Raw genomic sequence first — 118,369 nt, forward strand, 5'->3', positions numbered from 1 at the left:
AGCATATTAATTCTTCATTACATTGCATGTCACCAGCATTTTCTGCTAAGGGGAGCAAAATTTTAAATAACAACTAATTACACATTAGCTTATATTTTGAGTACCCATTTGTATATGAAGTATGCTTATTCCTGGAATACCCCTTTAATAGAGAATTCTATTGGATTTTTGCTCTAGACACTAGGCAACCTAGAGGAATGAACTTCCGACATGATCTTATTACTAGTTATTAAGTCAAAAGTTGCTTTATGCATGTGTTACAATGATTTTATCTGAATAACATATTGTCATATTTAATAGTGTAATACTAATATTGTATAATCACTGAAAGCATTATATTGTATCTGTGTGTCATAGCTTCATGTTTCCTCCTCCCACCAGATTGGGTGAGTTTGATTTGGGAGTTTATTTAAATGGCACTAGTAAGAAAGTCATGTTAAATCAGGACTAAGGTCATACAGTTGTCCAAATGGACAACTGGTTGAAAACGTAATTCCATTTCACACCAAAGTGTAAAAAAGTTACAGGTGTCAAAATAGTTTATTCATTCTTTTAATGCAAAGTTTTAAAATTTTTCTTAAATGTGTTAAGACAAAAAAAAAAAACTATATAAATTCAGTATCTCTGTAGTAACCCAAAGAATAGGGTTAGCGGTCCATCCAAAGTCCATCCAATTACAGCATTGCTTTTTGCTAATTCCATCACATTTGGATTTTTTTTCCAGCTTCCCAGTACAGAAAGAGCCACTAGATGGCAGGCACCTTTCTAATAAATCCTACTAACATGCTGTCAGGTTATAGCATTGGACATCCTGGACCAGCAACATAGCTTTGTGTATCTCTCAGCTTGGAAACTTGATCCATTAACCCTTACTGCTATTATATCATATGTTTTGATATAGACATATTTCTCTTTAGCAGGGTTAACTCTGGATCATTTGTATAAATTGTTCTGTTCATGTGATCATAATATATTTTTAGCTAGTATCAAGCCCTGCTGATGTTTCATAAGGACTTTGATATAGTTATAGATATAACATAGGCATAGGCAGGATAACTTAGGAACATTTGCATGCATTGACCTTTATTATGCTGTTTTTTTGATCAGAACATATACCTTGTTATCATTAGTTAGAATTTTTCTTGGCCTAGGCCAGATACACGCCCCATTATTTCCAGTGGGTAAGGTGTTTTGTGGGCTGCAGCCTTACAGCCTCACCTCATTGTGTTATTTGCTTTTCTCAAACTTTTGATCAAACAAATTGTTTTAACCCATGTAGTGTTTGTTTCCTTGTTCAATAAAGTTTTTGTATCCCATATATTCATGATTTGAATCTCTTACATTATACTTTTCTTTCCCCAAGCCTCCCAGTACATGGCACAGAATATTAAATGGTGCCATTTGAAACTATAATTTGTTCCACAGATAACAAGCCCTGTACATGGAAGATAAGAAAATCTTGTGGAAGGGGGGAAAACCAAAATTCAAAACCCCCAAAAAACCTGGGCATCAAATGGTTAATCAAGAGAGGTACTGCTGTGCTACATGCAGGGGCGGACTGGGAATTTAAAATGGCCCTGGAAAAAACTGTAAAAGCGGCCCCATTTTATGGGCGGGGTCAAGACAAGTGGGTGTGGTCAAACAATATGGGAGGGGTCATAACCGACAAATTGTTGGTATATATAGAATAACACATTTAATCCTGCCTTCTTTATACAAAATAAAACTACTAAAATACGTTTTCCCATATACAAGCTAACTATCTATAATCCTGCCCCCTATGTACAAGAATAGAACTACCATACTATAATACTGCCCACTATGTACAGGAATAGAACTACTATAATACTGCCATATATATCATATATACCCCTCACACCACAACTGTACACACTGTGTCCCCACATATACCATATATACCCCTCACACCACAACTGTACACACTGTGTCCCCACATATATCATATATACCCTCACACCACAACTGTACACACTATGTCCCCACATATATCATATATACCCCTCACACCACAACTGTACACACTGTGTCCCCACATATATCACATATACCCCTCACACCACAACTGTACACACTGTGTCCCCACATATATCATATATACCTCTCACACCACAACTGACCACACTCTGCCCCACATATATTATATATTCCCCTCACACCACAACTGATCACACTGTGTCCCCACATATATCATATAAACCCCTCACACCACAACTGACCACACTGTCCCCCCACATATATCATATATACCCCTCACACCACAACTGACCACACTGTACCCCCACATATATCATATGTACCCCTCACACCACAAATGACCACACTGTGCCCCCACATATATCATATATACCCCTAACATCACAACTGACCACACTGTACTCCACATATATCATATATACCCCTCACACCACAACTGTACACACTGTACCCCACATATATCATATATACCCCTCACACCACATCTGACCACACTGTGCCCCCACATATATCATATATACCTCTCACACCCCAACTGACCATACTGTGCCCCCACATATATCATATATACCCCTCACACCACAACTGTACACACTGTGTCCCCACATATATCATATATATCCCTCACACCACATCTGACCACACTGTACCTCCACATATATCATATATACCTCTCACACCCCAACTGACCATACTGTGCCCTAGGATAAATTATGTGTGTACTAAAATAATAATATTTACATTGCCACTTATAATTTACTGTAAAACATACAGCTCCCCACTACATTAGAATAACTACAAATATATACTGTGAATACAGAAGTATATTCTGTTATATTTCCAAGACCTGTTACAATGTGCCAATGGTACATTGTAATAGATCATGTGTTAAATTCACATATACTGCCGTACTGTCGCATTGCAGTATATGGTAGGACCAATCCAGGGGTATGAAAAAGTAAAAAAAAAAAAAAAAAATGTATGAAAAAGCTAAATATTTAAATCACCCACTTTCCCTAGAACTGATATAAAAATAAACAGTAAAAATCATAAACATGTAAGGTATCCCCGCAAGATATATGTATTTTACACCTGAGGAAGGTCCCAGACCGGGACCGAAACGCGTAGTGATTCAATAAATACGTTTTATGAAAAAATACTTACCGTGAGTTCGCGAGTGGCTTCTGGACAAGCAGCGCCGTGATAAACGAGATTCCCCACTTCACGTGCATCACCAAAAAGGTAGCAAAGAAAACATCAGCTCATCCCGCAAAAATTCACATCTTTACACAGTCCCGTACACCCAGAGGTCGCACTAAGATATTTCTAGAAGGGTAATATTACTCCTCTTACTACTTTTGAGGAGTATATTTGGCCAGGGAGGAGTATGAAATTTTCAGTAATACAAGTATATAACTCATGGCGGTATAGAATGTTGATAGACGCTAATTATATAATCATGTGTCAGTGTCTTCTGTGTTTAAATGGAGGCAGTTGTAGTGATGTTATATTATGCATTGCCCAGACTGGAGCTGACGCCACCAACCCCCCCCCCCCCCAACCAGACTGCGACTGCAGCCACCAAAACCTCCCACCACCAAATTGTGGCTAACGCCACTGACACCAAACACCAAGACTGCAGCCGAAGCCGCCGAACCCCAGTGGCCAGACTGCAGCTGATACTGCACATCCATGATGGTTGCTTTGTAAAAAGCTTTTTTTTTTTTTTTAAAGAAATTTCATTTAATTTTTTTTTTTTTTGTGTGGGGGGGGGGGGGGGGCGTTTTTTCTTTATTTTATTAATTGAATTAGCATCTTTGTCATTTTTTGCCACCTGGGCACCCGCCAGACATGCAGCCCCACGTAACACACACCTCATGCCACCTCGGCCCCTGCCAGACATGCAGCCCCACGTAACACACACCTCATGCCTCCTCAGCACCCGCCAGACATGCAGCCCCGCGTAACACACACCTCATGCCACCTGAGCACCCGCCAGACATGCAGCCCCCACGTAAAACACACCTCATGCCACCTCGGCCACTGCCAGACATGCAGCCCCCACGTAACACACACCTCATGCCTCCTCGGCACCCGCCAGACATGCAGCCCCACGTAACACACACCTCATGCCACCTGAGCACCCGCCAGACATGCAGCCCCCCACGTAACACACACCTCATGCCTCCTCAGCACCCGCCAGACATGCAGCCCCACGTAACACACACCTCATGCCACCTGAGCACCCGCCAGACATGCAGCCCCCACGTAACACACACCTCATGCCTCCTCAGCACCCGCCAGACATGCAGCCCCACGGGCTCCAATAGGATGTAGTGTGAGCTGAGCAGTGCCGCGCTGTACACCATACCTGTGCGCTCCGGACCCTCAGCTCACAGGCAGCGGCGCTTAACTGCCTCTGCTTGTTGCTAGTACCCGCATCAATTATAGGATGTGGGTACTATTGATTAAAGTTGTAGGAAGTCTGAGGAGGGGGAGAGGAGACCGGCCCCACCGGGAGAATTCCCGGTGAGTACAATGGCCAGTCCGCCCCTGGCTACATGTAAGTGTGTACATGCAATAACAATGTCCCCCAAGAACATTTTCAATAAAATTTGGATAGGACATCTTTATAATGAGAACATTGTGGGAATTTATTAGAGTAGTGTATGTCCCACCACTGCAGACCTCGACAATACATTGGCCCAGTTTTTTTGTCTGACTGTGCACATTCCTTTTAGTGCAAACTGCTTGCACATGTAATGGCTACACGATACCTGACATGCGACAAAAAAATTCTGCACAGAAAGGGGCATTCCTGTGCACAGTCAGACCGTGCGCCACATTTATCATGCAGTGTCCAACAGAATTGTTATACTGAGTATAAGAAGATAATACTGGTACACCATAGTCCAGTGATGGCCAACCTTTTAGAGCCTGAGTGCCCAAACTTCAACCAAAAGCCACTTATTTATTGCAAAGTGCCAGCACAGTAATTTATTTCTTCTTGTTCTTTGACAACTTTCAATCGTTCAGCCTTGTAAAGACACCAATGCAGTTGAAAGGAGGAGGGCAAATTCTCCTATCATTTTAGGGAGATTTTGTAGGAAGATTCTTTGAGTCCTGTCTGGTGAACTTCATGCTGGGGTGATGGCCTGGGTGCCCACAGAGAGGGCTCCGAGTGCCGCCTCTGGCACCAGTGCCATAGGTTCGCCACCACTGCCATAGTCTGAACATCACTTGCTGGGAAGTGACACAAGGTACAAAGGCTATAAGACCCGCATTGCAAATATATGCTGTCTTCCATGCTTGCTCCCTACTCCCGACATAATATAATACAACAGAATTGTGTTGCATGCCGTACGTAAAAGATGCACCAAAAAAAAGTTCACTAAGTGCAGATTCATTAAAAAACGTGTGCCACAATTCATGAATCTGGTGCACCCTTCACACTAAACAGGCAAACTGCACACAGTGCAACTTACACAGATTTCGATAAATGTGGGCCATTGTGATGATAAATTCTGGCACAGTTCAAAACTGCTAGGTTTTATCTTAGACCTGCTTTTGGCTGGTCTAAACTGTTTTTTTTTTTTGGTGCACAGAAAATTGGGAACAAAATAGTCTAAAAGCCTTGCTTAATGGCTCAAATTATGCCAGCAGTCTGGCCAAAGTGGCTTCCTAAATTTTCACTATTGTCTTCTACAAACTTAAATCTAATTCATGAAACTAACATTAAAAAAATGAGACATTCCCTTTAATTATAGTGCAATCCCTAGTGCATCTGCAAAGAAAACAGCAAAAACATTAGTAATTATCACATCAGATTTACAAATAAACATGTTAAATACATTTTGTAATAAATACCAGAAAATATGAAGTATATTTATAAGCACAAAGAAATCCTGTAACTTCAACAAGGAAGCCCATGTAGCAAATGACTGGCAAAGTGTAAGTTAGTTCCTCAGCACCTGCATGCTATTATTATCTGCATTACTCATATTCCAGTTTTATCATCCACCAGACAAGTGATCTTCATATGTGATCAGATTTCAAGTGAAGTCTAATAAGTCCTAAACTCCCAAGGACGCGTTCCCTCTACTTTCCTTCTACTGTAAATTCAGGCAGCTTCTTTCTAGGTAATTTGTACTACAGAGTGAATCTAAAATAACCCCCCCCCCCCCCCCCCCCCGGAAGGATACAATATCCAACATTAATCATAATAATTTTAATAACACAAACAATATTCCCATATGTATGCAGCCCCACCCCCATGAATATACAATGTTTCCCATGCATTCATTTTTTTTAATAATAGAAGAGTTTTATTAGTTAAAAAGCCAGTACAAAACAATCACAATTTACTGTGTACTAATAGAACAAGCACAGTAGTGTAAAAGTAAACCAAAGGAGGAAACAGAAGATAACAGGAATCAACCCACATCATAATAAAGAAGAGAGGGAAGAATTGAACACATACACAAACTTAGAAATAAAGGGAAAAAGTCGGGACACACATAGAAGGTCATGAAACGTACATGAATCAGTGTGTCACACAGGAGGAGGGAAAGTGTGAGGAAAAGTCTGTGGACCATATTGAAAAGAGTCTGTGGACCATATTGTAAAAATAACTGGTAGGGGTTTTTAAGAGCGTGAAAGCAAATAATTGCTGGACCATCGCGGGAGATGATGGTACTAGCCGCAACCTGGAACCAGAGTCTAAGTGGCACCTGGTCTTCGCCAGAGCACATCGCAAAGCAAGATGGTCTAGCTGCAGTGGGGTGCCACCAGGTCGTCCCACAGGTGCGACTAGGCCCGCGGTGGCATCCAAGGTAGTACAGCAGGAAATGCAGGAAACAGTCCAAACCTGAGATGACAGCAGGAAACACAGAGGAATACTGGTAACGCTGGCACACACAGAAACACTGGTAATGCTGGCACAGACTGAAGATTCTGCTGGACAAGAACCCTGGAAGGCACAGCAGGTCACAGGAATGGTAGCAACACGGTGGATCTCTGGAAACGCAGGAACGCAGAGGTACACTGGAAATACAGGCAACTCAGGAGGGCTTTCGCTTTCAGGAAATGATGCTGAAGCAATGCTGCTGAAGATCCGGCAGGGAGTGAAGGGAGGAGCCGGATTAAAGGGCGAGCCGGTTAATCAGTAGGACACTGGCCCTTTAAGTCTTAAAGAGCCGGCGGGTGCCCTAAGAGAGGGAACGCCCAGCCTACCAGGAGTACTGCCAGGAGTGTGGAGAGGTGAGTCCAGGCCGGGGAGCAGGACAGCGGCAGCGGGGACCACGGCACATGGAGGGCACGGGTCTACCTGCGATCCGTGACAAGGATCGCGGGTGCATCTGTGACACAGTGTATGATAAGGGGTAGTGGTTTGCAATTTCCTCCAAAGAAATAACGTAAGGATGATGCCGGGGCCGGATTTGGCTCACCTACTCCCCATACTAACCTGCTGGCAGGACAGACAACCCTCTCCAAAATGCGGCAGGCATGACTGCCCCAGTGGTACTTCTCCTGGGTGGCACAAGGCATAGGCATAGTATGGGTCAGGAGAAAAGTCTGGGAAAGTCTCCTGAAGTGTGAGAGGCAATGAATGATTTGCTACCAACAGCTGTGTGGCCTGCTCGCATCAACAACCCCATGAAATCATCAGTCCACAGGACAGCAAAAAACGGGATTACCAAATCAAGGAGTCATAGGACCCCATGTTTCCCCATGAAATCAGGAAGACTCCTCTTTTCCCACCCACCTGGATTTGTGAGATAAAGTTATAACTGAGCAAAGGCACATAGATAAACAAATGCCCATTGTATATTCTCATTAATGTGTAGGAGGTTTTTAACACTCACATCCCACATAGCAAAACTAAATATTAGCTCTGAAATGTTATTAGTGTCAGATTGATCAGCATCAGATGCAAGTATATATTAATTAACAGGGATGATGCTATATGATAATATATAATAATGTGTAATACAAAGTATCCATCAAACATGAACATTCCAATTAACTAGGATGTTAACTAGACTAAAATTCAACATATAATTTTATTTTCCACGAGTACAAATGGATCCAGCAAGAAGAATATGTTGCTGAAGACTGACAAAAAAACATCACCCCAAGGTCCTTGAGAACAGCAGGGATGTGTTTGCTGCCTGCTGCGATCTACAATGGCAATATAGTTAATAGGGCAAAGGAAATAATATTCATCTGTATAATGAAGTTTTCTTGGTTTTATTTATTAAAAATCATAAAAGTAACATGTTCAAAAATATCATGTTAAAAACGCAATAATGGAAGATACATTCCAGACCTGAATTTGGTCATTCTTCCGTTGCCAACTTTTTCAGTGTAATGAATAAGATAAGTAAAAAGCCACCTACTGTACATACTTCTTACAAAAAAGGAAATCAAACTGCAGATTTTAAATCAGCTATGTCACTTTATGCCTAAAATTATTCTTTGGATTTAAATTTTGCTTTGCAAAGGTGGAAATCCATGTGGAGCTTTTACATGACAAAAAAACGCTAGCTAGAGCCAGGTACCAGTAGCATATGCCTTTGTCAGCATTCTGAATCATTTCAGTACTTTATACAGTAATACTTTATTTTACATTACCTGCTCCCTGCCAGAAGCGTTTGGTGAGTCCCCAGGGAGGGGACAGCTGCAGCCTGTGTGCCTATGTCTCCTACACTCCTCCAGCTCCCTCCCATCTCCCCTCTTCCAGTCATGTGCATTGAGCAGGCAGGGGAGTGACGGGGATGGAGTGGATAAGAGGAAGAAGGCATGAGGAGAAACATGGACTCACTACACTCTGCTGACAGGGAGACAGGTAAAGTCCACACTTTCATTTTTCATAGCAACGTTAGTTTGACATTTTTCACTGATACTTAAGAGCAATATTATATGGTGATCGTTGAAACACAGTTCAGACTAGGACAAGCTTCTTAAAGAGGACCTGTCACCCGGAAAACCGACCCACCAAATGTGCGTCCCATAATCCTCCCCCACCCCCTTCATAAGGGAGCCGTCCGGCAATGGGAGTTAGCCAGGCGGTGGCAGGTCCTCTTTATTGGAATGGAAACAGGGTCTCTGTATTGATCCATTAAAAAATATTGCATTTAGTGCAGTCATGTTCGGTCTGCTAAAAACTGGACTGAAAATGGCTACTTTCACTGTAATCTGAATAAACACTTAAAGAAGACCTGTCAGGTCAATTTAAAACCCTAAACCAACTACAGGATTGTACGGACCTCTGGTTTAGGGCCCCAAATCCACCTGTATATTAGTTTTGGGGTGCCTCTATTAAAAAACATGTGACCACACAAAGGGCAATTTTAAACACAACACTAAACCACCGTTCCATAAGGATCTGTGGGTAGTTTTGTGTCCCAAATGCCCTGACAAGTTCCTTTTGAGGTCAGGACACATTTTCACTTTTTTTTTGCATCCAAGCAAGGTGTGGATTCCAGTGTATGATAATTTGGTGGAAAGTTTTTTTATCACCAATAATTTGGTTACTATACTCCAGAATTATGGTGCACTATAGTGCCACTTTAATCACAGCCACTGTCACGTAACCATATCTCTATCCCAATGAAGCACATCTTAACTACTAAGACTAATAAAACATGTGTTATATAGAATTCCTTTTAATATGTTCACTACAAAAACAATCACTATTTATGAAACCTTTTCATTTACAGTACACAACAACCATTTGTTTTCACACCAAACCATTGTGTAGAGCATCATTTTCACATAATTATCATTCAAGCATATGTATGTATTGTTTAAACTTCGGAATCTGCAACCAAGTAATGAAAAGTCTGAGAACAGCATATGATTTGGAGTAAACTCTGTAGGCTTAGCTTTAGATATGGTACAATTTCTTTTATTTTGAGGGTAACAACAGTTTTCCATATGTATGTATGTATGTGCATTTTACAATTTGTTCAAATAAATGATGAATATACTCAGGGACACTTTAAGACAAACATATACCGAGGATTACTGGATGCAGGCAGAGCGATGTTACCATTGCCTACTCCCTCTGTGTGACCCAGGTGGTGCCATTAACTAATTAATGACCTTGTGGGTGCTACTTGTATCATACAGAGGATGCTTGTAGCAGCGTTATCACACTGCTCGTGTCCTAGAGGAGCTGCAGAGAGTGTGGGTATGTGATGGGGGGCATATGCTGGTCTTCTTGTATACTGGGGGAATGTGCTGGGCTACAAATAAATTGGTGGCATGTGCTGGGTTATACATAGTCATACGAAAAAGTTTGGGCACCCCTATTAATCTTAACAGCCTGTAGTAGCTTCTTGTAGCTTTTAATGAGTTTCTGGATCCTGGATGAAGGTATTTTTGACCATTTCTCTCTTAACAAAACAATTCCAGTTCAGTTAAGTTTGATGGTCGTCTAGCATGGATAGCCCGTTTTAAATCATCCCACAGATGTTCAATGATATTCAGGTCTGGGGACTGGGATGACCATTCCAGAACATCGTAATTGTTCCTCTACATGAATGGAGCGGTGTTTTGGATCATTATCTTGCTGAAATATCCATCCCCGGCGTAACTTCAACTTTGTCATTGATTCTTGAACATTATTCTCAAGAATCTGCTGATACTGAGAGGAATCCATGCGACCCTCAACTTTGACAAGATTCCCGGTGGCGGCATTTGCCACACAGCCCAAAAGCATGATGGAACCTCCACCAAATTTTACAGTGGGTAGCAAGTGTTTTTCTTGGAATGCTGTGTTTTTGGCTGCCATGTATAACGCCTTTTTGTATGACAACTCAATCTTTGTTTCATCAGTCCACAGGACCTTCTTCCAAAATGAGATTGGCTTGTCCAAATGTGCTTTAGCATACCTCAGACGACTGTTTGTGGCGTGCTTGCAGAAACTGCTTCTTTTACATACAGCTTCTCCTTGTGCACAGTGCGCTGTATTGTTGCCCGATGCACAGTGACACCATCGGCAGTAAGATGATGCTGCAGGTCTTTGGAGGTGGTCTATGGATTGTCCTTGACTGTTCTCACCATTCTTCTTCTCTGCCTTTCTGATATTTTTCTTAGCCTGCCACTTCTGGGCTTAACAAGAACTGTCCCCGTGGTCTTCTATTTCCTTACTATGTTCCTCCCTGTGGAAACTGACAGGTTAAACTTTTTGTATCCTTCCCCTGAACAACTATGTTGAACAATCTTTGTTTTCAGATCATTTGAGAGTTGTTTTGAGGAGCCCATGATGCCACTCCTCAGAGGAGATTCAAATAGGAGAGCAACTTGCAAGTGGCCACCTTAAATACTCTTTCTCATGATTGAATACACCTGGCTATGCAGTTCAAAGCTCAATGAGGTTACCAAACCAATGCAGTGCTTCAGTAAGTCAGTACCTATACTTTTGCACCTGTCAAATTTTGTTTTAATGCATTTTGTACATTTTCTGTTGGTACAATAAACCTCATTTCAATCCTGAAATATTACTGTGTCCATCAGTTGTTAGATATATCAAACTGACATAGCTGTTGCAAAAACCTAAATTTTGATAACTAAAAACTATTAAGATTAATAAGGGTGCCCAACTTTTTCATATGACTGTATACACCATAGGAAGTGCTATCTAATTTAATGAGAAGGTGCCAGAATATATTGTAATACATTAATTGGTCACAGTGTATGATCTGTATATGCAGGGGAACTTTATGGTCATTTTGCTTCTATCTAAGCGACATTATAGTGACTGTGTTTTTAGGAATGTGGTGTGGAGATGTGCAAAATATTTTTATGTGTTCTATTTATTCATTGATGGTAAATATTTATATGTGTGGCATAGTCATTGGTATCTATGAGTTTGGTATATTAATTGCTGGAATAAATGCATTTACTGCATATATTTACTGTACTGTATATATCTATATTTGTGGTATATACATTTTAGGTATAGTTTTATATCTGTAGTATTTTTGCTCTATGGACATATTTTTCTATTTGCACTATATTTACTGCTGGTAGGCCTAATTGTAGATGATCCCATAGCATAGTTGGCTCATTAGATATCGCTCTTATGATTTTTAATGGGGAAGGTGGCCATTTCTATTTTTACATCAGAAATGGCCCTAATTTTGCTTTGTTTCTACAATTATACAGAGTGTGTGGGGTTAGGGGGTGATGGTTCAATTTTGCCTTTCTGCCTAGGGCACCAAGCTGCCATGTGCCTGCATGGAATACATCAAGCTTAACAACTTCAACTTTTCCTCTACAGCTTGCTGAACCAGATGCCTCCTTGCGGTTTATGAAAATGTCCACCCTTGCAGCATTTCTTGCATTCTTTAACCCCTTAAGGTGGCAGAGTTATTTTTTTTTTTACTCCCCACATTCAAAAATCTATAACTTTTTTATTTTTCCGTGTACAGAGCTGTGAGCTGTGTGTGGGTTAATTTTCTACATAACAAATTTTACTTCTCAGTGACGTTATTATCCCATGTCGTGAACTGGGAAGTTGATAAAAAATTATTTACTTTATATATACTTTATTCTTAATACATTAATACATCAAAAATTAAAACAATGGGGCAGATTTACTTACCCGGCCCATTCGCGATCCAGCGGCGCGTTCTCTGAACAGGATTTGGGTCCGGACGGGATTTATGAAGGTAGTTCCTCCGCCGTCCACCAGGTGGCGCTGCTGCGCTGAAAATCATCTGAACGCGGCGGAATACACCGAGCTGGACCAGGTGAAGGTAAGCGATTCCCAAGCGACACATTTTCGGTTTTTAAATGCGGCGGTTTTTCCGAATCCGTCGGGTTTTCGTTCGGCCACGCCCCCCGACTTCCGTCGTGTGCATTCCAGCGCCGATGCGCCACAATCCGATCGCGTACGCCAAAATCCCGGGGCAATTCAGGTACAATCGGCGCAAATCGGAAATATTCGGGTAACACGTCGGGAAAACACGAATCGGACCCTTAGTAAATGACCCCCCATGTGTACAAAAAAAATGTTGTTTCTCCATCTTTTGAAGCTAATAACTTTTTCATACTTCTGTGTGCAGAGGAGCTGTGTAAGATGTCTTTTTTTTCAGGACGAAAATCTCTGAAATCAGAGACCGAGTGCCCAAACTTCATCCAATACCCACTTACTTATCGCAAAGTACCAACATGTCAATTTAAGCAGTAACTTATTGCTCCTTGCTCTGGCACAGCTTTCAACCGTACAAATATCCTGAGGCCACTAAGAAGGAGAAATTGAGATTATCATCATAGCTTTCCTCTAGGTCCCCTGCGGTACAGTAAGAGTGGTCCATACCTCCTTGATCCTTTGTTAAAGGTAAAAAAGCACTGACTGCAGCATGTCCAGGTCTGCCTGAGACTGCAGGTAAAAGTTTTGATTCCTATCTGGCAACTAGCCTAGCTGCCTACAGAAAGGGCTTTCAGATCCCTCTTTTTTCTGATAAAACTTTGCTGCATTTACAGTGCACAGTAAATATTAATGGTCACATCTGGATTCTGAAGAAAAATAAATCAGGAACAACAGCTAATTTTACTGGGCAAGTAAAAATGTTGTCAATTTTTCAGCAAATTTGCAAATGCTCACAAAAAGTCGCAAATGTTAGAAAAGAAAAATTAAGATAAATAACACCCAATGATTTTATAAAGAAACTACCGGTATACAGCTTTTTATGCACCCTGCAGGAAAACAACTGCAGTGATTCATAGATGTAATCATAGACCTACAATACAGTACAAAGGTATCAGTGAAGTAAAAGGTAATGTTGAAAGAGCCAACCACCCAGCTTTCCTGAAACCCTACGACACAGCTTTCTGTAGCCCTGCATTCCAGTGAAACAACCGCTGTGACTTGGCTGTCCGACAAGACCCTCAGTAAAGAACAAAGGAATCAAAGAAAGAGAAGAATCATGGAACAACTATCCAGCTTTCCTGAAACCCCGCAGTCTAGTTTGCCTGAATCTCTACAGTCAACTGCAATCCAGAAAAAAGCTGACAAGGCGACTCAGCTACAGAGCCCCATCCTTTCCTTTATTTCCAGATTACTTGCTATATTCTCCTTTTGTCACTTAGCGCAGAGTCCTGCACACAGGACAGAATGACACCAGGTTGTATAACACACAGCTCCTTGTCAGGCAGGCGGGGTTAGGGCTGAGTTACTGGGCTGTGCCAGTCTTAAAGGGGAGGGTAGCATGTTCAGCACCTGTTCTCACTATGAGACTCCTGGAGACTAGGAAGGAAGTCAGTGCAAGGTCTCTCTGAATCAGTTCTTTACGTGAGTTGCTGGCACTGATTCTAGTCATCTAGTATTGCCAGGGATGGTGCTAGTGCCCGCACAACCCTGCCATATATAGTGAACAGGGCACATCTGTTTGCTTATAACTAGAATTACAGTGATACATCATGAAGCAACAACTACGCAGATGCTTGCTGTATTCCTTGCCCATCTGTATCATCACATTTGCCCGGTTAACTACTTCATCTCCTGGCACCAATACAGAGACCAGCACAGGGCATGGGGCAACCACGTCAGAGACTCGGCTGTCAGTCTTCACTCTTGATTACCCCCATGTCCAGGTGCCATTTGAGATTACTTTATGGATTCTGCTGGCTTCCCTGGCAAAAATTGGTGAGTAGATTTAATGTCTTTCTATTACTGATCTGTCTTAACATTGATAGTATGATTGACATTTGGAAAGCTATTTAGTAGAACGGGTCCCCCTCCCCTGCAGTCTGTGAGCATGTATGCCAGGCTAGGACACGCATTAGTATGGGAGGTTAATGTATAATACTATGTTATGGCATGTTTATTTTTAGACTTCTTTTGCCGGTGACTGGTGGCAATACCTCATATGTCAAATGCCCTTTAGTGCCACTGTCAATGTGCACGAAGAATAAAGCCCTACCTACAACATCCAGTAAAGATAAATACCAAGATATTCTCTCTAAAATTGAGTCTAAGGAAAATATTAGCTTTTTGTATAACTTCAGTTTCCATAATGCAATTGAATAATTTTAAGAGTTTTTCTATGATTAGAAGACTGCAGGAAGATACCTTACCCCTTTGAATAACTTAAAGTGTAACCATCATTCTGAGCAAAAAAACATAATTCTGCTCCCTGGCAATCATTCCTCAAAATATTTTGCCTCTCGGTCCTCATTTAGTATCTTTTTTTGGCTATAGCAACCATGGTTTCCAGCTCTCAAAAAAGTACAATCAGCAAGATGGAGGGACGGGGCCTGACAACTGTCACCTCATCACAAGCGTCTGCTGCTGACCAATGACACCAGAGCTATCTTCTATCTATCTATCTATCTATCTATCTAATATCTATCTATATCTATCTCATATCTTTCTATCTATTTATCCCATAACTATCTCATATCTATCTATCTATCTATCTATCTATCTATCTATCTATCTATCTATCTATATATATATATATATATATATATCTCATATCTATCTATCTATCATTTATCTCATATCTATCTATCTATTTTTCTCATTTCTATCTATCTATCTTGCCCTATCTATCTATCTATCTATCTATCTATCTATCTAATATCTATCTATTCTTCCCATATATATATCTATGTTTATCCTACCTATCTATTATCTAGTCATCTATCTATCTATCTATCTATCTATCTATCTATCTATCTATCTATCAGCAGCGCTCCATTTGTAGTATAAACCAAATAAGTGACAGTAGCAACCTTCCGGCCCTGGAAGGGCTTGAAAAAGGCTCTTCCAGGGCCGAAATGTCGCTTCTGTCCCTTGTGATGGAATAAAAAGAACCACATTTGGTTTACTCTACAAATGGAGTGCTGCTCATTTTCTTGCATTTATGTTTGGAGAACTTGAGGCCCAGTCCTTAGGCGCCTGCACCCACCTGGTCAACACATTGAGTGTGCTTTCTTATCGTATCTATCTATTTATCTAGACATAGAAAAGTTTTTTAGCGGCACTGCAAAACACAAAAATTTAAGTCGATGCATGAACGGCACACCAAAGGCTTCGGAGGAAGCTGAAATGTAGCAGTATGGAAATAAACACCACTTGTGTTATTCCACTACTACTGGAGTGCCGTTCATTTTATTTTTCTATCTATCTTATATCTATCTCATATCCATCTATCTATCTATCTATGTATCTACAAATTGGAAAAAGCGAGCAGCACTCGCTGTTGAAAAAGGTGTCCAACACCGAAACATTGCCACTTGCCTCAATAAAGATCACCAACTTTTGAATTCTACCTTTGAAGTGCTGCTAGCTTTTTCCAAATTGTATCTGCGTATGGACCAAGCCAGGACCTTGGCGGGCTTTGCATCCCCCCTCATTAGGGGTTCCATAAAGCTGTGCAGAGTTGAACTCTACTTTTTGTATCTATCTATCTATCTATCTATCTATCTATCTATCTATCTATCCCTTCAACACAGCACATGAGAGATCAGTATGTAGACTTGGAGGGTCTTTCTGCCATTTCCTGCTGTGGAGTATGAGGTGATGGGGGAGGGGGAATTGTGATCGTTCTGAAGTTTGTGTCTGTGTAGATAAGTGTAGATAAAGCTGAGGGAGAGATAAGTGTAGGGAAAACTGAGGGAGAGATAAGTGTAGGGAAAGCTGAGAGAGAGTATAGGTATTTGGTTATTACATTAGTGTGGGAAAGTCCAGAGCAGCACAGCAACTAAGTTGGGTGCAAAGTCCTTGACACTCTGGCAAGAGCGTCTTCAAAGTATAATTCCAAAAAGCAGGCAGCACTCCAGAATAGTGATCAAAAACGATGGGGTATCTTTATTCCATGTGCAACGTTTCAGCTCATACAGAGCCTTTATCAAGCATAGTGAGTATGGCCAGTAAACACACATATAAGGGCCAACCTTACATTTCATTGGTCAACAATCAGACCATAGTAATTACATTACAGAGTTAACAAAGTACAAAAACTTCATATATACAAGTGAAAGAGTGTTATACCAAGTTCAATATTGTGTTTAATATAGTGAAATAAAAACATTATATCAGTGAACGATGCATGTGTAGAAAATAGTAAACAGATAAATACCCTCCCATCAGCAATCGGACCGCCCCCTGTCTCGGCTTTTCATTCATAAACATAAATGGCAGATAATAAACAGCTGGTTCTGAGCGCCAGACAAGCAGTGTTTCTGTCGCAACTTCGTCACGTCACCGGAAATTGTAATGGTCACGTGATCGGACCTCAATCATGTGATGTTGGCGCATGGTCACGTGATCGGACCTAAATCATGTGGAAAGTTGGCGCATGTGCACTCGTGAACTGTGCATCGGTCGCCATATTCTTTGAGGGAAAAAACCACACATTCACAGTGAAGACCCCTATCAGGATTTAGCTAATATAGTGACTCTCCAAAACCAGGTACCCATGAGTGAAAATAGGCAGTATTAACACCGTCGTCAACACTCTGTGCGGAGTCGTGGGATTTCATCCGGCATCCAGGAACTGGACTACCGTTGGTCCATCCCTTCCTCCTGCCCGGTATTCACTGGAGCCAGGGTCACAGAATGGGGTAAAAACCTCAAACGCTCTCCTTTTAGGGTCATATCACCGGTTAACTGTGTGGAGCAAATGGTCAAAATAAACAATTGTGGTGATAAGCGACATGTATATTAAGAATAAGCATAAAGACAGATTAAGGTTATTGGAAGACACGAGACATGTGGGGGATTAAGATCCGTTCGGTGAGGGTCAGAAGTTCCCAATAAATCTGGAAAACATAAATAATAATTTTACAATAGTATACACCTCTATACACAGTGTTGCTATAGTGTATTAAGAAACAAGTACATATATTTACTGGTGGAGAATTCTTCTCCTGATTATACCTAACCTACTGAAGAATTAGCAAGAGAGCTATGTCATGAGTCACAAGGCGGCATTTCCCGTATGGGCACATACACACTATCAAGAGTCACCGAATACGTCTTTAGTCATACTTAAACAAGTCCACTTAAGTTGTATTCAATATTGAGACATTGGGGCTGTAAAGTCCCCAATCTCTTTATCCATCTCAGTTCACATTTCCTAAGCATGGCTTCCCTATTGCCTCCTCTTTTGAGTATAGGGATATGGTCTATTATCACGCATTTCAGTTCACTCTCCTTGTGTCCTGCTTCGGAAAAGTGCCTACTGACTGGTAAGTCCTTTTTCTTTGGTTATTACATTAGTGAGGGCTTCTGTCAGCACATGACTGAGTGCTGGAGCACTGAGCTGTGAGGTAATCAGCAGGGAGAGTAGAGAGAGGAGAGTGCGTAGTCAGCTCCTCAGTGAAGACAGAATGTGCCTAGCAACAGCTATCTGAGAGATCACTGATATCAGGGGGAAGTCTGCAGAATGCAAGTGAAAGGAGCAAGATTCGGGTAACTAATCCAATTGCAAAAGGGCTTAAAATTACCTGCCCTACAACATATCAAAAGTTTGTTGAAATGACGGTTACACTTTAAATGTCAGGAAACCCACTGACATTATTAAACCTATTCCTGATTTGCATGCCAAATAATGCAAGCTTTAAAATAACTACTTATTGGAGGCTTCCAATATTTCAGTATGTCCATACAGGTGGTCCCCTACTTAAGGACACCCGACTTACAGACAACCCCTAGTTACAGACGGACCCCTCTGCCCACTGTGACCTCTGGTGAAGCTCTCTGAATGCTTTACTTTAGTCCCAGGCTGCAATGATCAGCTGTTAAGAGTCTGTAATTAAGCTTTATTGATAATCTGTGGTCCAATCACAGCAAAAATGTTGAAACTCCAATTGTCACTGGGGCAAAAAAAAATTTTGTCTGGATCTACAATTATAAAATATACGGTTTCGACTTACACCGCTTCGCAGGGGGCCATAACGCTATGAGCTGAGCACCATCAACACACTGGCTGATGTAACTTATATACATGACAGGTATAACATAATAATCCTCTAAGCTAATACAATACCCATTCCCAAGTACAGAGAGCAAACAGGATAGAAGGTCTCCACTAACACACTATCATACCCAAGAGGAAAGAGGGTGAGTGTGTATTCACACTTTGCAGTTAAAACTGCATCGCAATCAGCTTTGAGGTGGTTTTAGGTGCAGTTTTGTCAATTGAACAGGTGAAAGACATGAACTGAACGAGTGAATTTGATTTTGAAGGGAAAACCTGCTCCACAAATGTCATTCACTCGTTCAGTTCATGTGTTTCACCCGTTCAATTGACAAAACTGCACCTAAAACCACCTCAAAGCTGATTGCGAAGCAGTTTTAACTGCAACGTGTGAACGCACCCTGAGGACTGCCCGTAGTCCAAGTCAAAGAAATAGGTACCACGTGTCCCAGGATATGGATCCCCTCCCATTTTTGATTTTATCATCAATTCTGTAATCTTTAGGCTGGAGCCCCATGACCATGCTCCAGCAGAGCACAGTCCCAGGAATGAGACTCCCTGAATAATTTTGAAATATGATGCATGGAATTCATGCCAGCTGGTGGTGCAGCCGTGCCATATATAATTCATTATATTAATTAGCTGTTAATGATCTGCATTCCAGCCTTGCTCTTACCATTACTTTTTTTCAACTCTTAATCTATTTCAACTGTCTACCCCCATATATGCATATTCTGCAGTCCGTGGCACTATCATCTCTAAAACCTGTAGACTTGTGGGTGTCTGGCGGCACTCTTGACATGTATAAAGCTGTGATAAAGTAAGTTTAAACATCCAGAGCACTACTGTAATTGAATGGAATGCAGCTATGGTGTAATACCAACTGCAACCTGTAGTTAGGTGTGGCACTGTTTTTGAAAGGAAGCAGCCAGCATCTACACTATATTATACACTACAGTTTGGTACAATGTACATAAACCATTCATCTAAGCTTATGCCTGCCATGTCTATAGTGCTGACATAAAGGGCAGCTGAACATTTTTGAATTCCCTGCAGTCCTGAAAATGATCAGATTAAAATCACTTAAAAGGGATTGATCCTGGCAATGAGGTTAGATAAGAGAATGGCAAGTTCTCATAAAACTGGCACCAAAATGGAGCTCCACTTTAGCTGAATGGCCTCATTATCACTGGGGAGCCGCAGAAGGCTCTGTTTCTCTGACACACCTTTGTGCTTGTCCGATTGAGGCTGCAATGACTGAGCACTGTGTATCACAGAAAAGAACTGATAATGACACCTATCATGGGATTAAACCCACACTATTATTTTTACTGTGTTTTGTTAACTCCTTATTCACTGCAAAGTAGAGTTCACAATGATTAAGTACTCCAATATAGAAAGGCATAATTATCTAGTGGATGTGAGAGTCAGGATGACTACATGTTGATATGAAATTATTTGGGAAACTTGGTTTTTGGAAAGTGCAGCTATTTTTTAATAATTGCATAAAATAGAGCCACTCAGGGCTGCATCTGCTGTGAGGCAGGATGAAAATACCACCTTAGGCGGCAGATAACTGAGCCCTGAGGGGTGGCGGCAGAGTTGCTGTTTGTAATGTGGACAAATGTGTCTTCTGAATTGCCCACCATGAATATAGATCTGTTGCTGGCAAGTCCATACTATGCGAGACATGTCAAGTACATCTGTGTTTTTGAGACACAGATGTCATTGATATGCAGGGCAGACCTGTTTGTCTTAGGTGCTCTGTATGATCCAGAAGACCAAGAAAGTGTGTGTGGTGATGTCATCACACGCCGCCTGCATAGAAGAAGAGGCGGGGGAAGAGGAGACAGCAGCGGCATGGGAACAGGTAAGTGAGTATTAGTTTAATTAATTTATTAATGGCCACATCCTTCATATACATTTACTATAGGGACTGTATAGAATTATGGGGGAGGGCTGTATTTAGTTAGACTATGAGGGGGCTGAATACAAATAGACTGTGAAGGGGCAATAATCGTGGTTTAGGAAAAAGCGAGGTCCCTCTATTGAAACTAAAAAACATGACACGTTTCTATTGTGTTTTGAAACGCATTGGTAAAAACGCATCATCAAACCCACCCACACTTATAAATATGTGTTTTTTGATGAGTTTTGACTTGTGTGTTCGCCGTAGGTTTCAAAACACATTGCATATATCAATATCAGTAATAATTATAATGCTAATTAATTAGGGATTCCTGTATGTAAGCGTTATTATCCAGGCGACATTATTCTGTAAGTGACTTTTTAGGGGCGCAGTGTGGAGATGTGCATGTGGGAGCCGAAGATGTCCGGCAGCAAATTTAGCTTTGATAAATCATGGCCAGGATCAGGTGTAGGCTGCTGTGTGTGTGTGTGTGTGTGTGTGTGTGTGTGTGTGTTTGTGTGCATCATTAAGTTTTTGCATCAGCAAAAAGGCTAGAATCTGTCCTGATTGTCCCTCAAACATTGTAAAGACAGTGGATCCCCATTCTTAAGAAAGATCCGGGCCATGCATTCATGTCCAAGATGGGAATTTCCTTTTATTTTATGATAAAGGGATTATTCGGGAACTTGGTAAAAGCAAAACCTCTCCCTTGCCTTTAGAAAGGATGGACAGAGGTACATTTTTTTCAAGCCATTTTTGGCTTCTTAAGTAAACCCTGTCAAGCTTATATTACCACAGTCAAACTTACAGGTAGTAGGAGAGATTATTTAGTGACAAATATAGTGCAAATATAACAGATAGTGGCTCTGGCATCTGTGGTCCCATGACTACATGGGGATGGTTATTATCTACTCTTTAGTGGCAAGGGTTAGCCCCTTGTAATCAGATATCAGGTATTGCACAGTCCTCATGACTATTTCCTCAGATATATAATATTAGAGACCCACAAAAGCTTACATATAATAATAGAGATTCTATAGCAGATGTATAATACAGTAGGCCCACAGAGCAGACTGGAATACTGGAGAACCACAGAGCAGACATTCCATACTGGAGAACCTCAGAGCAGAAATTTCAGTGCTGGAGGTAGTGTCAATTACTGCCTTATTCTGCCCAGCCCCTTCATTTTCAGTCTCCTGTGATATCTAGTGCTCTTGCCATTGCGTTTCTTGCTATTCTGTGTATTGACTTCTGCTTTGCCTACTGACCATTCTATTGCTATATGATTCTGTACCTTTGCCATCATCTTGGTTTTGACCCGGTTTGTTTGACTCCGCTTCTCAGCCTGTATCTGTTGTTTGTCCCTCCGTCAGACCCCTTGTTGCTCTGTCAGAGTAATGGAGCAGACAATAATACACCATCTCTATGGAGCTGACGGAGGTCGCCGTAGATAGGGCCTAGCTTGCATTCGTGGGAAAACCCCCTTTAATACTGGAGAACCCTGATGCAGATGCATAATACTGAAGACCTCAGAGCAGAAATATAATAATAGAATGGATCCCAGGGCGGACATACAATACTGGAGACCCAAAGAGCAGATATATAACAATGGAAACCCCAGAGCAGACATAATAGAAAGGAGCAGGGTACCCCTGATATAGACTATATAGAATAATCCTCATTACATTATGGCACTTTATAATCTCTGCGTGTAATAAGAGACCTATATCAATGTATGAGGTCATATTGTATACAAATTATTATTATTATGTTATCCAGAAGGAGCATAATGTAGCTCCATTAGATGCAACATTAGTAAGGTGTAACACTTTGGAAGATTGTGCCGCAACTATCTGTCAACTGCATAATTCACAATAGTAATAATTAATGATAGGATCAATGACTGGATGGTAAGATTATAGCTCCAGTGTCTAAGTAGTGATAGGATAACACATTCCCTTTGTTAGGTCTGTTTCTGTTTGATTGAAGGGTTGACAGGTGTTGAACCTTCACTTATATCATTAATGTGTAATTTATTATATATTCTAAGAATTGATCATCAATATCCATAACCAGGGAAACCCCTTGAGGTGTAAAAAGAAGCAAATGCTAATACTGTACCATTTAGCCCCCCCCCCTTTTAGCATCTGTTGACAATATTTTTTAGAAATTAATAATTGAGATGTATTCCATGAACTACAATAATATTGAATTAAAAATAAATTCTTAATTGCATTCATTTGGCAAACAGAATTAGACAACAGATCTTTAGATGAGACTTTTGTATCACTATTCAATAGCACATTCTCACTATCCTATCCATCTATTTATATGTGGTTGGCCACAAGTAATGCCAAAGCTTTCTGAGGACAAATAATTGTGGTATTTACTTTTCAGGAGGAATATAAGAGTAGTGTGCAGATCTTCTGTTCTTACTTCACAGTATATAGATGACAATGTACAATTAATTGTGAGTATGCTTTAATGGGAGTGACGTTCACACACTGAGCTAATAACTCACACTGCATCATATAGTTTACACTGTTAATGTGACCCAACTAGTGCAAGTGCCGTGGAACAGGGGGAGGGTGAAACATGCTACTGCACTGTAAACCCCAAAAAGGGAAACCCAAAAATAACAGTACATTAAAATATATATTTTATTTAATCCCCAAGAAATAAGAACAACTCTATACAAACTAAAATATACCCAGCATGATCGCAAATATAGGAGAACAATGTAGAAGAGCAGCAAAAAACATGTTATACACAGACCATATAAGCCGATCCGGCACGTGTTTCACGTAAGACGCTTTGTCGAGGACGCAACACTTCCCACAGTCCTTTTAGCTAATTAGCATATTAGGGGCAGTAGGGAGTTTTTGAGCCCCACTTTATATTATGATATACCCAAAACAACAACAAAATATATTTGTTCCCAAGCTCAGTTGCAGCCTTACGTCCACCCTATATTAACAGTTCACCATAAGAGTTCTCTTTATAAATTGGTAAAGGGTCATGGCAATATACAGCAGCCTGCATTTTGTGAATGGAAAGAGCAATGGAGTTGTCACACCCTGAAGGTGGACAGACATAGGTGTCTTTAGGTGTGACCAGGGCTGAAACCTAGATAAACCCAAGCTTGTAAAGGAACAGATTCTTTATGATGTGCAATATAACTCAAGTAAAGAACTGCTTACTTTACAAGCTACAGGTACTGGTCCTGTTGAGCTACAGATCTGATAGGAGAATTTAAGAGATGTCGTTTATCCCCCTATGGCGTAGATACCTATCCCAAAGGGTTCATTTTCAATAGAATATTAGGAATGTGCAGTACTGTATGTAAGCATACACTATAATGGCAGTGTCTGCCCTTCAAACACATTCTCACAACAGGGCAGAGCATGCTATTGACCAATACAGAACCCAAAAGGCCCATCAGGAAGACCACACTGTATGTAGCTACTAAGAAAGTAATGTGCTGTTCTCTTACTAAGCATACTACTGATGGATCATCTATACAAAAAAGCAGTAACCTTGTTATATGATATGAAGGAGTTGACAGAGGGAGCATTTTCAGGGTTTAGCGGGTTCTGTTTTTTCATCAGGTGGATTTAAGAACTGGATGTCCCAATTGTGGAGGACAATGCCAAGTTCTCTGCAGAGTTGGAGCCCATGCAGGTATACAAAAACCTTTGCCAGAAGCAACAGTAGTGAAAAAGATGAAGTACTGTGCTACCACATAAACTGATTGCAAAGTGCCGTATATTTTCCTGAGAATAAGCCGACCCAGGTATAAGACGAGGCAACTAATTTTACCACAAAATACTGGGAAATTTATTGACTAGAGTATAAGCCTAGAGAGGGAAATGCATTTGTCATAGACTCCCTGAGTAATGAAATGCTCAGCAGCCTTCCTCACTAACAAAATGAAGTACCTCATGCAACCTCCCCCAGTAAAAATACGCCCCTTGTAGCCCTCCCCCAGTAATGATCTGTACCATGCAGCCTCCCCCAGTAATAATGTGCCCCATGCAGCCTTCCCCCAGTAATGATATGCCCCTATGCAGCCCTCTGCCAGTAATGATATGCCCCATGCAGCCCTCACCCAGTAATGATATGCCCCTTGCAGCCTCCCCAGGAATACTATGCCCTATGAAGCCCTCTCCATGCAGCTTTTCCCCAGTAATGACATGCCCCATCCAGTAGCTCTTCCCCCAGTAATAATATGCACTCATCTTGTAATAAAATGTCCTACAGTAGGCCCCTTAAAAATAATAAAAGTAATACTTACCTCCGGTGCTCACCTGGTCACAAGTCTATTTTATATGTATGACTATGTCTGTATTTTCTGAAAATGGGTCCTGTACCGGAATCGAAAAACATTTTGGACATTCAATTATTTGGTAAGGCCATACCAACTTTTTTTGATCTGATCACTGGGTTTTGGCAGTAATTACTAACAATCAGCTCAGGTGTAATTTTTGGGGAAAGTTATCAGAACCTTCCGTTTTTACATTTAAGGTCAATCTAATTACACATGGCACTCATGAAATCAGTGAGCGACCATGTAATACATAGGCATTCCCCCATGATTGAGACCCGCTCTTTTCAGAGGCAAACCCTCAATCCACTATATTCATTAAAAGATCTAGCTTGCAGCATATCAAAGTATCTTCAGACTTTACCAGACTGACATTCAATATTTAAAGGGCACCTGTCAAAGACAAAGTGCATAGTGCACGGTACTTTGGACTAAATATTCTGCCTTTGAGCAGATTCCTTATTGGAAGTCATAACTATATTCTGCCTTTGAGCTGATGTAAAACATTGGGTAATTTATCAGAATGCCTTGGTAACTTCCTCATTGGAAGTCATAACTATATTCTGAAGTACATACATGTTTCTCCAAAAACTTTAAATTACATGTAGTTCTGATGATACCCTTCTGCATACTGATGGAAATATGGTGTGATCCTGCTTTATGACACAACATCTTATAACTGCTTACTTTTCCCTTTTCTGTACAGGTTTCCATCTGTACCACAAACTGCATACCATAGTACCAGAGAGCTGCCTACTCATCCTGATTGGACTTCTCCTTGGCGGGATTATATTTGCTGTTAATGAAAAATCTCCTCCTGCAATGAAAACTGATGTCTTCTTCCTGTACCTTCTACCTCCAATTGTGCTGGATGCAGGTTACTTTCTCCCCACACGTCCATTCTTTGACAATGTGGGCACAATATTTTTATATGCTGTGGTGGGCACTCTTTGGAACGCGTTTGGGATTGGCCTATCTTTGTTTGGGATTTGTCAGATTGAAGCTTTTGGGCTACTAAACATCAATTTGTTACAATGCCTGCTTTTTGGCAGCCTGATTTCAGCTGTAGACCCTGTGGCTGTTCTAGCAGTTTTTGAAAACATTCAAGTCAATGAACAACTATACGTTTTAGTATTTGGAGAATCCTTGCTGAATGATGCTGTGACAGTGGTGAGTATGTGAGCTCAGCATTTACATTATTATTTATAATGATGTTAATTAATTATCATATATGTATAGAGCACAATTAATTCCATGGTGCTGTACATTCAGTAAGGGGTTCACAAAGATGAGATCAAATGAACATACAAAATACACCAAATTACATTCAACTGGAAAAAATGCCCATGAGGTCTCACTATCATATATTATTTCTGTTCATATACAGTAAGTAGCAGGGGCATTGTTAGGGTAGCAGGAGCTCAAATTCTTATGTACCGGATTCTCAGTAGCGTCCGGTCCTGTATCTGCCACCATTATATGTCACTGCTGCTGCCACTGCATATGATGTCCCACATTTATTAAAGCCCCTTCCAGAGTCAGACAGCGTCACATTTATAGATCAGATCAGAATTGAATTGCACGCCCTATGTTAAAGGTGCACCAAAAAAAAGTTGGTCTACTCTGTCGGGACAGTGCAAGGAGTGCCAGATTCATGAAGAATGTGCGCCATAATTCATGAATCTGCTTCAATCTACACTATCTTCAGGCAAACTGCACTGTTTTTGATAAATGTGGACCAATGTGCCCTCGGATTGTAGTTGTGCTTGTTTCTTATTTTCTCTATTAGGTAAATAATACCATGTCTCATCTCCCAGCCACACATTGTCCCCGTGGAGTTAACCACACAGACAGTAGAGCACATTTATAAAGGGCCGTGTGCCAGCTTTCGGTTGGACTTTGCACGCTCTCTCTAGTGTAAACTGCTTGCACATAAAGTGTCTTTCAAACGTGACCATTTTGTGTTGCGACACATATTTCTGCACTGAAGGGGGTGTTCCGGTGGTCAGTCAGACCGTTTCACATTTAACATCAAAAGTCTGATAGAAGTGTGCTGCACACCCCATGTTAAAGGTGCAACAAAAAAAGAGGTGCACTATGTTGAAGCAGTGCAGGGGGCGCCAGATACATGAAGAACATGTGGCAGAAATCTGGCGCCCCCTTGTACACTACACAGGTAACTGCACATAGTACAGACTGTACTGTTCTTAATAAAATGCTACAGTATGCTCTTCACTTTTACATTGTACCATACATCCTGGTCCCCTAGTAGTGTTATCCTGCAGCTTTCCCCAACACCGCCCCACCAAATACTGCAATGCTGCTACACAGAGAGGGCCTCCTGAAAATAATGTTCCCTAGCATAACATGCTGTAACATCCCCCCCATTCTATTCCCCACACTGCAAAATGCCCTTTATCATTCTTTCCCTATATAATGCCCTTTGTGGTCCTACACAGTATTCTGTCCTGATTTTGACCCCAAGACTTCGTAATGGCCCCCAAGTAGGGAGTACGGAGTGTCCAACGATAATGCACTCTGGTGCAATTTACAAAGATTGTGCGCCCAATATCCTGCATGTGTCGCTTCCCCACTCAGGTCGGACAGAATTCACCTTCTTCTTCCCGGTGTATGTAAGTGCATTGTCTAGCGACACAATTTGAATCTTAAATCCCGCACTCAGTCCGAATGATCCGACAGCCCATCCCCCGATTTCTGTTGCATGAAAGCCGGCGCAGCTACGCCACAATCCGATCGCATGCGACACAATCCCCAGTTAATTACCTGTCACATCTACACAAATCCCGAAAACTTTGAAAATCCGACGAAAGTGCAATCCGTGGACCATTAATAAATAAGCCCCATTATATTACTTTCACAGAAGAGGACAGCCAATTCTTTTCAGAATCTGTTATTAGAAATTTTGAATGCAATTTTACTTGTTTACCTATAATTTAATGGTAGTCACTAAGTAATATAAACATTTTCCTCACTCATCTTTCCTTCATTTCTACTTGACTTTGCTTGGTTCTCCACAGAGACCCATGAGACTGTGTCCAAGGCTTAAAGGGAATTTATCATGCGTCTTGACAGCCCCCCCCCCCCCAAACTATCATCACTACATTGCAGGCATTCGAAAACCGATCCCATTGTGGTCAGTTTTAGCATCATGCAAGCTTGTATACTTTACATTTTTTTATATATGCAGCGGGTGCTGGTTTATTCATCTCTCTTATTAGATTCCAGAAACATCTTAATTTATTTAATTGCTGAACCCACGCCCCGCAGCACATGTACCTTGGCCACCACCACCTCCTCCTCGCTCTTGCTGGCATTCAAAAATGAAACGGTCAGAGTAATCAATTTAGAGATTGTGCCCTTTGGGCAAGGGGTGACAGTTGGGGAACTGGGACAGTCAAAAAACTGTGGTTTCACATAACATTAATGTATGTATTAGCCCAAAGTAAGATTGACATACACACCACTACCACTGCTTCCTAGAACACCTTGTGTATATTACACATTCCTTTTACTCTACATGACAGATATATTTAGTCAACACCACAAGAAAGTACTGAGATGAACTTTATCAACTGCTGTCCTTTTTGACCCTTACAAACTATTTAAACCAAGGATTTGATAGCTGTCCACGTAGTCAAGATGGGTCATTGCATTACAAATCAAAGCACCATTGAGAAACTTTAAATCTGAGTTTAACCTATAAAATAAAAATATTTTTGGTTGTTCCAAGTTTTGAAGCTAACAAGCTAAATGGTGACGGACAAACTTTTGGGACTCCCACCCATCGTGAGCACAGACCCCAAGGAATCCAGAGAATGGAGGTCCTGTTTTCACTAATGGTTGTGGTGTTGGTGTTGGAAAATTGCAGAGCATGTGCATACATCCTGCCACTCCATTCAATACTTTCAGAGTGCAGGTACTGCAGGTCGGCGCTGGGCAATACCTGCACTCCCATTCATTGTCTATGTGCATGCCAGCTGGGCGAATTGTTCAGCAATTTTCAATACTCCACCCATTAAAGAGAACAGGCCCTCCATTCTCCAGGTTGCTGGAGTCTTATTCTTGTGACTGGTGCAACTCTCTTCATCCATAAACTTGTTATCCCCCCCCCCCTCCTGTGTAAGCCCAAAAACAAAAGTTTTTTTCAAGTGATCCTAAAGACCAACATAGGCCGCAGTCTGCAGGTATCACACAGGCTCAGGTTGAATGTTAGTGTACGGTTTTTGCTGTTGTCGTGTTTTACACTAGAGGAAGCAGTTTGTTTGACTTTGCTGTTAAGTGAAATGAAATGAATGAAACTAGAAAATCTAGCTTAGCTGCCGTCTGATCCAGCAGGTTCTACCAAGTCACTAACAGTCACTTAAGGTTAAAGCTTTATTATGTTTGGATGTTCATTTTGTAGATTACTTTGACTTGCATTGCTTTACTGGCAATTTTGTTTAACACCATGGATATTTGTAGCTTTAATTTACAGAATAGATGATAGACTAGACAAGATATGGTGCTGACTGTACATCCACAGCCATGCCATGGTATGTTCTTGCCAGTGAAAATGAATGAAATGTAAATCTGCACAAATTTTATATGTACACTGTGGAAAAAAAAAGACTGTGACATGCAGTGTGCTCACTTGACAACAACAGCAAAAAGGCTGTCTGAGCCAGAAATAGGACACGAGGTTTTGTTGAGTTTTGTTGAGTAGACAGACACAAATCTATAAATGCACTCAAAAATTTTAAAAATAACTTTATTATTTCTGCCTGTTACGCAATTTCCAAGATATTCCTAGATAATTATATATGCTAATGAGGCAGTTAGTGCACACATTGTAATCTGGAAATATCAGGCATAATGGACAGAAATAGGAAATGTTTATACAGTGCTTTCTCTACAACATGCTGCCAGCAGATTACAACATTTGGAGAGGTGGTAGATTCCCTATATTAGACGCTTATTAAACAACCTATATTAGGAGTTATAGTCAAACAGTACTGGCTATTATTTAGTCAGGCCTGCAAAGATACCTCCTGATGAATCCAGACTTATATAGAAGAGCATAAGCCCTAGAGAGTTTCATAGAAGTAGGTGGAAAAAGCTTTTTCACGTACAACCTTCCATATGACCTCTTCAAAGAAGAATCAGCTTAATCATTCATGCTCCAATAATAAATTCAGCGTTAAAAAAAATAGGATATCTGCATGGTGATTGGTTGGTTTGGGCATTTAGTTCAGATTCTGTTATCAAAATTACAGTGGGTACAGAAATTATTCGGACTCCCTATAACTTTTTTAATCTTTATTTCATTGGTAAGATCAAAACATTTCTCTTTTTGCTCATTAATGTACACTCTACACCCAATCTTGACAGAAAAAAACTGAAATGTAGATATTTTTGCTAATTTATTAAACAAGAAAAACTAAAATATCACAAAGTCAGAAGTATTCAGACCCTTCGCTGTGACACTCATATTTAACTTACACACTATTCGTTTCCTTCTGATCCTCCATGAGATGGTTCTGCTCCTTCTTTGGAGTCCTGCTGTGTTTAATTAAACTGACTGGACTTGATTAGGAAAGGCAAACACCTCCCTATATAAGATCTCACAGCTCACAGTGCATGTCAGAGCACATGAGAATTATAATAACAACAACCATTTACACAACAATGCATAGCTCAGTGATTATTTGCATTAGCCATGCACACACTCTGATAGAAAACACACAGGGTGTAGAGCCATATAAGTCTGTCTGTGTTAGGATATTCTCCAAATATGAGGTTTCAGGCTTAGTCACAAGGATTTAACATTAAATGTGTAAAAGGAAATGGGCTATGGATCAGAGATTAACAAGGAAGCCTCACTGCAGGGACCAGGAAGGATTAAGGTTTATAGAGCCTCTACTGGTCCTGGATTGCTTCATATTGCATTGTTCAGATGGAATACAAGACAATGTCAAGATAAAAATAGTCTTCCAAACGTACAAAATTATTATTTAAGCTGTGAGTGTAAGAAGTCTCAAGCCCACTTCATTTTTGTTAATATCTGTATTGACTTTAATATATCTTTAAACAAAATCCTAAATTTCCTGCAATACAATACAAGTAGATTCTTAAAAAAAACCTAAATCGCTTGTCCACACTATAAAATAAAACATGGCTACTTTCTTCCAAAGTTCACAGTATGCATGTATAAAACCAGCTGCATACATGGGATAATTTAAAGGGTTGTACCAATTTTGATTTTAACAATCAAACTTGGTACAACCCCTTTAAAGAGAACAGAGCTGAGCTGCAATACCACAAAAAACTAGGATAGACGTGGCACTGTTTTTGGATAAAAGCAGAAGTGGCCATACACAATTCTCTTCATCACAGCTGTAATTTTTATAGGGGTGGGTATGATAATTAGCAGTTGGCAGTAGATTTGTCCAAACATCCATAGAGGGACTAGTTTATCAAAAGATCCTGCTGTGGGCACCAACTGGCACATACGGTACATAAACACATAGGACCCACATTTGCCAACCAGAGAACTAAATAACGCCTGCTTTGGCAATATATGTCAGGATTTGCATTCTGGACCACTTTTATGCAGTTGTATCTGGTTATATCTGTTTTTTTCGCTTTTATGCAAATAGTAAGTTGTTGCATTGCGAAGGGGGCCAATCAAATTATTTATTGAAGATGCAAAGTTTTAACAGTGGTCATATCAAGATACAATGGGACCCATTTACTTACCCGTCCCGTTGACGCCGCCGATCCGGAATGTCCAACGAGGATTCAGAGCTGCCGCGATTCACTAAGATCATGCGTCCAATTTCCTGCATGTGTCGCTTCCCCGCTCAGGTCCGCCAGAGTTCACCACCTTTTTCCGGTGCATGTAAGTGCATGGCTTGCCACACAATTTTGTTAAATCCCGCGCTTAGTCCGAATCAGTCGGGTTGTCCGACGGCCATGGCCCCCGATTTGGGTCGCATGAAAGTCGGCTCGATTGCGCCAAAATCCGATCACATGTGCAAAAAACCCCAGTTAAATGCGTCGCATAACGGAAAAAGTTAGAAAAACCAACGAAAATGCGTCCGCGGACCCTTAGTAAATATGCCCCAATATGTCCCCTTATATCAAGTTGTAGAAATTTGCATTATTCATTAACAACCAAGTGATATTTCCAGTAAACTCTCCTATACAGTCTCTTGAGTATAGCAGCCGGCACTGAATAGTGACACTGGTGCCAAGCTTCTTCTGTACGCCTTCCTATCTTTTCTCAGGCAGAGAATGTTAATGGCATTGAGATTCAATTAGCTGATATTTTATAACCTGTATATAATTGATCTTCATCAGACTACTTTACACTCGTGTAATGTATCCTTCAGAGAAGCAATGGCAGATATCTGTAGATCTCTCTGGATGGATAATAAAATATTAGAAACACAGTAGATATTTGCCATCATTACACAGTGACCTATAGTAGTGCTTTAGCAATCCTGGCTCCAATATGTTGCTAGACAAATATGGTATGATGGAGGATAGGCTGGAAACAAAGTAATGGAAATGCTTAGCCTTAAAAGTCAAAGTACAACTGGATGCTGTGCTAGTAGATACATACTACAAGTAGAATTGTGTCTTTCTATGGTACTGGCGAAGAGTAGGGATGAAAGGATCTACTATGGTTCAGTTTCGGCACGGACACTCATTCCCACAGGTAACACTCACAATCAGTGGTGCGCAACATCATTTGCCTGACGATCGTCGCTCACCAATGATGTCACAGGGAAATAACATGATGAGTTCAGTTTAGCTAAGTTGGGTCTGGGATGGTTGGTCCCACTGACCAACTGTCCAAGCATCATGTAGCAAACTTAGCCATGTGTAAAGGCCCTCAGATACCATCTACGCTCTGCATCCATGTTGGCGAGTCAGTTCCAAAAATTGAAGAATCCAATCAGGTTTTAGTCAGACTTTGTAACCAACAGCCATAATACCCCACTATTAAGGGGGACTTACACATTGTTACAGCAGAAAAAGAACAACTAATGCAATCTTAATTTTTTCTAAAAAATGTTTCTATTTTTGTGTATTGCCATCTCAGCTACACTGGGTGAACTCATATATTTGGCCAGACTATTGCTGTAATGCAAAGTCTGCACCACTTGTACCTTGACTTTCAATAGAAAATGAGATTCCTTTAATGTGCTGTAATAAAGGAGAAATCAATGTCCCTGTGTTACCATGGATAGATATAGAAAACCAAAAAAGCCCACATATGCAGTCTCATAGCGCCCTCAAAATATAAGAACTAACAAAACCAAAACAAAGAGCTTTAAGAATAATAAATGTACTTTATTAATATACCAAAAATAATACAAGTAAGCAACTTCCAGTAGATATATCTAGAAGTATAAACTTAAGGGGAACCACGCTGTCCCAGATGGATTAGGGGACCACCACATAGTACCTATGACCCTCCTCCTCCATGTGCCCCAAAATCTGCCAAAAAACAATATATTTATTCAAATAAATACTTGGTCAAAAAATAAGACCAGTAAAGGGAAGATAGACCCAAATGCACCTAGGTAACTGCAAAAAAGCCGGAGGTACCAATAGTGCAAGTCACACTTACCCAAAGGCATACCGTGGATAGATAGTCAAAGTATTATACAGGAGACACTCTCCATGCCATAGACCAGATTGATCACAGGACCTCGCGGCTGTGATACTGTACTTTGACAATCTATCCTTGATCCATCAACCCTAGTGCAAAATTTTACCCAGAACATCTTACTTTGTAACCCGCACCCTCTTCACCACCTCAAGTTATGCCACTGGCCTTCCTCTTTCAGTCTTATCATGCCGTTTACACAAGGGCCGGTCAAATTTACTATAGCCTGACCCACAATCCCAGCACAGGTTATAGCGAAATTCACACCATGCACAATGTGCTAGTTTTAATAAATATCCCTGAGATCTTACAGATGTGGATTATCTATATATAACTAAATTAATGAATGTACCTTTAAGCTGGACTGAAACTACTAAAATAAATCTTATTGCATCACAATAGTGACAGACTATTACTACAAGGGCACAGTTACATTTCCTGGACATGCCATAGGCACACCACTGTGTAACTTATTTCTTACTATGCCAGTTACATATAAGCTAGTATATATAAATGGTATAACAAAAAGACAGAAAAAATGAAAATGGTAGGGAACTGTATCAAAGTTTTATAATGATTCATAACCTTTAATTAACCCTTGACCAGTTTGTCATCAGACACTTTCTAAACACACAAGTTGCTGTTGATGCAGGTGGACAATAGTATCCTCTGTATATTCCCTATACAGTTGCTACACACATGCTGTTTCCATGATGCTTGCCAGAGCTCCCTATAACCAGTCTTACCTGCTCAAGACTGAAACTCTGTGGGACTTGAAGAAGTTTCATTTGGCTTTAACCAGTGTGTTCTCTTTTGGAAACAGTTTTCTTCCACTTTTAGATAAATAATAAAGCTCAGTAGTGCTTACACTTGAAGGGAATAGGTCACAGCTATGGTGAAGCCACAAATAGCAGCTCAGAAACTGTATGAAACTGTATCTGTCAGGCTTCTAGGTCTGTCATCATATAAGTCCTGTTACAAAAGACCAAATCACAGTTTTTGTTATTTCATGGCCCAAAAATTGAAAGTGTTCAAGGGATCAAGGCATTATACCTTATCAAAACAGAAAAGCATGTTCTGCTAAACATGGACAATTCAACGGAAATAGAAAGAAACTTTGTTTTTTAAAAATAATAAAACTTTGTTATTGTGGTATCACTGTGATCATACAGACCCAAAGGTTAGCTGTAAAAATATTGGCCCAGATTTATCAGTGAGGCATGCTGCATGTATTATTGAAGAATGTCACAGTCTTCAATAATCTGGCGCTCCCTGCATGCGCCAATCGCGCATAAGTGCACAGGGGTTTTTTTTTTGGTGCACTCGGTTTAATAGGTGCGCGCCACAATAATGTCAGACTTTCGACATAAATTTGTCACCCGTTGCGAATCTGCACTGGAGCGCCCTTTCAGGTGCTAAGTTTTGTGTTGTGGCGGACATAGTGCAGCCGCAACACAAAACTGGCACAGACACATCATAAATATATGCGCAGGCAGTTTTTTTTTAACATTCGTTATTAAAGCAACAAGCATAAAGTACATAGTAAGAACATATAAGGATGAGGGGATGGAGAAAAAGAACAATGGATAGGGAAAATTGCAGTTACGACATAGAATGGCAATACCTACAGTAATGCGAGAACAGTCCCACACAGTGGACCAATATGGCTGTCATAGTACAAGAAGACACATCAATTGAAGTATCTGACAAAGTATAAGAAACACACCAAAAAAACAGTGAAGGGCATGTGTTCAGGAGACTATTTTGTATTCGGGAGAGCATTGATAGTCAACCAAGGGGTCCAGAATATGAAGTAAGTAATCACCAGTGGAGAGAAGTTCCGCAGTAAGTTTCTCCATTCTCCTAATATGTTCTATTTCCGTTAACCAATCTGAAATAGATGGAGGAATGATAGATTTCCACAGTCTCTAGATGACCGTTCTAGCTGCCACAAGAAGGTGGCCGATCAGAGAGTGTGAGGGGCACTTGATTAGAACTGAAAACAGGAATAGTAAAGCTAAGGCTGGCGAATTCTCAACATGAACTCCCAAGAGCTTGTTGATAACCTCAAAAACTTTGTCCCAGAACTCTTGAACTGGTCCTACCAGTCGTGGCACATGGTACCCCTAGCTTCAGAACAGTGCAAGCACTGATCCGGCACCAAGGGAAACCGGGAGTGAAGCCTAGTTGGGACTCTATACTAGGGGGATAACACTTTATAATTAGTTTCTTGGGCTTTCACTTTATAATTAGGTTCTTGGGCTTTACATGGAGAATCTATGGCAGAGTTCAAACACTCTCAGCCATGTAGCTTGTTTGCGCTCCCAACTCTGGACAAACAGGGGTAGTCAGGTGGACCTATTGGAGGACATTTATTAATCTGTCCACGATTTATAAAGGGTTTTAGACTTTAGGGTTTTCTGGCTCTCCTACGACTAGCTCGACAAAAGGGGTGCAGTCTAAGAAAAGGGAGCTTGGGCTCACCAAAAAGGTCTGTGCACCAGAAATACTGCTGACACCTTTCTGGTGTAAGGTAAGCCAACTAATAGTAGGTGCAGAATACGACTAGACAGTCTTATACTGCAGCAGACACTTGAATCTGGTGCAGGATAAGACTGTCTAGTCTAACTCTGCACTGTCTAACCTTAGGACCCTTTTTATAAATCTGCCCCATTGTCCATCAGGATACTGTAAATTCAAGAGAGGTTGCCAATGACAGCAGTTTCTGAAACACATAGGTTATCAAATGGTATTAGTTCCCTATGAACTTGCAAACTTGTAAACCTCCAATAACGCTAGCAGACATTGCCGTGTTGTACAATAACGCTTATAGCGCTCTACTGCGCTATAAGCGGTCAGGCGTGTCCATGTGGTGGCATGAAGCCTGGCAGTCACCGCTGGCCTATGGAGTGGGAGGGGCGGTCCGGTGGAGAAGCAGCGCCTCGGACCAGCCCCCTCATGAATACGCTCGACTGCTTACAGTGAGGTCTGGCGTTTCTATTGTACATGGTGGCAGTGCCTCCAAGCATTATCGGAGGTAACACTGCTGCATCTGTTGTAGTAATAGGGGCTGCTTACTTTAGTAAGCAGCACTTAGTGCCGTTTTTACAGGTGACATGTCCTCTTTAATGATGCAATTAGGATGTATATTTTGTCCTTCAAAAAATCCAGGCCCATACAACCCGGTGAATGTAAAATATAAAAAAATGAATTTGGAAAGAGAAAGTTAAAACCAAAAAAGCAAAATAATAGAAATGGATCATATGTTGCAATTCACATCAAATATACTGTACATGTGGCCGTACATAAACCAGTCAATTGTTACAAAAGTCTATAGAGAAATATGTACGGTAATGGTCAGTGGCTTTTATTTTTATTTTACAAAAAAACACAAAACACTGCACAAAAATGCATGTTGAAGGCCTATGAAGTTCACTTTTGAAGTCACCTCTTATTATTTCTTTTCTAATAAAGTCCCATTTATTTGTTTACTTGTCTACGGAGTTAGACCTGCTGCCTTGTGAGAGTGACTAGGTATGCAGAGTAAGGAAGAGCACATGCTGAGACCTTATACAATGGACTTCTTGTTCTATATCTTTAAAACATTTTATAGTGTAGTACAAGTATAAGTTCTGGCTTGTTTAGTGCTCACTGTGTTATTTTGTCTTTCTGTAATTTCACATTTTTATGGAAAAACAGTTAAAATGGGTAAAATTCATTTAACTCCTGCAAGACCACGCTTTTGTAGTAAATTACTAGTTCATTGGTAAGATCGGATGCTGTGTGTATGTGCAAGTTACCTCTAGCTCACCAGGATGGCTCTTCAGGGAGAGAATTCCATTACTGCAGGGACAGAATAGTTATAAATTACTGTCTGCTAAACCAGTTAGAAAAAGATAATTGTCAAATTTGCATAATTGAACCACCATTTTTTATTACCCAGGGATATTAGATATAGAGATTGGCATTTCAATTCAATGTGCTGGCTATGATGTTTATTTCCAGCACTTTATTAACTCACTTCATTGCTATGCTCCTTACCAGTGTAAATTAATCACATAGCGCCAATGAAGATGGGTATCAACTAGTTACTCTGAGTCTCCAATGTGATGAGTAAGTGCTAATGCATAAACATATTAGAAGTATTTCCCATTAGGAACAACTTTCGAGCTATGAGTCAGGAGATACACTTTCTGATAGGAGCTAAGTCAATAAATATACCTAAAATGCTGGACACAACAATTTTCAACCTAGTAATAAATCACTATACTTTCATATCTGAAATTAAGTCCTTGTAGAGTAGTGTAATTGGCTGCCTTTGTATGTGAGTGCTGACATCACAGAATATATAGAGAGTGCAGATAATTCTGCCCAGCCTGACACTAAAAGAACATGGAACTGGAAGAGATGGTAACCACTCGCCTATCAGTACCTGTCATTATTTCACACAATACAACGGAGAGCGATGTAAAAGATTAGATGAATGTCACCAAACTAAACAATTTCAGTAGGACCGCCCAAACATATTGGGGCACATTTACTAAGGGTCCGAATTGCGTTTTTCCGCCGGGCTTCCCGATTTTTTCCAATTTGCGCCGAATTGCCCCAGGATTTTGTGTCGCAAAAACAGCACTCACATACCCCGAGACGGAAGAGGTGAATTCCGACGGACTTCAGCGCAGTAGCGACACCTAGTGGACATTGGGCGCACGGATCGTAACTGGACCAGGTAAGTAAATGTGACCCACTATGTGTATAAGATCTTTTTCTCTTTCTCCCTGTACTCTTTTGGAGTATAGAAAGATCTAGCAGTTGCATTATGCCAAATGTGCATATGTATTTATGGTGTTTATGTGGTTGAAGGAATAACTTATTTGAATGGACATCCTAACCTCCATCCTTAGATGACTGGATAAATACTGAATACTGAATATATAAAACATTGAGAATAAAGATAAGTTTCAATTGCTAGTTGGAAGAACCTAAGGGAAAGGATAGTAACTACAGGAACTAGGTTGTGGAAGCCTATAGGAAATCTCACCTTTTGTTCCCACTGATAATCTATCTCTGACAGGGCATTTTAGTTCCCTCATAATCCATAAAATCAAGTAGAATGAAATACAGATTGGCTCCTCATTATAACTATGTGTAAAACTGGAATAGAGAAAATTGTCTTTCCTTCAGTTGGGATCCTCTATGTGGCCCGCAGGAGCTTATAGTAGGTATCCTCCTATAGTAGGTATCCGCCTTTAGTAGCTGACTGCAGACATACTTGAAGGGGTATTCTGGGAATATGAACATCTGCTACAAAAACCGATACTGCTATAAATAAGTGATTACAACAAAACTCCACAGGGGGGGGGGGGCGGCGTGGGGGCCTTGGGAGGGAGTTATCACTGCGTTTTTTACTATGTTTGGCGTTGTTTTGGCGCAGTTGTGGTACAAATGCTGTTTTACGACTTTCCATTGCGCCAAATGCACATAGGACAGTGCAAAGTCAAATAGTTTAAAATAAACCCTGCTTGTGCCAAATTCATTATTTCCTCAGAGTAGTTGTCACAGTACTGTCACATTTTGTTTTTTTGCAAAATGACTCCAGTCACCCCCTGGCAGAGAAATTTGAATATTAATATGCTTATTCTTGAAATACCCCTTAAAGTCATCTGATTTTCCCTGAACCCCCATACCCCCTGCCTCTCTCTCACACAGCCTGTACTCAGTATCCCCTTCTCACGTGGCCAGTACTTTTCTCCTCACACAAGCTGCACAAGTGGTTTGGTAGGGTTGGCTCCCTTGAAGGTCACCTATCCCTTGTTTATGCCCTAAATGCTGTGTTCACTCAAATGAAGTGTAAACTCATCTTATATATTAGCTTTAGAAAAGCCCTCATTATAGCTGAGATCAAATAACCACTCTGAAGAACAGTAAACCAATCCACAGCAAGGGATTTCTTATAGTAGTATAATAAATCACCACATATGTAAGTTACTCATTACTATATAGTGCTCTTAAGACATACTTAACATTCCTTTTTTGTAAAAATACCTAAGGCTCTTTCTCCTTTTTGCTTGTCAAAGGCTCTATTTACTACATTTTGGAGACAAAGATTAGAACAATATCACACACCAATCATGTCCCTGAAATTTTCAACATGATTTTCTTTAAAATGTAGATAAACCTTTGAAGCAAATTTCTTTTTCTATTTCAGAAATTAAATAGTACTCATTGAGGTTTAAATGAGCCTACAAAAACTGAGCCTACAAAAACTGAGCCTACAAAAATATTTCCATAACCAGCATGCCTTGACTGGTACACGTAGAGATGGGGAGATTCTATGTAGTGTCGGACAACTAGGCTTTTTTCCACTCACCCAGCCTCCCAAAGTAAGCAGCATAGACATTGGTTTACATTTAAGGGTCAACAGTGAAGACACCCCTCTTCATAATGATGAAGCAAATCAGAGTTTGGAGATTTAGGCCCCTTCTCCACTGGCGTTTTTCACGCGCGAGTTCTGCGCGTGCATTTGACGCTCAGAACTCGCATTGCACTCTGTCCCATTGTATTCAATGGGTCTTTCTTCATTGGCGTGGTTTTGCACGCGCGTGCTTGCGTTCGTTTGCACGCGCGTCAAAATCGCAGCATGCTCTATTTTTGCGAGTCACGCGCAATTTTCACGCCCCATTCAAGTCTATGGAGATGCATCAAGAACGCATTGCACTCGCAATCATTGCAAGTGCAATGCGAGTGCAATGCGTTTTAAACGTAAGGGTTGCTAGGTGACCAGTATAACAGTATTTCCCCTGCTCGCGAACGATCATTTAATTAAAAAAACACAATGAAGAACAGTGAAGAATAGAATAAAAACAGTGAACACAGTGAAAACAGTGACCACAGGATCATTTAAGATAAAAACACAGTACAGAACACAGTGCAGAATAGATTACAGATGTTCGGCACATCTGCTTACTTGTCGGGAGATACGCGCGGAGCGCTGCGAACAAAATAGCATGTGAAGAACAATATATATGTGTGAAGAAGACATTGCAGATGTATGGAAACATCTGCAATGTGTTCTTTACACACATATATATTGTTCTTCACATGCTATTTTGTTCGGAGCGCTCCGCGCGTATCTCCCGACAAGTAAGCAGATGTGCCGAACATCTGTAATCTATTCTGCACTGTGTTCTGCACTGTGTTTTTATCTTAAATGATCCTGTGGTCACTGTTTTCACTGTGTTCACTGTTTTTATTCTATTCTTCAATGTTCTTCACATCTGCTAACTTGTCGGGAGATAATATACGCGCGCGGAACAGTGAAGAATAGATCGCAGATGTTTGCAACTTATCAGAAGACATTATTTTTCAATTAAATAAAACATTTTATTCCCGAACCTTGGTCCCTTTGAAAAAGTCCCATTGACTTAAAAAAACGCGCGTGAAAAACGCACCGAAAACGCAAAAAAACGCGAACAAAAATGAAACAAAAACGCAGCAAAAACGTCAGTTTTTCACGCATTGCACCCGCACGTGAAACGCAACGCTAGTGTGCAAGAGGCCTTAGGGTTTCAAGGGTGGTTTTAGGTCCATGTTTTGCCCCACCCCACCTTTGCTTGTTGGTTCGCTCAATGAGACCTTTTCTTCTAGAGTAAAGGAAAATCCCCTGGATGATGACAAAAGAATGGGGTAGTGGATTTCTTCTGTTTTTTTAATTGAAGGAAAGCAGTTTATCTGTGTCTTTTTTATATTTGTTCTACTGTAGTGAGCAGTGTATCTATAAGCCTTTTGAGGTCCATACACACAGACAGATAAGAAGGCTAATGATTAACTCTTTCCATACCTAAAGAACACCTTTCCCTTGATGATTGATCTCTCTAAGAAGATAAGACACATAAGTCATTACACAATTTATCATGTACATTTTTCACTTATGTGCCAGTGGCTGATTTCCCGAGATTTCATACTTCTATTATTTTGTCCCAGAGGGTTTCCAATGTGAAAAATATGTCCCGAGACAAAACCATACCCACTATTTGGTTTAAACAGACAGAAAACGCCCTTCTCTCCCTACCCTGACATGGATTACATGACATGAACTTTCCACTGAATATATTGAATATTAACTGATTGTCCAACTGTGGCTTTCTCCTGATGCTGCTACAGTAAAACTTCAATGCTGATACAGATAATGACATTTGGTCCAAAATGATAACTTATCAGCAACTTATCTGTCAGCAAAGAGGACGCAGGAACATATTTCTTTAATAAGGTATGTTACAAATTTAGCATTACCCTCTGTACTATTGACTTTTTAAAATTTGGTCAAAAGTTTAGTTATGTTTCAAGGATATATAAGGGGAGAGTTATCATATGCTGGTGCTCTGTGCGCTGATGTATGATACATTCCCCTTGCCGCCATGGTGGTTACAACTCATCATGGATCTGCCGGCCATTCTGCGGTGGTGGACAAATTACACCAGGTCCGCCCAGGTGTAGTTTTGCATCAAAAGCTGCAAACATTCAGCGTTGAATGTTCAGAGGTTTCTAGAAAGTATGCATCCACAGGGGCAGGAACGCCCTGTGCTGGCCCACTCCACTAGCGGCTGCACCCCTTCATGACCCCTCAACATCCACATGGCGTGGAGGAGACGCAGTTGCATAATTAATTGCATTTCTTGCAGTACACAAGAATTTGCAATTATTTCAGTGCTTCTATGGCCGAAAACTGGAGTAGAAGCACAGATAAATCTCCCCCTTATTGTCAATGGGGATGTTTCTATTTCAAGAACATGTTTTCAGGGGCGATGTCTCTTCTCTGTTTTGATTAACAGATTCTACAACATTGTTTCCTACTAATTGCAATTCCTCCTAATGTATGTATATTGCTGTGTGTTACCAGATAGGACTAAATTTTACATATATTGGTACTGTCAAATCGTTGCTGACAATTTGACACTGTGTGGCCAATTTTCATGACCTTATGGAGAAAGAAATTAGGAAGTACGGTACACAACACAGTCTTAAACAAATAGATGCAGTGAATTCATATTCCATAGGCAAAAGATGAATCTAAAAAACATTCAATTCCTAGTTTTTGGAATATTGAACTTCATCTGGATACTTGGATTATTTTCTCATGGATGGTTTCCAATGATAAAACCATGGCTTGAGGTACAACCTTCCCACTATTTGGTAAAAAACACCCAGGAAGTGCATTTCTTTCCCTACCCTATGTCAGGGCTTGGGGTAGTGAACCCCCTGAACTACCGCGGGAGAGGGTACTAGCTTCACCAATGCCCGCCGAAAAGTGGGATGGTCTTGCTGCGGCATGGTCAATCCACGGGAGCGACTAGCCCGCGGTGGCAGTGAAGGTCGAGGTACAAGAACAGTGGGCAGTCTCAGAGTCAGGCACAAGTCGGTAGTCAGGGAAGGCAGCAGAGATGCATGGTCAGAGGACAAGTCCGTGGGCACAACTTCAGATCAAGGCAGAATGGGAATGGGAACATAAATGGGAACAGCGATCCGAAGCATGAATCACAGGGACACCCATGACAGTACCGCCCCTCTTCGGCCTCCCCCGCTTCTTTGTCTGAGGGAATCTTTTGAGGAGACTTTGATCCAGGATATTCTCTTCAGGCTCCCAGAATCTCTCCTCAGGCCCAAACCCCTTCCAGCCAACAAGGAAGAACCTCTTACCTTTCATGGTCTTCATGTTCAACACCTCCTTAACCTCATAATGTCAGTGGAGTTAGCCTCAGGAGCAGGAGGAGGAGATTGCTGAGAGAAGCAGTTCAAGATGATTGGCTTCAGGAGGAAGACATGGAAGGAGTTCGGGATGCACATACATGGAGGAAGGCGGACTTTGTAGGCCCCTGGATTAATGTGCTGAATCAACACAAAAGGACTGAGGAAGCGGGGACCCAGCTTGCAGCTAGGTACCTTGACATTTTTATCAGCAGGACGGAAGTGGATCAACAGGTTGAAGTGTGAGAAGAATAACGACCAACGGGCTTGCCTGGGATTCAGGCGCTGGGTTGTCTGGAGGTACGCAACAGTGCCGGATGTGTGTGTGTAGCAAGCTCTAGCTGCAATGCCAATACAATATCGGGCAGCTAGGGCAATCGCTAAATAAGTGTTGTATGTCTAAGTGTATCCTGGTATGCCTCTGATGCATCGATCGGTAGGGTCGATGCAGAAACACGTCAGGCAGGGACATAATTGAGACAGACCTACTATATACAACTACTGATAATAGGTATTACAGCAGTAGGCTAACCTGTGCTCCTGTGATTGTGCCTACTTATTTCTTGGTGCATGTTATCAGACTTCGGTTGGCACATATGTGTTTGGATTGCCATCTGAAGGTCTACCTTGAAAAGCCTGAATGAATACTTATGGCTATTTAGCAGACTTTTAATGATATTTTGAATAAAGATATTAAAAACTTTTAAACGTTCTAATCAGGCAGATAATTCTTGTCTGGAGGTACAAAAGGTTCTTGTGGTCTGTGTACACACAAATGGGATGGAGAGCTCCCGTAGATACCACCACTTCTCCAGAGCAAGTTTGATGGCTAACAGTTCTCTGTTACCAATAGAGTAATTTCTCTCTGCGGAGGAGAAAGTCCAAGAAAAGAAACCTCATGTGAAAGCTCGGCCCTTAGGCCCTTCCTGGGTGAGCACAGCTCCAGCTCCTGGAGGAGGCATCCACCTCAAGATGAAGGTTTTCAGTGTCAGGCCTAGAGAGAACAGGAGCCGAGGCAAAAGCGGACTTCAACCTTGAGAAGGCCGATTTAGCTGACGGGAATTGGCATGCTTGTGTGTGAGCGCCACGATGGGAGACACCAGAGTGGAGAAATGCGGGATAAACTGCCGGTAATAGTTCAAAAAACCCAGGAACCTTTGTATGGCTCTTAGACCCTCTGGACGTGGCCACTGAAGAACCGCAGACAGTTTTGCTGGATCGATCTGAAGCCCTTTATCAGAGATAATGTAGCTGAGGAATGGAAGGCTCCGTTGGTGAAACTGACATTGACGTACATGTGACTGATAGGTCCCGAGGTCTGAAGAACACACCAAGATGTCATCAGGGTAGACTATGACACACGTATACAGCAATCACAAACTCCTGGAAGACAGCTGGAGCATTACAGAGTCCAAATGGCATCACTACGTACTCAAAATTCCACTTGCATAGGCTCCTCTGCAGAAAAACGTCCGGGAGCTGGAGCGGCCTTTGGAAAGCAAGAGCCAAACGAGGTAGACATCGAAGCCGGACTTGCGGTTGCTTGTGACACAACTCCTCAGCACGCTCAATGAACCGCACATCAATCCGATTGGCCAGGGTGATAAGACCACTCAGAGAACCCGGTAGGTCACGGGCAGCCAATGCATCTTTGACTTGAGAGGGCAGTCCTTTTTTAAATGTTGCTGACAGGGCCGCATCATTCCAGGAGAGCTCGGAAGCCAGGGTACAGAACTGGACAGCATACTTGCCCACGGATGAGTCTCCTTGGCGTAGATTCAGCAGCGCCGTTTCAGCTGAGGAAGCTCGTGCGGGTTCCTCAAACGCGGCCCAGAATTCCTCCAGGAACGCAGTACAGGTAGCAGTGACAGGATCGCCTCTGTCCCATAGAGGGGTAGCCCAGGCCAGGGCTTTCCCAGAAAGGAGGCTGAGGATGAATGCCACCTTGGAGCGTTCACTGACAAACTAGGAGCCTGGGGTCCCCATCATACTTGTCAGCCATCAAGAGTCTGAGCTTTGGTTCAACTGCTGGTAGACAAGCTGGGGTGGCAGAAGAAATCACAGTAGCTGTCGCTGGAGTAGTTGCTGGAGCCTGACGCATGTGCTGAATAGCAAGCACCTGTGGTGGTGACTTGGGCAAGCAGCTCTCGTTGTGAAGCAATCTGCTGTGACAACGCTGGTAAGATCAGCCAGTATCAGAAGCGGCACCTATGCAGGGTCCATGGCCGGATATTACTGTCAGGGCTCGGGGTAGTGAACCCCCTGGACCACCGCGGGAGATGGTACTAGCCGACACTTGGGACCGGAATCTAAGTGGCACCCCCTCTTCACCAGAGCCGGGCGCAAAGCATGATGTTTTTGGTGCCACCAGGTTGTTCCACAGGTGCGACTAGCCCGCGGTGGCAGCCAAAGTTGAGGTACAAGAACAGCGGGCAATCTCGGAGTCAGACACAAGCAGGTAGTCAGGGCAGGCGGCAGAGATCCAAGGTCCAGGGTCACAACTGGAGATCAAGGCAGAACAGGAACAGGAGCAAGGAACAACAACTCAGGGAAACTTTCTCTATGGCAATGAGCTCAAAGATCCGGCAGGGGTTGATGGGAGCAGCTGATCTTTCAGAGGTGTGCTGGCCATTTAAATCTACGTGTGCTGGCGCACATGGGGCCTAACCAGAATGGGAGCAAGAGCGTGGAGAGGTGAGTGCGGCCCAGGGGACAGGGCAGTGCCATGGAGAGGCATGGATCGCAGGGACACCCGTGGCAACCTGTGGCTTCCTAGCTGTTGTTAAAGTAAAACTTCCATCTTATTTAATAATAATGGATAAAGATTCGGCTACTAACAATATGCCAAATGTAAAAAGCATTCTTGACTAGGATTCTGTGTTTGTGTACACTGGGACACTTTAAATGGAAGTCAAGCTTTTGCAGTCAATATTTCATTTGTCTTTACTTAATGAAGCATTATAATTCCAAGACATCGTCAACAATATGCTGAAATATAGTTTAACCTCTAAGTCCTCCCTGGTAGAGAACAATCAGACCAGAGGGAATTGACAATACTTTTATTTCATCGAACAGTAGACACCGAGATTTATTGAATCGATACTGAAAAAGATGATGAGTCAGATGGGTCCCATAGAACAAAATTAAGCCGAGTTTCCACATTATGGCTACTTAAAGGGTTTCTTGTTCCAATTCAAAAAAATAAATAGATAAATAAATAAAAACATTTTATTAACTGAAAGGGATTCTATTATGATGATTTAAACATACCACACTGACACAACCATTTACCTTGTTATGCTAAAAAACAATGCTCCTCTAAGGAGTAATTGGGGTAGAGTAGAGTCATACAGGTTGTCTCCCAATAGCGTTCAGTAAGTAGCAACAAGTGGTTTTTTTTTACATTTTGTTACACATTATATACCCAACACATACCAGCATTTAGATCTTAAAATATCTATGTTCAGGGAGGTGATTCTCCAGATGGACTTAACATGCATTTTACAAGCAGAGAATAGCAGATTTCCCTGATATATATATACTGTATATACTTGAGTAAAAGCTGACCCAAGTATAAGATAAGGTACCTAATTTTACCACCAATCACTGGGAAAACCTATTAACTTGAGTATAAGTCGAGGGTGGGAAATGCATTGGTCACAGCCAACCTTGCATATAGCCCGCCAGCCCTCAGTAGTAGATAGCCGGCCAGCCCACTGTAGTATATAGCTAGCCCCCTGTAGTATATAGCCAGCCAGCCATCTATTGTATATAGCCAGCCAGCCCCCTGTAGTATATAGCTAGCCCCCTGTAGTAAATAGCCAGCTCTCTGTAGTATTTAGTCTGCCCCCCTGTAGTATATAGGCAGCCAGCCGCCTTTAGTTTATTACCAGCTCCCCCTAAGAATATAGCATGCCAGCCCCCTTTAGTATATAGCCTGCCAGTCAGCTCCCTTTAGTATATAGCCTGCCAGCTCCCTGTAGTGCATAGCCTGCCAGCCAGCCCCATTTAGTATACAGGCAGCCAGCCCCCTTTAGTATATAGCCTGCCAGCTCCCTGTAGTGTATAGCCTGCCAGCCGGCCCCATCTAGTATATAGTCTGCCAGCCCCCAGTATGACCAGGAGTACTCACCATTCCGACACCCCGGGCAGCTCCTCTTCTGTCTTCATGTCCTGGCCGGTGCACAACTGTAATTCAGCCGCTAAATCTCTTCTCTCCAGTTTCATCTATGTGGTCTGCAGTTACTGGGACAGATATGTGCCCCCTGTGATAGGACTGCCTTGGTGCAGTTTGCCCCACTAATGTGCAGTTTGCGCCGTATAATCTAATAGTGGCGCATGCTCTTAGTAAATCTGGTCTGTTTTCAGTATTTACTGCCAATTAAGGCCACCTTGTAGGCGTGTGGAGTCTTATAGCCATGGATGCTCCACTAGGGGGATTTTGGAAAAATGCTAAGTTTTCTAGGATGGATTAAGTAAAACCACGCCTCTTTTAGTTACCTTGTAAGGCAGCTCCCTTGACATCAAGCATGACCAACAAGAGGCCTTATGACATGATGCGGGATTAATACCAAACCAATATATCTATTCCAGGAGATGTGAATCTTAATTTATTGTATATTGTGTTGTGGTCTGTGCTGTGACACAGTATATGCTGTATGTATGTATCCTTGTAAATACTGTGCAAATGGATGTAACCCTGGAACGGCAGAAGCACAGGAAGGCAGGAGGTCACCACTGGACTGGAACCCTGGACGGCACAGCAGGAGCACAGTCGTACGGGAACAGACCACAGAATATGGACCACAGGATAAGGACCACAGGATACAGACCACAGGACATGGACCACAGGACATGGACCACTGTACACTGACCACAATACATGGACCACAGGACACGGACCACAGGATACAGACCACAGGATACAGACCGCAGGACACGGACCACAGGATACGGACCACAGGATACGGACCACAGGATACGGACCACAGGATACAGACCACCGGACACGGACCACAGGATACGGACCACCAGACACGGACCACAAGATATGGACCACCAGAGATGGACCACAGGAGGCGTCTGAAAACCCACAGGAAACGGGACCTCGGGAACACTTCAGTGGGAAGACTTGAAGATCCGGCGGGGACTGAAGGGAGCCGCCGGGTTATATAGGAAACCCGGAAGTGACCAGCGCTCTTTAAGTTCTGAGAGGTCAGCTCGCGCATGCCCCAAGCAGTGTGAGCGCGCAGCCTGGAAGGCGGGAGATGTGCGGCCTGCACGCCGGGACCCAGAGCACAGCCAGGAACCAGGATAGGTAAGTCCGCCAGGGGAACGGTGACACAGCGAGGCACAGGTGAACCCGCGATCCGCGCCATGTATCGCGGGAGCACCCGTGGCATGTTTAATAGATTGAGGGGGGTTGCACTTTTACTGGCTCTCTTGGAGATCATTTCCAAAATAACAAGAGTTATCTTAAAAGTACACTTTTCTAACCTCTATTATACAAACAGTTGCATGGTAAAGTGTATTGCCTCTTTCAACAAACTGTGTAGGACTCAGTAGTCCAGTGTGTCAAACTGTTTTTGACCATTATTTGACTTGCAGTCCTCATATTCTATCTTATTTCCACTCGAATAATCAATGTCATTATTTTGTACATGTTTAAAATTATATACCCCTATAATTGACAGATAGATGGGGCATAGAGAGAAATTCTGTCTATGCCAGAACCAGTGGAGTTGGGGTTAGGATTGGTGAAAGGTAAAATAATAAAACTATATGGGAAATAACTTGTCTTTTTTATAAGTTGGAAAAAAAGTATTTTTCATTTCCTTTTACTAAAGAAGTAGTGTTCCAATTCATTATATATAGGTTATATATACAATTTATTATCTATAGGTTAGTAAATTACTATTGTTGTAAGGCATATAAAATCAGTGCTTCTATTATAGGCTAGCACGGTACGTAATAACACATGACATGATTTTCTCTAGCAAATAAACGTTTTTTCTATAATTATTAATTATTCAAAAAAATAGATATATTTATGGGACATTGTAAACATAGGCCCACATTTACTGAAAACAGTGCAGTTTGCCTGTGTAGTGTGCTGAGTGTGCCAGATTCAGCAATTCTGGTGACCGTTCTGCATGAATTTAGCTCCGTCCGCACTTGTCCGACAGAGTGCACCACTTTTATTTGGTGCACTTCTAACATAGGGCGTGTGACACACTTCTGTCGAACTTTGCATGATAAATGTGGCACTTTGACCGTCTGAGCACCGGAGCAGCCCTTTCAGTGCCGAATTTTGTGTGAATGGTGCAGCCGCACAATAAAAAGGTAGCAATACAGGTACCTGTATATCTGAGTAGTTTGCACATAAAAAATGTGCAAAGTCTGTCAGAAAACTGGCGCACAGCCCTTGGTAAATGTTCCCCATAGTTTTCCTTCAATGTTATTAAAGCGGATAAGACTTTCTACGGTGTTTAGAATAGAACTACACTCTTTTACATTGAGCAAAGATTTGTGAAAGCTGAATATAATGAAGGAACTTACTAACAGTCAAGGATGCCTGCCCATTAATGCAGAGGAGAAGGAAACACGTTGTTGCTTCTATGTATTTGCCTATCCATACATATTACACAATATAATGTATATTTTCCTGTTTGCTTCTAGGTGCTGTATAATTTATTCAAATCTTTCTGTGAGATGAAAACAATTGGGACAACCGACATCCTCTCTGGAGTGGCTAATTTCTTTGTGGTGGGAATAGGAGGTGTCTTAATTGGTATCCTGTTCGGATTTGTAGCTGCATTCACCACTCGATTCACTCGCAATATCCGTGTGATTGAGCCCCTTTTTGTCTTCCTGTATAGTTACTTGTCATACCTAACTGCAGAAATGTTCCATCTTTCAGGCATAATGGCGTAAGTAAAAAGTCACACACACACACATATATATATATATATATATATATATATATATATATATATAAGTATTCCTTGCCTCCAAAGATTTTATCTGCCTATTTATTTTGTAGCCTGATCAACGATGATATGAACTAATGATGTTTTTATTACCTTTTTAACAGACTTACAGGGTAATAATGTGTACATAGCTTATTTAATATTAACCCCTTAAGGACGCAGGGTTTTTTCGCTCATTTCTCGCTCTCCACCTTCAAAAGTCCATAACTTTTTCGTTTTTCCATGTACAGACCTGTGTGAGGGCTTATTTTGTGCGTCCCATGATGTTATTTATTCTTCCATGCCGTGTACTGGGAAGCAGGAAAAAAATTCTAAATGTGGAAATATTGAAAAAAATGCATGTGCGTCATGACTTTCACTCTTCGCTCCAAATAACACCTCTACTTGATTCTTTGGTTCGGTGGGATCACCAAATTTATACAGGTTTTATTACGATTTAATATATTTTCAAAAATGTTGTATGAAAAATGAAAAAAAAATTTCGCCATCTTCTGATGCTAATAGCTTTTTCATACTATGGTGTACGGAGCTGTGTGTTGTGTAATTTTTTGCAAAATGAGCCAATGTTTTCATTACTACCATTTTGAGGTCTGTGCGACATTTTGATCACTTTTCATTACATTTTTGATGTCATGTAAAAAGGTGTAAAAGTCGCATTTCGGACATTTTGGCGCCATTTCCCGTCTCGGAGGTCACCGCCAGTTAAAACCGGTTTTATATTTTGATAGATCGGGCATTTTGGGATGCCGCAATACCTAATGTGTTTTACTGTTTATTATATTTTATATCAGTTCTAGGGAAATGGGGGTGATTTGAACTTTTAATATTTTATAAATTTTTTACATTTTATAAACTTTTTTTTTATTTTATTTTTTTCTATTTCTTAGACCATCTAGGGTACATTAACCCTAGATGGTCAGATCGTTCCTACCATATACTGCAATACTACTGTATTTCAGTATATGCCATTTCTGCACAGTATACATTACAATGAGCCACTGGCTCATTGTAATGAATAGACAGAAGCCATTCAGCCTCGGGTCAAACGAAGACCCAAGGCTGTCATGGCAACCGATCGCCACCCCCCAATGACGTTCGGGGGAGCGACAATCGGAGTTAAGATGGTGGCGCCCATGCACCGCCAAATTTTCACTGCCGCCAACGGCTGTGCTGTATTGTGCTCACCCTCCCCCATCTACTGTACCCCCACCCCCCCACACACATCTATTAGGGGACCTGGTAATTGCCTTAGACGTGTGCCAATTTAATAAACTATCTGTAAGAAATAGAAAAGATGGAATTCTTTTTGCACAATGCTCATGGATGGTGCATGACTTACATCTAATATATGTAGACTTAGAATTATAAACTGAGCCATCCAGCAGGTAGCCGAGCTATGATCCATTTGTTCCTACATATATGGTATAGTGGTAGAGATAAATTCAGCTTTAATCCCAAATTCTGCAGACCAGCACTGTGTGTTACTATGACTCATCTGCTTCCTTACACTCATTCTACGTCTTTGGTAAATCGCAGTATAACTATTTTTGACTCGCACTTTATGATTAAACAAGTTTGCAGTGAGTGTGATGAAGGAGGAGAGATGTGTTATTATTGCTCAGAATCTGTATTTTAGGCTACTACAGTACTTCTCACAGTGACAACCTAAATATTATCATTGCAGTTCTTTGTAAAGAACGCCACACCTCAGTCCACTAGATTCCTGCACATTTGATACTTGTAAATTAGACTCCAAAAATAATATATTTTTTCTTTATCCCTGACACTCAGACATGTGCTATTTTGTGCATCTATTCCAGATAAAAAACACTGTATTTCAGTATGCTGAGCCTTTAACATACTGGGGTAGATTTATCAAGTGTCTGAAAGTCAGAATATTTCCAGTTGCCCATGGCAACCAATCACAGCTCCCCTTTAAAATATTCATGAGTACTGGTAAAATGAAAGCTGAGCTGCGATTGGTTGCCATGGGTAACTAGAAATATTCTGACTTTCAGACAGCTTGATAAATCTGCCCCACTGTATATTAAGTCTGTTTTTTACTCCCCACCTTCAAAAATCTATAACTTTTGTTATTTTTTTCATTTACAGAGCAGTATGAGGGTTTGTTTTCAGTGTAACAAGTTGTACTTCCTAGTTGTCAGTACAGACAGTCACCGGGTTACATACAAGATAGGGACTGTAGGTTTGTTCTTAAGTTGAATTTGTATGTAAGTCGGAACTGTATATTTTATCATTGTAATCCCAGCCAGAACTTTTTTGGTCTCTGTGACAATTGGATTTTAAAAATGTTGGTTTGTCATAAGAATCAATATTAACACTAAAGCTTCATTACTGACACCAGTGATAACTGTTATAGCTGATCATTGTAGCCTGGGTATAAAGTACAATAAATTACCAATATCCAGAGGTCCGTTTGTAACTAGGGGTCGTATGTAAGTCGAGTGTTCTTAAGTAGGGGACCGCCTGTATGTAATATTGCATAAAAAAAATTCTAAATAAGATTTACACCATTTTCTTTTAGGTTCTGTTTTTAAGGCTTTCACTGAGCGTTCCAAATGATATTGTCTCTTTATTCTTTTGGTTGGGATGATCACGTGGATACAAAAATTATATAGGTTTTATTGTGTTTTAATAAATTTAAAAAAAAAAAATAAAACCTAGTGTACCAAAAAAAATTCTCATACTTTTTCATACTTCGGTGTACGGTGCTATGCAAATTGTCATTTTTTGCAGAACATGATGATGTTTTCATTGCTACCAATTTAGAGACTGCAATCTTTTGATAAATTTTTAGTAAATTTTTATGTGTTGCAAAATGGCAAAAAAGTTTTGTTTCGGACATTTGGCAGTTACTTTCCGTTATGTGGTTCACCGCCGGTAGTAACCATTTTTATATTTTGGTAGATCGGGCATTTTGGGATGGGGCGATTCCTAACATGTCTATGATCTTCTGTCCAGGCTGTCATAGCAACCTATACCCGATCCCCCCAATGACCCTCCCCAGGGATAAAATCCAAGATAGCTTCAATTTAGAAGCCTCCGGCAGCTTTGCCGGAAGAATTTAAATGGTTGACTGCGATCGCTTCAAGCACCAACCTCGGGTGTAAACGTTGGATGTTTTTCTGCCATATGCAGCAAACACAAACTCTGTATGGAGAGGGCTCCACCCTTAAGCCCCCTCTATACATCCGTTCCTGATGCACATGATTATTTTATGGTGCTTGTTGAGAAGGGTTAAGGATGTAGAATTAACATGTGTGACTCTTAGAGGTTAAAGGGATTTCAAGATAATTTTTAACCCCTTACTTTACAATTTTGCAGTTTTATTGGTGTTTTACCTCCTATCACTCAGTGATGGTCATTGTAAGATTCTAGAGTGTGGGCGAGGACTCTCTAAGCAGACACATTATGATCCCTGTGTGCTGGAAATGTGGTTAGATTATCAGGGTACAGGTTTATATACACTTTTATTTAGCTTATGAACATTCACTAGTATCTGACACATAGAAAGAGAGATTAGATAGATCAGAGATGAGCTGATGAGATCCATGTGATGCATTTTACACACAATGGGGCAGATTTACTTACCCGGTCCATTCGCGATCCAGCGGCACGTTTTCTGTGGTGGATTCGGGTCCGGCCGGGATTCACTAAGGTAGTTCCTCCAACGTCCACCAGGTGTCGCTGCTGTGCTGAAGTCCGCCGAGGCCCGCCAGAATGCACTGAAGTTCACTGGCCTATTCCTGGGGAAGGTAAGCGCGAGTCCCGTGACACTTTTTTTTTTAAATGCGGCGGTTTTGCCGAATCCGTCAGGTTTTCGTTTGGCCACGCCCCCTGATTTCCGTTGCGTGCATGCCAGCGCCAATGCACCACAATCCGATCGCGTGCGCCAAAATCCCGGGGCAATACAGGGAAAATCGGCGCAAATCGGAAATATTCGGGTAACACGTCGGGAAAACGTGAATCGGGCCCTTAATAAATGACCCCCAATGACATTCTTAGCTCTGCTACATTTCTGGTCTGCCACAACACACTATCAGATCTTATCTGCCTGTAGCTTGTAGCTATAGCTCAAGATGTGTTGCTGTTTTCAGGCAGGAAGTCAGTGTGTGTTTGTGAGTGAGTCATGGAATGCAAGGGTGGGAGCTAGAGGCAAAGAGCAGCTCAGCTCCATGGCATCAGACAAGATGTCTCTAAACTCAGATAGAAGAAGACTTGGTCAGAAACCAGGGGCAACCAAAATTATGTACACCAGGACTGATTGAGACAGGTTGGAATTATATATGTTAAATGCATTTTTAGAGAATGTGTTATTTTGTTATCCTGAGTATATTTAAGAAACTTGTCTTTGTGGAAATACGCTTTTACACTGCCACACTAAAAGCCAACAGAAGGGCCCCCTTCTTTCCCAAGACACTTGGTTCAGTACCGTTGCAGATTTACATCTTGGATTTTGCACCAAAAACTGATTTTGGTTATGGAATGCACAACAAAATTACATACCAAATCTGTTACATCTGAAAGTGTGTGAAGTGTGGTTAGCAAAGGTTGATATGTTACATGTGTTGTGTTTGTACATTCATCACCTAATTTTCAACTTGACTTTACATTGTGAGGGAATGTAATAAGACTTGTGCATGTATATACAGGATTTACTGATAGATCCAGGCACTGCGACTGAGGTAATCATCTTATATTTGTTATCCATGACCTCCTTCCTTCTAAAGTCAACTTTTAAAACTGTGCTTATGAGCCTCAGTGGCTACCCTAACCCTCTGTGATCTGGTTTTACAAACTGTTACACTGTATTACCCACCCCCTGCTTCCTCAGCACTTGTGCAGTGAGCACTCTCTGCTGTGCTGAGAGAGCAGGGAGATGGTGAAACAGTGTAACAGCCTGAAAAGCCAGCTCACAGTGGGGCTAAGGTAGACCCTCAGGTTCATAAGCACCATCTTTTTGTGTTTATTTTAGAAGGAAGGAAGCCATAGATAACAAATATAAGAAGACTACCACAGTTGCATGCTTGATTGTGATGGTAGATTTCCTTTAAGTTCACCACAATATAACAAGCTATTATATAGATATAAAGGCACTAGACTATGTCTAAAAGAGGAATAAATAATGAATGATGTACAGTAAGATCTTCTTTGTCAACTTTCACAGCATATAAAAACTGTATACAGGTTCTGGTTTCCTGCTAAACCAACTAAGAAACAGTAGATATTAAAAAAAAATTGAGGATTTTTCACTTTTATTTTTACAGACTTTCTTGGGCATGACTTTTAGTGTCCTCAGTATCCAGACAGGCACAATTTGACATACAGCTCTGAATATTTTCTATATAAGATGTCATTTGTCATTCAAAGTACTAGAAATTATATACCTCTCCATTTTACATGTTTTTTTTGTATTTAGGTGTAATGTAGCTTCCTATTTAGAATGCTGTGAAAGTACAGAACAATAATAAAGAGTTTCTATGAAAAGGATTCTAAAACTTCTGAAGAAAAGTTATATATGCACTAGTATAATAGTAGCACTCACAGACCAACCTCAGGTAGTAAGTAATAAAGGGACATATGTAATCAGTCATTCACCTTATCTTATCTTAAGAGCATATAAACTTTTATTACTTTTTCCGAAGTGCCTTAATTAGTTTTTATTACCTGAACAGTCATTAATCTAACACAGAGCAGGTATCATGAGAAAACCTACCATTTGATTTGATGCATTAAGAAGCAAACATACCATGAGAATGCTGTGGCTACCCTGATGCAGCATCATATCTTATCTTATATCTTATCATATCAGAGCTGAGTGGTTTTGCTGATAAAATAGATATAACATCATGATAATGAAGCTCTGTTGCTTCTGCAGCTTGTTCAGCGCTTCTCCTAGCACATGAGTTACTCACTGCAGGCAGAATAATCAATTGCTGCACCATCCTCCAGCTTCTGTGTATGAGTGTTTCAGCTCAGGTTGATTATTCATGTCTTAACTAACCTCCATTTGCAATTACAAGCTCCCATGTGTAATGTTTTATGTCAGCCAGCCTGACCCAACTTTCCCAAGGTCCTGAATGTTATAATTGTTTTTCAGCAAAACCACTCAGCTCAGGGACTAACCAAGATATGCTCATGCATCAGTGTGGCTACAGCATTCTCAAGGTATGTTTGCTTCATAATGTATGAAATCAAATGGTAGGTTTTCTTTGAGCGACTTACAGTTCTGACCAGACAGATTTGATCCTCCATTGCTTACTGCCATCCCTTGGTCAGGGAAATAAGAGCTCTCCTTACAGAGACTTTGCCAATGAAGGTGCCTTGCAGACATGCTCTATTGGGAAATTCTGGAAAACATGCACATTTATGGTGGGATAAGGAAAACATTGCGCAGAATCCTTCAGTGGATAATTAATGGTTGTAAGTCTTCACACCTCTGCACTGCACCCTTTATTGGCAAAGTCTCCATATGGAGGTATTTTACTTCCTTGACCAAGTTTCCAGCCACTCACTCAGCTACATCAGTTCCTTACACTGTACTGAAGAGATGCAAACACATTGAAACAGTGCTGTCTACAGTTGGGAGTCTCTTGCTTCTGGAATTGATATACAGGTTTGGCTTTTATTCTACCTCATGTCATTAGCCTTTCTCAAAAAGTCATCCTTCATTTTAAGGGGGCTGCCTTACAAGGTAGTCAAAAAAGTCAATGTTTTCCTTAACCCATCCTGGAAAATATATCTGCATATTTCATCCCTTGAGATAGCTTAAAATGTAACAAACAGAATGATATGCATATTGTGTTCCTTTTCTTTCCAGAGTAATAGCGCTGGAATGAGACTGCCAGAGACAGACAGTCGCTGGAATGAGAGTGTCAGAGACAGACAGTAGCTGGAATGAGAGTGTCAGAGACAGACAGTCGCTGGAATGAGAGTGCCAGAGACAGAGATTCACTGGAATGAGACAAACAGTCCCTGGATTGAGAGTTTATAAAAAAGGGATGGTCAGTGACAGTCTGACACAGTATATAGATACATATACAAAATGTTTTAACCTATTTTATTTCGTTGTAGCTAAGAGCAGTTATTTACCATCCCGGGCAATGCAGGGAGCTTGAGCTAGTACTAATATATATTCATTTTAGCATGGTCAGTAATAGCAAGAAATTGGCTTGCATGTAGATTAATATTGATTAAGTGGAAAAAGTGAGTGGAAAAAGTTAGTGCATAAAATGTGAGCTATGAGCTTAGTGGTGAGAAGTATAAGAAAGTTTTTTAAGACTTTTTTTTAAGATTTTGGAAATATGAAAAAAAACACTGGATTGTTTGATACCAGATCTAAGTGTGTAGGGAAAGAATGGATCTTTCTATTTCTCTCGGCTAAGGGTGGGGAGGGCTGGGGTTTAAAAAAAGGTCTATGGCACCAATCATGGTGCAGTGACCACACTGTGTCTCACCGCCCTGTGATCTGGCCAGGCGGCTGCTGTGTAAGGTATGGGACAGTCCTATATTTTGCTGGATTATGGCGGAGACAACTTGGCTTTCAATGGAGATTTCTGGGGTGAGACGTGCAGGCGAGCACATCGCTGTGTGCAAGAAGCTTAAGACAGAAGAAGCAGTCTGCCTATGATTATTCATGGAGATTCTCCACAAGCTGGCCCCATCTTTTGAGGGGGACTGGACTTCTTTGGGGACTTTAATGATCTTGTGATATTCTTCTCTTGCTATAGCTGATAAGTTCACCCCTTTGGGCTTCATCTGGACAACCTGCTGCTTGGAATTGTCAGGCTAGAAAGTGTGGATCCTCTGGACCACTGCAGACTATGACACAAGCCACTACCTGGGACCGGAGTCTAAGTGGTACCCGGTTTTCACCAGAGCCCGCCGCAAGGCGGGTTAGACAAGCTGCGGCGTGGTACCACCAGGTCGTTCCTCAGGCGTGACTTGTCTGCAGTGGCGGCCAAGGTAGAAGTACAGAGACGGCTGACAATCTCGTGATAGAAGTCCAGGCACAAGGTCAGGGCAGGCGGCAGAGGTGCAACGTCAGAATCCGGTCCAGAGTCAGCAACAGAAGGTCCAAGCAGAAGGGTACAGGAACACAACACACAGGACAGCAACACGGAGGAACACCGGCACACGGGAACACGGAGGAGGTCAAGGTAACACTGGAACACGGAGGAAATCAGGTACACAGGAGACACAGGAACGCAGAAGACACAGGAACGCAGGAATCTCAGGCAAATCGCAGAATAGCTTTCTCTCAGGCTGTGAGGCACAAAGATCCGGCAAGAGTGTGAGGAAAGTGCAGGGTTTTTAAAAGGGAAGTGATCAGCCAGTGCACCAATTAGTGGTGCACTGGCCCTTTAAATTTCCTGAAGATACCGCGCGCGTGCCCTAGGAGGCGGGGACGCGCACGGCCGGAACCTGGCAGCGATTCCGAAGCGGGGAGAGGTGAGGCACGGCGGCACCGCGCCTGCGAGGCTCGGGAAGCACGGGTGAGGCCGTGACCCGCGATATGGGTCGCGGGACCACCCGTGACAGGAATGGCATAACATTTTTGCAAAGTCAGTGCATTAACGCTGCATATGAACGCACCCTCAAAGTGTTCTCTAATTTTGAACAATGTTCTTTTTCATTTATCTCATTTTCATTTTTATTCTGTGCTTCTGAACATATACAATTTATGAAATAAGCTTTTCTCGTGTCAGGATATATTCACATAAGACTACACAATGGGACAGAAATATTATTATGTCTGAACCAGTTGTTTTGTTGTGGTTTGCATTATAGGGAAACTGTCACCAGGGACCTAATTTTCACTAAAGACAGGTTTTAGAAGCCCGTTACACCTGCAGTGCAAGTATACCTTTCTGCCTTTTTTAAGCATTTGCATTACATTATAATTGTGTGTTAAAACTTACCATGCTCCCTGACAAAATCCTGGGGTAGTCACAGGGTCTGGGCTTTGGTTTGGATGCCTTTTAAAAAACAACATGTGACCTACTGACTGCTCAGCTCTAGGTCCCTACCTTTGTGCTCCTGCACAGCTCCTCACAGCCTGGTGAGCTGACAGTGTGGAAGGGAGTAGCCGTACAGGAGCACAAAGGTGGTGGCCAAGAGCTGAGGAGTCTGCAGCACAGACAAGTCACATGTTGATTTTTGAAGTGCATCCAAACCAAAGCCCAACCCCTAGGACTACACACAGGATCCTGCCAGGGTGCAAGGTAAGTTTTAACACACAATTATATTGTAATGCAAATGCTTAGAAAAGACAGAAAGGCATATGTTCACTGCAGCTGTAATGGGCTTCTAAAACCTGTCTTTAGTGAAAATGACGTCCCTGGTGACAGGCTCCCTTTGGAACTTGCACATGTATTTATTATATTTGTGCGCCACAATTGTGTTCTGGTTGCATTTTATCAGACAGTTTTTAATACTGTGCACCTAAAGCGGTCTGGTAGTGATGGTTTCTAGTGTGAGACACATTTATAACTGATATGCATCACAGTTATGTCACCACAGCATGACGCAAAGTGGTGCAAATAGGTGTAAATGAGTGCAAATCCTGAAAACTGACCGGGTTAACACACAAAGAAAACTAATGCACACTGCACCAATTTTAATATAGAACTTGGCATTTAGTAAATTGTGTGTTGTTCTCTACATGGCTATTTAACACTGCAATTTTGCACAGTGAGAACTGCAGAGAGAAGAAAGAACTGCTGACAAATTCCATTTAACCCTTAATTGTATTTAGATTGGTGGTAGTCACTTTTTGCATTCTCCTCCCTTCCTTACATTTACCATACAATAAAGTACATTTTAAATGAAATGATGAAAACATCTGCATAAATGGTTAATACACGGGATTAACCTTAATGGAAGGTTATGCATAAGAATATTTAATAGAACGTGTCTGTATTTATATTGTGACTCACCCGGTAATTACCGGCATTTGTTTTACTTCATGTGAAACAGATCAATGTAGTATCTGACAATTGTAGATTAGTGTGTAAGGATTGACTCTTTTGCTTTGGTTTCAGGATCACCACTTGTGCTATGTCCATGAATAAATATGTTGAGGAGAATGTGTCTCAGAAGTCATATACAACAATTAAATATTTCATGAAGATGTTGAGCAGCGTCAGTGAAACTTTGATTTTTATCTTCATGGGCGTTTCTACAGTTGGAAGAAACCACGAATGGAACTGGGCCTTTGTTTGTTTTACTTTGTTATTTTGCTTGATTTGGCGAGCAATGGGTAAGTATGACAGAAGACATGTTTTATAGAGTGAAATGGCACAGTGCTGACGTGCATGCTATACATTGCCTGATGGGAAACGTCTTCTTATAGGGGTTGCTCTATCAATTCATATAGCATCATAAAGGTTACTTGTAGAGATGAGCGAGCACTAAAATGCTCGGGTGCTCGTTACTCGAACCGAACATTTCCCGATGCTCGAGTGCTCGTTTCGAGTAACGAGCCCCATTGAAATCAATGGGAGACCCGAGCATTTTTCAGTAAAATTACAAACTGACCGAGCACAGTGAAATAACACAGTGCAGAACAGATTGCAGATGTTCGGGAACATCTGCGATCTGTTCCGGAGACACGCGTGCAGAACGTGGAAACATCTGCAAGTTGTTCTTCACACATATTGTTCTTCAAATACTATTGCGGAGAACACCGTTCTGCACGCGTGTCTCCGGGACATCTGCGATCTGCTCCGGAGACACCCGTGCAGAACGGTGTTCTCCGCAATAGTATTTGAAGAACAATGTGTGTAGAGAACAACTTGCAGATGTTGCCAAACATCTGCAATGTGTTCTTCACACATATTGTTCTTCAAATACTATTGCGGAGAACACCGTTCTGCACGCGTGTCTCCGGAACAGATCGCAGATGTTCCCGAACATCTGCAATCTATTCTGCACTGTGTTATTTCACTGTTTTCTTCAATTAAACGATTAAATTAAATGTTTTAATTGTATTTTTTAATTGTTCATCACTTCTTTTTTTTTTAATTAAATGCTCGTTATCGAGCAGGGCAAATACTCGTCCGAGCAACGAGCCGGTCCGAGTATGCTAATACTCGACCGAGCATCAAGCTCGGATGAGTATACTCGCTCATCACTAGTTACTAGCCTTCAGATTTATCTAGAGATCCAGCTATGAAACCTTAAGGACATTTTACATTTACACATGTATTAGCAACATAAGAGCAGCCTCCAGGCAAATTTGTTCTCCTGCATGTAACCCCGCTTGACCCATTCCTGACTGCATGTCAGCTCTCCGTTCTCTCAGCCCTCTTTACCGTAGACAACACTTGCTCCACCCTTCCAATCTTCCATGCCTTCCACTACACTTTTCCTTTGTGACAGATCACTTCTTACCTGTGAACACCCTGCAATTAGTTTAATATTGGAGTACCGCTGTAACAGAAATGCAGAAAACTGCTTTTAATCTCTCATTTTAGTAATTAATCTTTATATACAGGAAATGACAGCAAAAAACATTGTTCTCATATCGGTGTGAAAAATATAATTTTTATTCTTTAGGTGTATTTATTTTGACTCTGATAATCAACCGATTCCGTACAATACAACTGACGCCAAAAGACCAGTTCATTGTTGCATATGGGGGGCTACGAGGAGCAATCTGCTTTTCCCTGGTGTTCCTGCTTCCTGATACTGCTGTATTTCCAAGGAAGAAACTGTTCATTACAGCCGTTATAGTGGTGATCTTTTTTACGGTTTTCATTCAGGTGAGAATATATTTCTTGTATACAGACAGAAAAGTGCCACAACATAGGGGTTGATGGTGGATTATTAACATACCCATTACATATTGTTTACTGTACACAATGAATATGACTGGATTTATTTTCTTTTAGGGTATTACAATCCGTCCTCTGGTGGAGTTCTTAAATGTTAAAAGGGCAGATAAAAAGCAGCAAATTATCAGTGAAGAAATCCATAACCGGGTAAGCAAGGACCATGTGCATATTTATGTCTGATTGGTCTACAGGAGTATAAAAAAGTCCTCCTGTGGGTCTAGATATGTGTTCTTGGGCACTAATACGAGACTGTAACAGACTCTCTTAAACGTGTGTTGTACTTTAAGAGCACCGGTCACCCAGATTTACCCCTCTAAACTACAAGCACCCTCAGATCCTTTCTAGAATTCAGTCTTTTATGTGAATTCTCACTTGTCTACCTATAAAAGAAATCTCCCCCAAAGACAGATATGACTCATTTTCACACGTTTAGTAGTTGCTGGGGTAGTGTCACTTTAGAAGCCCCATTCTTTGGTTCTATAGTACCTAGAACAATGTTTTTTTGTGTTATATTAAAGATAAGGAACTCATCATTCAGTTTCTGACTATTTCTCTAACTGCCTGTATGTCCAGTTCTGTAGCTCACAAATATGAAAGATGTGTTTCTAGGCACTATAGCATCAAAGATAGGGGCTTCTGAATTGGCACTACCCCTTCAACTATTAAATTTGACTCAGCTCATGTGAAAACGGGATGAGAAGAGTCATATCTGCCTGACATTGGGAGAGAATTTTCATAACCTATTGGATTTCACATAAAAGAGGTGTCACGGATGCTCCTGTGAACCCTGTCCTGGGTCGCAGGCACACCCTTGCACCTCCATGTCCCGCAGTACGTCCATGGCAGGCATACGGTCCCGCAACTGCGACGGCTCCTGTGGTCCGGTGTGCGCATCCCCGCCTCCTAGAGCGCATGCGTGCCGGCTCTGTAAGATTTAAAGGGCCAGCACACCGTTAATTGGTGCTGGCCGACTGCTGTCCTAATAAGTAGCCAGCCTCTTCCTTTAACCCCTGCCGTATCCTTGTGCCTCGTTGCCATTGAAAAAAACATTTTTGAACTTGACTGCTTCTCACGGGCACAATACTTTACTAGCTGTGCTGATTCACTCTTCACTTTGGTCCACTGTGCTTAGCTCCTCTGAGCCCCAGGCTCTCCTGCCTGTCTCCTCTGACATCATCCTGCAACAACTGACTGCTACTGAACACTGACTTTTGACTAACTCTTAACTCCTCCCTTCTTCCCATAATCCTGTGCTGCTTTCTCACCTTGGTAGGCCGGCCACTTTCTTTATTACACATATAACAATTAAAGGTATGTACACAGTACAGTGCCATTGCTGTAGGACCCAACATTTTACACAAAGTGGAGGGTGGTACACTGGCACAAAATAAACCATGCAGATTAGATTAGATTTTTCTCAGTTTTATGGCTTATGTATCCATACTTTATCTAAGCACCTTTGCGTATCCTTCCAGGTAGAACTTAGATTCTCCAGGTCACATAGAGAATCTATAGGCAATACCCCACAGCAGAACTAATTTTCTATATTGTTCTTTTTGCTAATATTTCTACCACATAACAACCACCTTTAAATACAATGGGGGAAATTTATTATGCCTCCTCTGCAAGGCATGAATATCTCCCCATAATGTCTTAAGTAAAGGGATTGTTTGGTCATGTTTTACATATTTTCATATGATGCTTGTAGTATTAGTGCTTTGTAAAAGGCCTCATGCACATGAAGGTGAAATGGGGCCATGTTTTAGACATTTTTGCAGCAGCCGTGATTTCTATTGCCCGGGTAACAAAAGATAGAGCAGATCCTTTGCCTTTGACCAGGGCAGTCGTTTTCTATTGTCACTGGCATGTGCAGCGGACAATGGATTGCAGCTCTCAAACAAAACATGTTCATGTACATGAAGCCTCAGAGTAGGGAATGCGCATGTACATTACTAATGTGTTAACTTGTGGAATAAATTATCACATTGGTTTATTCAGTAACTAAATGTAATTGCATTCCCAGTTCTTGGATCATGTGAAAGCTGGCATTGAAGACATTTGTGGTCATTGGGGACACAACTACTGCAAAGACAAGTAAGATTACTGTTAAATGCCCTTTATTATTATGATAATATGCAAATAGTACATATATTAAGAACTGTGACTGGATGCCCTATGCACAAGGCCACATTTGCCTAATGGCAAATACAGCCCTGAGTAAATGGAAAAATGAAGCTCATCACTAACATGTTCGGCATGAAGCCTCTTCAGTGTATGTATGTTAATACATGGCTCCCATTCAGCGGGATCTGACCCGTCTAACTCCTGCCAATCAGTACAATTTTTGTAATGTGACAAGCCTGAGTATCAGACACAGCAACACCTTCAATGGACAACATGCTTTACCTGTGCAATCTATCTCACAAACAGGGGTGTAACTTGAGGGGGTGTAGAGGGTGCGGTCGCAACCAGGCCCAAGAGGCTTAGGGGCCCATAAGGTCTCACTTTCCCATATAAGAAGACTAATACTATAAACCATACATTATAGTTGGGGGCCTGGCACAGACTTTGCACTGGGGCCCATCAGCTTCAAGTTACGCCACTGCTCACAAATGTAAAGGCTACAATGGCGACATCATTGTGTTGAACACTGGGTTCAGGCCCCCACTGATCAGACCTTGGTGGCCTATAACAAGCACAAGCCATCCAATAAAGGTATTTTTACATCAGCCACTGAAGTTACAGGATAAGCTGATACAGAGAGAGAAGAACACAGCAGTGTAAAGGCATACCACAGACACCTGGAGAACCTCCAAGCAGTTTTTCCTAGTTAACACTAATGATAAAAAATCCCCCTAAGAAAAAAAAAGTTATCCAATATTAACATCATCCACATGAGTAACTACCATCTTACACCAACTGCTTCCTGATAGTATGTTAAATGTTCAAAGAATAATTTACAACTCTTCAGAAAAGCAATAAGGCATTGTATGACATTTACAAGGTTATAATATAACTAGCATGACATTGTTACTCATTTACTTTACTTTTTAACGTTGGATGGAAAAATCAACAACATGTTTATTGCATATCAGTAAGGGTGGTTTCACATTGGTGTTTTTTTTTTCCCATCATTGATTTCTCACTGAAACCATTTGGCTTATGGACACATTGGTCTTCTCTTCCTGGTTTCAGTGATTTGTCACTGATGCCTTACTGAACCATTGTTTTCAATGGGCCTTTTCACACAATAGGCCAAGTATGTGTCCATAAGCATACCTCCCAACATTTGTGAAAGGGAAAGAGGGACGATCCCCCTATGCTACACCCCCAATCACTCCCTGGCCATGTCCCAAATTTTAGACATATTATAATAATAAAAATCATCTCAATAAAAAAAAAAAATTATCCTCATTGGGATTTGAACCTAGAACCTGTATTGTCCATTAACAATAACGACACAGCGCCTCAACCAACTGAGCTGTAACCTCTGTGATTGTCAAGGTTTAGAATTTTGGTAACTAAGAACTGTGACTGCTACTGTTACACTCTGACACAGATTTAATGCCTTGGTATATAGGGAGGGATCTTCTCAGAGATTATTGTAATTATTGTGACTATTATTATTATGGAGATTATTATTATTATTATTATTATGATTATTATTGAGATGATTATTATTATTTCTACTATTATTAATAATCGTCTCCATAATAATAAAAATAATAACATTTATAATAATAATAATAGTCTCAATAATTACAATAATAATCTCTGAGAAGATCCCTCTCTATATATCAGTGCATTAAGTCTGTGTCACAGTGTAACAGTGGCAGATAACATGTCTTAGTTACCAAAAATCCTTTGATAAGTATCACTGGGCTTATCGCTCAGTTAGTTAAGGCTCCTATCTACAGTGCAGAGGGTCCCAGGTTCAAATCTCAGCCTGGGCAAAACTTTATTTAATTTAATTAAATAAATAGCTTGTGTCTAGGGAAGCCCTAGGACACCATATATGGACAGATGCTGATCTGAACCTGATGACATGCTCACTGCTAACCAGCCCGATGTCTACTCTGGGGAACCCTAGAAGATGTTGTGACCACATATGGATAGAGATCTGAACCTGATGGCGTGGTCCCTGCTCTCCGCTAACCCGACACTTCTCTGAAAAGGATTCCCTGCCCGATGTCTGTAGAAGCCATTCTGTACTATGAATTCTGGCTTTCAAAGTATTCACTATGGGGACACAGCGCCGGGACATGCAGGACCTCGGGGGGAAATCCGTTACAATCAGACAGCTGCCCATGACGCATGGCAGAGGTAAGAAAAACGGGACTTTCCCGGCAAAATCGGGACGGTTGGGAGCTATGCCATAAGCCAAAATGGGTTCAGTGAAAAATCACTGATGTGAAAAAGAAAAGCCAATGTGAAACCACCCTAAATGTAATGTGAATATTTAACTGGTAGTTCAGGTGATTTTTATTATCCTTTGAGGTTTCTGTCAGGGTGCAGTCACATGTTCAGTTTCTCAGATGCAGTTTTTGATGCCCAAACCAGGAATGGAGTAAAAGTAGGAGGAGGTGCAACACCTTTTAATTATTTGTCTCAACCCATTATGATCCACACCTGCTTTTGGCTTCAGAAACTGCATCTGAAAAACTGAACGTGAAGTTTTAAAAGTGTAATTTTTCTGTCTTTTGATGACATATCTCGTATCTGTAGTTGAAATTTATGTTTTTCAACAGGTTTAAATATATCGATCAAAAATTCTTGCGAAAGCTGCTGGTTAGAGAAAATGAGCCCAAATCCAGTATTGTTTCTCTATATAAGAAGCTGGAAATTAAGCAAGCTATTGAGATGGCAGAGACTGGGCTAAGCAGAGATCCATCTTTATCCTCCTTGGGGTAGGTAGTCCTAAATATTACATGTAGGATGTCAAACTGAGGTTAGGAAGGACTCTGAAGAACATGTGAGAAAATATGTTTTTGACATCCTGCACCAAGTTATAAATAATATGGTTGTATTGTCAGAATGCCCTGCATAAGCCAATAATAACTTAGAGGGAAGGAAATATTTCATCAACACGGACAGTCCTTTGACTCCTTAAGGATGTAGCCTTTTTCGTCCAATTTTTGCTCCACACCTTCAAATCTAGAACTTTTTAAAATTTTTCCATGTTCAAAGCTATATGGCTTATTTCTGTTTACTTATTACTTTTTAGTGATGGTATTTATTACTCCATGCCATGTACTGGGAAGTGGGAAAAAAATTCTTTATGCAGTGAAATCAGTGAAAAAAAAACATTTGTGCCATTTTCTTGTGGGCTTGGTTTTTATGGCTTTCAATGTGCACTCAAAATAACACCTCCAAATTATTCTTTTGTTTGGTACAATCATGAGGACACTAAAGTTATGCATACAGGTTTTGTTGTGTTATAATACATTTCTTTTGTAAATTAAAACTTTGTTTACAGTAAAAAAAAATGTTGTTTCACCATCTTCTGACAATAATATCTTTTTGCACGGAGATGTGTAATTTTTTGCAAGACTAGCTGACATTTTCATTGATACCATTTTTAGGACTGTTCGACCTTTTGATCACTTTTTGCTACATTTTTTTATGTTGCAAAGTGGCGAAAAAGTTTCAGACATTTGGGTGCTAGTTTCCATTATGGGAATAACCATTATTATATTTTGATAGACCTGTCATTTTGGAGCACGGAGATATCTAACATGTTTATGATTTTACTTATTTATTTTTATATTAGTTCTAGGGAAAGGGAGGTGATTTAAACTTTTAGGTTTTTTTACATTTTTTTTTACTTATTTTTTACTCTTTTAGAAAAATTTTTTTACTATTTTTCAGACCCCCTAGGGTACTTTAATCCTAGGTTGTCTGATTGTTCTTACCATATACTGCCATATTACAGTATGGAAGTATATTTAGATTTTCCACATCATCTATTACACTGTGCAAATTGCTTATTGTAACAGATCTGCAGAAACGAGACAGCCTCAGGCCTTATAAAGACCCAAGGCTCTCATGGCAACAGATTACGGCGTCGATCGTGGGTGTTAGCAGTAGGTGTTTGCTGCAATATGCAGAGAACCCTGTGTCTCTATGAAGAGGACCCTCTTCATATTTTGTTAAAGCTCCATGACGTATATATACATCAGAAGTGTTGAGGGTAATGTTCTATAATCTTGGAGCAAATCCAGTATATCTTTAGCCTGTGTAGTCTGTACCAGCTATTATTCAGATTACATTAAGCCAAAATGTAGCCCATCTTTCTTTGTGACAAGTGCCTACTGTTTTCCTATTAGCCATGTTCCATTGTTGGATAAGTTGGAAAAGGTGTCCAGAAAGGTAAAAACACCAAATGCTTTAAAGCATACCTGTCACCAGCAATGTCATTTTTAGCTGGTGACAGGTTCCAATAGCCTATGCTATGCTGATTTTAAAAATGCCTTTGTCAGCATTCTGAATATTGGCACTACTTTATAAAACGTTACTTCACTTTACCTGGCTCCCTGCCAGAAGCATGTGTTGATGGTGGGGTAGCTGCAACCTGTGTGTGCCTATGTCAGTCTCCTCTCCACCAAACTCATGCAGCTCCCCCCTCCCCACTTTCTCTCATATACATTGAGCAGGCAGGGGAGCAATGGGGATGGGGTGGATTAGAGGAAAAATCTTTGAAAAGACTGAGACACGGGCACACACAGACAGCAGCTGCCCCACACCCCCACCCTGCTAGTGGCAGGAATCGAGATAATATGAAATACAGATTTTTATATTAGGGCAGTATTCACAATGCTTATAAATGCATTCTTGCATTGGTTATTGGAACCTGTCACCATCCTAAGTGACTTCCTGGTGGCAGGTTTGTCCTAAAGACAGATATTCTAAACATTTAGCTCAGTAAATCTGCCCAATGTCTCATTGGCCACAAGTAAATGGAAACATGTAAAGCAGGCAATAAGGTAATATTGTCTTTTATGTAATTAATGGACTGATTTGGCAAGCTCTGTGCAGCTATGTGTAATCTGTGTGCGCTATATAAAAAATTATTATTATTATTTTACATTTACTATTAGGATTAACGAAATCCATATAATCATTTTTATTTTCATCTTCTCATCAACCATTGATTTGTTTCCTCAAAAACCAGAACATATGAAAAAAATCGAGTAAAACCACTTTCACCAAGTGAAGTCAGTGAGATGCGAGATGTATTATCAAAGAACCTATATCAAATACGCCAGAGGGTAAGATGCTATACTTTGTTATCTTTACTGGTTCAACATTGAAAGGAACACTAAATATCTTAGAATACAGAGAAAGCTCCCTGGTGTATTTAGGTTTATAGGGGGGTGCCTAGTATTGTGGGCTGCATGAATAGTATGATCAAAAATACACAACAAAATTCATATAAGAACTCATTGTAAAATAATAAGGCCCATCTGGATTGGTCGGGCCTGTTATAGCTCCAGTATGAACAGAAACCATGACCTACAGTGGGACAGATCTTCTGAAACTGTATATGACACCAAATTTATTCTGTTGGTTTGTTATAATATAGAGTTCTTGTGCAACAATGTCTAATGTGACCAATGTACTAATGTAGTCTTTATCTCCATTGTGGCAGACACTTTCCTATAACAGACACAACCTCACAAGTGGGACCAATGAAAAACAAGCCAAAGAAATATTGATTCGTCGGAGGCACAGCATGAGGGAGAGTATAAAGAAGCATAATAGTCTTATCACAAGGAACAGAGCGGTACATTTCATGTGCTTTATGTATTTTCTTCAGTATATTAATAGAGAATATAGCTTATACTTTGGATGTGTATAGTGGGTAAGATATCAAACTTCTAGATTAGAATTTCAATGATACAAAAGTAATTTATTTAAACTCCTACAAGTATGTATAACATGGCTTAACTAGAGTCCTATGGGCAAAATTCTTAAAAGGTCTCATTAATGTAAGTCCACCTGAGGCCCAAACACCAATGGTGGTAAGAGATGAAAAGTGAAAAATAGCAAACTTTAGTGCAATAGGTGCCATAACTTGCAACATTTCTACACTATAAAAATAGGATAAAAGTATTAAGTAAATTTCCCCCTACAGTATTCTTAGTGATAGGATCTGACTGTGGGTTGGGTCGACCATCAATGAAGACATTATGTCATATTACAGAAAAATTAAACCTTAAGTGTTGGCAATTAAAGGCAATTTTGGGGAGTGTTCTCCAGCGTGAGACTCCAGATGCTCCTCCCTCCTGCAGGGCAGGATTATGACGGTGTGCTAGTAACACTCATCCTTTAATTTCAGTAGGATACTTTTTTGTAGGTACACTGAATGGAAGGAGATAAAAAATTATTCTAATTATATATTTACTGCATGAATACAGTCCTCGGAACAGACATGCTATTATGTTACAGAAAAATGTCACATTATTTGTATCAGAAGCTACACAATTTATTGAATTACATAAATGTGCATTTATTTTTATGCAGGCTACTACACACCACGCTCGATATTTATCTCTTCCTGGGCACACAAAGCTGTCTGAAGGACCACCAGGAAAGAATGCACCTTTTTTTAGAGGTAAGACACCTAAAGGTGGTTTCCCCCCTTTTACACCCAGCTGCCTCCTATTGATGTTTCCTGAGATCTGACTAAACATCGGTGTGAAGCTTATATATCTGTGTAATTTTCCCATGGGGAAAATACATACATTCAATAAGGCATCCTTGCTCTCCCCAGCTATACATCCTTCACACGGTAACATCAATTACTTTTCTGTTTACATTTTTACACCATGTTGGACACCCCTGTGATTATATATTGCTGCTAGGGTATTATCATATAACTTTGTGTTCTGACTGGTGGTTCTATGTTTTACAGTGTTTGCCGTGTGTCCATGTATATACAGTTATTTTGACACCTTTTGTTTGTGCATTATACACTACATTTTTGAATGCTGGGGGGTTTATGTGTTACACTACCCTCTCTTATAGGGTTTTTAATTGTTTTTAGGAGTCACATCTGTCTTAATAAACTTTGTCATTTTTTCACCCATATACATCTGCCTTTCTCTTTTTTCTCTTGTATTTTCATACTTATTTCAGATGTGGGTTTACCTCTATAGCAGTGATTTTCAACCTTTTTTGAGCCGCGGCACACTTTTTATACTTAGAAAATCCTGGGGCACACCACCAACCAAAATAGCACAAAATGACACTAAAACAGTCATATTATACATATAGTTAAATTTATTTTACTCACTCAGTGTGAAACCTGGGCCTGTTTCGATAAACACAAAAGGGATATCCTGGCAGGAATGGTGGAAAGACACGCACGAAGCTCTTCTCAGTTTCTCCCTGTTTTTAGTATATGGTGTTGATTATTTTGTGGCTTGTATACTTCAAAATAAAGGAGTACAATGAGAAGTACTATGGCCATGAGGCCAGAGTACAAGTGCCAGCTTATATACTCAGCATATGAGCTGGTACTTGTAGTACTCCAGCCTCATGACTATAGTATTTCTCATTGTTATATGCAGTATACTGCTGGAGTACTAAAAGTACCAGCTCATATGCTGAGTATTCTGCCAACAGTTCATATACTCAGGCAAAAGCTCATATAGTCAGCATTATTGGCGGGCATTACCTTGGCGGTGGGCAAATGCGAGAGTCTCTCCGCTCTCAGGATGATGCGATGGCCTCGGTGATGTCATTTTGTCGCGCGAGGTTCAAAGCTTGTGCATGTGTTATTGTACACGTCTCCTACATTGTAAGAAGCCGTGACTGCGCATCACTGCGCATTGCCAGGAAACAAAACATGGGGGGCACCATAGTTTTGGGAACTTTCCCCGCGGCACACCCGACCATGTGTCGCGGCACACTAGTGTGCCACGGCACACTGGTTGAAAATCACTGCTCTATAGTCATTACTATCACCCCAACCCAATTAATCTACATACATTCAATACATAACCACTTTTTTCCAAAAAAACGCCAGTCCATAAAGCTAAGCTGACGATTTATTTATTTTGCTCCAGTACATTAGTAATGAAAATACTGTAATATCAATAATTTATCAACAATAGCAAATGAAATATCATTAGTATGGGTTAGTCTCTATGCTGATATAGGTTTGTATACTGTACAGTACATATAGGCATAAAAAATGTGTAATGCAGACTTCCCAACAGCATCCATGCATTGTGACTCCTATCAAGAACAAGATGAAGAACATGTAATTTACTTTTGGTTGTTCGTTTTCAAATCAGCCATAGCTTTTAATGCAAAGACATAACGGATCTTTAAAGGAAACCAAAAGATAACACTAATAAACATATATATTAAAACTGATTATACAGCAGTTAATCTATACCTATGTGTCCCCCCCCCCATGCCTGTAGAGTTTCCCAGTCATTCATAAAGTTGACTCATCATCTTTGCAAATGACCCCATGTGTGTTGGATCATTTCCTTTGAGCTTTGTCTAGCATCTTCATGTTATTCCAACTAAGCAATGCCTCCTGCTTATTCCTCCCTCCCTCAGATATGAGGGAGACACTGGCTGTGTGTCACTCACTAAAGAGGAGAATTCCTGAGGGAGGGGTGAATAACGGAGCTTATTTTTCTTCAGCGAATCAGTCACATGTAGACAGCATCTTTCTCATTCCTGTGGTTTAGGTGAATGAGATAGCAGAGCTTATTATGCTGAAGAGAAAGCATGCCCCTTGTCAAACAGGAAGCTGGAGGCATAGCTGAGCTAGAAGAACATGAATATGAATAGATGGTCAACTTTACAAACAGACTGTAGATCTTTACAGGCATGGGGAAGGAACACTATAGGGATAGTTGTACTGCTTTGTAATAGCAGTTTTCAAATATATATTTAGTTAGTGTGGGTTAATTTAACTTATAGGCTCCTTTTAACCCTTTCAGGACCTCGCCCTTTTTTGTTTTTTCATTTTCATTTTTCACTCCCCATGATCAAAAATCTATAACTTTTTTATTTATACATGTACAGAGCTGTGTGAGGGCTTGCTTTCTGCGTAACAAATTGCACTTCATAGTGATGGTATTTATTATTCCATGCCGTATACTGGGAAGCAGGAAAAAAATTCCAAATGCAGTGAAATTGGTAAAAAAAAAACATTTGTGCCGTTTTCTTGTGGGCTTGGATCTTACGGCTTTCACTGTGCGCCCCAAATGACATGTTTACTTCATTCTTTGGGTTGGTACGATTACGGGGATAACAAATTTATATAAGTTTTATAATGTTTTCATACATTTAAAAAAATTAAAACCTCCTGTACAAAAATTTTTTGGTGGATTTTGCCATCTTCGGGCGCTAATAACTTTTTTATACTTTGCTGTATGGAGCTGTGGGTGGTGTTGTTTTTTGTGAATTTTCATGACATTTACAATGTTATCATTTTTAGGACTGTGCGACCTTTTGATCACTTTTTATAGAATTTAAATTTTTTTTTTAAATGGCAAAAAAGTGCCATTTTCGACTTTGGGGAGGGATTCTCCATTACGGGGTTAAACGCATTTAAAAACTGTTAGTATATTTTGATAGATCGGGCATTTTCGGATGTGCCGATACCTAATGTGTTTATGATTTGTACTGTTTATTTATATTTATATCAGTTCTAGGGAAAATGGGGTGTTTTTAGGTTTTTTTATTATAACTTTTTTTTTTAAACTTTTTTTTATTTTTATTTTTACTATTTTTCAGACTCCCTAGGGTACTTTAACCCTAGGTTCTCTGTACGATCCTATCATATACTGCCATACTACAATATGGCAGTATATGGGGATTTTCCTCCTCATACATTACCATGTGCTGATAGCACATTGTAATGAAAGGGTTAACCCAAAGTAGACTCAGGTCTTCGTGAGACCCGAGGCTACCATGGCGACAAATCGCCGCTCCCCGATGACGTCACGGGGAGCTACGATCCTTGGAAAGCAGCTTTGCCGCCGGCAGCCCGTGAGCCCTCTCCAATCACCCGCGGCCGACCCGTGCTATTACGTCACGGGTCGTGAAAGGGTTAAGAACCTGGGATACATTCTTTAGGGTAATAATACAATTTCCCTCTAAGCCAAAGTAGCTAGTTTGCAGAAATGAAAGCAATAGGGGTGTTTATCCATCTAACTTATTTAGTGTCTATTCCATACATCCTGGTATACTCACCCCTCTATGCTGTATGTCAGGAACTATAACTATAAGGGATATAGACATCCCCCTTGTCACATAAACAGTTTTCCATGCTCAACACAGAATGTTATCCATTCCCAAAACTATTTTTTAAAGAATACTCGTGCCCCCTTCATAGCACAGCTTGCTCTCCATTGCCTCATCCTTTCACATACTGTTCCTTATAGTCCTCTCTCTTGCATTTTACCTTTTCTAAAACAGACTACCCTATTTTACTGATAGCTGTCCTGTTCTCTTTATAATCAGACATAGTGATTCAGGATTGCCACTCCTGACAGAGTGTAGGGAATCGGTTAGACTCCATTCTGGATGGTTAGAGATACCTTCTCGCTATCATCATTGTGCTGCTTTTTGGGAACAGTTGCCATATTATGTAACTAAAGATCTAGTTTGTTTTTATTGTACATTACCTGTTATATGATAAACATGTAATATGTAACAGTGAAAAAAACTTGTATTTTTGATTTTGTGTCTACACAGTGGGTGATGATGACTCAGATGGTGGTAACTCCAGTCAAGAGTTAAATTTTTATCCCAGAGCAGCTGATATCTTGCGAAACGACAGGGTAAGACGTGCTCCTCGTAACAGCAAACTTGAATGGACAGATGAAAAGCAAACTAGTAAAGCTGAGGACTACAACAAAGCCATCGGAGCAGTACGGGAGCCACTCATACCCAAGCCAAGGTTTGGGACATTAAGAGAGGACATTGGTCCAAATGAAGAAAGCGTGGCGCCAGTTGCTCCACCACGAGTTAGACGAAGCTCTGAACATGACAGCCAAAAACAGAGATATAGAGAGAATAGACCTCATCCTCAAACACCAAAGTAGAGAAAACCTAGGCAGAGTTATGAATGTTTTAAAAATTTAGATATATTTTAACTTGGTCAATTCATTCAACTGGATGGCAGGATATCATATATTTTCCAACTTTTCTACTTCCAGTTACAACTGATGTCTTTCCTATAGACTGGCTTATTGTTTTGACCTTTGCTAAAACATTTGATAAAATGTTTACACAGGTGTCATGTTCATGCAATGTTTATGTAAAGTTGTAAGAAACCAGGACCAAGACATCTGGTGGCATGTTCATTTGTATGTATGAGTCATATTAGGAATGCCATATTGCACTGATTTTCTTCTTTACTTGCCAGGAATCTGCAGGTAGGAAAGTTGTTATAGTTTAATGAGACTGATATTTTTTGTTTATGCACAAAGGTATATTACAGTCTGGGCATTTCCATTTCATTTAATTCATCTACCATGTACATACATTTCTTCAGTTGTAGGTTATTAAAAAGTACATGTGTTTCAAGATAACTTTCCGTAAATCTAGCCATTAGAACTGGAGGACAGTGGTCCTTGGGTACAGCCAAGGGCGTTATTTGAGGGGGTGCAGAGGGTGTGGTCACAAGAGCCCTAGAGACTAGAAGACTATATCAGAATAGTATATCACAGAGTCTTGTTGGGGGCCTGGTACAGAGTCTTGTTGGGAGCCCATCAGCTTCAAGTTACTCCACTAGGTACAACCACAGCTGTACTTTGGAAGCGGTGGCCAAGCATGCGCTATTGAGCCCTGCCTGACCACCCATTCATTCTTACTGGACAGCTGTGGGACATGCAGTATCACCCGGCCATGGAATTTGTTTCTTTGTGCAATCACTTCAGCAGCGCTGGTTGTAATCAGGGACAGCTATCTTGTTTCTTCTGGGTCATATGACTTTTTTATGGGAAATTATCTTCACACAAATTTTTAAAATTTTTTTAATAACATCTAATCAAAGAAATGTATGTATATGGAAGAGGAATTAAATTAGTTGTAAATGCCTAGACGAGAATACCCCTTTAATGTCGCAGAAAAATGTAGACATCTATCTACCGATTTCTACTTAATAGACAATCCTTAGATGTAAGGTTGACATCCTTTCTCTAAAAAGTTGAATTCCTTTCTCTAAATGCCATAAGCACTGAAATAAAGAGGTATTCCCCCTATGTAATGCTACATCCCACTACTTACATATCATTATGGTTAATGAAAGTCTACCATATATATGACCCTAAGATTGCTGGCCCTCTTTTTTTTCCTGAAGAGCTGCGCGCCGAAGATTACATGGTAGGCGGAGGAACGAGGCTACTGGGGCGTGGAGTAGCCGTGACTACTCCGGCTACTCCACGCCCCCGTAGCCGCTTAAAATAATTTACATACAGACTTATTAAAGTTTACCAAAGTATAGCCGGGACATGAGGATTAGCCCAAAAAAGGGCTATCCTCATGTCCCATTCATCCACCTACCACCCGTTCTACCTTTATAGGTAGAATCGTGGTGGTAGGTCCCTTTTAATAATACTTGAACCTCACCTAACTTGTTAAAAACTCTATTTTAGTAATATGTAAATTAACTGCAGAGGCTACTAGCTAGTACACACCCCGTAGCCTCTGCAATTAATTTACAGATTACTAAAATACAGATTTTAACTTTACCAGATCTACTTATGATGGTAGATTCATTATGGTAGGTTTCCTTTTATTAGGAATAAATGACATAAATAATACATTTACTATAAAAGAAGGAAGATCCCTTTAAAAGGCATTGTCTAGGCGGCCAACTATTGGCTGGTTCCTGTGGTAATCTTATAATATTGTGCTCTATTGTATTGACCAGATCCATAATATAACAGAGGCAAATGGATCCTGATGGACTCCATTGAGTATAATAAGGTCTGTTGGGATTCTGTTGTGTATGTAGGTTTTTATGTCCACTTTTGAATCTATGGTGGAGGCTAACTAAATATGACACACATGTGAACACATCCCGATTCTGTAACTCCATGAGAGGATTTATCAAGACTATTACTGGAATACAGGCCTCAATAAGAATCACGATTCCTTGCACAAATGACACGTGAATTGTGATTTTTTTTTTCCCCTTACACCACCTCCACACCAAGCGGACAGGGAGAGGCACAGAGTGAGCTACGTTAGCACATTAGCTATAGCCTGCACCAATTCCGGCCACAGATTATAGCACAATTCTGTGCCAAGCAGTATATCCAGCCTGGCACATGACCCGCCAGTGCTTGCTGAATTTCCTGCCAAATATGCATTTTTACTATGTAAATTATATCTATATACAATTCTGAAACTGTGTACATACTGTATGCAGTGCACCCTTTCTCATATCCTATTGTTGAAATTGATAATTTCCTAGACTGGTCAGTAGTTTCTACAAAGGGAATCTGTAAACTTTCTTCAGTTAGGTATTCCATGATCACACACCTGAAGGATCTGAGAGATCAGCCACTATACTGTGTACCGTAATCTACACATTACGTTTCTTGTTATGTCTAAAGTTTCCGCTGGTCTCATGCACTTATTGGTTTGTAAAACTGTTGTTTATACCTTTAAAGATTTAACAAAAAAGAAAATTGATGAATGTTTTAATATATACCTTCATTTTAGTTATTTATTACAGTGCAACTCTGGAAACCTTTTTCCGGTTAAGTAAACTGATGATGAAATGCTACAATTTCTGTATTTTCTATAATAAACAAGACCTGGAAGGCTTGCTTGTCTTTTTATTACCATAAAGGGATTATCCATGGAGTGGAAAAAGAAGTAATACATATTATGATTGGAGGAAATTCTGAACTGTGTATACATTATTTTTGTATTCTATCCACCATGTTATATGACTATGTTGTCCACGTTCTGTTTGTAAAATTGGTGCAGTTTTTGTCACATATTTGTCCATGAACTTGGTACTGCCTATGTGCAGTATCAGTACAGTATCGGTCCATGAATCTATGCAATGTCCTGTTCCATGGACTGACCCCGGTGCAGAGAATGGGACTCTAATCATAATGATATACATATGTTACCGCGGAACAGTAGTGCAATACTCTAATCTTGATAACATAATCTCATATATTTTTTTTTATGTATATCTATGAGTCCCATCCTGTGCACTGTAGTCATTCTAGGGAACTGAATAGTCTATGAATAACAGATGGACCACGGTCATCTGTTACTGCCCTATGTTTGATTATTCTCTTGGAATGGAAGAGATTTCTACACCATAAATGTTACTTACATCAGTGTTAATCTCCTCTGCACTGGTAACGGAAGAACCCAATTTATTAAGCTACATAATAGTTGCCTCTTTTGTCCTCTATGTGGGAGTGACTCACAAGTACCAATTTCTTATTACAGTGAATTTGTTAGGAATTTGAAATCCCATTTATATTTTAGAACAAAATGTTTGCCTCTTTTCCTAGTTTGCCTTTTTGAATGTGAGCAGGTGGCAGACTGGTTCAGCACATGACCAGGACAGCTTTTTTTGATAGTTCAAGCAATATACACTGCTCAAAAAATAAATGGAACACTCAAATAACACATCCTAGATCTAAATTAATGTTCTGTACAAAGTTGAATGTGCCAACAACAAAAATCCCCCCAAAAAATCATCAATCGAAATCAAATTTATTAACCAATGGAGGCCTGGATTTGGAGTCATCCACAAATTTAAAGTGGAAAAACACACTACATGCTGATCCAACGTTGATGTAATGTCCATAAAACAAGTCAAATTTAGGGTTAAGTGTGGCATACATGTGCCGACATGAACTCCCTACAACGCCTGGGCATGCTCCTGATGAGGTTGCAGATGGTTTCCTGAAGACATCTCCTCCCAGACCTGGACTAAGGCATTCACCAAGTCCTGGAAGTCTGTGGTGCAACGTTACATTGGTTGATGGAGCAAGACATGAGCTCAATAGGATTCAGGTGTGGGGAACGAGCAGGCCAGTCCATAGCTTTAATGTCTTCATCTTACAGGAGCTGCTGACACACTCCAGCCATATGAGGTCTAGTATTGTCCTGTGTTAGGAGGAACCCAGGGCCAACTGCACCAGCATATTATTTCACAAGGGCTCTGAGGATCTAATCTTTGTACCTAATGACAGTCAGGCTACCTCTGGTGAGTCCATGGAGGGCTTGTGTTTCGAAACTTCAGACATTTGGGTGCCATTTTCAGCTACAGGTTCACCACCTGAAATAATTGTTTTTATATTTTGAGAAATCTGACATTTTGAGACATGGTGATACCTACCCCTGGGATACTTTAACCCTAGGGGGTCTGATTATTCATACACTATACCGCAAAACAACTGTATTGCAGAATATTGTGAATTCTTGCTTTGGTATTACCATCTGTCTCTGGCAAACTATAATAAAGTATGCCTTATGACAGCTTTGGGAGCCCAGCTGTCATGGCAATTGACTGGCGCCCTCTGCAGACATCATGGAGATACCTACAGGCATCTACCACATATGGAGAGGGCTTGTATGTAGTCATACAGCAGTAAGGAGGTGGTTAACAGAGCTCCTAATAAAATTATAGTTCTAACCATGGTGCTAAGATCTAGCCAGCAGTGTAAGGCCCCTTTCACACTGATGCTTTGGGGCACCTATATATCTGGCTGCAAATATACATAAACGCCTGTGGCACCAGGTCGCTGTATGGTGACCACACATGTATGTCATCGTTGGAGTGCAAAAAGCAAGTGCTTACTTTTCTTGTGTTTGCAGCTGGGTGCCATGCCTCGCTACAGAGAGGGGAGGTACAGTGCTCATCCCTCTGCCTCTACAGAAAACGGCTGTATGCTCAAGCATATGTCTGTGTGAAAGGGGCCTTAATGGTTTAATAAACAGGAAATCTAATGGAAAGTATTCTATCTAAAGAGAAACTGATTATGTGATCACAGGGTCATTCTGACGAAAGATTGTTGGTGTACATAAAGTACCCTCAGTAATGTAACTCTACTTCCCTAGTAACTAGCTCTCTTCTCCAGTGATCAGCGGGTGGCTGATTATCTATATGTTTGTCTTTTGTTTTTTTTATAAAGGAAACTTTCTTGTGTCATTGCAGTAATGTTATAAAGTTAAGAAAACTACTATAATGAGGTGTTGTATCACCATCTAGTGGTAGAATTGGAAAATGCATGAACTATCAGGAGTTAAGGTTTAGCTCCTCTTTTTTTTTAGCTCCTTTGTTTTTTTTACTCCCCTCCTTCCACAAGCCATAACTTTTTGATACTTTTTGTGTACAAAGTTATAGAAAAGCTTGTTATCTGCAGGACAAATTGTGTTTTCTAGTAGCAGTATTGAATATTCTGTGCCTTGTTCTGGGAAGTTGAAAAAAAAAATTCAAAATGTGGCAAATTCAGTTGCGCTACTTTCTGATGTGCTTTATTTTTACAGCTTTCACTTCATGATCCAGAATACACATCCACTTTATTATTTGGGTCAGTACGATCAGGAAGATACCAAATTTATATAGTTTTAAAAATGAAAAACATTTGCATTTTTTGTTGCCAAATTCTGAGACCCGTAACTTTTTTTTATACTTTGATGTACGGAAGTGGGCAATCTTTGCGGGAATAGATGATATTTTCATTGATAACATTTAGACAACTATGTGACCTTTGGATAACATTTTATTTCAGTGTTTATGGGAAGCAAAATGCCTCCTAAAATGTCTGATCTCACGTGTTTATAATTTTTTTGTTCATTTTTACACGTGTTCTAGAAAAAGGGGGGTGAATTGTTCATATTTCTAATGGTCGAACCTAACAGGTTAACTACCGCAATAAGTGTCAGGATCAACTGTGACAATTACTTGTAGGTAACAGCCGTGTAACACAGCTGACAGCTGCTTGCATATGGAGATGCCTCAGTTTCACACTATGAACATATATTGAAGCAGACAGCTAAACCAATAGCGTAGAAACCTTCCCAGGTCGCTGTAGTTTCTGCTCTCACTTCAGTAAGCCAGGACAGACAATACACCATGGATGTGTCCAACAGCTGGGTGCTGCTTTCTTATGCTAGGTCAATACTAGATATAGCCTGGGAAACACATCTAATGACATTTCTTGTAATCATGGGGAATAGGACCAGTGCTAGGATATAGGCCCTGGAGATCCGTGTAACCATGACTTTGTGTGTGTAGTAAGTAGCAGCAGGACTGTGAAAAGTGAACTTTTAATCCATGTTTACAGATCCTTCAAACTGGTCCAAAGCCCTTCACATCTGCTCTGAGTGACTGCTGTAAGTACCCAACCAAAATCCTGATACAGATCCAACATGCACCATAGGAGAGGGGCTGAGGAGGAGCACGGCACAGACACCAGAAAGCTCTATGGGCTTAAAGTCCCACGTAGAGTCCTTGGAAGAGCTGCAGACCTGGATTATACCTTCAGTTTTCATAGTCATGTCACTACTAACAACAAAAAGGTATGGTTACACAGATCTCCAGGGCTTATACTGAACAATGTCTGCAGCTTTGTAAGGTCAAAACAGCTGACAGGTCCCCTTAAAGATTCTCTTTTTTTTGTGTACGGTCAATAGCACTGTAGCTCAGTCCAATTCATTGTCAAAGGTAAAATTATCTGCAAATCACACTACATGCTCTTTATTTATGAGCAAGGCTACTTTTTTCAGAAATCCCAGCTTCCTGACATGATAAACCATACTTCTAATGCCAATCACCCCTCTGAGACCTTTTAACCGTGTTTGAGGCTTTCATTGGAATAGATCATGTTATCAGACCAGATATGAAAGCTCTAAACTCATGTACTAACACTTGATGTCAACAAAAGAGATTACACAGAGACCCTTAGCTGTACTAAAGTACTTTATTCTGGAGAACATATAAGAAATAGACATAAAATAATTTATGTAAACCCTAAAAATATTGTTGCTTTTAGATTATTCTAACATTTCATAATGGCAATCTCATAATACCATGGAAACAATGAAAATACAGCAGATGAGTGATAAAACCATTACTTGGAGGTGTTGTAGCACCATCTAGTGGAATATTTAGAAAATACCATTTATAAATCAGAAATGTTTTTTCTAATGTTATACCTCATATGCCACTTATTATATTGGTTATTATTGTATAATTAAGATTGGATGGCATAAATATGTGATTGTGGATTGTGTTGCCACTTGATGATAATGGTGTTACAGACCCAGACTTGCCTTTTGTTCATGTTTAGTCTTGTATTAGAGCTCCGTCCCTTTTTTGCACATGACACTACACAGTCCTTATTTATGATGGAGGATTCCCCTTTCAGAGGTTGCAGCCGTCTTCTTACATGGAAAGTTATGCCATCAATGCGCCCTAGACCTTAGACCTCCAAAACTGAAATATTATTCTAATTTCAAGTGACAAGTAATAAACTTGCTCCATAAACACCGGTAAGTAAATCACAGTCCCTGCTTACACATCTTTGAACTTCTCTATTCACTTCTATGAGGATCCATCTCTGAAGTCCCACACCAGTGGATCTCGTGCAGATCCTGAGCACTCATCTATATGCAGCGCAGTACAGAATTGTTGGTTGTCTTTAGTGGTACATCCCCCCATTTCTGCTACCTTAACCACAGGCAGAATTAAATACTTACATCCTTCCACACTATCAAGCTGTGTTGTTCTCAAAACTAGAAAACCTAGTTTGAGTAAGAGGAGAGGAGTGGCTCGTCTTTTCCTATCTGTAAAAAAAAAAAAAAAAAAAAAAAACTTGTGCCTGAGATTTCTATTCAGTGTATGCAGCTCCTAAATGAAGCCTGCTTGTTGACAAATCACTGTTGTTGAAATGCAAATTTCATTACAGGGGTTTTCGAACTTTAACGCTGTATGAGGCTTGGACAGGAGATGGGTAGGCGTGCCTTGCTGCCGAAAGTTGTCAGAGCGGAGGCGTGTCCTTGTAAACAAACAGGGGTTCGTCTTCGACGGACTGCGGCGTGGGAGACCAGTACAGGTTTTTTTTTTTTTTTTATTTTTAAAACAACCCTCCCCAGCCCACCTGCAGAGTTTTTATTAAAGTCGGACAACCCCTTTAAGGTCTCATGATCTCGGCTATGTTATGGTTCTGGTCATTCTCACAGTTTTAAGGCAATGCCCTCTAGGCTGTAATTCATAAATTCATTGAGGAAAAAATGTGGCATACTCTGAAGTATGGAGGATTAAAGAGCAATTTTCGATTCTGCTTATTCTCCGATTGCATATACAGTCTCTATGGTTATTTAGATTTTGTTTTGTTGGGTATTTTGGCATAAAAAAGGCTCATTTAGGTTTTTGGGGCCTTCTACTTCTAAAAAGTAGCATAGGACTATTTCCAGCACTTAATTATTCTGGCTTAAACATAGAAGTACTGCTAGTGCAATACCGTGTAAAACCATTTACATGATTTGCGACTTTTTAAAAAATTGGACATAGGGGGAGATCTATCAGAAGTGTGAGAGCAGAACTGTGCTAGTTGTCCATGGCTAAGGATAAATACCCCCATACACTGTATGGTGACACACAAAGGGGGTTATTTATCATTAGGTCGGCTCCTTTGGACAGTTCTATGGGGGAGAATTATCTGATCTCTGATGCATGTTTTTGGTGGCATTTCAGTGACTTTTTTGGACGCATTGGAATATTTGCGCAATTTTGTGCACCTTTTTCTAGCAGTTCCCCGGAGATTGCGCCTTATTTAACATTGAGAGGCACCTAAAAGGGCTAAAATAACTGTGCAAAAACACTCTGGTCCTAACCATGCATAGAAAAGACTATGGTACAAGTTGTGCCTAAGAAGTCTCAAAGAAAAATGATCTGACAAAGAACAGAGACTATGAAGAAAATGAGGGGCAAAAAAAGCGGCAAGAAAAAGGGAACAAATCACAGAGAAACAAACTAAAATGTTATAAATGACACCTTTTGTCTTTGGAGCTCCACTGCCCATCAGTGGCTTTGGACCCTTAATAATTTTTCTTATGCTCGAATTGCTGTCTGGGATTTTATTTTCAAAAACAGTCATAAAAAAAAAGAGGCAAAATACATAAAAAGTCCCAGCATGCACGCCAGCAGGAGAAAGAGTGGCTAATCAACTTTTTATGGGACTTTTTGAACAAGTTCCAATTCATGATTAGGCGGTTCACTTTAAGTGTTTTGCTTCACTTCATCGGTATAGAGTACTGTAGTATGCTATACTACTCCAAAACAAGCCCATTGTACAGTATATACACATAACCATGACTAAAAGGTCAGGTGTATGACAAAGGTATCTTCTTGAGAAACAAACCAAGAATTGCCATAAAACAGCTTATGTAGCCTTTGATCATGACATGCACTATGCAATATAGCACCTTATGTATCCAACCAGAACTTTAATCTCTAGGAGTAAAGCTTAGCATCTCACTCTCCCAGAGGTGCAAGTGCAAATCCATCTGCTAGATGCATGAATTTTCACCCTCTCAACCATTATTAGGAAAAATCGCAAATGACCACATCAACATTCCAAGCTGTAGAGGGGTCAATACACTAGTGGGGATGTATCACCACGTTGTATGGCTTCTTGTACTACTTTTTAAAACTTGTTTTGTTGTGGACAGTGGGAATACATCAGGTAGGGGGAGTTGCTATGGGAGCACTTAGTCTTACAGCCTGCGACACTACAACGTGGAAATGCTCTGGTAACACCCACCAGGAGCCCCTCAGAATCATTATCATATTTATAAATTTGTTTTAGAATGAAGGAGTTCATGAATAACAAATATAAGAAGATTACCATAGTCAAGGTGCCTGGACCTATGAGTAAGTGTCCCTGGTTTATCATGATGGGTTTTGATGGTATGCTTCCTTTAAATAGAGAGTCCATGCAAAAGTCATAGATTATGACTGAAAGGATGAAGAAAAAAAGCAGAAGGCTTCACTGATAGCTGTATTATAAATCTATGTGCCCAACCCATATGCAGTGTCCCTTTCATTTTCGGTTTGGGCTTCAGGTAGTTTACAGCCATCTTCTAATTAACAAATGACAGTAAGATTTTAACTCCAGACACCCATGATCCTTATTATTAAGGGGCTAGAACCAAGTACTTCATGTCTTTACACACCAACTGTCTTGGTTATCATCTGTGCAGGAACTACATTTCTCTATAGTAGCTAACCAAGATTTCCTCTGTGGAGTTGAAAAGTTAAAGGATCCGGATCCTTGTTCCTTTTGCTCTCTTTATCATCATGCTTTCTAGGCGTCAGATCCCCATGTAGTATGTATTACATTACAATGCTTAATAAAATGCAATATTTTACTGCAATAATTCATTTACACATTTGCTTCTATTGAGGCACTTACATGTGAATAAAAGCGCAAAAGTCATGCCCAGGCAATTCCGAATGTTCTCAATATGACCGCCTACAAAAGAAGTGCAGCCATGATACAGTGGTTATAAGTATCGTATAAATTAACATCAGTAGCATAGCCTCCAATACTGGTCCAGGCTTCTAAAGAAACAACTTTGTGTTTTACTCTGTAGGAATCAGTAGTTATTGCACATGCCCCTAGTTCAGATTCACTAATTTTCAGTATTAAAGAAAGGCTAATTATTCCCTTTTCATTTTGCTTTGTGCTGACCCATCATAATGTGATTTACTTTTATACATTAGAAATATGGATGCTAATGCCAATACAGCTCCAAGCTGTGGTGGGCCACAAGGACTATATTCTTGTGCAATTCCTGAGAAGAGGGGAACAAGTATGCGCCCTACTGATGTCACAGACTGTCCAACACCTATGAGAGTACCACTTCCATGCTTCTGCCCAAGGGTGAGTTCTAGGTCCACTATACATGTTCTTCCTATACTTGTAGAAAACGCCAAGAATGTTGAAGACAATACAACGATCCACATCTTAGGTGCCACTGAATATAACAGGATGGAAAAAAATGTGAGAACACTGGAATGTAACAACATAGTGTAGATGTTATATTGATAAAGTCTAGAAAGTGGTCCCAGCGAAAATCCAGCCAGAGCTCCCAGAGTGCTGCCATAGCTTATCAAATAGCCAGTCATCCGAGGAGTCAGATGGAATCTGTCCTCCATTGCCAGAGCAAAGTTACTATAATACAGCATCACAGCGACTGCCATTAGCAGGCGAACCAGAAAGATGTCCCACATCTGAGAAAAAGCCACACCCGTCACTTTCTTGAAAACCGATACAATCTGCGACCACAAGGTATGCTCTGAGTTGTTTGGTATTGATCCATTCATTTTCACTGATGCAGGTTCTGTATTATCAGATTTAGGTGTCTGGTTATGAGGAAAGCTCACATGGTTATAAGGTGCTGCAATGCTCCCTTTGTCTGGTGTCTGGGGCATCATCCAAACAAGACCTAATAATGGGAAAAAAAATGTTATTAAAATTCAACAATTATGACTGCTACTTAGGTGTACAGAGTAGCAGCAAGGGGCATCAGAGAGACAATGCTCCATGTGAAGCGGGATGCCCAACTCTGTATGTGAAGCACCATCACAATGAGACCCTTACAATCCACCCTCAATCATTTATAGGGCATACATTAGGTCTTATTTACCAAGGGTCTGTGGATGCACTTTTGGCGGACTTTCCGGCTTTCATGCATCAGAAATGGGGGGGGGGGGGATGCCGACTGATTCGGACTGAGTGCGAGATTTAACTTTCAATACAAGCACCAGGAAGAGGAAGGTGAACTCCGTCGGACCTGAGCGGGGAAGCGACACATTCAGGGTATCAGGCGCACGATCTTAGTGTATTGCGGCACAGTGCATTATGGTCAGACAATGCACTTTCTGTGAACTCCTCCGGAATGGTAAGTAAATGTTCCCCATAGTCTTTCTATTTTGTTTGCATACACTTGAATTTCCCTGCTGTGTACCCCATGTATGAGTGCACAGTATAGTGCATGACTTTTCTTCGGTGCTCAGGGGGATGGTGAGTATAAAGAAAGAAATCATTGATAGTAAGGCAGCATTCTTTCACACATTTCTGCAGTTTATAGCCGTGGAACACTTGGACATCACCTTTCCAAGTAGGTCACATGGATCTCTATATAATAATCCCTGCATTAAGTCACCAAAAAGAGCCTGCTACAAAGCTGGATCTCTTACTGCACAGCTGCTTATTTTCAGATAACCAGATAGGTCATCACAAGCCTGAGTGGTAACTTGTGATAATGTCCTAGACAGGGGTCCCTAAACTATTGCTCACATGCTCCCCCTTGAGGCCATTTATCCGGCCCATGAGTCTTGAGTGCCAGGCAGCCAGCTGCAGCACATCACTCCTAGTGACAAAACAGATCACACACACCTCCCAGACTGGTCCCTGCTACTATGGTAATCTGACGTCTGCAATGGAGCTGCTCCTGAAAGGTGTGATGTCCCGGGAATGGGCTGAGACTCCCAGGAAAGTGCTGGAAGTAGAGGAGCTTTAACTTCTGACTACATGTGGAGGAGAGAGAATTCACAGGGTAAGTGTATGTATGGAGGTAAGGTGGCCTGACAGGAAAGGATGATCTGAGGATTGAAGTAAGATCAGGGAAGCTGAACTGTAAAAAGATATGTATGTTACATAGGACTGCATGTCTAGTCCGGGCTGAGGTGTATGTTACATGGGACTGCTCCAGGCTGAGGTGTATGTTACATGGGACTGCTCCAGGCTGAGGTGTATGTTACATGGGACTGCTCCAGGCTGAGGTGTATGTTACATGGGACTGCATGTCTGGTCCAGGCTGAGGTGTATGTTACATGGGACTTCATGTCTATTAGGTGTTGATGTAGCATGTGTGTATGTTACATAGGAATGCATGTCTGGTAGGGATCAAGGTAGATATATAGCTGTATTACTGGGGGTGGGGAGGCTGTATATTGATGTATTACTGGGGGTGAGGTGGCTGTATATAGATCTATTACTTGGGGGGGGAGGTGGTTGTATATAGCTGTACTACTGGGGATTGGCGGCTGTATTTAGATGTATAACTGGGAGGTTTGTGGCTTTATGTAGATGTATTACTGGAGGAGGCTGTATGTAGATCTATTAGTGGGGGTTTGGCAGCTGTATGTAGCTGTATTGCTTGGAGGTTGGCGGTTGTATGTACATTTATAACTGGGGGGGTTGGCGGCTGTATATAGATGTATCACTGGGGGGCTTATCGGCTGTATAAAGATGTATCACTGTCGGTGGATGTATTAATTGGCGACTCTAAGTAGATCTGTTACTGGAGGGAGTGGGGGTTATGGGGGCGTTGGCGGCTGTATGTAGATGTATTACTGGCCCCTTATGTAAAAAGTTTGGAGATCCCTGTCCTAGACATTGGTCAAGTCAGGAGGAGAAATCCCACCATAACCCTCTTCTCTGCACCCGTGACCACTTAGAAAAAAGAATTTGAATGCTGGATACAAATTACCTATGTACTGCAGTGTAAGGCTATCATTGTGATCCTGTAGTCCTGTATAAAAAGTGGATGACATACATCCTAGTGGCAGGTTCCTTTTAAGCAACTATACCTGTGAATGGCAGTGGAACACAGTGCATATTAACTTATCACAAGGGGACATAGTAAGCTTAAATCAGTTGTCCAAAAGTTAAACAAGTACTTTGGCACAATGACATAAAATGAAAATCTACTCCAAGGTATCTTAAGAGTACGACTTTTTGGCTAAATACAAGCCCCAAGCAGAGACTACCAACACTTCCTAAAAATAAAAGTTCAGGATGTACACAGTTTGGATATTTTAGTTTCTTCAGTTATGGTGTTATATGGGTATGGTATGTTCAAAGTCAGTGAGCCGACAAGTGGCCTGACATGGCATTGGTTATATAATTATACAACCTGTCATCCATTCAGCAGATAACAAAAGATCCACTACAGTTATGAGAGAAAGACAGCATCCCCTCTTTGAATCTTGTCCTTAGAAGGTGAATACCACTTCAGATGGACTAAGAAATGAAACCACGTCATAACAAAAATAAGCCAGAATACTTAAATAGTGTGCAAGAATTAGTTTATTCTTGCTGCTTTCATACGAAATAAGAGGTAGCAAGTAGCAACCAGATGCTGATAATAAAATGCATTAAATCTATTGATTTTCAGCAAGTGCAACCACCTCTATAAAAGCAGACGTTCTGGCAGTTTGCTGGTCTGAGAAACTTAGATGTGCCTAGGAGATCATGGAGAAGTAATTCTGCTGCACATCAATCTAAGAAGGGTTATACAATTATTTCCCCCCCCAAAAAAAATCATTCTATATTTATAAAGATTATTTACAAGTCGAAAACATTCCAAAAGTTAGACCATGCAATGCTAAACTTGCAAATTGCAAATACATCTTAGCCTCAGTTAACATGTTAAATGTTAAAGTTTAAATCAGTATAAGAAAAAGAATGAACAAACACATTATATATGTACACACACACACACACACACACACACACACACACCACTTCACTTGGATATTAAAAAATAATTTACCAATGTGAAAATAATTTGCCATAAACTTAGCCAAGTTGTCATTTAGAAACGAGATTGTTGTCCTTGGATACCACCATTGCTGCTGGAGTACAGTATATACTCGAGTATAAGCCGACCCGAGTATAAGCCGAGACCCCTAAGAGAGACCCCTAAGAGAGAGCAGCGCCTAGCGCGATGTACAGGAGACAGCAGACGGGCGCGGAAGCCAGAAGAGGACCCACGCGGACATCGGGGGAGCAGCGCTGCAGATCGGGGCCACCGGAGGGTGAGTATATAAGTTTATTATTTTTTAAGTGTTGTATTTTAACTTGTGACTCGTGTATAAGCCGAGGGGACGTTTTTCAGCACATTTCTTGTGCTGAAAAACTCGGCTTATACACGAGTATATACAGTAATTGCACTCCAGAAACTCACATAAGGTACTGTATATAATTGAGCAACAAAAAGCAATATATCCAGGGCATCAATTTGCATAGATATTCATCCTTACCTGCATTGATAATGAATATACATGTACACAGGAGAGCAGTAATGTAAAATCCACCAGGCAGCTCCGTAAGGTAACCACCAACAACAGGTCCTAGGATAAACCCCATGCTGGATGCGGAATTAAACCTTCCCATGACATGAGGGCGCTCTTTCTCAGATACAAGGTCAGAGAGGAATGCTTTTGAAATTGAAAGTGAGTGTTTAAAAATTCCTAGAAAAGAGAACATACATATTTTTAAACAATTTTATCATTTTTCTGGAATGATTTACTGACAGAAACATCTGTTTTGTATCTGCCTTTTACATGTACAACTTATTTTCAGTTAATCCCCAGTTCTGAGCCCACTGATCAGTAACTCAAGGTTCTTTAAATGTAATCATTTATAGGTTTTTCACATTTCAGAGCTCAAAGACATAGTTTATCATAACTCATAACTGGGCGGTGTCTATTTTATGTGACCTTTACACTCTGATTTATTAGGTTGTATATTTCACCGAATTTCTGGGAAATTTATGATAACAGTGGTGAAAGGATGCAGCCAGCCAGACAGTTGTTGTACCGCTAAGCTGTAGTGGCCATTTCCTGCACTTTAGTATTTAAGACAAATTTTTACTTACAGGACAGCAAAGGCTAATGGATTCCATGAGTGGGGCTTAGGGCCTATGTGACTGGTACACTGCCTGGCCATAACCTTATGAAAACCCATTCACATGAATGAGCATCCTGACTACCCAAGTGCCAGAGCAGCAATTCCCCAGAACTGTGGGGTACACCTGACTACATAAGGAGGGTACCCCTAGACAGGGGGCAGATGTTATTAGATGTGAAGGGGTTAATAATTTGGGTACCATTACAACTGAATGGGTTGGTGAGCTGTGCCTTTAAAATGGGCTCTCACCCCACCCCTCATGAAGCCCTCCCTTCCTACAGGAACGTGTTGGTTTATATGGCTGGTACTCAAGTTGTCTCTCCCTCCCTGCGTTATTGAGATGTTATTTTCTTATAATGTATATTAATTTCAAGTCCCAACAGGACAGCTGGGAGTCAAGCTAGGCATATGGTTTCCAGGCTCAAAAAAGTGCCTTATTTTTTGGGATATCATTGGTTAATTTATAAAAAAAATATATAAAGCTGTGACCTAATTTTTAACTCAGCAAAAAGACTCAAAAAGTCATTTTTGGAAGTTTAATAAATTGCCTGTAACACAAATATCAGTAAACTTTAACAGTATAAGTAAAGGAAACCTAGCATCAGGAAATATACCTTCTGAGGTATTCCTGATGGTAGATTCCATATTCTATACTCATTCCTACACCGTTTTTTCATTATCCTGTTACCTAATCTAAGTAACTTAAGTCTTTATCTTTTATTTATGCAAATTACCTTTAGATGCTACTGGTGCATTTCCGATCGTCACGGAGTCTACTCCGCACCCCAGTAGCCTGTCGCTGCTCTGCCTCCTGTCCCACTGCTGCCCCTGCCGGTGCATGGGCAGTAAGTTCTGGTTCGGCTCAAGCTTCAGTGTAGCCCTGCGCATACACATTGCGGACTTCATCAAAGAGGCACCACCTCTACATAGGTATCACACAGAAGTCGGAGCCGAACCGGATTACTGCTCCTGCACGGTCAGCAGCTCGGTGGGAGGCAGAGCAGCAAGAGGCTTCTGAGGCAAATAATGATTTGATGCAGTGTTAGGCCTCATATACACAATGGGGCAGATTTATCAAGCGGTCTGAAAGTCTGAATATTTCTAGTTGCCCATGGCAACCAATCACAGCTCAACTTTAAAATATTCATGAGCACTGGTAAAATGAAAGCTTAGCTACGATTGGTTGACATGGGAACCTAGAAATATTCTCACTTTCAGACAGCTTGATAAATCTGCCCGAATGTTTTTGTCTGTGTGCTATCCCTTGATTCACCTGTAAGCACATGGACAAATGCACATATATAGACCCGAACAAATGTTGTGGTTCCAATGTGCGAGTCTGAGATGCAAAACTCACAGCAGGTCCTATTTCTACCCATGTTTGTAGCTCAGCCACTATTTATTGCTGGTAATGGCAAGTGAGCAAACTTCCAATGCTGATGACACTTGGACCACAATCAAGGACCATGGATCCATTGTTTTTGTCCTGTGAATTGCATATGCTTGTGTACATTTAGCATTAAAGGGAGCCTATCAGCTCCCCAATCACAACACAAGTAAAAGCAGCACTATCCAGACAACCCATTTCTGTTTACTAACATTCTGCCATTATCGAGATATTTCTATGAATATTGGCCTCTTGGTGGGCAGTATCACAGCTCTCTTATACAATGGGGCACATGCATCGTAAGTCCGGCTTTGTCCGTCTGTTTTTGGGACTATTCAGCTGGTCAGATGTATCTTAGCATTTTTCCTTATTGATGCATGTGGCATTTGGTCTTCAGTGAATTTTGCGACTTTTTCAAACAAAAGTCTCAAAAAAGTCTCTAAAAGCTGCAATCAGTTCTAAACTAGTTTCTACGCCTGGTCAAGGGCAGTCTTAAATTTGTGCCTTTTTGCAACCCTTTAAAAAAGGGCGCAACTTTCACATCTAGATTTAGGTGATAATTCAGGGAACACTGCAGGAAACTAGACAATGGTGAACTACGAAAGGAGACAAAAAAAAAAAAAAAGTACCAAATGAGCACAAACACCAGGAAAAGTCTCAAAAAAATTGAGAAAAAGGCAAGCTAAAGGCTTGATACATGTCACCCAATGACTGGCATCCACCAGAGGTAGACAGCATGCATATAAAACAGGCGCAGACCAGCTACTGATATGGATACAGGGAGGCTTCATTTAAATTAAAACCAAAAATGTAATAAATGATTCCCCTGACCACATGTATCCAGGAACCTCAAAGAGTAAAAGCACATTTCAATTTACATGAAGGAGCATAGATGGGAATATTAGGATTGATTTAGGGTAAAATGGTTCCAATATACTTTTGACTGAGGACATTTTAGAACATTGTAATATTGCAGTTTATAAATTGTCTAAGATTAGGGACACTAAATTACTCCTCAGCTCAAATAGAGTTAACTTTAATCTGGGTGAAGACTTACCCACAGGTATTCTAGCAATTGCATAGATGTAGATGTTAATGGATATACCAAGAAGACCATATCCAAGCGCACTGATAAGAATACAGGTTATCAGGGCATACCGTCTTCCAACAATATCGCTCCAACTTCCCTGCAGATAAAAAGGTGAACATTCATTAGTAACTATCCGCCAGTTTTTAGTCATTTTGTTTTTCCTTGCTGCACCTTGTGTGTCATGTTTATGAAGTCTTGGCGCCAATATTAGTCCTTTTTATTTGTGGTGTCTCAATTTGGGTGCAGCTTGGTAATCCCTGGTGCACAATTAGACCAGCTCTTTTTAATCCTCACATAATATGGAGACAGATCAGAACCCTTTCACTCATGCATCAATTCGTCATGCCCTTGCCCCACAATCTAACATCCCAGTCACAATTCCCGCATGATTTGTGCCCCAAAAACATAGACCCCACAATTGATGAACGATTTTTCTTTAGATAGAAGTTAGAAATATTGTAATGTGTTAGTCCTACAGTAAATTGCAGACAGGAAAAGGAAAATTAGGTTACAGCTGCAGTTTATTTCCATCTGTTTTTCATTATACAATACATGCATGATGTAAAAAGGTGGAGGGTGAAGATAAGGGACATGTTTAAGAGACCAGCGAGTTTTGGAGGTGTGCCAAAATCGGACCATTCTGGAATGCAGTATTAGAAATAATAAAAAAGGTATGCTCAATAACCCTCCAGATCTCCCCAATCACGTGCATCCTAGGATGGCTTGAGGATTCATGTGAGGGCAACACACTGACATTAACTGTTCCAAGACTATTATACCAAGCCCGCAAACTTATTGCCTCATACTGGATCCAACCCACTGTCCCTACCATTACAGAATTTTGTACAAGAGTAAATAATTATATTAGACTGGAACGAACGGTCTAATCGGAAACCAGGGGTACTTAGGAAGTTCGAAGCTGTTTGGGAAAGTTGGAAGTCTACTCCAGATTTACCATATGGAGCTTTGCTTAGCGATGCCATGATCCCCATTTAACGAGTAGAAGAGTGAATCTTATAATATGGTAAGGATCTAATAGCACTACCAGTGCTCTCCTAGGAATATCGGACATAGGAATCCTGAATAAATAATACCACTGCACTGCTTCTCTTGCCTGAGAGGGAGGGGAAGGAGAGGGGGGGGGTTGTTATTGTTGTCTGTAATACATGTATGTTGCACTATGTAATGTTTACGTTATGTTTGTAATTTTCTGTCATGAAAATGGAAAATGAAGTTGGTGGTTAATAAAAATTACCCGATATAAAAAAAAGCGAGTTACAAATGGTAAGAAAAGTATTGGTATCAAGTACTACACCTATGAACGGTAAATCAGACTTCACACCAGAAATGGCAACAGCCTAGAAAGCAATGCGCCTACATGGATGACAATATGGAGATTGGAGACTGTACAATATCTAATACAAGTCTATAATGATGTATGTTGTGCTTGCTAACAATAGGTGCACTTTAAGCCCTAGTGACTACGTCATTTTTTGTTATTTTGCCCTTGTTGCGTGCCAAGAACAAAAACTCTCTCTCTGTCAGTGTAAGGCCGCATTCACACGACCGTATGGGGGACGTATGTACGGTGCTGCATCCTGACACTGGTTGTGTGCGTCAGGTTCAGGACACAGGTTAAGGACACAGAGCAGCACTCAGCTGTATTGTACTGCTACCAGGCCTTCTACTGTCCAGTACTGCTCCGGGTCCTGATGCTAGCATATACAAGCACATAGCAGAGCAGCAGTTGCAGTTCTTCTCCTGCTCATGATGCCGGCATATACAACAAGAGAGCAACTCTGGTGATCTATTTATTGCTGTACTTAAAGTTGATCAGTATGATGGTATGGCCCTTAAAGCAATAAATGTTGTTCTATTAGGAACAGAACATTTCAAAGAAATGTCATAATTTTTTATAACTTATTATATGTTTGTGGTCCATTTTATCAAGACTCCGATTCCACAGCCCTGCACACGTCTAATAGCCATCATGTAAACATATTCTCTAACCCGAGTTGTGGATCTCAGTGATCCTTCCATTAACAAATGAGGGACTGAACAGTGCTCTGAGAGATGTTGAGGGCTTGGCCTACTTTGTTTATACCCAACCATACACATATCTTTCTTACAAGTTGATTCTTGAGCTGTCTTGTGGGTGCTGTGGTTTCCATGATACTTTTATGTTCTTAACCAAAACTCAGAGGCCTTTAAAACAGCTGTATTTATACTATAACCACATACATACTCTAATTATGGTTCAAATTAGGGGATTTCTAAAGGCTGGATTTTATTTGGGAGTAGAAGAGTAAAGGGGGTTTACTATTATGCATGTCATCAGCTTTTTAATTAACAAAAATTTGGAAAAGCACACATTTTCTTTAGACTTTAACATACTTGATACTTTGTTTTGGTCTATCACATAAAAGAGAAAATACAGAAACGTTTATGGTTGTAAGGGCTATGAATACTCTGGCAGCACACTGTATGTGTTTTTATGTGTGATATTGTCAAATAAAGAAAACATTTGTAAGTAATGTATATCACATTTCCATTCCACTCACCGGCCACCTTATTAGGTACACCATGCTAGTAACGGGTTAGACCCCCTTTTGCCTTCAGAACTGCCTCAATTCTTCGTGGCATAGATTCAACAAAGTGCTGGAAGCATTCCTCAGAGATTTTGGTCCATATTGACATGATGGCATCACACTGTCGCCGTAGATTTGTCGGCTGCACATCCATGATGCGAATCTCCCGTTCCACCACATGCCAAAGATGCTCTATTGGATTGAGATCTGGTGACTGTGGAGGCCATTTGAGTACAGTGAACTCATTGTCATGTTCAAGAAACCAGTCTGAGATGATTCCAGCTTTATGACATGGCGCATTATCCTGCTGAAAGTAGCCATCACATGTTGGGTACATTGTGGTCATAAAGGGATGGACATGGTCAGCAACAATACTCAGGTAGGCTGTGGCGTTGCAACGATGCTCAATTGGTACCAAGGGGCCCAAAGAGTGCCAAGAAAATATTCCCCACACCATGACACCACCACCAGCCTGAACCGTTGATAAAAGGCAGGATGGATCCATGCTTTCATGTTGTTGACGCCAAATTCTGACCCTACCATCCGAATGTCGCAGCAGAAATCGAAACTCATCAGACCAGGCAACGTTTTTTCCAATCTTCTACTGTCCAATTTCGATAAGCTTGTGCAAATTGTAGCCTCAGTTTCCTGTTATTAGCTGAAAGGAGTGGCACCCGGTGTGGTCTTCTGCTGCTGTAGTCCATCTGCCTCAAAGTTCGACGTACTGTGCATTCAGAGATGCTCTTCTGCCTACCTTGGTTGTAACGGGTGGCGATTTGAGTCACTGTTGCCTTTCTATCAGCTGGAACCAGTCTGCCCATTCTCCTCTGGCATCAACAAGGCATTTCCGCCCACAGAACTGCCGCTCACCGGATGTTTTCGGACCATTCTCTGTAAACCCTAGAGATGGTTGTGCGTGGAAATCCCAGTAGATCAGCAGTTTCTGAAATACTCAGACCAGCCCTTCTGGCACCAACAACCATGCCACGTTCAAAGGCACTCAAATCACCTTTCTTCCCATACTGATGCTCGGTTTGAAATGCAGGAGATTGTCTTGACCATGTCTACATGCCTAAATGCACTGAGTTGCCGCCATGTGATTGGCTGATTAGAAATTAAGTGTTAACAAGCAGTTGGACAGGTGGACCTAATAAAGTGGCCGGTGAGTGTATAGCTAAGCTACGTGTTTACTGTTGACCTAACCAGGCTCTGCCATGTGCATGGAGCGAGTACAAAAGAATACACTGTAATAGGAAACAAAGTTCAAAAATAAAATTGTTCTTCTTTTGTAATTACGGAAACATTTTTGGCAGTAGGAGTCTGGATAAAAGTCTGCTCATATGTATGATGCACTGTGTAGACTGCCTATATTACACAGAGTGAATGGCATGTGGTACATGTGCTTTTTATTTTGCACTGTATGTATGGGTATGGCTATTTTATTCACTGAAGTAACCCTTCTTTCAGGATACGATTAGATATTCTGGAAACACAGATGAAAAAAAATCTAAAGGAAGTTGTGGCCGGACAGGATTATAAACTAATGGCTAGCAGATTAAAAAGCGAGAGTCAGCTCCCAACTTCTCTCCTTATAAGGTTCAAAGTGGTAGATGCTTCCATAATAATAGTCAGAAAAAGCACAGCCATTTCCATTACAGAACAATGCTGGATTCCTTGTCAGGCAATGTAGTCACAGCTCTCAACACCATTAATCACCAGGTATGCCAAGGAAAAAATCTCCCCCACTGTGATGCCGAGCATTGCTGGCTTTTACCTTTGGCATCCAAGACCCTCTTGTAAATTAATCGGTGGTTCTGCAAAAGGACAGAGGGTTCCCACTGTTTCATAATTATTAATGTCAAGTGGTATTTGACTACTGCAATATACAGTTCAAACCAGAAGTTTACATACACTAAATAAAAAGACACATATGCATGTTTTTCACACTATCCGACATGAAATCAGAATAGACATTTCCTGTCTTAGATCAATTAGGATTAACACGATTATTTATATTTGCCAAATGGCAGAATAATGAGAGAGAGAAAAAAAAATGCTTTTTGCAAAGTCAAAAAGTTTACATACATTTCATTAATATTTAGTACCACTCAAGCTGTGTAACTGGAGTCAAAAGGATTGAGATTAGGACTTCTCCAAAGCATTGACTTTGTTATGCTTAAGCCACTTTGTAACCAGATTGGCAGTATGCTTCAGGTCATTGTCCAGTTGGAAGACCCATTTGTGCCTAAGCTGTAACTTCCTGGCTGATGTCTTGAGATGTTGGTTCAGTATTACCACATAATGTTCTTTCTTTATGATGCCAACTATTTTGTGACGTGCACCAGTCCCTCCTGCTGAAAGAGAACCCCACAAACATGATGCTGCCACCCCCATTTTCAATTTTAGTTGTCAGACCACAAGACATGTCTCGAAATTAAGGTCTTTGCTCCGGAGCGCAAATATTAATCTGGCTTTTTGATGTTTCTTTTGGAGAAATGGCTTATTTCAGGCAAAGTGGTACTCGTTTCACTATGGATGACACACTCGTAATGGCTTTAACAAGCATCTTCACAAGATCTTTTTCACAATTTGGACCTAATCACATTCATCTCTGGGACACAGAGTGGTATGATGGCTGGACATTCCCTATCTTGTTTGTATTTGCACAGATATATGAGGCACCTTCAGGTATCTGGAAATTGCACCCAAGGATTAACCAGACTTGTGCAAGTCTACAATTCTGTTCCTGATATCTTGGCTTTTTTCTTTAGTGCTTATATGTGTGACATCGTGGTAAAGTCTATGTTCCAGGCCTTAAAATACATGAACAGATGTGTCTCTAATCAACTCCAATTGATGATTCCAATGAACCTATCATAAGCTTTCAAAGACATGACATCATCATATGGGCTATCGCAAATTGTTTAAAGGTATAGTAATCTTAGTGTGTGTAAACTTTGGACTTAGCAGAAAGAAATAAAAATGCTTTAAAATTCTCTCTCTCTCGCTCATTACTTATATTTGCAAAACGCCAGAATAAGTTTAGTAATCCTAATTGACCTGAAACAGGAAAGGTATATTCCGATTTCATGTAAGATAGTGAGAAAAACCATCCATAAGTGTTTTTTTTATGTAAACTTCAGGTTTCAACTGTAATACCGTCTACTACTACTACTGTACTACTCTGAAGTGAGAAGAAGAGAGAAGACATGGAGGCCAGGGTAGAGGGGGACATAGTTATTGCTGCAGAGCTGGAGTCCTGAGGTTCTCTGCTAGCAACCACAAAACAACTCAGCCTAATTTCCATATTTCTAAAGATAACTTTTGGCATGGAAGGAGCAGCTGGAAAATAAATAAAGGCATAAGTGGCACGTTTGGGCATTGCCCTACATAATATAGCTGTTAGTTCAGGTATGTAGATTGCATTGATAGATTCTCTTTCAGATCAAAAAACGATTTAAAGTGGATCTTTCACCACCTTTGCCAACACCTATTTGCATTGATCCACCGATTCTGACACAGCTGAAATTATTTCTGTAGACCCCACCATTCTATATGTGGCAATATTTTCATCTTTGTACAGATAGGTGGTGCTAGGTGGTCTACCCTCATCTAGGACCCCTTACATGACAGTCGTCTAATTAGCATAGTTTTAATCCAATATGCTAATTAGGCCTTTAACTGTAAGTGAGTGGTCCTGGGTTGGAGCAGACAACTTAGCTCCTCCTATTTGACAGTTGAGATCTAAAAATAATAACATTGTTTACATGGGGACTAGAGAGAAAATTCCAACAGTAATATAATCAGTGTGGCAACAATTATCACTTGATAAAAAGAGTTAATGGAAGTGGTGAAAGGTCCTATTTAATCACACAGCCTTAAGCAATGTTTGTATTCATCAGCCACCATGTCTACCTGCATGCTTGCTGTAAATCAGACACGGGCACAAATGAAACACATTGCTGAAACTAAAGAGGCAAGGTGGTTGAAGTCAATGAGAGTGCTATCCCTCTATGTACACTCTACCAAGATGGGCCCCAGTCAGTCCACTAACCGATACATGCCCGTTTTTCCCTAGGATTACCCACGTTTGGTTAATGATATAAAATATGTCCAATGAAAAATACATTTTGCATGAATCTTACCACAACTGAGCTAGAAAAAAGTTGCAGGATACCATAGCAGGAACCTAAAATACAGAATATTAATGTTAATTTTGAAGGCAGCAAAAGAATATGTTCGTTTTCTACTTCAAAATATAAAATTCGACCTCCCTTACAAGAAGGAACTGCCCCTTAACAGCAGTAGCTGAGGCCATGATACATAGTCTTACAGCATACAGTATAGCCGTTGCATGCCCTGTTCGCTTCAGGTACAGTCCACATTTTCACAGTCACTGTCATACAGATCCCTCTGCTCAGAACATGAGTAAAGTATGTGCCCTACAAACCACACTTCCTGTGGTGGAGCTCATCTGTGTACACAGTGGTATCTTTATGTGATTAGTGTAGCGCTTTATTTACCAGTTTACATGAATCTCCTTCTACATTTAGTTTACAGAATGTATTTTGTTCACTTCTATCCCATAGGTTTGAATGTTTAGATACCATATTTACTTAACCACTGGTCCTCCTTGTCACACCTATGAGTCTGCAGTGAAAAGGGGCACAGTGGGACAATGGTCCTAGAGATAATGAGGAGTCCCTGTGATCAGGGGTTTTGTGGGGGAAGACCTCTTCAAGTCAATGGGGCATATTTATCGTACGCCGACATATGATTGCTCAACCGCTGCATTTTCGCAGTGGCATACATCAAGAGGCCTCGCCTTCCCCCCTCATGCCCCACTGGCGTGAAGGTGGTGGAGAGGGCAAAATAATAGCAAGTGCTAGCAGAGGCCCTGATAAATATCCCCAATAACTATCCATTTTAAAATAGTTTTCCACCTAAATAAAATCATGGTGAAAAGGGGTCTGGTCACATAATTAGACTTCAACACTCTGGTAGCACTGCTTCCAGCCCTCTGTTTATTTATTCACCAACACCCCAAAAACTCTGGATGTGGTCAAAGCCAGAAATGGATTTAGCAGGGAGGAGACGAACAGGTAGTTCCCATTTCTTTTCAAACCACTATTGGCTTTGGTAACACAATCTTTAAGTAAATAATTTCAAAGCTGGAATTGTGAAATTGCAAGTCCATTAAAAAAAATAAACCATACAGGTGTCAAATGTGATTATTTCAAGAACTGTACTTTCTGTAGTCTGTTCTTCAAATAACATATGTAAAAATGATCTTTGATATTCATGCATTCTTACATCCACAACATAGCAGATGGGTTCCATATTTTTATGAACCCCACAGCATTTTGTCATCAGCAAATATAAATTCTTACCTATTATTCCGGCTGTAGTTGGACTTGCCCCCAGTGATTTCATGTGATGGTTTAGCAAGGGCACAATCATACTCACACCAAAGAGGTCCTAGGAATAAATGGCAAATGTCATCACACTGCATACATGTGAAATGTTAACTTTATTAATTGTGATCTGTTGTATGGATTAAAAGAGTGTGGGACATTTAAACTAGATCTTCAAGAACATTCCCAATCTAGTTATCCTCTGCTAGTTATATACACACCCTAGGAACACTGCTAGGAATAGGAATTTCTGCAAACATCTGGAAACTACGATATTGTTGAAATACTACAAACTACTGGTGATCACCAATATTATGTGTACTACATGTACAGATGTCTGTCTGGGAATATCAGTTTATATATAGCTGGGGGGCTTTACAAAATAATGAATTAAAAAAACTTATACTTATGCAACACCCCTGCCAATACATAGGCAGGCTGGTAGTTGCAAAGAACGCCCTCTCCAGGTCAGGAACTGTTAGGGAGAGTCGCGAACCCTCTATGAAGATTCTGGAACCTGGACATTATGTAATAGCAGCTGTAGATCCTGAATGAGCAGGTAATAGTTAAGTGGGTGTCAGTTATTGACCAATGAGTTGGCTGTATTGTAAACTGGAGTGTGATTGGAGAGAGGCTACCACCTGACCAAGGGAGTATAAAACCCCTGTGCAGTGGGAGCATATGGTCCAGACTTGATGGTCCATTCCAGACTACAGGAGTCTGAGAGTGTACAGATAGACAGTGTTCAGTAAACCTTCAGCGCCGACACTTAATCACCATCAGGCTGGTGCACTATTCCTGAGGACCACTCTCCACAACCACTCCAGTACCAGATCGTCTGTTAACAGTTTTAGGCCCGTTGCCTGCTACTTGTTCAATAAATAACTGTGATTTGACTTGCACAACGTTGCCTCCATCTGATCCCTGGATAAGGCCGCTTACCGCCACTGGCTACCCCATCCATTACCCAAGGACTTATCTTACAGACACTCGGGGTTGCCCCAGCGAGAACCAGTACATCAGCCTCTCCCTCCATATTTCCTGCACACAGCACCTGCTGGAGACCTGCCAAGGCTGTGGAACAGCCCTCCGGTCCTTATACCAAGCACCGTGACATCAGAGAGCCATAGGCCGCAATCGCCAGCCACTCCAGTATTCTGGGCCCCGGCGCTTCCAGGCCCCAAGAAAAGGCTAGGCCCCAGCGGGGGGTGTTGCACTTACCTCTTTCCCGCGGCAGCACCCATCACTGATGGCTTCTGTTTGTATACTGAAACTCATGCTGTAGCGGCTGTATATGTCTGTCACCTCCGGCCTCTAAATGCAAACAGAATTTATGGACGTGCATTACCTCCGGGGCTCTGTATACAAACAGAAGCTGGCAGTGACAAGCGTTGCCGGGAGGAAAGAGGTAAGTTATCTTTGTAATTTTAAAGCCCCCAGCCATATATAAAAACTATATATATTCCTGGACAACCCCTTTAAGTCGCATATGGTAACAGTGGCGTTTGACACCCAGCTCCTCTATCCTTCAACTATTCTCATAAGAAAGAATAAAGCACGGATCAGTTCTCTGCTTCTAAGTATGAGGTAGGAGCAAGTTGAACATCACTTTAGTATTTTATTAAATTGCCTTTGCAAGAACAGTTAGGATTTAAATGAATCCTTATAAATTTTCTAAATGGTTTCTATACTTAAATAGACACTAACTTGTCATCAAAATTTGCACAAATCAATACAAGATTTTGATTTTGGCGTTTATAATTCTCTCTCCTCTTATAATCTGCTTTTCACTCCGAGATCTTAGCTGAAATACACTGAAGTGTCAGATTAGTTAGGCTACATTCACACTAACGTATGGGGGACGTATATACGGCCGACGTATATTCGGCCGATATACGTCCCCCATAGGCAGCAATGGGCGCACGGCACCCTACGGGAGCGGTACGGTGCCGTACACGTGCGGCACCGTACCGTTCCGTACCCGGGAAAAAGATAGGACCTATCTTTTCCCGTAATACGGCGCCGTGCGCCATAGGTTGCTATGGAGAGGGGCGTTGCCCACTACACTGCCATTGCCCGCTGCGGTACGGTACGGGCGGGCAACGGCAACGGTTCATTATCAACGCTAGGTCTCTAAACCATAGTACACAGAGAACTACAAAACAAGAGGCACAAACAGAGTTAAGAACTGCTGGGAAATGAAAAATACCAGTGACATTATTTTTATCTAATGCCCTGAATTATAAAATAAAAGGAGAAAGATTCAATCTACCAATCCTCTGTATCCTGAGTTTCCCACTGGACACTCCATCTTGGCACTTTAAAGGAAACCTACCACTGCTCGCATGATGAAATCACACGAGCACACCATCCTGTAGGCTATTTAATCCTGATGCCGGCACATACTTTAGTCAAGCACGGCGATCTTTAGTTTGGCAAAAAAAAAAAATGCATTACACACATATGTAAATTACTACCCCTACTTATCAGCTGTCTATTGAGGCCTTCCAGTTGTTAATTTTTCACGCCTCAGTCTTTCTACCTGCCCTCCTTCAGGTGCCGAGAGCTGCGACGTCAACAAGATTTCACCACTTATCACTGGCCGGCTATGCGAGAGTTAGTGTCTGCACATGCACGATAAGTGCCAAGAGTTTGGTGACAGCTCTCGGCACCTGAAGGAGGGGGGTAGAAAGACTGAGGCGTGAATAATTAACAATCGGAAGGCATCGACAGACAGCTGATGACGTAGGAGTAGCGTCGGAGGGAAAATTTACATATGTGAGTTAATCATTTTTATAGCTACGGTAAACTAAAGTCGTAGGTTTCCTTTAACGCTGGCACCAGTCACATTTCTGTGACTAAACATTCATCAATGAATGTAAAATATTCAGGTAAAAAAAAATGGACTGTCATCTAATTTTATCTTAACTTATAACCGACCCTTTAACCCCCTAAGGGCCCAGCTAATTTTCACCTTAAAGGGGTTTTTCCACAAACTAAAGTTAGGCCCTATCTATGGGATAGGGCCCAACTTGCCGATCAGTGGGGGTCTCAGTGCTAATTAATGGAGCAGACCTATATAAATTAATGGAGAAGAGCGGTCATGCCGTCTCTATAGAGCGGACGGAGATCTTGGAGCGCAGCGTTTGACAATTCCCATCAGCTCCATAGCGATGGAGCAGAACAGTCATGCACGGCCGTCTGCTCCATTAATCTGTCGGACCGACGAGGGGTTCGACAGACCTCTCGTTCTCGCTATCTGTGGGGGTCTCAGCACCATGGATAGGGCCTAACATCAGTTCATGGGTAAACCCCACGATCTCAGCTGTTACAGCAGATGTTCCCGCACACTGTCACCGTTGACAGTTGTTACAGTAGTAAAATGCATACATAATTTTGCATGATGAATTTGCAGAGAAAATCCCTTGTTTTTGCATCGTTGTCTTCTAAGAGGCATAACATATTGGGGCAGATTTATCAAGTGTCTGAAAGTCAGAATATTTCCAGTTGCCCATGGCAACCAATCACAGCTCAGCTTTCATCTTACCAGTGCTCATGAATATTTTAAAGGGAACCTGTGATTGGTTGCCATGGGCAACTGGAAATATTCTGAAATATTCTGACAGCTTGATAAATCTGCCCCATTGATTTTTTATGTATAGCAGTGTATTACAGTAGGCAACCTATGCAGCTGCTGATATCCACACTGACAGATCCTGTCATTGTGCTGCTGAAGGCAGGTCTGCGGTCCTTCATAGGACCACATGGCTGCCAGTTATACAATCGTCACCGCCCAAACCCGGCGCGGGGAGGCAAACATAGCGGGGAGACGTACTGAAGCCAATCTAGATGCTGCGGTCATGTTTGATCATGGCAGCTTTCAAGATACCAGCTGTTACCTCAGAAGCCTGGGTGTCTTTTCTTCTAGCTTCTTAAGCCCTTGTCTATACAAAAGAAAATGCTTAAAAAAATTATGCAAATAAACGTAAGGGGCTTCTGGCATGTAAGTACTGTATACAGGCAGTCCCTGGGTTACGTACAAGATGGGTTCCTTGGGTTTGTACTTAAGTTGAATTTGTATGCAAGTCGGAACTGTGTATTTTACAATTGTAGAAACATTTTTTTGTCCCAGTGACAACTGGATTTTCAAAATTTTTTGCTGTAATGGGACCAAGGATTATCAATAAAACTTAGTTACAGACATCTTACAGCTGATTATTGCAGCCTGGGACTAAATGTAAAACATCCAGAGAGCTTCACAGAGGGCAGAGGGGTCCGTCTGTAACTAGGGGTCGTCTGCAAGTCAGCTGTCCTTAAGTAGGGGACCGTCTGTACTTGGTTTACAATTCTTAAACCTGGTCGTAGATTTCCTTTAACTTCTACAAATTCCAAATACAATTATAGCTACTAGCTACTGCAGAGTGAAAGAGCACATGTAAAAATAGCAATGTATGGAAGGTCACTTTGTGTAGTAAACCTGTACCACTCCATGAGAAAAATATGACAGGAGCAGCGTCCATTCTCTATTCTATACATTACCTTCTGTCAGCTAGTAGTATATGATGCATATGCTCTCTGCAGTTGTCTCTGACCTTCAAAGCCCCTGAACAGTTGACTTCTCTGTAGACCACGTATAGCCAAGATAGTTAGTAAGTAGATCAGGCAGTCTTCAGGACACTTACAACAAATTTAGCTTGTTTTTCTGAATCAGCGTATTAAGACTCAATACTACACACCATAATTTTTAATAGGAAAAAGGTGCTAAAAAAAAAAAAAAAAAAAAAAAAAAAAAAAAAAAAAAAAAAAAAAAAACACATCCTGGTCTACTGGCCTATCCTGCTGAACAGGCCAATTAGCTTAATGGAATAGGCCTATTCATTGTGCCAAGCCTTAGGGTTCAGTTACACGTGGCACTTGCATTGCGTTTAGAAACACAATGCAAGCACATGAGGACAGGCCTCAGGCCATCACATATGCGTTTCCATGGAAAAGCGTGCGCTCGGTAACCAGCACTTAGTGTCTAGCATTGTTTTAAAGGGAACCTGTATACAAAGAGTCTTTGTATAAAATGTAGGTTTTACAGAAAAAAAAAAAGATATGTTATATAGTACCTTTCAATGCCATGTGCTCGGTGACTAAGCACTTGTCCCCCGGGAGTGGCTATAGAAGAGCAGTTCCCCCCACCCTTGGGAAACTGCTCCTCCATGTGTCCTTTTCAAGTATATGAAAACGCCCATCACCAGGCTTAGCGACGCCCCCTGCTCCTCTATAGCCACTCCCGGAGGACAAGTGTCTTGCCCACCCGATGCCACTTCCCAGCCCGCCCGATGCCATGCATCAGCCGCCTGCTGCCACGCACCGCCGCCCTCACAGCCAGCAGGTGTCAGTGGTGGCAGGCAGCTTGCCTTGGAGTCGGGCAGGCAGGAAAAGTAAGTTGGTGGGCCTAGTCAGCACAGCAGATGGAGCCCTATTAAATTGCCCTGTTACTGCTGTGCTGCAGTGTGCCGATGCGGGCCCTTCCCCCAACAGGTAGTAAAAATACACCCTCTGCGACTGCGATCTCTTCCTCTGTAGGAACAACCGGGCAATCTTATATTGATCTCAAACCCAGGGAGGATTCATTTATAAATGTAGAGATATCCATTAATACAAATATTGGTATCTAAGCCGTTAGAAGGAATAACTTCCTAAAGACACAAAGATGTTTTCCTTCACACGTCACCTGCTTAATTGATACCTACTTTTTCTCAGATAATAAACACATTATTCACAGCCTTTTTTGGAACAACTCTGTTCACAAGTGCTGCTCTGCCCCAGGGACCAAAAATAAGCTTCCATGGAAACTAGTTCACTGTCAAGAAAGTTCTAATCATTTTGGACAAATATACAGCAGCTAGAAAATTTAGATTTTTGGGTCCATGGCCCAAGTGTGTTTTTGATGGGAGAAAAATGTTTTTTTTTTAAAGTTGAAATAAATGAACAAATACTTTCCCTGACCATCCCATAGCTTCAGATAAGCTAAATATTTAATAATAATAATAATCGTTATTTACGGTATATAGCGCCATCTAATTCCGTAGCGCTGGGGAACAAACAAATAAAATAAGACATTACAATGTAACAACAGTCATGTGAAACAATAGGAGAGAGGGCCCTGCTCGCATGAGCTTACAGTCTATGAGGATGAGGGGGTGACAAAAGAGGTATAAGAGCCATACAGGGATAAAAGATGACAGTGACCAGCTGTGATTCATAAGAGGAGAGATAACATGAAGAAAAGTTCCTACAGAGGAAGTGACTAGAGTAAAAGGCTGTACATGGTAAGAAGGGTGATGACTTGAAAAAATGTTACCTGGGATGTAAAGGCTATATCGGGATATAGGTGACAGTAATTTTTAAGAGAGGTAATAACATATAGAAAAGTTTATGTTTTCCTTCTGTAACTCCAGTATCTGGAAGTTTCACTGAGAAAGAGCACAATAATGGTGGGAACATAAAAGAAGGTTCATGTGCCTTCCACCAGAATAACTGGAGGATATACTGCAGTAAAAAGGACAATATGCAGGAACATTTCTTCATGACATCATCTTTCTTACATGGTACAACTATCATCTCTCCCGCCAAGTCCATCAGCTCCAAGAGGGATATAGGAGCTTTCCTTTGTGTTATCACTCCTGTTACCCATCACAACCAGATTCTGTGTTCTTTACAGGAACCAGTGTTTCTCTCTGTACAGCCTCCTGTGTAGCAGAGGGATATTTGCATCGATTATTTTTTTTTAACCATGTTAAAATAATTGGGAAATACATTTTCTTCCAATGAAGAAAATGGCACAACTGATCACTGTGGAAAAGCTTCTGCAGAATCAACTTAGATATTTACACTAATAGCAATGTGGATAGGAGGAATAGATAGAAGCTGCAGATATAGGAGATACACACAAAAACAGTGTGGACACTGGGGTAGGCAAGGTATTTTTTTTTTTTTTTTTAGATTTTTTTGAGTCCGAATCCTGATATCAGGGTCCAAAAGGTGTAGGAGAGAACATTTTGCTTCCATATAGTTTCTAGATTCTTTAAAGGACACCTGTCATCAGGTCTGTGTCACTTGTCCTGTTGGAGCTGCTCACAAGGATCCCATCCCAGCCTTTATCTAGTTATTTCATACATTATTCATTGTAAAATCATCTATTCTTTATCATGTAAATGAGGCTGGTCACATGGTCAGAGGCAGTGATGCCACCCCTGTTACCCCTCCCCTCTCCTCCCCCTGCTCATGTCTGTGTGTAATGTATAGTAAAGCATTGCTAGTGTGTGTGCTGCATCTGCTGACATGCTGCATCCTCCTAATATACAGGTGAGAGACACAGACATCAGATACACATGAATCTGACATATTCTGCTGTAACATGGCTGCCTGGAGCTGCTGTATCTCTCCTAAACACACACACATGCACTCACAGGCTGCAGGAGGCACCAGCACCAGGAAGCACATCATTATACAGGTTGTCAGTCAAGCACTGGGGGTGTGGCTGTGCCACCCTCTCATGAATAAGCTGGACAGCTTGAATATGTTTCCTGCGCCTACAACCCACTAAACGGATTCTGCTGCTAAATTTTAACAGATGGACATTACAGTGATACTTACCAATACTTGGAAAATCCGTATTAGATAATTGATAAGAGTTCCTGATTTTTATGCCCTAGGTGCACTGATTACAGGTGTTAAAGAAATAACGTAACTGCTAACAATGTGTTATTTTCAGGATGCAAAAAATTTCTAACAAATATAAAGGTGACATGTACACAGTGTTCATGTGAATCCTGGCCCCAGGAGACCCTGGTAACAGCAGAGAATCAGAGGAAAATTAGCGGCTGTACTTGTATAATGTTTTCCAACTATAACGCTTACTTAATGTTAGTTATTTAGTATTTGCATATGGGACATCCAATCTGAAAAATCCAATGTAATTCTGAGCTCGAAAAAGTTATTTATTTGGATTATGGGATATGTTCGGAGCTTACAATCATTTATGGGCTCATATATTTTGCATAGGTGGTCTCTTCTTGGCAAAGTCATGACACAGTCATGCACAATACATCCACAAAAGCTTTAAAACTATTTCTAGGTCTACTAGCGTTGTGAGATTCCATGGTTGGTATTTCTGGGGCAAGTGGTTGGGGAGTTAGCTGGAGCAGCTGATGGCTAAATGTAGCTCCAGTTACTTTAGAATCAGAGTCATCAATGATGCTACAGAAAGAAACAAATATAATAAACCTTTAGGTTATACAGGCAGTCTCCGGGTTACATACAAGATAGGGACTGTAGGTTTGTTCTTAAGTTGAGTTTGTATGCAAGTCGGAACTGTATACTTTATCATTGTAACCCCAGCCGAATATTTTTTTGGTCTCTGTGACAATTGGATTTTAAAAATGTTGGGTTGTCATAAGAACCAGGATTAACAATAAAGCTTCATTGTAGACACCTGTGGTAACTGTTATATCTGTTTTTTGTAGCCTAAGACTAAAGTACAGTAAATTGCCAACATCCAGAGGTCCGTTTGTAACTAGGGGTCGTATGTAAGTCAGGTGTTCTTAAGTAGGGGACCGCCTGTATTTTATTTTCTGAGTGAGCAAATTTCGACTAAGTTCGGGAACGTCCATCAGATGTCAGAATGGAGAAAAAAAAGTCTTCCTTCATAAGTTCCTTCTTCAGAAAAATTTAACTGCAAGTTTCATTATTTTTTCTTTTGTAATTGAAAGCAAACCAAGACCGCAGTTTTGAGAATGGGACCCTGAGCATCATAGTGGTTTATAATGAGTCCACTCCTCCTTACAAAAAAGCCAAGCTGTGATCAGGATACAACTTTTTTTTTGCCTTTTTTTTTTTTGAGACTTACCGTATTTTTTGCCCTATAGGGCGCACCGGACTATAAGGCGCATTAGTCCGATGCGCCTTATATATGTAATAATTACATATATAAGGCGCATCGGACTATAAGGCGCGGGTCCGGGGGCCGGGGGCGTGGCGGGGGCGTGGCGGGGGCGTGGCGGGGGCGTGGCGGAGGCGTGGCGGAGAGCCGACATGACGTGACGCGGCGACGGGACGCAGCGACGGGACGCGACGCCGAGACGCGACGGGGAACGCGGGGAAGGTGAGCGGGGAAGGTGAGGGGGAGGTGGAGGAGGGCAGCGGATCATACTTACATAGGTCCCCGCTCCAGGTCCCGCTGGAGATCTGCTGTCTCCGGTCTCCGGTAGCGGGGACCTATGTAAGTATGGTCCGCTGCCCTGTGCCCAGCGCCATACATAGGGCGCACCGGACTATAAGGCGCACTTTGGATTTCCACGGAAATCCAATGCTTTTAAGTGCGCCTTATAGTCCGGAAAATACGGTATTGCCATTTCACAAAGTTTGTCATGGTATTTTTTTTCAGTGGAGCGCCTGAAAAAGTCACAATTTTTTCCACAATCATGGTAAAATGTCACAATTTGTGCAAATAAACTCCAGTCCAGAGCAAGAAGAAACAACGGTTTGTGGGTGAGCGGACGGCGGGCAAAATTAGACCAAGTCTGACCTGGTGTAGTTTTGCGTTAAAACTTTTCAAAAGAACACAGGTACGGGGCGAGAACGCATTGTGCTCGCACCCTGTACTGGTCACCATGGTTCTCTGCGCCCCCTCCACGCCGACATGGTGTGAAGGTGGCGTATTCCCTATTTTAATTGCAAATGAACGCACTGCGCAGTGATAAATCTCCCCCAAAGTCTCAATCAACAAATTTACATGCCTAAGTTATCAACCACTAAGATAAATCAGGTAAGCCCAAAGCCCTACAAAAAAAAATCTCAAAAACTATCACTATGAGACCTGCCGTCTGTCCTCTTGTTCCCTGGAAATTATATCACTTTCACAGATAGGACAGATAAAAACTGAATACCTGGGGCAGGCGGGGGCATTATTATCAAGACTGGGGCAGGCTGGGGACATTACTATCAATACTGGAGCATTATGGGGACATCAAGAGAGGGGCAGACTAGGGGCATTATTATCTAGACTGTGACGGAGTATATTAATAGTAGTAGATTATTATTAAGCCTGGGTCATAGTGGGGGCTTTATTAATACTGGGGCAGAGTGGTAGTTCTTTGAAGGGCGCTGCTACCATGTTTGCGATTGTCGCTCCCTGTGATGTCATTGGGGAGTGGCGATCGGTTGCCATGACAGCCTTGGGTTTTTGTAAGGGTGTATAGTTTCTGCAGATTTGTTACACTGTGCCAGCAGCACATTGTAATTAATCGTGTGTAAAAGTGCCATGTACTGCATTACAGTATTAGCCTCGTAGTACAGAAGAATAACATTGTTAGGGGACAATGGGGAAGTGCAGAACATAAGGGGGCACACTTACTTACAAGTTCACTTGAGTTCACTTAAAGTGCATTGTCCGTCTATAATGCTGCGTGCGGCGATTTAACTAAGATCGTGAGCCAGAAATCATGAAATGGCACTTCCCTGCTCAGGTCCGACAGAGCTCACCATCTTTTTTGTGGTGCACCTTTAACATAGGGCGTGGAACACAATTTGAAAGTTAAATACAGCGCTCGGTCCACATTAGTTGGACTGTCCGACAGCACACCCCTAATTTGTGTCACACGGAAGCCAGCGCAGCTGCCAACAAACGTTTTAGCCATAAATAACGTGAAAAGTCTGACTAAAGTGCAGCGCGACCCTTAGTAAATGAGCCACAAGATGTCTGTAGTTCTATCCTGTTACTACACAATGAAACTAATGGAGAAGATAAGGAACAAGAAGAAATACAATACAATCTCCTCTATAGCTGTATAAGGTAAGTACTGATTGTGTGTATACATGTAGGGGTCTGGCCACTACTAAGTATTTGGTACGTGTACACTGACCCTTGTATCCCAGGTCTGTGATGACCCTGACAATCACGTTATACAGGCTGACGTCACCAGCTATACAATCACAGTCTATACACATCTAGTTGGATGTCATCCATAGCCATACATCGGCATCACCTGCAGAGATATTAAAGCCACTGGGAGGGCTACATACACTAGTCACTCACCAAGAAGCCCACCAAGTGGAGGCAATGCTGCAGGCTCCGCCCATTCGGCGTGCTCTTTGGAATGAGAGCCCCCATTCTCCATCCTCTGGAAGGCAGACCCACAGTGCAGCCGCTTTATGCAGACCTACTGCAACCAGCATGGAACCCGGAACTTGCCGAGTATGCCGGCGGAATCAGCCGAGCCTTACTGCGCATGCGCACCTAGCTGCCAGGCGCCGGCTTCTGTAGCTGTGACGTGGTGAAGTGCATAGCTCTTCCTGTGCTCGCTCTGAGTGAGGAGCGCTCCGCTCTGTCTCCTGCCCTCCTATTAGAGTCATACTGCAAAGCTTTGCTCAATGGCGTCTCACATAACGTTTAGTTTATATTTTGTAGGTCAGAAGGGCTCCAGGCAATGGCATCTGAGGGCCCTGAAATACACATAGTGAGCAGCACACCTTTTGTCCTGTTGTATGTGGGATAAGGGATTTGTTTACATCCCATTCTGCTAATCTAAGGTAACACACCTGCTATGCTATCAACCACAGCAAGCAGAGTATGTGCCAGTCTTTTACCCAGCATGCTGCAACTGTTATTATAGGCTACTATTGATGGGTTGTTCGTCGGAGGGAGCTGTTCAGGAGCCAGAAGAGCCGGCTCTTCTTAGAGAGCTGAGCCTAATGAGCCAGCTCACTAAGAAGCGCCGGAAGTCCCATCACTTAAGGCTACACGAAGAGCTGGCTCCCTTCAGTGAGCCTGTAGCGCACTTAACCACACCACTAATAAAGGGTTAAAAGGGGAGTGGAGTTTTGTTGACTTTCTGGACTGTCAACCCACAGAACCTAATGATCCAGCTCGCTAAGAAGAGTTGGACTTCACAACCACTAAAGGCTACCCGCACACAACGAAGAAATGAGAACATAGTCGTATTTCCTGCAGCTACCACACGTCCTCATTCACTTCTACATGCTCATGCACACGGCTGTTAATTTCAGCCGTTTGCCTTATACGCAAAAGATAGAGCAGGTCCTGTGTGCAAACAAAAGTCCACACAATGTGCCACAAAAGTAGTGCAGTAAAACACATGTGCCATCGTACTGGAAAAAAGAGCGTGCTCTATCTTTTCCCGTAAGTACGGCAGGGCACCAGGCGTCCGTATGGAGAGGGGAGCAGCTCTCGTCCCTCTGGCTCTCCAGCCTAACATCCCAGCCCAAGAATAGCACACATTTGTGTACATGTAGCCTGAGGAGGTAAAGACAATGCTCGGTTGTTGTTGGAGCTCTTGCTCTGGGCCCAGCAATTATTCCTCATCATATGACCCTGGAAGGAAACTACAACGATCATTTGAATTTGAGCAGGTAGCAACAAATTACTACTTAAATTGCCACTTTGCAAATAAAAAAGTGGGTTTTGGTTGTAGTTTGGGCGCTCAGTCTCTAAAACGTTTGCCATCCCTGCCCTACAGGGAACTTTAACCCTGCAGAGTCTGATTGCTAATACTATATACTCTAATACTAATGTATTGCAGTATATATCAATATTGCTGCTGATCTCTAATAGCCTGCCATCTGCTGGTTATTAGAGATCATTACACATGACAAGCCTACAAGTCTCAATGAGACTCTAGGCCAGTGGTGGCAAACCTTTTAGGGACCGAGTGCCTAAAACTACAAGCGGAAGTTACATATTTTTCACAAATGCCAAATTAAAGTAATTTACAGGTTTCAAATGTATTATCATCCTGACACAAATACAGGCAATCCCCTACTTAAGAACACTCGACTTACATACGACCCCTAGTTACAAACGGACCTCTGGGTATTGGTAATTTATTGTACTTTAGTCCTAGGCTACAATGATCAGCTGTAACAGTTATCAAATGTGTCTGTAATGAAGCTTTAGTGTTAATCCTGATTCTTATGACAACTAAACATTTTTAAAATCCAATTGTCACAGAGACCAAAAAAGTTCTGGCTGGGATTACAATGATAAAATATACAGTTCCGACTTACATACAAATTCAACTTAAGAACAAACCTACAGACCCTATCTTGTATGTAACCCGGGGACTGCCTGTCCAGTAGAAAGAAGGAGTAATTTGGATTATTATTGTAGTTTCCCTCTAGGGTTCCCTTAATAGGATGAATCACAGGTCTGGAAAATGGACTACAATGATAATCCAATGTCAAAACCTCCTAGCTCCTCCTGCACTTCAAGTCACTTTATAATAACGTTGAACGTGGCACGTCCTGGGCTGCTCTTGATTGCAGAAGCAGGTCTTGAGTCCTGAATGGTGGCCTTTGTGCTAGGTGATGGCATAGGTTCCCACAGAGTGGGCTCCGAGTGCCACTTCTGGCACTCGTGCCATAGGTTTGCCGCCACTGCTGTAGGGTCTGAAATAATGGTAAAAAAAAGTTAAAGTTTAAAACTCCCACCCTTTCCCTAGATCACATATAAAAGTAAATAAACAGTAAAAATCATAATCATGATAGGTATCGCCACATCCCAAAATTCCCGTTCTATCAAAATAGTAAAAAGATTATTCCTGGCCGTGAACACTGTAGCGGAAAAGAGCACCCAAATGTCCGAATAGCCATTTTTTTCACCGTTTTTCCATCCATGTTTGAATAAAAAATGATCAAATGGTCATATAGGTCCCAAATTGATATAAATGAACACACCAGCACTACCTACTGGAAAAAATAACACCTTACATAGGTCATAGCGACCCAATGAATTAAGAGAAAGTGTCATTTGGAGCGCAGCATAAAACACGTTAAAACAGAGCCCAGAAGAAAACTCCACAAATGTGTTTTTTGTCAATTTCACTGCACAATTTTTTTCCCAGGTTTCCAGTACATTGTATGGAATATTAAATGTCACCACTAAAAAGTATAATTTGTCCCACAGATAACAAGCCCTAACGCATCTCTGTAAATGTAAAAAATAAAAAGTTATTGCTTTAGTAATGAGTGGAGTAAAAAAACAGAAACGCAGAAACGAAAAAAAGGCAGAGTCCTGAAGGATTTAATTTTTCCCCCCTTGATTTGTATTTGCTATCCCCATGATGGTACCAACCCAAAGAGAAAAGTAGACGATGACATTTAAAGTGCAGAGTGAAAATTGTAAGCGCCCTTAACTGAGCTGAGTTCAGTACCGATTGCTCAGCATTCAGGCCTGATGTTCCTGCCAGCACATTCTGCCAGTGTGATGGGAGTTGGATGCATCACACTTTCTTGTGTCTAAGGGGCCTAAAAACAAAGCCCACAAGAATATGCGCAGATGCTTTATGTCTTCATTTCTACTCCATGTGGATTTTTTTCCAGCTTCCCGATACACAGCATGGAATATAAAGTACTGTCACTAGGAAGTACAATTATTAACACAGAAAATAAGATGCTTTGTACACAGAAAAATAAAGTTATTGATTTTTGAAAGGGATGGGGGGGCAAAAAACAGAAAAGTAAAATGGAAAAAAAAACACAAATGCACTTTTCAATTCTTTAATTTGCAAAAATAAGCAAAAGTATGTATCACTGTTCAAATGCTTGTCACTTTTTATTGCTTTATAAAAGTAACAATAAAAGTAAATGAGATGCTGTTTTAATGGGATATATAAGTTTGTGGCTGTGTCACGGGTGCTCCTGCGATCCCTGTCTCGGATCGCAGGCGCACCCATATCCCTTCGTGTGCCCCTGCTCCCCCGGACTCACCTGTACCGGCTCCTGCTCTCCTATTTAAAGAGCCAGCTGACTGCTGATTGGCAGTTTCTGGGCTTTGCAAATTACTTCCGGGAGTTCATCCCGCACTTCTCCTCTCTGGTGTCTCCTATTGAGGCACTCACCCAGAAGGGCGCCAACCCCCGACTCTGGCCTTTGGCAGCTGACGAGGCCTTCAAGAACTTAAAGTCTATCTTTGCTTCAGCTCCAGTTCTTGTACGCCTGACACAGAGTGCGGTGCTCACGCAGAAGGGTCCCAAAGGCCGAGCCCTCACCTGTGTTTTTTTTTCCAAGACCTTCTCCGCAGAGAGGAATTATTCCATAGGAGATCGAGAACTGCTGGTGATGAAACTCGCCTTAGAAGAGTGGCGTTACCTCCTGTAGGGAGCTCTATTTCCAGTCAGCATTTCCACGGACCACAAGAACCTCCTCTATCTTCAGACTGCTCAGCAACTTAATCCACATCAAGCTCGCTGGTCACTCTTCTTCTCCCAGTTCGATTTCCTCATTCATTACTGTCCGGCTGAGAAGAACATCAAGGCTAACGCCCCCTCTCTCGTGCCTCGAATGTCATTGGGGAGAAACCGATTCCTCAGCATGTCATCCCGCCTGAACGACTGGCACTGGCCGCGCCTGTGGATCTTCGTTAACTACCTCCTGGCAAGACCTACGTACGACCTGCTCTGCGGAGGAAGATTCTGACTTGGGAACATTGCTCGCGTGTGGCTGGGCATCCTGGGGTGCAGCACTCTGCCGCCCTCATTTCCCGATTCTACTATTGTACTATTGGGAAACTATTGTGCATGGGGATGGTTGCCCAGAAAATTTGCCAATCGGGGGCCACACAATTCCTAATGGCAGGCCCTAGGTATGAACATGCAATTTTAGGCAAGTATTCATAGAAGTCAGTATACATCTACCTAACAGACTTCTATTACAATCTTTAATCACTGTAGGGCATAATGGAAGCTAAATACTGATGGTTTACCCCTTCACGCTCTGCGACAGATATATCCGCCACAGAACTATGAAGGGTGTATGAAGAGGGCTCACGGGCTGAGCCCTGTTCATACAGAGATGGGCTTTGCTGCATATTGCAGCGAAGACCCATCGGTAACACCTGAGGTCGGTGCTTGCACATGTTAACCTCTACTAAGCTGCCGGCGGCACTGAAAGCATGGCGGCGTCCATGTTCCCTCCGATCGTTGGTCCCCTGAACGTCATCGAGGGGCAGCGATCGGTTGCCATGACAGTCTGGGGTCTTCGTCTGACCCGAGGCTGAATGGCTTCTGCATATTCATCTCGATCTGACGATCTGACCATCTAGGGTTAATGTACCCTAGATGGTCTAAGAAATAGTGAAAAAGAAAAAAAAAGTTTAAAAAATGTAAAAATGTATACAATATAAATAAGTTCAAATCACCCCCTTTCCCTAGAACTGATATAAAATATAATAAACAGTAAACTCAATAGGTATTGCCGCGTCCCAAATTGCCCGATCTATCAAAATATAAAAAACGGTTATAGCCGGCGGTGAACTCCGAGACGGGAAATGTCCGAAATGCGACTTTTTACATGAAATAAAAAATGTAATGAAAAGTGATCAAAATGTCGCACAGACCTCAAAATGGTAGCAATGAAAACATTGGCTCATTTTGCAAAAAAATGACACAACACACAGCTCCATACACCAAAGTATGAAAAAGTTATTAGCGTCAGAAGATGGCGAAATTCTTTTTTCCTTTTTCGTACACATTCGTTTAATTTTTGAAAATTTATTAAAACGCAATAAAACCTGTATAAATTTGGTATCACCGAGATCGTACCGAACCATAGAATAAAGTAAAGGTATTATTTGGAGCGAAGAGTGAAAGTCGTAAAAACTGGGCCCACAAGAATGTGACGCACATGTGCTTTTTAAGAATTTTCCACATTTGGAATTTTTTTTC

General features: G+C 41.1%; 2 protein-coding genes across 2 annotated transcripts; one reads left to right on the plus strand and one right to left on the minus strand.

Annotated features, from left to right (window-relative positions):
• Positions 1 to 14,218: 14,218 nt before the first annotated feature.
• On the plus strand, positions 14,219 to 78,237 carry LOC140118241 (sodium/hydrogen exchanger 2-like). Its single transcript, XM_072135883.1, has 12 exons — positions 14,219 to 14,653; positions 25,875 to 26,338; positions 50,268 to 50,518; positions 60,643 to 60,860; positions 62,159 to 62,364; positions 62,494 to 62,583; positions 64,460 to 64,530; positions 67,185 to 67,343; positions 69,608 to 69,704; positions 70,085 to 70,219; positions 70,960 to 71,050; positions 75,163 to 78,237. The coding sequence occupies exons 1-12, from the start codon at positions 14,428 to 14,430 to the stop codon at positions 75,510 to 75,512; spliced, it is 2,358 nt and encodes a 785-aa protein (XP_071991984.1). The 5' UTR covers positions 14,219 to 14,427; the 3' UTR covers positions 75,513 to 78,237.
• Positions 78,238 to 85,810: 7,573 nt separating this feature from the next.
• MFSD9 (major facilitator superfamily domain containing 9) lies at positions 85,811 to 112,999 on the minus strand. The gene is made up of 6 exons (XM_072135884.1): positions 112,726 to 112,999; positions 101,616 to 101,703; positions 100,371 to 100,414; positions 93,605 to 93,734; positions 90,512 to 90,721; positions 85,811 to 86,907 (listed from the first exon to the last, which is right to left on the minus strand). Exons 1-6 carry the CDS (start codon positions 112,798 to 112,800, stop codon positions 86,120 to 86,122), a joined length of 1,335 nt encoding a protein of 444 aa, XP_071991985.1. The 5' UTR covers positions 112,801 to 112,999; the 3' UTR covers positions 85,811 to 86,119.
• Between the last annotated feature and the right edge of the window lie 5,370 nt (positions 113,000 to 118,369).

The sequence above is a fragment of the Engystomops pustulosus genome, chromosome 2, assembly GCF_040894005.1.
Source record: "Engystomops pustulosus chromosome 2, aEngPut4.maternal, whole genome shotgun sequence".
Lineage (NCBI taxonomy): Eukaryota > Metazoa > Chordata > Amphibia > Anura > Leptodactylidae > Engystomops > Engystomops pustulosus.

Excerpts from the sequence above, each read along its gene's own strand:
- LOC140118241 (XM_072135883.1), top strand. The coding sequence starts at position 14,428 with ATGAAGCAACAACTACGCAGATGCTTGCTGTATTCCTTGCCCATCTGT. Across the intron at positions 26,339-50,267 it reads TGAATGATGCTGTGACAGTG|GTGCTGTATAATTTATTCAA; the intron begins GTGAGTATGTGA and ends GTTTGCTTCTAG. Across the intron at positions 62,365-62,493 it reads TTTTTACGGTTTTCATTCAG|GGTATTACAATCCGTCCTCT; the intron begins GTGAGAATATAT and ends ATTTTCTTTTAG.
- MFSD9 (XM_072135884.1), bottom strand. The coding sequence starts at position 112,800 with ATGGGGGCTCTCATTCCAAAGAGCACGCCGAATGGGCGGAGCCTGCAG. Across the intron at positions 101,704-112,725 it reads TCCACTTGGTGGGCTTCTTG|GACCTCTTTGGTGTGAGTAT; the intron begins GTGAGTGACTAG and ends ATTTATTCCTAG. Across the intron at positions 100,415-101,615 it reads AACTACAGCCGGAATAATAG|GTTCCTGCTATGGTATCCTG; the intron begins GTAAGAATTTAT and ends TCTGTATTTTAG.